Source organism: Phyllobates terribilis, unplaced genomic scaffold (genome assembly GCF_046119375.1).
Source record: "Phyllobates terribilis strain yellow unplaced genomic scaffold, ASM4611937v1 Scaffold_3__8_contigs__length_932513732, whole genome shotgun sequence".
In the NCBI taxonomy this organism is placed as follows: Eukaryota; Metazoa; Chordata; class Amphibia; order Anura; family Dendrobatidae; genus Phyllobates; species Phyllobates terribilis.
The window spans coordinates 156,182,291-156,326,469 of NW_027362763.1; the positions used below are offsets into that span (position 1 = coordinate 156,182,291).

Here is a 144,179-nt window from a genome sequence, read left to right on the forward strand (position 1 = left end):
ACTGTCTATACGTGCGTGGGGGGATTATGCTACAGACTGTCTATAGGTGGGTGGGGGGATTATGCTACAGACTGCCTGTTGCGGGATTATGCTACAGACTGCCTATGGGGGGATTATGCTGCAGACTGTCTATAGGTGGGTGGGGGGATTATGCTACAGACTGTCTCTAAGTGGATGGGGGATTATGCTACAGACTGCCTTTTGGGGGATTATGCTACAGACTGCCTATGGGGGGTGGGGTTATGCTACAGACTGCCCTGGAGGGGGTGGGGGATTATGCTACAGACTGCCTGTGAGGGGGTTATGCAACAGACTGCCTATGGGGTGGGGGGGTTATGCTACAGACTGCCTATGGGGGATGGGGGGGATTATGCTACCGACTGCCTATGGTGGGGGGGGGATTATGCTAAAGACTGCCTATGGGGGTGGGGGGATTATGCTACAGACTGCCTATGGGGGTGAGGGTATTATTCTACTGACATTCTATGGGGGGGGGGGGTGGAAGGATTATGCTACAGACTGCCTGTGGGGGGATTATGCTACAGACTGCCTATGGGGGGTGGGGGGATTATGCTGCAGACTGCCTATGGGGGGGATTATGCTACAGACTGCCCATAGGGGGGTAGGGGGATTATGCTACAGACTGCCTATGGTGGGTGGGGGGATTATGCTACAGACTGCCTATGGGGGGTGGGGGGATTATGCTACAGACTGCCTATGGGGGTGGGGGTATTATTCTACAGACATTCTATGGGGGGGTGGAAGGATTATGCTACAGACTGCCTGTTGGGGGATTATGCTACAGACTGCCTAATGGGGCTGGGGGATTATGCTACAAACTGCCTATGGGGGGTGGGGGGATTATGCTACAGACTGCCTATGGGGGGTGGGGGGATAATGCTACAGACTGCCTGTGGGGGGATTATGCTACAGACTGCCTATGGGGGTGGGGGGATTATATTACAGACTGTCTATGGGGGATTGGGGATTATACTACAGACTGCCTGTTGGGGGATTATGCTATAGAATGCCTATGTGGGGGTGGGGAATTATGCTACAGACAGCCTATGGGGAAGTGAGGGAATTATGCTACAGACTGCTAATGGGGGGTGGAGGTATTATACTACAGACTGCCTGTTTGGGGATTATGCTACAGACTGTCTATGGGGGGTGGGGGAATTATGCTACCGACTGCCTATGGGGGGTGGGGGGGATTATGATACAAACTATCTATGGGGGTGGGGGGGATTATGCTACAGACTGCCTGTGAGGGTGTTATGCTACAGACTGCCTATGGGTTGGGGGGATTATGCTGCAGACTGCCTATGGGTGTTGGGGGATTATGCTACAGACTGCCTATGGGGGGTGGTGGGAATTATGCTACGGACTGCCTATAGGGGGTGGGGGGATTATTCTACATACTTGCTATGGGGGGTGGGGGGAATATGCTACATAATGCCTATGGGGGGTGGGAGATTACGCTTCACACTGCCTATGGGGGATTGGGGGGATTATGCTACAGACTGCCTATGGGGAGTGAGGGGATTATGCTACAGATTACCTGTGGGGGGATTATGCTACAGACTGCCTATGGGGGTGGGGCGATTATGCTACAGACTGTCTATAGGGGGGTGGGGGGATTATGCTACAGACTACCTGTTTGGGGATTATGCTACAGACTGTCTATAGGTGGGTGAGGGGATTATGCTACAGACTGTCTATAGGTGGGTGGGGGGATTATGCTGCAGACTGCCTGCTTGGGGATTATGCTACAGACTGCCTATGGGGGGATTATGATACAGACTGTCTATAGGTGGGTGGGGGGATTATGCTACAGACTGTTTATAGGTGGGTGGGGGTATTATGCTACAGACTGCCTGTTGGAGGATTATGCTACAGACTGCCTATGGGGGGTGGGGGTATTATGCTACAGACTACCTATGGGGGTGGGGGGATTATGCTACAGACTGTCTATGGGGGATTATACTACAGACTGCCTGTTGGGGGATTATGCTATAGAATGCCTATGTGGGGGTGGGGAATTATGCTACAGACAGCCTATGGGGAAGTGAGGGAATTATGCTACAGACTGCCAATGGGGGGTGGAGGTATTATACTACAGACTGCCTGTGGGGGGATTATGCTACAGACTGTCTATGGGGGGTGGGGGAATTATGCTACCGACTGCCTATGGGGGGGTGGGGGGGATTATGATACAAACTATCTATGGGGGTGGGGAGGATTATGCTACAGACTGCCTATGGTGTGGGGGGATTATGCTGCAGACTGCCTATGGGTGTTGGGGGATTATGCTACAGACTGCCTATGGGGGGTGGGGGGAATTATGCTACGGACTGCCTATAGGGGGTGGGGGGATTATTCTACATACTTGCTGTGGGGGGATTATGCTTCATAATGCCTATGGGGGGTGAGAGATTACGCTTCACACTGCCTATGGGGGGATGGGGGGATTATGCTACAGACTGCCTATGGGGAGTGGGGGGATTATGCTACAGACTGTCTATGGGGGGGTGGTGGGGGGATTATGCTACAGACTGCCTGTTTGGGGATTATGCTACAGACTGTCTATACGTGCGTGGGGGGATTATGCTACAGACTGTCTATAGGTGGGTGGGGGGATTATGCTACAGACTGCCTGTTGCGGGATTATGCTACAGACTGCCTATGGGGGGATTATGCTGCAGACTGTCTATAGGTGGGTGGGGGGATTATGCTACAGACTGTCTCTAAGTGGGTGGGGGATTATGCTACAGACTGCCTTTTGGGGGATTATGCTACAGACTGCCTATGGTGGGTGGGGTTATGCTACAGACTGCCCTGGGGGGGGTGGGGGATTATGCTACAGACTGCCTGTGAGGGGGTTATGCAACAGACTGCCTATGGGGTGGGGGGATTATGCTACAGACTGCCTATGGGGGATGGGGGGGATTATGCTACCGACTGCCTATGGTGGGGGGGGGGGATTATGCTAAAGACTGCCTATGGGGGTGGGGGGATTATGCTACAGACTGCCTATGGGGGTGGGGGTATTATTCTACTGACATTCTATGGGGGGGGGGGGTGGAAGGATTATGCTACAGACTGCCTGTGGGGGGATTATGCTACAGACTGCCTATGGGGGGTGGGGGGATTATGCTGCAGACTGCCTATGGGGGGGATTATGCTACAGACTGCCCATAGGGGGTTAGGGGGATTATGCTACAGACTGCCTATGGTGGGTGGGGGGATTATGCTACAGACTGCCTATGGGGGTGGGGGGATTATGCTACAGACTGCCTATGGGGGTGGGGGTATTATTCTACAGACATTCTATGGCGGGGTGGAAGGATTATGCTACAGACTGCCTGTTGGGGGATTATGCTACAGACTGCCTAATGGGGGTGGGGGATTATGCTACAAACTGCCTATGGGGGGTGGGGGGATTATGCTACAGACTGCCTATGGGGGGTGGGGGGATAATGCTACAGACTGCCTGTGGGGGGATTATGCTACAGACTGCCTATGGGGGTGGGGGGATTATATTACAGACTGTCTAAGGGGGATGGGGGATTATACTACAGACTGCCTGTTGGGGGATTATGCTATAGAATGCCTATGTGGGGGTGGGGAATTATGCTACATACAGCCTATGGGGAAGTGAGGGAATTATGCTACAGACTGCTAATGAGGGGTGGAGGTATTATACTACAGACTGCCTGTTTGGGGATTATGCTACAGACTGTCTATGGGGGGTGGGGGAATTATGCTACCGACTGCCTATGGGGGGTGGGGGGGATTATGATACAAACTATCTATGGGGGTGGGGGGGATTATGCTACAGACTGCCTGTGAGGGTGTTATGCTACAGACTGCCTATGGGGTGGGGGGATTATGCTGCAGAATGCCTATGGATGTTGGGGGATTATGCTACAGACTGCCTATGGGGGGTGGTGGGAATTATGCTACGGACTGCCTATAGGGGGTGGGGGGATTATTCTACATACTTGCTATGGGGGGTGGGGGGAATATGCTACATAATGCCTATGGGGGGTGGGAGATTACGCTTCACACTGCCTATGGGGGATTGGGGGGATTATGCTACAGACTGCCTATGGGGAGTGAGGGGATTATGCTACAGATTACCTGTGGGGGGATTATGCTACAGACTGCCTATGGGGGTGGGGCGATTATGCTACAGACTGTCTATAGGGGGGTGGGGGATTATGCTACAGACTACCTGTTTGGGGATTATGCTACAGACTGTCTATAGGTGGGTGGGGGGATTATGCTACAGACTGTCTATAGGTGGGTGGGGGGATTATGCTGCAGACTGCCTGTTTGGGGATTATGCTACAGACTGCCTATGGGGGGATTATGATACAGACTGTCTATAGGTGGGTGGGGGGATTATGCTACAGACTGTTTATAGGTGGGTGGGGGTATTATGCTACAGACTGCCTGTTGGAGGATTATGCTACAGACTGCCTATGGGGGGTGGGGGTATTATGCTACAGACTACCTATGGGGGTGGGGGGATTATGCTACAGACTGTCTATGGGGGGTGGGGGGATTATGCTACAGACTGCCTGTTGGGGGATTATGCTATAGAATGCCTATGGGGGGTGGGGGATTATGCTACAGACAGCCTATGGAGAAGTGGGGGAATTATGCTACAGACTGCCTATGGGGGGTGGGGGGATTATACTACAGACTGCCTGTGGGGGGATTATGCAACAGACTGCCTATGGGGGGTGGGGGGGATTATGCTACAGACTGCCTATAGGGTGGTGGGGGGATTATTCTACAGACTGTCTATGGGTGGTTGATGGGGATTATGCTACAGACTGCCTGTGGGGGGATTATGTTACAGACTGCCTATGGGGTTGGGCTATTATGCTACAGACTGTCTATGGTGGGGTGGGGGATTATGCTACAGATTGCCTGTTTGGGGATTATGCTACAGACTGCCTATGCGGGTGCGGGGGATTATGCTACAGACTGCCTATGGGGGGATTATGCTACAGACTGCCTATGGGGGGTGGGGGGTTTATGCTGCAGACTGCCTGTGAGGGGTTTATGCTACAGAATGCCTATTGGGGTGGGGTATTATGCTACACACTGTTTATAGGTGGGTGGGGGGATTATGCTACAGACTGCCTGTTGGGGTATTATGCTACAGACTACCTATGGGGGGTGGGGGTATTATGATACAGACTGCTTATGGGGAGGGGGGGATTATTCTACAGACTACCTGTTGGGGGATTATGCTACAGACTGCCTATGGGGGTGGGGGGATTATTCTACAGACTGCCTATAGGGGGGTGGGGGGATTATTCTACAGACTGCCTATGGGGGGTGGGGGGATTATGCTACAGACTGCCTAATGGGGGTGGGGGGATTATGCTACAGACTTCCTATGGGGGGGGTGGGGGATTATGCTGCAGAATGCCTATGTGGGGTGGGGGGATTATTCTACAGACTGCCTGTGGGGGGATTATGTTACAGACTGCCTATGGGGGGTGGGAAATTATTCTACAGACTGCCTATAGGGGGTGGGGGATTATTCTACAGACTGCCTATGGGCGGTGGAGGGATTATGCTACAGACTGCCTATGGGGGGTGGGGGGGATTATGCTTCAGACTGCCTATGAGGGGGTTATGCCACAGACTGCCTATGGGGTGGGGGGATTATGCTACAGACTGCCTTTGGGGGTTGGGGGGATTATGCTACAGACTGCCTATGGGGGGTGGGGGGAATTATGCTAAGGACTGCCTATAGGGGGTGGGGGGATTATTCTACATACTTGCTATGGGGGTGGGGGGATTATGCTACATACTGCCTATGGGGGGTGGGAGTTTACGCTTCACACTTCCTATGGGGAGATGGGGGGATTATGCTACAGACTGCCTATGGGGAGTGGGGGGATTATGCTACAGACTACCTGTGGGGGGATTATGCTACAGACTGCCTATGGGGGTGGGGCAATTATGCCACAGACTGTCTATAGGGGGGTGGGGGGATTATGCTACAGACTGCCTATTTGGGGATTATGCTACATACTGCCTATGGGGGTGGGGGAATTATGCTACAGACTGCCTATTGGGGGATTATGCTACAGACTGTCTATAGGTGGGTGGGGGGATTATGCTACAGACTGTCTATAGGTGGGTGGGGGGATTATGCTGCAGACTGCCTAATGGGGGTGGGGGGATTATGCTACAGACTTCCTATGGGGGGGTGGGGGATTATGCTACAGAATGCCTATGGGGGGTGGGGGGATTATGCTACAGACTGCCTGTGGGGGGATTATGTTACAGACTGCCTATGGGGGGTTGGGGGATTATTCTACAGACTGCCTATAGGGGTGGGGGATTATTCTACAGACTGCCTATGGGGGGTGGAGGGATTATGCTACAGACTGCCTATGGAGGGATGGGGGGGTTATGCTACAGACTGCCTATGAGGAGTGGGGGGATTATTCTACAGACTGCCTCTGGGGGGATTATGCTACAGACTGCCTATGGGGGTGGGGGGATTATGCTACAGACTGTCTATGGGGGTTGGGGGGGATTATACTACAGACTGCCTGTTTGGGGATTATGCTACAGACTGCCTATGGGGGTGGGGGGGTTATGCTGCAGACTGCCTATGAGAGGATTATGCTACAGAATGCCTATTGGGGTGGGGTACTATGCTACAGACTGTCTAGAGGTGGGTGGGGGGATTATGCTACAGACTGCCTGTTGGGGAATTATGCTACCGACTGCCTATGGGGGTGGGGGTATTATGCTACAGACTGTTTATGGGGGATGGTGGGATTATTCTACAGACTGCCTGTTGGGGGATTATGCTACAGACTGCCTAGGGGGGTGGAGGGATTATTCTACAGACTGCCTATAGGGGGGTGGGGGATTATGCTACAGATTGCCTATGGGGGGTGGGGGGATTATGCTACAGACTGCCTAATGGGGGTGGGGCTATTATTCTACAGACTGCCTATAGGGGTTGGGGGATTATTCTACAGACTGCCTAGCCTATGGGGGGTGGAGGGATTATACTACAGACTGCCTATGGAGGGATGGGGGTTTATGCTACAGACTGCCTATGGGGAGTGGGGGATTTATGCTACCGACTATCTGTGTGGGGATTAAGCTACAGTCTGCCTATGGGGGTGGGGGGATTATGCTACAGATTGCCTATGGGGAGTGGGGGATTATTCTACAGACTGCCTGTGGGGGGATTATTCTACAGACTGCCTATGGGGGTTGCGGGGATTATGCTACAGACTGTCTATGGGGGGGTGGGGGGATTATACTACAGACTACCTGTTTGGGGATTATGCTACAGACTGCCTATGGGGGTGGGGGGGATTATGCTACAGACTGCCTATGGGGGGATTATGCTACAGACTGCCTGTGGGGGGTGGGGGGTTTATGCTGCAGACTGCCTGTGAGGTGATTATGCTACAGAATGCCTTTTTGGGTGGGGTACTATGCTACAGACTGTCTATAGTTGAGTGGGGGGATTAGGCTACAGACTGCCTGTTGGGGGATTATGCTACTGACTGCCTATGGGGGGTGGGGGTATTATGCTACAGACTGCTTAGGGGGGAGGGGGGGATTATTCTACAGACTGCCTGTTGGGGGATTATGCTACAGACTGCCTATGGGGGGTGGAGGGATTATTCTACAGACTGCCTATATGGGGGTGGGGTGATTATGCTACAGACTGCCTATGGGGGGTGGGGGGATTATGCTACAGACTGCCTAATGGGGGTGGGGGTATTATGCTACAGACTGCCTGTGAGGAGTTTATGCTACAGACTGCCTATGGGGTGGGGCGATTATGCTACAGACTGCCAATGGGGGATTGGGGGGATTATACTACAGACTGCCTATGGGGTGTGGTGGGAATTATGCTACAGATTGCCTATGGGGGTGGGGGTATTATTCTACAGACATTCTATAGGGGGGGGGTGGGAGGATTATGCTACAGACTGCCTATTGGGGGATTATGCTACAGACTGCCTAATGGGGGTGGGGGGGATTATGCTACAGGCTGCCTATGGGGGGTGGGGGGATTATGCTACAGACTGCCTATGGGGGTGGGGGGATTATGATACAGACTGCCTGTGGGGGGATTATGCTACAGACTGCCTATGGGGGTGGGGGGATTATGCTACAGACTGCCTGTTGGGGGATTATGCTATAGAATGCCTATGGAGGGTGGGGAATTATGCTACAGACTGCCTATGGGGGGTGGGGGGATTATACTCCAGACTGCCTGTGGGGGGATTATGCTACAGACTGCCTATGGGGGGTGGGGGGATTATGCTACCGACTGCCTATGGGGGGTGGGGGGATTATGCTACAGACTACATATGGGGGGTGGGGGGGGTTTTGCTACACACTGCCTATGGGGGTTGGGGGGGATTATGCTACAGACTGCCTATGGGGGTGGGGGGAATTATGCTATGGACTGCCTATAGGTTGTGGGGGGATTATTATACATACTTGCTATGGGGGGTGGTGGGATTATGCTACATACTGCCTATGGTGGTGGGGGGATTATGCTTCAGACTGCCTATGGGGGGATGGGGGGATTATGCCACAGACTGCCTATGGGGAGTGGGGGGATTATGCTACCGACTATCTGTGTGGGGATTAAGCTACAGTCTGCCTATGGGGGTGGGGGGATTATGCTACAGCTTGCCTATGGGGTGGTGGGGGATTATGCTACAGAATGCCTATGGGGGGTGGGGGGATTATGCTACAGACTGCCTGTGGGGGGATTATGTTACAGACTGCCTATGGGGGATGGGGGATTATTCTACAGACTGCCTATAGGGGGTGGGGGATTATTCTACAGACTGCCTATGGGGGGTGGAGGGATTATGCTACAGACTGCCTATGGGGGGGTGGGGGGATTATGCTACAGACTGCCTATGGGTGGTGGGGGGGATTATGCTATTATGCTACAGACTGCCTGTGGGGGGAATTATGCTACAGACTGCCTATGTGGGGGATTATGCTACAGACTGCCTATAGGGGGGTAGGAGGATTATGCTACATATTGACTATGGGGGGTGGGGGGATTATGCTACAGACTGCCTTTGGGGGGTGGGGCGATTATTCTACAGACTGCCTATAGGGGAGTGGGGGGATTATGCTACAGACTGCCTATGGGGAGTGGGGGGATTATGCTACAGACTGCCTAATGGGGGTGGGGGGATTATGCTACAGACTTCCTATGGGGGGTCGGGTATTATGCTACAGAATGCCTATGGGGGTGGGGGGATTATGCTACAGACTGCCTGTAGGGGGATTATGTTACAGACTGCCTATGGGGTTGGGGGGATTATTCTACAAACTGCCTATAGGGGAGTGGGGGGATTATGCTACAGACTGCCTATGGGGGTGGGGGGATTATGCTACAAACTTCCTATGGGGGGTGGGGGATTATGCTACAGAATGCTTATGGGGGTGGGGGATTATGCTACAGACTGCCTGTGGGGGGATTATGTTACAGACTGCCTATGGGGGGATTATTCTACAGGCTGCCTATAGGGGGTGGGGGATTATTCTTCAGACTGCCTATGGGGGGTGGAGGGATTATGCTACAGACTGCCTATGGGTGGGTGGGAGTATTATGCTACAGACTGCCTGTAGGGGGATTATGTTACAGACTGCCTATGGGGGTTGGGGGGATTATTCTACAGACTGCCTATAGGGGGTGGGGGATTATTCTACAGACTGCCTATGGGGGGTGGATGGATTATGCTTCAGACTGCCTATGTGTGGGTGTGGGGATTATTCTACAGACTGTCTATAGGGCAGTGGGGGGATTATGCTACAGACTACCTATGAGGGGTTGGGGAAATTATGCTACACACTGCCTAATGGGGGTGGGGGGATTATGCTACAGACTTCCTATGGGGGGTGGGGGATTATGCTACAGAATGCCTATGGGGGGTGGGGGATTATGCTACAGACTGCCTGTGGGGGGATTATGTTGCAGACTGCCTATGGGGGGTAGGGGGATTATTGTACAGACTGCCTATAGGGGGTGGGGGATTATTCTACAGACTGCCTATGGGGGGTGGAGGGATTATGCTACAGACTGCCTATGGGTGGGTGGGGGGATTATGCTACAGACTGCCTGGGGGGGGATTATGCTACAGACTGCCTACGGGAGGGGATTATCCTACAGACTCTGCCTATGGGGAGTGCATTATACTATATTGAGGACTATCTGGCGCATTATACTATATGGAGGTTATTTATTCAATGTGGGGATTACATTTACGGTCATACAGTGTGGGAGATTATGTGGCGTCTTTGCATAGTGTAGGGGTCATCATACAATGTGGTAGATAATGTGGGGTCTTTGTATATTGTGGAGGCCACCATACAGTGTGGGCCTGGCTTATATCCTAAATCATGCACTAAGGCTCGTTAAAGGGTCACTATTGACTTTTAGGATTGCTACTTCCTGTAGGTGGCACTAGAGTTTTTGTCCTCTTCCTCTCTGAAGAGACAATTTGCACAGTTAAAATTAAAAATTTGTTCAAATTTAATTTGCTTAAAGGCTATATTCTGTTTTTTATTGTTTTGTTTCGCTTTTTTAATTTTCCTTACTGAATGAAAAATTAGGCATCTTTCCTTATAGACTTCAGTACGGCACATCTCTGTAGTACAGTACGCTGTTACTGCAGAGATGTGTAACTCCTTCATCTAGCTGGTTGTTCTGGAAAAACCTTACACAAATCCATTAGAGGTCTGTTCCTGGCTCTGAAGGCTATCTCATTTCTCCACCTGCCCTCTCTCAGTGTTAGAGATCGCAGCAGGGAGAGGGATGAATATGGATATGACGCGCCCCTGGGCCTGTGTCGCGCTGCGTTGCGCACGCGGGAGCTTACCCGGAGCCGGATCTCTTGAGGGTTGTAGTCTCGTGGCGGTGACCCGGTCCGTGCCCAGGGAGTCAAACTGAGCGGCGATGTAACAGCGGTAGATGTAGGACGACTACGCCACCCGTTGAATGCAGCTATGGAGCTGCCGCTGCAGGACAGTCCGCTGAGGCCGGTGGATGGATGGTGCAGCGTAGATGGTATAACCCCCAACGGGAGGGGTATGGCCTCAGGGCAGCAGATGTGGATGATGGGGGTAGCAGGAACCACTCAGAGACGGTGCGGTGTAATTCAGGGTCTTTACTGGTAACAACGATAGACCCTCCCGGAGTACTTGCTAGTGAACGGGGCCTGGTCAGTCCTTGAGCAGATGGGATCTCCCCTGGCCAGGCGGAGTTGTAGGCCTCCCAAACTGACTGTACTCTTCTGGCTACCTTGCTAGAAGCGGATATAAGTAGCCCACGTCCCTGAGTGTACCGTGTGGTGCTCACCCGTATGGCCGGTGACTCGGGGCCTTCTAATGGCTTCCACTCCACGATGGCGGTGCTGGTCCCACGCGTGTGACCGTGCCTTCGGGTTTCTGGGCCTGAGGACCTGAAATCCCCTGCCGGTCGGCTTCTGCTGCTGGGTAAGAGTTAGTCCCCACAGCCTCGGACGCCGGGTCCGGTAAGAAAGCTTCTCAGTCAGGGCGAGCTCTGCAGCTGCCAGCCCCTGACTCATAGTAGTATTGCTTCTGCTGTTTCTTGTCTCTACTCTCCTTGACTGCTAACCCTGCTTCAGCCCCGGGTTTATATAGGGGAAGTTCTTCCCCTCCCAAGACTGGGCAGGAGGTGTGGCATGCACAGGATCCCTGACCAAAGGACCTCCCACCTGCTCTCAGACATAACATTACATTACTGTGGAAACCAGACCCCTGGGGTGCCACATTCCCCCCTAGTAAAATTTAGTACTCCGGGACTAAACACATTTTAGAAAAACATAACAAGATATAACAATAACAATACAATAAGAAACACATAAAGGTGGTCACGGCATGTCCGTAACCGGGTGCAGTCTTTGAAGAAAGCAAGGTGTCCATTTCACCAAAACAGGGAGACGTAACCAGGTAGGGGTCTGTCCTACCCCGAGTCCTTAACAGTCTCTAGTCCATCCTGGGTTACGCTCCAACTAAGTACAAGGATTCCCGGTAAATCCACCAAGGATTCCTAAAAATAACTGGAAACACAAAATTATACACAAGCAACAATACACAGATAAACATAAATAAAACAATTTATACACTTCAAATCCTCCAGCGTGCGGGTAACTGGCCTCTAGTGGCCCTAGTGGACCTACGGAGCTGACTGTCTGGCCCTGAACTACAGGGTGTAGGAGCTGTCAAGGGTAAACTGGGCATCTGTCTACCGGCTCTTTGTCTCACTAGGGGTACGGCAGGCTCACTATAAGCAGAGGGTTGATCCTCCTGTTCTGCTTGTGTGGAGTCTTCTGCCTCCTGGACCGGCTGTTCTTCCAGCTCTACCTGTTGCTCCGTAGGTGCTTGGGATGCTGGTTGGAGGAAGGTGAGTACGGGTACCACAACTGCACCATTGACTTGAGTCCAAGACCGAGGGAAGTCCCCGAGCACAGTACTAACCATATCTTCCCTTTCCTCTACGGGTCGATGGTCTTCTTGTTCCTCTTCAGGGTTCCTCAGTTGTTCGGGACACTTCTTCAGGTGGTCCCGGGATACAATGGCTGTGGTTTCCCCTCCGTCTTTACTGATGGTACAAACCTTCGGGTTCTCGTGGCTTGAGGGCAGTACGGTGTACGGGTCCTTCTCCCACTGGTCGTCCAACTTGTGGAGCCGTCTCTTCCTCTTCAAGACCTGCTCTCCGGGTACCAGGGGAACAGCGAGAGCATACTGGTTGTAAGTTTTCTCTTGTCTTTCCCTAGCCTGACAGAGACTTCGCTCCACGCTCTCCTGTACTCTCCGGTACTGCTGCTGCCTCTCTGTGTCCCAGTCTGTTTCTGGTGAAGTGTCCTCGGGTGTCAGGACTCCCATTTCCAGGTCAACAGGTAACTTACCAGGTCTTGCCCTCATTAGGTAAGCCGGGGTACAGTTGGTGGAACCTACCGGGATGTTGTTGTATAGGTCCACCAGATCGGGCAACTTCTCAGGCCACAGACTGCGTTCTTCCAGGGGCAACGTTTTTAGAAGATCCATTACCACCTGGTTCATTTTCTCACAAAGTCCATTAGTTTGCGGATGGTAGGGTGTCGTCCTTATCTTCCGGCAGCCATACAGATTGCAGAATTCCTGGAAGACCTCCGCTTCAAAGGCAGGTCCCTGGTCCGTCAGCACTTGGTCCGGGTACCCGTGTGGACGGCAAAAGTGCTGCTGGAAGGCTCTAGCTGCTGTTTGAGCCGTTAAGTCCTTGACGGGGACGACAACCAGAAACCGGGAGTAATGATCCACGATGGTTAACGCGTAGACGTAGCCACTTCTGCTTGGGGTCAGTTTTACATGATCCAAGGCTACCAGTTCCAACGGTTGCCGGGTGACGATGGACTGCAGGGGAGTCTTCTGGCTGGCACGGTCCTTCCTTCTCAGGTTGCACGGGCCACAGTCTCTGCACCACTTCTCAATGGTTCCCCTCATGCCTACCCAGTGGAACCGCTTGCGCAGCAGGAACTCCGGCTTCTTCCACCCGAAGTGTCCAGCTCCGTCGTGGTATGCCTCCATCACCATGGCTGCGTCTCTTCTTGGCACCACTACTTGCCAGAGTAATTCATGCGTCCGGGAGTTAACCATTCTGCGGCACAACTTCCCTTTGTAAAGGAACAGTCGACTCTTCTCTGCCCATAGTTGTTTGGCTTCCTCCGGAGCGTCTGGTTCAAGGCGAGCCTCCGGCCGAGTCAGCATCTCCTTCACCAGTCGGACGGCAGGGTCGCTGTCTTGCGTTTCCGCCCAGTTGTAGTGGGGTAAGGAGTTCAACGTAGCAGCCTGCTTACTCCTTACCCGGTGGGAATACTGGATAGTCCCATGACGGTGGAACGCAGGGAGTTCAACTTCTTCCAGTCCCTCCGGATCTTCTCCTCCGTCCGGCAGGTTGGGCATCCTGGACAGGGCGTCCGCGTTGGTATTGGAGCGTCCTGCCCGGTATTTGATTGTGAACTCGTAGTTGGACAGACGGGCCATCCACCTCTGCTCCAGGGCACCGAGTCTTGCCGTGTCCAGGTGTGTCAACGGGTTGTTATCCGTGTACACGGTGAACCGGGAAGAAGCGAGGTAATGCTTAAAGCGCTCGGTGACTGCCCATACTACGGCCAGGAACTCTAGCTTAAATGAGCTGTAATTCTCGGGGTTCCTTTCGGTGGGTCGCAGTTTTCGGCTGGCGTAGGCGATTACTCGTTCCTTCCCCTGCTGGATCTGGGACAGTACGGCTCCTAGCCCGATGTTACTGGCGTCGGTGTAGAGGATAAAGGGCTGGCTATAATCCGGGTACGCCAGGATTTCGTCCCCCGTGAGGGCCATCTTCAGCTGGCGGAAGGACTCTTCTTCCAGCTCCTCCCATTTGAAGGGCGGCTTCTGGTTCTTGGCCTTCCGGGACTGGCCTATCAGGAGGTCCTGCATAGGTGCTGCCTTTTTGGTGAAACCGGGAATAAACCTTCGGTAGTAGCCTACCAACCCGAGGAACTGCCGCACTTCTTTTACGCTGGAGGGGCTTGGCCATTCCTTAATTGCGGTGATCTTATCAGGGTCGGGAGCCACTCCGTCAGCGCTCACCACGTGTCCCAGGTACTGCACCTTTGGTTTCAGGAGGTGACACTTGGAGGGTTTCACCTTTAGGCCGTAACTTGCCAGAGCTTCGAACACTTCCGCCAGGTGTTTCAGGTGGTCCTCATACGTCTTGGAATATACGATGACATCGTCCAGGTACAACAGGACCGTCTCGAAGTTTCTGTGGCCCAGACAACACTCCATTAGTCGTTGGAAGGTTCCCGGTGCGTTGCAGAGTCCGAACGGCATGCAGGTGAACTCGCTAAGTCCCATCGGGGTGGTGAATGCGGTCTTCTCCCGGTCCGCCTCTGCTACAGGAACCTGCCAGTACCCGCTAGTGAGATCCAAGGTAGAGAAGAAGTTAGCAGATCTTAAAGCAGCCAATGACTCCTCTATCCTTGGTAAGGTGTACGCATCCTTGTGTGTGATACGATTGATTTTCCGGTAATCTACACACATCCTCATGGTGTTGTCTTTCTTTCGGACTAAGACTAGTGGAGCTGCCCAGGGGCTACAGCTATCCCTGATCACCCCAGCCTCCTTCATGTCTCTAAGCATCCCCTTGGCGTGTTGGTAGTGGGCAGGGGGTACGGGTCGATACCTCTCTTTTATAGGAGGATGGTCTCCCGTGGGAATGTGGTGTTCTACCCCCTTGACTCGCCCGAAGTCTAACGGGTGTTTACTGAACACTCTCTCGTACTCCTGAACCACCCGATAGACTCCTTGTTTCTGGTGTGCGGGAGTGGAGTCAGTACCCAGATGTAGTTGCTGACACCAGTCCTCCATGTTTTTCTTAGAGCCGTTACTTTCCTCCGGGTGAGATGGAGGCAAGGGTTCCACAGATTGTATAGAATTTTGGTTAATGGTATATAATTTGGCTAGCGTGGCATACCGGGGCAGGTACACTTCCCTCTCCCCGATATTTATTATGCGAACGGGCACCCTCCCATGGCGTACATCAACCACCCCCCGTGCTGTCAAAATGGTGGGCCTACTGTCCGAGTAAACTGGTTCTACCATTGCCTGGTAATCTCTACCTCTCAGACCAATAGCTGCCCGGCACCAAATCATCATTTCACTTTTTGGGGGCATGGCAATAGGAAAAGGGTCACACATTCTTACGCTAGCAATCTCACCGCCGGAGAGTTCCACCTGTTGCCGTCGCATCAGTGCCCGGATCTCTTTCTGGAGCACCCGCTGCTCGCCGGAGCTGGCGTTCTTGGCAACCTGCTGTAAAAGGAAAATCACCTCTGCAAGACAATTTTCAATTACATTAGTTCCTAGAGTTATTTTTGGGTGCCTCTCATGCTTGTCAATATCTACAATGATCAGTCCCTGTGCTGCCAGTTCGACTCTACCGATTTTGATGGTCACCTCTTTAAATCCGATCTGTGGCACGGGCTGGCCATTGCTGGCGATGATACTCAAGTCGTCGTCAGGGTAGCGGGTAATATCCGAGTCATTCCAGTACTGCTTAAAGAGCACGTACGGGATGGTGGTGACCTGTGACCCGGTGTCCAGTAGGGCACTCATGGGAATGCCATCCAGTACCACAGGCAAGACTGGACGTCCTCCCACATATCTGTCGCGCCAGTTCGATGGGCCTGTTGATCTTTTTCCCTGGGGGTTGGCCCTCTACCCCAGGTTGTGCCCGTTTAAAGAACAGTACCTTGCCATATGTCCAGGTTGATTGCAGCAGCGGCAGATGGGTCGTCCGTCCTCGCTGTATCGGTCACTGGGTCTTCCTCTGGCCGGTGGGGTCCTCCTTGGTCGACGCTACGGGATGTCCTCCGGTCCGGATGCCAGCTGGATCTTCCCTGGGGTGGAAGCCTGTAAAGACTGCACAGTTCGGGTTAGCGCAGCAACGCTCTTAGCTAGCTCTTGGACCTGATGGTGTAGGTCTGGAGCCGGGTCATTGTCCAAAGCCTGCGCATCAGCTCCCACAGGCCCTGCCGACAAGGGCGCCGCCTCCTGGTGGTAAGTGATAGCAGGGCGCTTGTGGGTCACAACGCCACCCGGTGCCGGTTCTCGGAGCACCCGGATGGCTCTGTCCTTGAACTGTGCAAAGCCCAGATGGGGATCCTGTAAGGCCATTGCCCGCAACTGGGTTCGGTGGGTATTACAATACAGTCCCTCTATAAACTGTTCGGTCAACAGCCTGTCCTCGTTTCCCACTCCATCAGGGTCGGTCTGCTTAATGGCCCTCAGGGCCTCTTGTAGGTTTAGTGCATAGTCCCTTATACTCTCATGCGCTCACTGCTTGCACCCGTAGAATCTAAGCTTAATCTCGGCTGAGGTGCGGGTATCAAAGGTGTCCTTCAGCTGGGTTAGTATCCCTGCGACAGTCTTCCTCCCAGGTGGCCAGGATTTTACTTCCCTTTTGGCTGCCCCGGTTAGTTGGGCCACCAGGATGCTCACTTTTTGCTCTTCTGTGAGGGGGTACACCTGGAAGAGGCTATCCAGCTTTTCTCTAAAGTCATGCAGGGTATGTGACTCCCCTGAGTACTGGGGTAGCCAAGCTGCTCCCGGGATATAGGGCATGGTGAAGGGCATAACTGCAGCAGCGGTAGCGCTGGCGGGGGTTGAGGCAGTGAAGCTCTCCTCCGTATCCGACATCTTCCTCCCCCCTAGTGGACCGTGGCCTACCTTGCGATGATCCTCTTCCGTAGGCCGCGGCTCCGCAGTGGATCGTCAGGGTTGAGGACCTTCCGTCGCGCTCCTGTGACGTCGGCGTCTGCTGGGCTCCTTCCAGGACCTTACGCAACGTCCGGACGTGAGGCGGGGCTTCAGTTCTCGCGCGCTTTCGGAGTCCACGCCCCTCTTCTTCCCGCGCGGCGTCCTCAAGATGGCGTCCAATGGCGGGAAAACTCCACGGATGGCGGGAAGAAGGCAGAAGATGGCGCCGGATGGCGGGAAACTTCACCGATGGCGGGAAGAAGGCTGAAGATGGCGCCGGATGGCGGGAATCTTCACCACAGGTAAGTTTGAAAAGTCTCTTTTTCAGGCACGCAGTACCCGGTGGTTGCGGGCACGAAATCCTGCCGACTACGCCAAAGTTGACGCGCCCCTGGGCCTGTGTCGCGCTGCGTTGCGCACGCGGGAGCTTACCCGGAGCCGGATCTCTTGAGGGTTGTAGTCTCGTGGCGGTGACCCGGTCCGTGCCCAGGGAGTCAAACTGAGCGGCGATGTAACAGCGGTAGATGTAGGACGACTACGCCACCCGTTGAATGCAGCTATGGAGCTGCCGCTGCAGGACAGTCCGCTGAGGCCGGTGGATGGATGGTGCAGCGTAGATGGTATAACCCCCAACGGGAGGGGTATGGCCTCAGGGCAGCAGATGTGGATGATGGGGGTAGCAGGAACCACTCAGAGACGGTGCGGTGTAATTCAGGGTCTTTACTGGTAACAACGATAGACCCTCCCGGAGTACTTGCTAGTGAACGGGGCCTGGTCAGTCCTTGAGCAGATGGGATCTCCCCTGGCCAGGCGGAGTTGTAGGCCTCCCAAACTGACTGTACTCTTCTGGCTACCTTGCTAGAAGCGGATATAAGTAGCCCACGTCCCTGAGTGTACCGTGTGGTGCTCACCCGTATGGCCGGTGACTCGGGGCCTTCTAATGGCTTCCGCTCCACGATGGCGGTGCTGGTCCCACGCGTGTGACCGTGCCTTCGGGTTTCTGGGCCTGAGGACCTGAAATCCCCTGCCGGTCGGCTTCTGCTGCTGGGTAAGAGTTAGTCCCCACAGCCTCGGACGCCGGGTCCGGTAAGAAAGCTTCTCAGTCAGGGCGAGCTCTGCAGCTGCCAGCCCCTGACTCGTAGTAGTATTGCTTCTGCTGTTTCTTGTCTCTACTCTCCTTGACTGCTAACCCTGCTTCAGCCCCGGGTTTATATAGGGGAAGTTCTTCCCCTCCCAAGACTGGGCAGGAGGTGTGGCATGCACAGGATCCCTGACCAAAGGACCTCCCACCTGCTCTCAGACATAACATTACATTACTGTGGAAACCAGACCCCTGGGGTGCCACAGATACAGCAGATCAAAGTGTGGAGAAAGCTTCCAGGGAGGGCAGTTCACTCAGTCAGTAGATATGGAAGAAGCACATGATCCTTCATAAACTAAATAGAAATAGTACATGTAAATAACACAGGGTACTTATTTCACACGGTTTTGATAAAAAAAAACATATAAGCCATCTGACCGCGACAAGATTTTACTTTAGAGATAGGACCATCCTGAGTGGGTACAGCTTGTTGCAGTGGGATGGCTTATACACTTTTTTTTATCAAAACAGTGTTAGCTAAGTACCTGTCACGCAAGGTGTAGGAATGACTAAGTGCGACACGAAGGGAAGAGGGGAAGGGAGCCCAGACACTAGGAAAAAGGGGAGTGGAGACCTCCAAGGCTGATCTGATATCACCCTGTCTTCCCTAACGTCCCTATATTGGTTCCTCACCAATCGCTGCACAGGAACCTAAACCCTTGTTGGAATATGTTTAGTGCAACAACTCCATTCCCGTGTATGTAAGTGTTCTATTGCTAGGTTTGTGTATTGTCTATAAAGTTAAAAAAAAAAAACTCCCAGAGGCTCACACGCAGAAAAGACCATGTGACGGTGTTCAGTTTCCTGTGTCTGTGCATGAGAGGAGAAGCAGCCTGCTAATGCTGCACAGAGACACTTAAGATATGTATTTTCCTGATTCCACAAAGCCTATCATATCTGTACCTGTTTATAGCTAATTAAAGCTTTGTTCTATTGTCAACACGCTTTGAGAGTATGCTGAATGATCCACTGCCAACAGGTTATGGGCCCAGCGTGACACAGAACCCCAGGAGTGACACAGAAGAGTAATACAGCAACAGAAGTCCAAAGGACAGAGCAACAGAGAAGATGTCCACAAGCAGGGATCACTGCAAGTTCTCAGTGCAAAGTCTCACCAATCAGAATTATCAATCTTGGAAATTTAAGGTGAAAATGCTGCTCATAAGAGAAGGTAGTTGGAAATATATGCAGGGACAAGTGCCTCATCCATTACCAGATGATTGGCTAGAGAAGGATCAGAAAGCAAAAAGCACTATCTCCCTCTGTGTAGATGATGATCAGATTGTGCATATATGCAAATGTGTAACTGCAAAAGAGATGTGGGATGAATTACAGAAAGTGCATGAAACATAAAATCTCAGCAATAAGATTTATCTCATGAGAAAACTGTATCAGTCTAAGCTAAGTGATGGGCAGAATATGCAGGACTATATAAGAAACGGTTATAGAAAGTTTCGCCCCCAGCAGTTCGCCCCCAGCAATTTGCCCCCAGCAGTTCGACCCTATCTGTTCGCCCCCAGGTACATTTCGCTACTATCATTTCGCCCCCAGGAAGATTCGCACCCGCACGTTTCGCCCCACGGACATTTCGAACTGGGGGCGATATGTGCGGGGGTGAGATGTGCAGGGACAAAACATCCTGGGGGCCAAATGCTGGGGACGAAATGTGCGGGGGCGAAATGTACCCGGGGCGAACTGCAGTGGGCGAAACATCTAATTCTCATAAGAAACACCCTAGAGATTGTGGAGCGTCTCAGGAGCATTGGAGAAGAAAGTAAAGACTTTCATGTTGCTGCACTACTATTAAGTGGGCTTCCAGAAAGTTATGACACACTTGTCACTGCACTAGATGCACGGCTAGATGATGAGCTCACACTAGAATATGTCAAAGGCAAGCTTGTAGATGAATTCAAGCGAAAAACAGACAATGTAAGCAGCAGTAATGAATCTAGAGAAGAAACAGTATTAAAGACACAGGACTTTCCTAAAAATAAGAGCAATCTAAGGGAAACTTGTGAATGTTTTGTCTGTAGAAAGCCCGGCCACCTTAAAACAAATTGCAGAATTTTGAAAGCAAGAATGAGTCAGCTTAAAAAGCAGAACAGTGATCAAAATGTGAAAACAGCTGTAGCGGAAAAGTCTGCATGTGTTGAAACTGCATTTATTACCAGTACAGGCTCATCTGCAAAGCATATGTGGTGTATAGACTCTGGTGCTAGCAGCCATATGACGAATAACAAGGATTTATTCACTGACCTTGATGAAAGCAAGTCAGTAAAGGTCATCTTAGCTAATGGTCAATATATAACTTCAGAAGGAGTAGGAGACGGCTATCTCCACTGTCCAGTTTCCTCAGCACAAAGCAGAAAGATCCCAGTAAAGGATGTTCTCTATGTTCCCAGTCTTGAAAGCAATCTTCTGTCAGTAAAGAAGCTTACACAAAAAGGGAATGTAGTTACTTTTAAAGACAACAGCTGCATTATATCAAAGAAGGTTCACACTCTTGCAGAAGGAAAAATCCAAAATGAACTTTATCAGCTAAAATGCAAAGAAAGAGTGTACAGTGTTAGACAAGATCTGCATAAGAACTGTATCCATATATGGCACAGACATCTTGGGCACAGAGACCCAGAAGCAATAAGGAAGCTAGGTCAACTTGCAAATGGTGTGGAAATCAAGCCATGTAGTCATATGATGAAGTGCACTAGCTGTCTTAAAGGGAAAATGTCCAGAAAACCCTTTCCTAAAGTAAGCACCACCAGATCTGCACAGCCACTGGATTTGATACACACAGATGTTTGTTGTCCAATGAGTGTTCAAACTCCAAGCAAGAAGAGATATTTTCTCACAATTATTGATGACTACTCCAGATATACAGTCGCCTACCTGCTTCACAGTAAGGATGAATGTGATGTTGTTACTACATCTGTGATTGGTTGGCTGTTATCCTTGTTTCAGTTTCTGCCTAGTAACGATGATGTAATGGAGAGGAGGGGACAAGGCAGGAGGAAGGTAGCGCGTGGGTAGCAGAGAGAGGAAGGGAACGGAAGCAGGAGAATAAAAGTATGGCTGTTTAAACCTACCATCCAGCATCTCTGTGTGGCCTTCTGGAGTTCCTTTCGTCTGCATAACAACACCACAACTGGCGACGAGGAAGCATTCATCAACTAAAGGTATTTCAGCTCTACAACAATGGCCTGTTTACCTGCCTTCACTGCTTTCGATGTACATCAGTCCCCAGCTAACCTAGCAGCATGTTGGGAGAAATGTCTGAAGCGTTTTGATATATTCCTACAAGCCATGAATATATCAGATGATACCAGGAAGAAAGCCATGCTATTACATTATGCAGGGGAACAAGTCTATGATATCTTCACTACTCTGCCTAATACTGGAGAAGACAAAGACTATGAGCTCAGCAAGGCAGCATTAAGCAAATACTTCTCCCCACACAGAAATGTGGCATTTGAAATCTTCAAGTTTAGACAATTAAAGCAGTCAGCAACAGAAAATATTGATGAATATCATGTCCGACTACGGCACCTTGCAGCTTACTGTGAATTTGCAGATGTCGACAAAGAGATCCAAATGCAGATTTTACAAGGCTGCATCTCCTCTAAATTACGGAGACAAGCACTCAGAGATCCCACCATGACTTTAGCAAAATTGCTTGAAACAGCACGTGTAAATGATACCGCCGAAAAACAAGCTAAACTCATAGAGAACATTGAGTGCGAGGCGGAAGCACCATCTTGTATAGCAAAGCTAACACAGAGACCGCCTGTGCCTCGTACGCAGGGGGCAACTTGCTACAACTGCGGAGGGTCGTATCCTCACCAGAATGTCTGCCCAGCAAAAGGGGGGACCTGCCATAATTGTGGAAAACAAAACCATTTTGCAAAAGTGTGTAGATCCAAACCACAATCCCCTCATCCCACAGTACAACCCAGGTCACAAAAAGTCCAAACGCTGCAGCTTACTGACGAGCCTCACAGTACTTATCTATTCTCAGTAACTGCAGAGGGATCTCAAACACTGCACGCACTTACCAGTCCAAGGCGACTTATCCTGATAAATGGCAGTCCGGTGGAAGCCCTAGTAGACACGGGGGCGTCAGTAAACGTCATCAGCCGTGCAGTCTATAGCTGACTCCCGAACAGACCTGCTCTACAAAGCACTAGCCTAAAGATTTTTCCTTATGGTTCAGCATCGGCACTACGCCTGTGCGGCAAATTTCAGTCAGAACTTGCAGCTGACGGGAAGTCCATCACCGACACTGTATATGTAGTAGAGTTCTCCGCAGACACGCTTCTCAGCTGCAGTACTGCTATATCTCTGGGTCTGGTCAACCTGGTCAATAGCGTCACGGGTCCTTCGGCCCAACACATCATGCAGAGGTACCCCAATCTCTTTAAAGGTCTCGGTAAGCTAAAAGACGTTCAGATAAAATTGCATATTGACCAGTCAATACAGCCGTCTGTTCAACCTCACAGGCGCATCCCATTTCATGTCTGCAAACTTGTGGAGCAAGAACTGCAAGATCTGGAAGCGTCTGATGTTGTTGAACGAGTTGAAGGCCCGACCCCTTGGGTATCGCCCATTGTTGTTGCACCAAAACCAAAGCAGCCTGGTAAAATCCGGCTATGTGTGGATATGCGGCATGCCAATCTGGCTATTCAAAGAGAAAGGCACATCACGCCCACTATTGATGACATTCTCGCAGACCTGAATGGTGCAAAAGTATTCTCTAAAATTGATTTAAAATCAGGTTATCATCAACTTGAGTTGCATCCAGATTCCAGATACATTACAACTTTTAGTACCCACGTGGGTTTACGACGATTCAAGAGGTTGAACTTTGGTATCTCATCTGCGGCAGAAATATTTCAGAACGTTATCAGTCAGGTTCTATCTGGAATAGCAGGAGTCCTAAACGTCAGTGATGACATTCTTATATATGGTACAACCCAAGAGGAGCATGACAGTCACTTAGAGCAAGTGTTTCAGAGACTGCAAGCCTGCAATCTAACTGTCAATCCGTCAAAATGTGAGTTTAACCAAAAGTCATTAAGCTTCTTTGGATATATCTTTTCTGAGCAAGGAGTTTCAGTAGATCCTCAGAAAATTTCTGCCATAAAGTCAGCTAGCCAACCTCAAAATGTGTCAGAGGTTCGCAGTTTTCTAGGACTAGTCACGTACTGTGGACGATTTATACCTGATCTGGCCACGGTCTCCGAACCCCTGCGACTACTCATGAAAAAAGACACTCCTTGGACATGGACTACTGAACACCAAGCAGCATTCGACTCCATGAAGTCCAGTCTAACTGGCGACACCGTCATGGCCTATTTTGACCCTCTAAAGTCCACCGAGCTTATCGTGGACGCAAGTCCGGTGGGCCTGGGTGCAATTCTCACACAAGTGTCCAAAGCAGGCAACGTCTCTACCATTTCCTATGCAAGCAAAGCCTTAACAGAGACAGAACAACGCTATTCACAAACTGAAAGGGAAGCTCTTGCGGTTGTATGGGGATGCCTTCATTTTCATCTGTACCTTATGGGACATAAATTCACAGTGATAAGTGACCACAAACCGCTCATTCCGCTTTTCAACAAACATTCTTCAAAGCCTCCCCCACGACTTGAACGCTGGTTGCTCCGCCTACAGAACTACCAGTTTCGGTTGAGATACGAGGCAGGAGCTGGTAATCCGGCACACTACTTCTCGAGACACCCAACACCACAAACTACCAAGGACGACATCCCAGCAACTATCCTTGCAGAGGAACATATCAATTTTATTGTTGCACATTCTGTGCCAAAAGCCATGACTATGGAGGAAATACAACAAACGGTGGATTCCGATCACCAACTTCAGTTAGTTATAGAGACTGTTCGATCTAAAAATTGGAGCAATTTTCTTTCTGAAGCCCGCCTCCAAACACCAGATCAAACAACCTACTTGACAGCTTTCTTTAATGCACGACATGCTCTCTCCGTGTCTGATTCAAATCTACTGTTGCGTAACAATCGGCTGGTGATACCCCAGAAGCTTCAAAGCAGAGTACTGGATCTGGCCCACGAGGCTCATCAAGGGGTGGTGAAAACAAAGCAATTACTGAGAGAGAAAGTCTGGTTTCCAGGACTAGACAAAAAAGTAGAGGCACTTATTGAAACTTGCATACCTTGCCAAGCAACTACAATTGACCATCGACGCGCGCCCTTACAAATGACACCCCTGCCAGAGGGCCCGTGGACTGCTGTTAGTGTTGACTTCTGTGTTTTACCAGATCACTCCTATCTGCTGGTTGTCATGGATGACTATTCGAGGTTCCCAGTCATTGAACATGTTTCGACAACCTCTGCCAGGGCTGTTATACCAAAATTAGACAAGATCTTCTCGGCATATGGCATACCGGAAACAGTGAAATCCGACAATGGACCACCTTTTAATAGCACAGACTTTCGATCATTCGCAACCTATCTGGGTTTCACTCACAGGAAAATAACTCCTTACTGGCCTCAGGCCAATGGTGAAGTGGAACGGTTCATGCAATCAATCAACAAAACTTTGAGGATCGCTACCATGGAGCACAAGGATTTACAGCAAGAGCTACACAGATTTCTTAGACAGTACAGAGCTACACCCCATTCTACTACCGGAGTACCACCCGCCACTGCGCTGTTCAACAGGCCTATGCGTGTCAAACTCCCGAGCGTTCCGCTGAGTCCTGTTCAAACACCAATTGCTACTAAGGATGCCATATCCAAACAGAAGATGAAGAGGTATGCAGATAAGAGCAGTCATCGTTGCAAGCCGCCGGAAGTTTTGGTGGGAGATTGGGTCCTTGTAAAAAGACTAAGATCTAGTGACAAGTTTGCATCACGATACTATCCTGAACCCTTTCAGGTCACACAAGTCAAAGGCACCATGGTCACTGCTCAAGATCACGGTCGCCAGGTCACAAGGAACGTGTCACATTTTAAAAAACGTTGTGACTATATCCCAGAAACAGAAGAGGCAGATGGCGATGACGTCCTGCCGGGTCCCCAGAGCTCAGCAGTTCCAAGGGAGGATACCTCAGAGGACTCGGAAAGTTCATCTGGGACTGAGATGTCTCACCGCTATCCAGCGAGGGCAAATCGAAGACCGCCAGCCCACCTCTTGGACTATGTTCTGCAGTAAAAAGAAGAAAAAAAAAAAAAAAACCCTTTGTACTAATGTGAATTTTTGAACCGTTATCCAGTTCTATTGTTGTTTAGTTTTGTGAGAAGAGGAGAGATGTGATGTTGTTACTACATCTGTGATTGGTTGGCTGTTATCCTTGTTTCAGTTTCTGCCTAGTAACGATGATGTAATGGGGAGGAGGGGACAAGGCAGGAGGAAGGTAGCGCGTGGGTAGCAGAGAGAGGAAGGGAACGGAAGCAGGAGAATAAAAGTATGGCTGTTTAAACCTACCATCCAGCATCTCTGTGTGGCCTTCTGGAGTTCCTTTCGTCTGCATAACAACACCACAATGAAGTTCCACAGAAACTTGAAGAATATCTTTCCGTAGTATTTAACAAATTTGGAAGAATGGCAAAAGGCCTGCGTGCAGATAATGGGACTGAATATTGAAGTGGTAAGGTGCAAACCATTTTGAAAAAGATTGGAATCGTGTTCCAGACTACCATCCCATATAACCCAGAACAGAATGGCATTGCAGAGAGAAAGAACCGCACTCTCTGTGAAAGTGGAAGAAGTATGCTGTTTGATGGAATCTACGTACAACGTATTGGGGAGAAGCCATCACGACAGCTTGCTATCTTCAAAACAGAAGAATAGAACAGCCACAAATAAAACTCCATATGAGCTATGGAACTGTGAGAAGAATAACCTGAAGCACCTAAGGATATTTGGAAGCAAAACGTTTGTGTATGTTCCCAAAGAAAAACGTTCCAAGTGGGAATCACATGCAAAGCAAAGAGTCCTGGTGGGCTATAGCGAAACTCAAAAGGGATACAGAATCTTGCAACCAGAGACCAACACAGTAACAATCAGCAGAGACGTAGTGATTGATGAGAACTCAGTTTCACTCAAATTCCGTGATGTTACACCAGTCATTCAAGCCAAGAAACAAGAGCAAGAATCTCAATCACCAAACCCAGAAACTGAAAAAGAAAACACTGAAGTCTGGATAAGCTCTGAAGCCAGCAAGAAAGAAACAGAAGAACCAAGACAACCTTCAGTCAGGAGATCAGAAAGACCAAACAAAGGTATCCCAGCTCGACGCCTTTCTTATATGGTCAGAACACTTCTTGAACCAATTTGGACTGTCAGAAGCCAAAGTGGTGCGTTAACACCAATGGATCCATCCTACTTAAAGTTGGAAGGAGAAAAAGATCTGCTACCCACCAATGAGAGTTACAGACAAGCAGTGGGGGCGCTTCTGTATATAGCAACCACAATTCGTCCAGATATTACAGCCGCAGTTGGAATTCTCTGCCGACGTGTAAGCAAGCCACGCCAAAGAGACTCGAATGCAACTAAGAGAATTCTAAAATATCTTAAGGAAACTCAAAGGCTAATTCTTAAGATATCTGCATCAGGAGATCTCACTCTCAGAGGTTATGTGGGTGCAGATTGGGCTGGAGATAAAAGTGATCGGAAATCAACAAGTGGTTACTTGTTCAAGTTAGGAAATTCAATTTCTTGGTTCAGCTGAAAACAAGTGTCAGTCGCATTGTCTTCTACAGAAGCAGAATATGTGTCAGCTGCTTATGCAAGTCAAGAAGTTATTTGGTTGAAACAACTTTTGGAAGATTTCGGCAAGCCATTAGCTCAGCCAACAGTTATCTATGAGGACAACCAAGGATGTATTAAACTTGCCAGCAGTGAGAAGATTAGTGCAAGGACTAAACACATCGACGTTAAACATCACCACTTACGTGACTTAGTAGAATGTGGTGTACTAGAGTTTGTTTATTGCGAGTCTGACAAGATGTTAGCTGATGGAATGACAAAACCATTGCCAAGAGCTAAGTTTGCGGACTTCAGAACCGCAATGGGAATAACAGGATAAGTAGTTGTTGAGTGGGGGTGTTGGAATATGCTTAGTGCAACAACTCCATTCCTGTGTATGTAAATGTTCTATTGCTACGTTTGTGTATTGTCTATAAAGTTAACAAAAAAAAAAACTCCCACAGGCTCACACACAGAAAAGACCATGTGACTGTGTTCAGTTTCCTGTGTCTGTGCATGAGAGGAAAAGCAGCCTGCTAATGCTGCACAGAGACACTTAAGATATGTATATTCCTGATTCCACAAAGCTTATATCTGTACTTGTTTATAGCTAATTAAAGCTTTGTTCTGTTGTCAACACGCTTTGAAAGTATCCTGAATGATCCGCTGCCAATAACCCTGTATTTCCCTAGAGCTTGTCCCTGGATAGGGAAGGAGGAAGATGAGCACTAGTCAGTCTTCACCAGTAACTAAAGACAACAAGGGAGACAAACACAAGGGAGAGTAACTTATCTTGAGCTGACTTCAGAGAGATTATACCAAACGTCCTCCTAGGCACCAGAGAGGAACTAAGCTGACTGCAATAGCTCCAAGTCTTCACAAGGGAACATGTGAATATTGCTGGCACCTCCCTGTAGCAAACAGAAAGGATTTAAACACCCAGTCCTGGGTGTCAATTAGCAGGAGGGAGTTAGCTGCTGGGTCCTAGAGTGAGACAAATCTAAGAAGGTGACTATAATGCCAAACGAAGAGATCTTTTGCAACCAACTGAAGGGCGACTGTCACATCTGACACACCCGTGGCAGTACCCTATGTTATTTATTTACTATTACTGTTTATTACTGCAGGGTATTTGCACATTTTGTTTTTATCCTAGGTTATGTTTGTTAATTTCCACAGTGTGAATGTGCACCTACACATTACCCTTATATCAACATATGAGTCAGCTTATTTCTTTGGTGTTGCTTTAGGTTTTTCTACTTTGTACATGCAGGGGCACAGCTTCCCCCTTTTTTGGGATGTGTATTTAGTTTATATAGCTTTCCACTGGCAGGTGTTTAAATAGTCAGGTCTTGGTCCAGCTCTGGCCGCATCTATTGAGGCTGGCTGGCACATAGAGAGGTTTTATTGACATGAAAAGATGGCTTATAAGATTTTTTGATGAAAACAGTGTCAACTAAGAATCCTATGTTATTTACATGTACTATTAGTATTTACTAACTGCAGGGTATTTATTAATTTGAGAGAAATGAGGGTAGTTTTCAGCACAATCGAATGGATAAAAAATATAAGTTTATTGAATCAAGTTAAAAGTCCATTAAAAGTTAAAAACCTCAACACAGCTAGGTGTTGAAGTTTTTAACTTTTGTTATTGAAAGACGAGAAAATATTCCAAGTAGAATGGAATTGATAAAAAAATAACAGTAATTAGCCAATGTTTTCTGGGTTTTAGGTTTCTAATGTTCACTTTGTGGTAGAAATGATCTTGTAATTTTGTTTTATGGGTCATTATGGTTAAGGTGATACCAAATTTATAATTCTTTTTTGTTTTCCTTAAAAAACAAGCAAAACATTGCAATAACAACACTTTTATTTATGCCATTTTGGGTTCCATTTAATTTTCACATCTCTTTTTACTGAACTTTGTTAGGAGCTAATGAGACCAAAAAACTGTGATTCTGCCATTCTGGGATAAATATATTGACAATTTATTAGTTCTGACAAGCAATACAAAATATATGTTACAACCCTACCTATACCAGCTCTAGTGATGTTTCTGCTTCTGTCTTCTGATGATAGAAAAAATGTCATTGCCAATGTCACTGGACAGCATAGGTGCTGTTCAGGCAGGCATACTGGTGTGCAGGGCCGCCATCAGGGCATTACTGCCCTTACTGGCATATGGGGCCCAGTGAGCATAGGGGGCACTAACCGATCCCCCCTCTTTCTGCTTCTGCTCAATGTGCCCCAGGGGCAGGATTCTGCCTGTTCAGTTGAAATCTATTTAAGATCATATCTGGCAGTATGGAGACACATGGGGGCAGAATAGACACATGGGGGCAGAATGGAGACACATGGGGGCAGAATGGAGAGACACATAGGAGCAGAATGGAGAGACATGGGGCCACAAGAGGCCACATATGAGGCACAAGAGGCCAGGCATGAGATACAAGGGACCAGGAATGAGATATGTGGGGTCCAGAATGGAGTACATATGGGACCAGCATGTGGGACATTATTACTGTAGGGGCTAATTAAGCAATATCATTACTGCAGTGATGTATTTTATTTTTGAAGATACTGTTTTCAGTGGGGAGGAGGTCCTGTAACTGCAGGGCGGCACTATGTCGCTTTTTTTATTCATCTGGTGTAGTGTAGAAGTTGGAGAAAAATTGGGGAATTTGCTCTGGAAGCGGTGCTCTAGATACATATGTTATTTTCTGCAAAGACGGGAAGAAGTGATGGCGGTCTGTGCTGGATGAAGAAGAAAAGCGAAGATGAAGGACTTCAATTAGAGACATTGTAATAGTGGGGAAGGGCGTAGCCTTCCCTTGAGACTGAGAGAGTTAAAGGAAGTGTTCCTGAAGACAGACCTCCCCAACTGTGGTAGGCCAAGCTAAGGGGGTTAGCTTTAGTGGTCCAGTTGGTAGAGCAGAGGGGGAACTTTGTGCCCTTAGCAAGCCTAGAGAGATATGGAGCTTGTTCCTGGTATAATTCCTTCTGGGCTGTAGTACCTTAAAACAGCCACAAGATGCCACTGTTCTGGGTGCAGATGTCAGGTTGAGTCTGCCAGCAAAGTTATAGACAGTGATAGGTTAAAGTTCTGTGATGACAGCTCACTGAGGGTGGGCATATTCGGAAAGTCTCTGTTTAAGTTTCCAGAATCAGGAAGTGATTCTTGAGTACGAGTTGAGACCTCAAGTTGATCAGACAGCCTGACTATAGTGGCTGCTAGGGTAGACGGGAGCTCCGAACCCTCAGACAGTGAGATCCCAGTGCGCAATTCTCCCCACACAAGAGCACGAGTCCTGTTCGCTCGCCGGAGAAACTCATCAAAGCGTAGTGAGGACACGGGGCACTTCTAGTCTGCAGGAAGCAGAGGAAGCTAAATAGGACTCCAAGCTAAGACGTGGGGGAGAGATATCGGATCCGGTCACTGTCAATACAGAGGAGTCTCTTGGGCCAGGAATTATAGCCACAGAGATGCTCCGCTTAAAGAGGGAACCAGGGCTGAAGCAGTTAACAGCGCCTGTGAGAGAGATGATTGCCTGTCGGGCCTTATCCATTATATCTGACTGTAAATATTGTATATATTCCTCTTCCCCAAGTAAAGTCCAAGTTCTGGTTAAGAACCTCGTGTCCTCTGAAATTATTGCTGCCCTAGTCCCAGAAGAAAATTGCCTGGAGACAGCCGCGATCGGATGGCTTGAAGTAAGTGAAGAGCACTACATACACAGCCACACTTCAGAGGGAGGACACGTATTGTCTGTAGGGTGCCATAGCGAGAGGGGGCTACAGCTCGCCCACGACTACCTCGCTGGGGCACCTTACATTTGGCGTAGTCGGCAGGATGCGAGCTCCTCGCATGAAGAAAGCGGGGAAGAGCCGACACAGAACACTGAGGAGAAAGTGTTGGAAGGCATGCGGCCCAAGATGGCTGCCCGAAGCATGGATTCCAAGATGGTGACGACGGCGGTAAAGTCTGGGAGAAGAACCGCCTATCGTGGGAGTGGACGGCGCTGGAGAGCGCGAAAAGATGTCCAGCCCCTACGAGTTCCGGCCCAAAGAAGGATGGGCCCAGCGGTGAAGATGCGTCCCAGGATGGGACGTCCAGAGAGGAAGAGGGCGCGGCGCAAAGTGAAGACCGGACCCGTGAGTATCAGTGCGCACAGAGAGGGGGCGAGGCTGAAGGCGGAGCGGCCGAGAGTGACGAGTGACGCGGCAGTCGCGTCAGAAGGCCGGCACAGGAAGAGGCGGAGATGGACGCGCAGGACGCGCGTCACCGGTAAGCGACCGGCGCCATTTTCTGTCCAGCACGTAAGGAGAAGGAGGTACGGCAGCGGTTGCCCTGAGAGGATAGCAGCCCCAGAGCCTGACAATGTGCGCGAGACAAGCGGTGAGGAGGAACCCCTGGAGATCACCACCCCAGGGGCCACAACTGGAAGTCGTTCGCCGGCGGGCGCTGCCCGCGAACCGTTGCCCTTACCCCCAGTGGCTGTCCAGTGGGCCACTAGGCCTGATCCGGAGCTGGGCCTGCTTGTCCACGAGCTTCACATACGGTGCTGGAGCCGGATGCCGGAGGAAATGTCTCCCTCGGCTGAGGGAGGAGAACATCCAGGTTGGGCCGGAGCAATAGCTGCAGCGAAGCTTACAGAAGGTGAGCGGTCCATGCCCCAGCAGCCGGTCACACCTGCGGTACCTGCCCCAGTAGCTTCTGTCGCAACAGAGGCCCCCAGGCCTTCAGGGGACGGTGCGGAAGGACAGCCCCCTAAAAGAAAGGCCCCGCGGGAGAATTTCTGGTCGCTGGCCTTGGAGGCCCTACGTTCCCCCTCGGCAGAGCAGTACGCCAAGCCCAGGAGTCCTAAGTGGGCTACCCGGGACCCCCCGATGACCGCGCGAGAACAGCGGCGATGGACCGATACCTTCCTGAGAGGCTGGCTGGAGGGGTCCAATGCGGCAAGAAGGGAGTCAGTGGAGGAAGCTCAGACCTGGGAGCGGGTCATAGAATTCCGTATCCATGAGGGGTATGGGTTTCTGGAAGAGGAATGGACCGGGCACGAGGTGTTCGTGTCCCGCGAAGCGGTAAAGCGGGACTATCTGCCTGACCGTTTACACAACCTGCACGTGGGGGACATCGTGCACTTTGTAAAATGTGAGTGCCAAAACGGGTGGTATGTGGCTGCGGTCACCCGCCCCTACAAGTGGGAAGACGTCCTAGAGAAGGACCGGCAGGTCTTCCGGCGAAGAGCTGAGAGGGAGGCTCGGCAACGTCGGGCTAGGGAAGCCCCTGGAGGATTCTTGTCCCCTCCCAAGGGCGGCACCCCGCCGGAGGAAAAGCCGGGAAGCCAGCAGCGGAGAGATGGTGCCGAAAAAGAGGAGGATGTCCCAGATCGTAGTAGGGCTGACTCTCCTAAGGCCATGGGCTCAACAACCAAACACCCAGGAGGGGCCGAGGCAACTAATAGTGGAGTCGCCGAAAGGACTCAGGCGGCTGTTAGTCAGGAGGTCCACAGTTTTACCGTGACCAGCTACGGCCCCACGCAAGTTGGCTGTGGCAGCGCCACCTCCTCGGATGATGACCCCGGGCGTAGCCGACACCCTGACCAGCCTTGGAGGTGGAGGAAGCCACCTTCCTCTGCAGAATGGGCCGCCTTGATGAAGGAGAGGAAGGACGCCCGAGGGAAGTGAGCCGGCTAAAAGGTCCGTTGACCTTCCACTTCCCTCTTTAGGACCCATCGGTGGTGGTCCTGTCTGCAGTTTGGGACTGTTACCCAGTGGGGGCGAGGTGCCCCATGTTGACTTCAGTTGAAACAAAAAAAAAAAAAAAAAATGGAGGACTGTTCCCCTACCTCCTAGGCCAGTGAGGCCTTAAGCAGCACCCAAAAGTTGCGTGCCCAGGAGAGCTGCTCTTTTTGTTTTTACTTTTGTTTTCTTTTTGTTGCGCTTGTTGCGCCTTTTTCTGCTGGAATTTAAAGCGCTGAGGCACACCTTGAGGAAGGATATCCTCCAAATCTAAGAGACTTGCGGCCTAGCGGGAAGAACCGGTGACCCCCGCTAGGGCCAAGAAGAAAAGAGACTCACAGGGTGTTACCTGTGACTGTGTGCCTCAGAATGTAGCCCCAGGAAGGGATTAAGGGCTATTGAAGTGTTGACCTGATTTAAAAATGTGGACTTGGACACTTCGTTTCCAGGGTCCTTACCAAGAAGGACCGGTGCCTCTGAAAAAGTTGATAATGGACTGTCCTGAATTGCTGTTCCAGGGCCCTTAACCGAGAAGGGCCGGTCTTCCATCCAAGAAGATGACCTCAGGACCAGTCGCTTACTAAAAATGTTTTAGTAAAATTTAATCATGTAATTTTATAACTGTTGATTGATGTTTATTGCCTAGTGTGGTCAGGGACGACCAACATTAAAGTGTCGGGGAATGTAATAGTGGGGAAGGGCGTAGCCTTCCCTTGAGACTGAGAGTTAAAGGAAGTGTTCCTGAAGACAGACCTCCCCAACTGTGGTAGGCCAAGCTAAGGGGGTTAGCTTTAGTGGTCCAGTTGGTAGAGCAGAGGGGGAACTTTGTGCCCTTAGCAAGCCTAGAGAGATATGGAACTTGTTCCTGGTATAATTCCTTCTGGGCTGTAGTACCTTAAAACAGCCACAAGATGCCACTGTTCTGGGTGCAGATGTCAGGTTGAGTCTGCCAGCAAAGTTATAGACAGTGATGGGTTAAAGTTCTGTGATGACAGCTCACTGAGGGTGGGCATATTCGGAAAGTCTCTGTTTAAGTTTCCAGAATCAGGAAGTGATTCTTGAGTACGAGTTGAGACCTCAAGTTGATCAGACAGCCTGACTATAGTGGCTGCTAGGGTAGACGGGAGCTCCGAACCCTCAGACAGTGAGATCCCAGTGCGCAATTCTCCCCACACAAGAGCACGAGTCCTGTTCGCTCGCCGGAGAAACTCATCAAAGCGTAGTGAGGACACAGGGCACTTCTAGTCTGCAGGAAGCAGAGGAAGCTAAATAGGACTCCAAGCTAAGACGTGGGGGAGAGATATCGGATCCGGTCACTGTCAATACAAAGGAGTCTCTTGGGCCAGGAATTATAGCCACAGAGATGCTCCGCTTAAAGAGGGAACCAGGGCTGAAGCAGTTAACAGCGCCTGTGAGAGAGATGATTGCCTGTCGGGCCTTATCCATTATATCTGACTGTAAATATTGTATATATTCCTCTTCCCCAAGTAAAGTCCAAGTTCTGGTTAAGAACCTCGTGTCCTCTGAAATTATTGCTGCCCTAGTCCCAGAAGAAAATTGCCTGGAGACAGCCGCGATCGGATGGCTTGAAGTAAGTGAAGAGCACTACATACACAGCCACACTTCAGAGGGAGGACACGTATTGTCTGTAGGGTGCCATAGCGAGAGGGGGCTACAGCTCGCCCACGACTACCTCGCTGGGGCACCTTACAACATCACCACTGAGTCAGTGTGCTACCTGTACACTGACACTATACACTATATACGATGTACAGAGCTCCTGTGTATAATGTCACCGGTGATCGCTGTATTACCTATACACTGACATTACACACTGTATACTATGTACAGAGCTGCTATGTATAATGGCACTTATGGTAATATTGGTATTGTGTTTTTTTTATTGATGATCAGTATTGTAGTATTTGGTCTCTATGTGGTGGTAATATGTGGTCTGGTAATGGTGTGACGGTATTTGTTCATTGTATGTGATATTATTCGGTCACTATGTGGTAGTAATATGTGGTCTGGTCATGATGTGCCGATATTTGTCCTCTGTATGTGTTATTATTTAGTCACTATGAGGTGGTAACATGTGGTTCGGCCATGGGGTGACGGTATTTGTCCCTTATATGTGGCATTGGTCATTTTAAAAAATGTATGTGACACATTCCTTTAAAGCGCACATGTCAGCAGGATTGTGCTCAGTAAATTACATTACACTGTCAGGTGGGCGACATTACACTGATTAAAATGATACCTTGGTTGATGAAATCCATCCTGAGGTTCTTGTGTAATCCTTACTTTCGCTTTGGGGATAATGATATGCTTGTGCTTCGGGGTGGCCTGTGGGGGGGGGGGGAGGCTCTATCTAGTGCCCTGCTTACATATTCATCTGTATGCTCTTATGACAGCTCACTGTGCCTTCACTGACCTGCCTCCTATTTTACCTAGCCCCGCACTACTAGATGCATTATGTAAAATAGGAGGCAATTTGTGTCTCTTTTATGTGATTATTTCTGAGCTGTTCAAAGCTGATTTATGACCACAGTCCACATCAAACTAGAATGTGCAGCAAAACAAGGAGCTATAAAAAGCAAAAAAGTGCAAAATTTGTAAAAAACCTAATTGGAAAAATAATTTTTAGCCCAAAATACAAGCATTTAAGTAAAAAAAAAATCATCCCCGAAAGTGGACAATTCCTTTACTATTTAATAGCTCACAAGGGGAAATACCTACTTTACATAAGACAGGAGGAAAAGCCTATGTGTCTCCTTAGGAGGAGGTGTCATATACTGCATATACTAGTCTAGGTGACCCGTGTGTCCGCTCCTATCTATGTCCCTGACCTTACTTCTTCCGAGAAACACAGGCAGGTACACTGAGTAAAGCAGCATAAATGCAGTAGCTTAACCATATAGAGCATGTTATCATATCTAGAGGTGAACTAGGTTTTTTTCTGAGCTCTTTTATTTTTCTGTCTTGAACAATTCCTAATTCCATTTCTGTCTACTATAACCATAGCAACCTCTGATGTCTTATTAAGTGTGAATAGTAAATTCCATTTTCACATTGCAAGGGTGTAAGATGGATTCTTAAGAGGAATGTTACATTTACCCAGACTGGATAAGGAGAGGAATGTCAGACAAGACAGAGAAAAAAGACTGCAGTGCCGGCACCAAATGTTCTGGAGGAATGTTTACAACACTAACATGATGTGCAATGGTAGAAATAAGGCTATGTGCCCACGATGCAGAAATGAAGCTGAATTTTTCCTGAGCATTTCTGCATCTCCCTTGCCAGAAAAATGCATGCGTTTTTTAGGTGCGTTTTTGATGCTTTTTTGCATGCAGATTTTACATGCGTTTTTGTAAAGCATACAGTACAGACCAAAAGTTTGGACACACCTTCTCATTTAAAGATTTTTCTGTATTTTCATGACTTTGAAAATTGTACATTCACACTGAAGGCATCAAAACTATGAATTGACACATGTGGAATTATATACTTAACAAAAAAGTGTGAAACAACTGAAAATATGTCTGATATTCTAGGTTCTTCAAAGTAGCCACCTTTTGCTTTGATGACTGCTTTGCACACTCTTGGCATTCTCTTGATGAGATTCAAGAGGTAGTCACCGGAAATGGTTTTCACTTCACAGGTGTGCCCTGTCAGGTTTAATAAGTGGGATTTCTTGCCTTATAAATGGGGTTGGGACCATCAGTTGTGTTGTACAGAAGTCTGGTGGATACACAGCTGATAGTCCTACTGAATAGACTGTTAGAATTTGTATTATGGCAAGAAAAAAGCAGATAAGTAAAGAAAAACGAGTGGCCATCATTACTTTAAGAAATGAAGGTCAGTCAGTCCGAAAAATTGGGCAAACTTTGAAAGTATCCCCAAGAGCAGTTGCAAAAACCATCAAGCGCTACAAAAAAACTGGCTCACATGAAAAGCGCCCCAGGAAAGGAAGACCAAGAGTCACCTCTGCTTCTGAGGATAAGTTTATCTGAGTCACCAGCCTCAGAAATCGCAGGTTAACAGCAGCTCAGATTAGAGACCAGGTCAATGCCACACAAAGTTCTAGCAGCAGACACATCTCTTCAACAACTGTTAAGAGGAGACTTTGTGCAGCAGGTCTTCAGGTAAAATAGCTGCTAGGAAACCACTGCTAAGGACAGGCAACAAGCAGAAGAGACTTGTTTGGGCTAAAGAACACAAGGAATGGACATTAGACCAGCGGAAATCTGCTTTGGTCTGATGAGTCCAAATTTGAGATCTTTGGTTCCAACCATCGTGTCTTTGTGTGACGCAGAAAAGGTGAACGGATGGACTCTACATGCCTGGTTCCCACCGTGAAGCATGGAGGAGGAGGTGTGATGGTGTGGGGGTGCTTTTCTGGTGACACTGTTGGGGATTTATTCAAAATTGAAGGCATACTGAACCAGCATGGCTACCACAGCATCTTGCAGCGGCATTCTATCCCATCCGGTTTGCGTTTAGTTGGACCATCATTTATTTTTCAACAGGACAATGACCCCAAACACACCTCCAGGCTGTGTAAGAGCTATTTGACCAAGAAGGAGAGTGATGGGGTGCTATGCCAGATGACCTGGCCTCCACAGTCACCAGACCTGAACCCATTTGAGATGGTTTGGGGTGAGCTGGACCGCAGAGTGAAGGCAAAAGGGCCAACAAGTGCTAAGCATCTCTGGGAACTCCTTCAAGATTGTTGGAAGACCATTTCCGGTGACTACCTCTTGAAGCTCATCAAGAGAATGCCAAGAGTGTGCAAAGCAGTCATCAAAGCAAAAGGTGGCTACTTTGAACAACCTAGAATATAAGACATATTTTCAGTTGTTTCACACTTTTTTGTTAAGTATATAATTCCACATGTGTTAATTCATAGTTTTGATGCCTTCAGTGTGAATGTACAATTTTCAAAGTCATGAAAATACAGAAAAATCTTTAAATGAGAAGATGTGTCCAAACTTTTGGTCTGTACTGTATTTTAAGCATTTTGAACACAAATAAAGTTAGTGGGAAAAAAAGGGAAACTTCTTATGTCATTTCCTAGTTCAACTCCTCTTCACCATTTTTTTTTTTGCAATAGACAGGATGCCACAGGAACTGCAGCCCCTCCGTCTCAGCAGACCATGCATACACCTTTTGCTGCTGACTGCCATAAATCTCCTGCACTACTACTGTGAGCAGGTAATAAATATAAAGTAGATGTTTTTTGTTTACATCATTTTTATGTAGTGTGTACTAACCTATTATTGTTCCATAGGAGCGGTTAAGGAGGAGAAGAAGACCCAAAAAGTTGTGGGTGCACTCTATTTTGCAGGAGCGGGCGGACAAGGGCCACTTCAATGTTCTTTACCAGGATTTAAGTAGGTAAGTTATATGGGAAAAAAGTATATTGTCACCCTTGTGTAACAATTTTTTTTTAAGGATTTTTTGTTGGTATGCTATGTAACAAAATTATATTTTAATCTGTGTTTTTTTTTGGTTTCTGTTTAAAAAAGTTTTCCAGAAAAATTTCAGCAGTTTTGCCGTCTGACCATTGCTGCGTTTGATCGGCTGCTAAGCCTTATTTCTCCTGACCTGGACTACAGTGACACCATAATGTGAAAGGCCATCTCTGCTGAGGAAAGGCTGCTCATCATCTTGCAGTAAGTTGAATGTTTCCATATATATTTCCATATATATATGTGTGTGTTTTCCGTGTTGTAGTTGTGTGCGTTACGTGTGCTGCACCTGGATCACATGGACGGACTTCTGGGAGTCAGCACTACAATCGCTAATCCAAGGAGTTGGTGCTGAACGCTGCCCTCATCATGGTTTTCTGCTGGCGCTGTGCTCAGCACCAGCAGGGACCATGATGAGGGGTTTAGTTATGTGTCCCCACCTGTAAAAATTAAGAATAAAGTAATAGCAATGATTATGTCTCTTGTCTCCGGTAAGTCTGGAAACTGTCACCACTCATACCGTAGAAACTGACGTGTGAAAGAGCCCTTGTGCGATTTTGTATTTTAATAATCACATAGGAACAATGACAGTAGTTCCACCACCCATGAATGGGCACAGCAGCTCGCCCCTCCAGTCAGGTGTACCTGGTTTTGTTAGTCACCTTGTGGTGAGGGCTCCGCTGTGTCTGTTTTTGTGTAACTATTTTTGGCTTGTCCATGATATAACAATGCACAGAGATCAAATTGAAAAGGTCACTGATGTGTGAACTCTAGAGCAAACATCGTAGGCAAACACAGACACAAAATAAAAACAGAATAGAATTGGTGTAAACTCAAGAGCAAACAAAAGATGAAAAAACACCTACAAAATGTGGAACCCCCCCCCCAAAAAAATGGCGCTCATTGCTGGAATAGTATTTTGCAATAAAGTCCGTAATTTTTTCCATAGTAATCAATAATGGAGAATTATAATGTTGGCTTGTATTCTCTTTTTCCGGCTTTTCTAATTTTATATTTTTCCTTTTCAGGTTTTTGGCCACAGGAGAGAGCTATACATCACTGCACCTCCAATTTATGGTTGGTAAATCCACCATTTCCAGAATTGTGATGTGCACATGTAGCGTCATCTGGCAGAAATTGCAGCCCATCGTGATGCCTTCCCCAACCGAGGAGACTTGGCTGCAGGTTGCAGCAGGCTTTCAAATTGTGGCCAATTTCCCCAACTGCATAGGTGCTGTTGATGGCAAACATGTGAGAGTTCAGCAGCCACCACGATCAGGATCACGCTTCTTTAATTATAAGAAGTATTTTTCTGTGGTCCTGATGGCGGTGGCTGATGCACATTACAAATTTGTTGCCATTGACGTTGGTGCTTATGGCAGTACAGGGGACTCTCGGGTGTTTCAATCATCACAGATTGGGCTGCAAATTCTTCAAGATGGTGGAACGCTCCCAGCTCCAAGACCTTTGCTGGGTTCCACGCATCCAGTTCACTTTGTGATGGTATCGGATGAGGCATTTCCCTTAATGACCAACCTGCTGCGCCCACACCCACGAGGGTCACTGAATGACCGGCGGAGGATTTTTATTATCGGCTGAGTCGTGCACGCAGATATGTGGAATGCACCTTCGGAATCATGTGTAGTCAATGGAGGATCTTTCACACTGCCATCCAGTTGGATACAGGGACCGTTGACAATGTAATTAAGGCATGCTGTGTACTCCACAACTATGCTCGTGAATACAGCACAGAGGTAGATGAGGAGTCACAGCTGTCTGAATTAATTCCAGTTGTCAACTCGGGTCAGGTAAGGCCATCCAACTCAGGTGTCAGGGTGCGATAAACCTTCGCTGACTACTTCATGAGACCTGAAGGTGCCATGTAATGGCAATTCTCCTGTGCTGGTGTTGAGCAGCCTGACCAGCAGAGAAGATCTGATGACCAATAAAAGAAGAACTTCCAGACTATTATTTTTTTCAAAAAATGCCCAAAAATGTTTTTAAAAGAAAAATAAATTTGGTTTAATTATTAATCTTGTCTCCAATATTTGTTCAATTGTCACCTTCTACGTATTGTTTTAGGACCATACGTCAACGCAAAAGTGAATAACCCACGCATATCAGTGCCTGTGAATTGTCGTTACTACTGTTATGGAGACCCTCTTTGTTTAAGGAGAACTTTGGAATAGACAGCAAAAGGGTCTTCACATTGCCAGTGAGATTCAAATTAAGGTACTTCATCGATGAAGGGAGAGAGACAGAATACATGTGACATTCATTGTCAGCAGGTAGAGTCTTCTGGTGTGGCAACATAAACTCACCATTTTTATTAGCTGGACAAAAAGCGGAACTTCATTGTTACATACAGCTGAACAGGAAGCCGAAATAGACTTATCAGTAGTATGCACATTTCCCTTGACCCAACGTAAAAAACTTCTCAGGAACTTCACAGGAAACCAGTATCTTAGTCAGACATTTCACAATGTATGTCTTAAAACACTCAAGCAGACTTCAGACATAGTAAAAATATAAATTGATTTTCTAATTAATTATGATATCTAGGTATTAAAAAATAACCATAACAATTCCTCTCTTTTTATTATTTTACAAAACAATTTATTCATCAGCTACGTCCCCATGCTATGGAAGCCTGGAGGGGATGAATCTCATTCACCGACAAATATCTTGCTTGTAAATCTCATCATATATGTTTATAGGAGAAGTGGTATTATATTTCGCAGGTCTGTGATGCTTAATCTTGTGTGTTTTCTTGCATAGTCTCTTGATAGCAAATATACTAATCCTGGCAACTATATACACTAGTAATATCAAAATTCCTATTTGTAGAATACCTTGTAGGATACCCATTAGCCATCCACCTATACCCTTGAACCAACTGACAGGATTAAGAAATGAGAAAGTGTCGCTCCACCAGGAATCTTTGTTGACATGATGTTCTTGGAGCCACGCATCCCTCATTTCTCTAACTATCTCTATCTTGGTCTTTACCTGGAAATTTCCTGCAGGGTCTATGTAGTGGCAACAGGTAGGGCCTATTATCTGACACATCCCGCCCTCTCTAGCAGTCAAGTAATCTATCACTATGGTGTGTTGGTTAGTAACTGTAATTAGTTGTTTCTGTACAATATTATATGTATTGAGAACGTCAAGAATCTGGAAGATCTGGTCATCTAGATGATCAGTCGCCTCTACCAACTTATCCCACATTTGCATTATGAATGGGTAAATGAATAAGACACTAAAAAAAATTGTTAGCCACCCCCATTTCTACAAGATGTGGTTTACCATTTGGTCTGGGCTTGTCATCTGCAGCTCATCTGTACAGTGTGTAGCGGGATTGCTTTAATATCTACTCTTGTGTGTGGTACTATAAAAGTAGAAGGTGTCAGAAAGGCCAGTGTGCAAACTCCTGTGAAATTGTTGGGTAACCACTTGTAAGCCTGATGTCCACATACAATATATAAACTGTCTGGTGCTCCAATCGCAGTGTTGTTGAACAGACTAGCAATCCATTTAGATAACAAGGTGGTGCTTAATTTTTCCATAATTCTTTCCCTGATACTGAGTGTCATTTGAGGTAAAACCTGATATTAGATTTTGCAAGGTGACATTTACACAATGAAGCTTAGGATTGAGAGTGGCATCAACCGCTATACACTGCGTAGTAGTGGTAGCAGATCCATTACACTCTGAATAGTTAGCTGTAGAGAAAGGAAACCCTCTGGATTTTATCTGAATACAGCTGCAAGAGGTAAAGTTCGGATAACAGGAGATGTCGACACGACTGGTTGCCCAAGGCATTTCAGTCTGACTTAGAGGTGGACCACTCCTGTTAAACAACAACCATGGCTCAGTCACCCAAGCAGCTACAGTTAGACCTACAGCCTTATTTTTCTTTGTTGTTCTTAATCTATTAGGAAAAGTGTAGTTACTTAAGTAAACATTTCATTCAAAGTAACTGGAATAGCTAAATAAGGCATAGTATTGGAGGATATTGGACTATGGGTGCATATCCAACAGTTCTTAGGACGGTCATTAGAGTTCATGTCTTGGAGTAAGACTTGGTGATGCTTTATCAGTTTGTTATCCCAGTTCTCTTTAAGTACTTCATGGAGAGTTAGGGCAAAGGGTACGGTTGCTATCACCATAGTTCAAACAAACAGGGTCATCATCTTTGCTGCTGCTGGGGTTCAAAATCTTTTTGCAATGGCTGGCATGGATCCAAGGGTCCTTGCCTTGAAGCTTGACCGAAGTGGCAGTGGTTAACAGCACTTGGAATGGTTCACTGTATCTGGGCTCCAGTGGTCTCCTCATATGTCTCTTTACCACGACCCAGTCTCCTGGTACCAAAATGTGAGTGCCGCTGAGGCAATTGGGGTCTGGGATAGAGGAAAGAACATGATTATGAGTAACAGTCAAATGTTTATGCAACTCCAGAACATATTCAGTGAGAGAACCATAGGAGGCCTGCAGCTGCTGTGGGAAATACAACCCTGTCTTAGGGACACTACTAAGCAGTATTTCATATGGGGACAGCTTCTCCCTCCCCCTTGGGGCAGTCCTCACTGAATACAATGCTATGGGCAAACAATCTACCCAGGACAAGTGTGTTTCTTCCATGCACTTTTGGATTTTTAGCTTCAAGGTACCATTGAGACGTTCCACCTTCCCACTGTTATGCACACGCCCGGGCTAAGCGGCGTGTGCGTGTGATTGGTAGTGATTCCACTGGACCGTGCCGGAGAGTGAATGCCTGGAGGGGCGTGACTAGGTATTCACCCGATCCGACCAGGGTCGCACGACGGCATACGACGCCAGTGCACCAAGGAGGAACCGAGCAGAGGGACCAGGTGCTACTCCAGGACAGACCCCGGACACGGCTGTTGACCCACACAGGGGAATACAGGAACAGGCTGGTAGGCTGGTACACAGACTGGTGGGTATAGGCAGGCACGACTGGTATGCAGGCAGGCGGGTATGCAGGCAGGGGGGTAAAGACAAGCACAGCTAGAGTGCAGACAGGGAGGCACTAGCAGGTAGGAACACAGGCGGGATAGGACCCAGTACACACCGGGACTCAGGAACAATACAGGCAGAGGGTTACAGGCAAGCACAGCTAGAGTGCAGACAAGGCTGAGCAGGGAGGACAGGGCTCTGTTCACACGGAACAGACAGGAAGGGAAAGACAGAGCCAGATACTCACACAGTACTTGCAGAGACAACAAGCAGGAGTTAGGTACGAGTTCAGACTCTGCAGAAAAAGGAAGGGAACGGACATAGAGGCAAAACAGGTAAAGGACAGGAGAGAGTTCAGACTGGAACTGAGTGTACGGAGGAGACCTACACTGCAGAGGGATACAGGAGCGGGTCTGGGAATACGGCCCCCAGAGAGGCGGAACGAACAGGCAAGGAGCGTGTTCAGACAGGACAGACCAGACACAGGAGCGGGTCTAGGTAATCGGCCACTAGAAGGCGGAACGAACAGGCAAGGAGCGTGTTCAGACAGGACAAACCAGACACAGGAGCGGGTCTAGGAAATCGGCCACTAAAAGGCGGAAGGAACAGGCTAGGAGCGTGTTCAGACAGGACAGACAAGAGAACACAGAAAGGAGTCAGTTCAGACACGGGAGCTGATACCGCAAAGCAGGAGACATACAGGACTCAGTTCAGACACGGGAGCTGATACCGCAAAGCAGGAGAAATACAGGACTCAGTTCAGACACGGGAACTGATACAAAAAGCAGGAGACAAGAGACGGGACCTGGCACCTTCAGAGTGCAAGCACACACTGAAGGAAACACTAAGCTCAGGCAGGGATAGAAGGGAGCTGCTGAGCTATATACCAAGTGACAGACAGCAATAGGCTGAGGACGCACAAGGGGTGTGACCCACAGCAGGTACAAAAGGCAGGAAGTGATCGGGCGCCGCCCTTAAGCAGCAGAAACAGACACAAACAGACAGCATGGAGGGAAGCCAGAGAGACATTCTGGACAGGAGATCAAGTGCGCCCTCTTGCACAGTGGGAGATGGACCACCATGCAAGGACGCCGCCAGGTATGTTACAGTACCTCCCCCCTTACGCCCCCTCTTCTTCAGGCCTGCCAGAATCTTCCGCAGGGAATTCGAGGGCCAGTCGTTCACTGGGTTGGAGGGGGACAGAGACTTAAGGGTAATCTCTGCTTCGAGGTACATCTTGTCAAGCTCACAGGAAGAAATAGACGGGTTATCAGGTACATAATGAGGAAAAGTCACTGTCTCTTTGTTATCTGGTGGTATCCCGGAGGATTCAGGAAACAACTGGAGGTCCTCCGCCGGGTCAGAAGAGTGCAGAGGCTCAGAGAAAACAACTGCTTCAGAGTACACTAGGTCGGACTCACTGGAGGAAGCAGGCGAGGTATCGGGTACCGAGTATAGGAAAGTCTCTGTCCATTCACCACCAGGTGGCACCCCGAAGGGTTCTGGAGACAGCTGGCGGTCCTCCGCCTGGTCAGAGGGGTGTAGAGACTCACGGGTAACCTCTGCTTCAGAGTACACTAGGTCGGACTCACTGGAGGAAGCAGGCGAGGTATCGGGTACCGAGTATAGGAAAGTCTCTGTCCATTCACCACCAGGTGGCACCCCGAAGGGTTCTGGAGACAGCTGGCGGTCCTCCGCCTGGTCAGAGGGGTGTAGAGACTCACGGGTAACCTCTGCTTCAGAGTACACCAGGTCGGACTCACTGGACGAAGCAAGCGAGGTATCAGATCCAGGATATAGGAAAGTCTCTGTCCATTCACCACCAGGTGGCACCCCGAAGGATTCTGAACACAACTGGAGGTCCTCCGCCTGGTCGGAGGGGTGTAGAGACTCAGGAGTAACCTCTGCTTCGGAGTACACTAAGTTGGACTCACTGGACGAAGCGAGCGAGGTATCAGGTACAGAGTATAGGAGAGTCTCTGTCCTTTCGCTACCAGGTAGCACCCCGAAGGGTTCAGGAGACAACTGGAGATCCTCCGCCTGGTCGGAGGGGTGTAGAGACTCGGAGGTAACTACCACTTTGGGGTACCCATTGTCAGGCTCACAGGACGAAGCGGACAAAGTATTGAGTACCGGGTGTAGAGAAGTCTCTCTCCATTTGTCATCGAGTGGTATCCCGGAGGGTTCAGGAGGCAACAGGGGATCCTCCGCCAGGTAGTAGAGGTGCACAGACTCTGAGGTAACCACAGCTTTGGAGCATCCTTGGACATGCACACCGGTTAAAGAGAAAGAAGCATCTGATGCCGGGTGCAGGAAGTTCTCCTGTGTGGAGTCAGGATGGGCAGAAGTCTCTTCGGCCAGGAGAACTGGTGCACTACCCACGCACATTACCCATTGGGGTTTCTCCGGGATACAGGGAGATGAAGCTTCAGTAGGGACTTCAAGGTTGGGGTCAGGAGGTCTCAGGGAGGACAGACCCTGGCGTGACGGCTTGCCTCTAAGTCTAGCACGTCTGGACTGCCTCTTGAGGTTGAGAGAAGTATTCCGGAAAGCGTAGTCACCCTGTGAGGATTCTGGGTGGGCAGTAGTCTCATTGGGCTGGAGGACTATTGCGCTACCCACACACATTACCCGTCGGGGCTGCTCCGGGATATTGGGAAGTGAAGCTTCAGCAGGGGCTTCAGAGTTAGGGTCCTCGAAGACCATACGAAAGGCCACCAGGAAGGCCTGCAGGTCAAGGATGACAGGATCCCATGCTTCCCATAGGGGGGTGACCCATTTCAAGGCATCACCCGCTAGGTAGTCAATCATAAAGGCCACTTTAGCCCAATCGGAAGGAAAATAGAGAGGGTAGGCCTTAAAGTGTAGCATGCATTGCTCCACAAATGCACGACACTGTCTTGGATCCCCATAGTAACGTGGCGGATCCGCAGGAACGAGGGCTGATAGATCCATCTGGACGGGTGCGTAATTCGCCTGGAACTCAGCTAAAGGGGGAAAAAAATTTATTTATTTTATTTTAATGCATGTATTCGCTGGAAAAACTTCTCAAAGAGCGAAGGCCGTGGGGCTCAACGGGAACCATGGCCTGAGCATGCTGTTATGCACACGCCCGGGCTAAGCGGCGTGTGCGTGTGATTGGTAGTGATTCCACTGGACTGTGCCGGAGAGTGAATGCCTGGAGGGGCGTGACTAGGTATTCACCCGATCCGACCAGGGTCGCACGACGGCATACGACGCCAGTGCACCAAGGAGGAACCGAGCAGAGGGACCAGGTGCTACTCCAGGACAGACCCCGGACACGGCTGTTGACCCACACAGGGGAATACAGGAACAGGCTGGTAGGCTGGTACACAGACTGGTGGGTATAGGCAGGCACGACTGGTATGCAGGCAGGCGGGTATGCAGGCAGGGGGGTAAAGACAAGCACAGCTAGAGTGCAGACAGGGAGGCACTAGCAGGTAGGAACACAGGCGGGATAGGACCCAGTACACACCGGGACTCAGGAACAATACAGGCAGAGGGTTACAGGCAAGCACAGCTAGAGTGCAGACAAGGCTGAGCAGGGAGGACAGGGCTCTGTTCACACGGAACAGACAGGAAGGGAAAGACAGAGCCAGATACTCACACAGTACTTGCAGAGACAACAAGCAGGAGTTAGGTACGAGTTCAGACTCTGCAGAAAAAGGAAGGGAACGGACATAGAGGCAAAACAGGTAAAGGACAGGAGAGAGTTCAGACTGGAACTGAGTGTACGGAGGAGACCGACACTGCAGAGGGATACAGGAGCGGGTCTGGGAATACGGCCCCCAGAGAGGCGGAACGAACAGGCAAGGAGCGTGTTCAGACAGGACAGACCAGACACAGGAGCGGGTCTAGGTAATCGGCCACTAGAAGGCGGAACGAACAGGCAAGGAGCGTGTTCAGACAGGACAAACCAGACACAGGAGCGGGTCTAGGAAATCGGCCACTAAAAGGCGGAAGGAACAGGCTAGGAGCGTGTTCAGACAGGACAGACAAGAGAACACAGAAAGGAGTCAGTTCAGACACGGGAGCTGATACCGCAAAGCAGGAGACATACAGGACTCAGTTCAGACACGGGAGCTGATACCGCAAAGCAGGAGAAATACAGGACTCAGTTCAGACACGGGAACTGATACAAAAAGCAGGAGACAAGAGACGGGACCTGGCACCTTCAGAGTGCAAGCACACACTGAAGGAAACACTAAGCTCAGGCAGGGATAGAAGGGAGCTGCTGAGCTATATACCAAGTGACAGACAGCAATAGGCTGAGGACGCACAAGGGGTGTGACCCACAGCAGGTACAAAAGGCAGGAAGTGATCGGGCGCCGCCCTTAAGCAGCAGAAACAGACACAAACAGACAGCATGGAGGGAAGCCAGAGAGACATTCTGGACAGGAGATCAAGTGCGCCCTCTTGCACAGTGGGAGATGGACCACCATGCAAGGACGCCGCCAGGTATGTTACACCCACTACCTTGTGGATGAGAGGGAACATGGAAAGCCTGTTCTATCCCAAGAGTGACCATGATTTGTTTCAATAGTTCCCCAGTAAAGTGGGTTCCTCTGTCACTTTCTATAGTTTCGGGCAACCCATATCTACAAACCACCTCACTGATCAATTTTTTAGCAGTAGTTTTTGTGTTTGCTTTAGTCACTGCCCAAGCTTCTGGCCACCCAGGCAAAAGGTCAATGCATACCAGGGCGTATTCATAATTACCCACCTTAGGTAGCTGTATGTAGTCCACCTGCAGTCTCTGAAATGGGTAATCTGGTTTTGGTGTGCATTTTCGTGGGACCCGAATAGGCCTACCAGGGTTATGTTTTGCACAAACTAGACATTCTTGAACATACTTTGCAGCCGTATTCGGGAACCCTGGGGCACACCAGTTTTGTAGCACCACTGCACACATAACACCCTTTGAGTTATGCACAGGAGAATGTGCAAGGGCAGCCATCATGGGGAACAGGCAGCGTGGAAGGCAAATATGTTTGTTTACCTGCCATACCCCTGACACTGACTGTATGGCGCCTGCTTTGACCCATGCATTCTGCTCGTGGGGGGAAGCCTGGGTCTGGAAGACCTGCAGTAGTTCGAGGTCCACGGCCACTGGGACCGGTGCAGGGGACGTCTCCTTTTTTGAAAGTGGGCTTCCTGCACTCCCTGACTCTGAGTCTCCTGGGGTTCCCGCACATGCGATAGCCAGTATCTCTGTCAGAGGTGATCGTGCTGCTTCCTTAGCTGCCTGGTCGGCCAAAGCATTCCCTACTGCAAGGGGAGTTTGTTCCCGAGTGTGTGCTGACACTTTGACTATGGCTGCCCTTCGGGGAAGGGTGAGTGCTGTGAGTAGCTGCTCTACCGCTTTTGCATTCCTTATAGGTTTGCAAGCAGAGGTCAAGAAATTACGGCTTTGCCAAATGGCGCCAAAGTCATGTGCAACACCATAAGCATATTGCGAGTGAGAAAATACATTAATTTCTTTACCTTTTCCCAGATTACACGCTGCAGCGAGTGCTTTAAGCTCTGCCTCTTGCGCAGATCAGCTGGAGGGGAGTGGTTCTTGTATCACTGCCTTACCATTGTGGACTACTGCATACCCGGTGATGCATCGTCCTTGCTCACTGTCCCAAGCTCTGGATCCATCTACAAAATACTCAGCAGAGGGGTTAGTGAGTGGCACATCAGTAATATTTGCCAAGCCCTTTATTTCAGCTTCCATCAATGCCTGACAATCATGTTCATGTGCCATATCAAACTGAGCTTCCTCATCTGCTAATTTTAAAAACAGGGGTAAATCTTGGCTCATGGTCTCTCCCTCTTCCACATCCTGATACTTTCCTCCCTTTACTAAATCCACTGGAAGTAGTGTAGCTGGATTTAGAACATTACAGCGTTTGATAGTTATATGGGGAGGTGTAAGGAGTGAGACTTCATATTTTGTCAACCTTGATGCTGAGAGGTGACGGGTCTGAGCCTGTTGAAGTATTTCAGATACAGCATGAGGAACTTGAAGTGTGAGGGGACTTCCTAACACTATGTCCTCTGTCTTTTTAACAAGTTCTGAAGCAGCAGCCACAGCTCTAACACAAGTAGGAGAACCCATATTGACTGCATCAAGGGTTACAGAGTAATACCCTAGAGGGCGCTGCCTACCACCATGTTCTTGGGTAAGGACACCAGACGCAAGTCCAGCCTGTTCGTGGCAGTACAAAGTAAAAAACTTGTCAAAATTCGGTATACCTAGAGCTGGTGAGGTAGAAAGAATGAGCTTGAGGGTGTGAAATGCATCAATAGCCTCAGAATTAATGGTGAAAGGCTCAGTTTTGAGGCATTGGAACAATGGGGCCATAATACTAGAGGCATTTTGTATCCAGAGACGGCAGTACTGGACAAGGCCCAAGAATGCCCAAAGGGACTTGGTAGATCTTGAAAGGGGTATTTTTTGGGGATCTGGGAGCTGTGTAGCGAGGGCAATAAGTTCACTGGGGGACTAAGGCCGATATGTTTCTATTGGCCACATTTGGGGGAATCGTGTACCGGAACATTATCAGCCATCCCAGGAGGTTGAAACTGTACATGACTAGTGGTCCTCATAGGGAACAGAGGCACCCTGGGTGTTGTCCCTGGGTGTGAAGAACCACAGGACCTACAACAATTAACCCCAGGGGGATTCTGATGACCACAATGTCTGCAAGTCCATCCCATTGACCCAGCACAAGGCGGTGGTGCTGAAGGGGATGCAGAATTTACATCAGGTACAGAGACTACAGGGGTTTGAGAGTTTTTCAAACTATCATAGATTACATAGACAGTTCCATGCCTGGTTTCCTCTGATTTATGTTCACTCATTGAGAGCCGTTTCGCTACTTCTAACCACATCCTAGCCTTATCTTTCAACCATCCTTCCCAATTGCAGATATAGTTCTCCCATTCCTTCTCTTCCAAATTTCCCCACTTTCCCATACCAAATTTCCTCAATATTATTTCACATCCTTCTACTGCTTCTTTCCCTTTCAGTCTCTCCACTATCTCACATGCTGGAACTGGGGCCTCGCCCTTTAGGTTAGTCAATTCCTTACTGTTGCCAGTCCCCATGACTGCAACCACTGTGCCAGAGTTACCGCAGAACTCTCTTCAGCACACCTAGAGCCTCTCAGACTCTAAATTTGATCCCGTCCCAGTCTCCTCTGATCCTCGAAAGACAGATCTGATCCTGTCCCAGTCTCCTCTGAGCCTCGGGAGACAGATCTTTAAGGAAGTACTAACACTGATTTTCCAGCCCTGTGAGCTAGGGAGATTCTTGCACACAACCAAACAAAAAACAATACCAAGCCTAATTCTCCACCTACTATTGCAATTATTTCTGCATGATCATATAACATTTCCCAGTTCAAAGGTTTTCCTTCTACACCTTGTAAAGGCACTATGTGACAATTATATCTGCAATAAGTGTTACTTTTTATACTATATGTTTCCCAGTCTGGGTATACAGGCTAAGCAAGAATTTCAGCTACTATGATTTTGCCTCTCTTGAGCTTACACAAAACAGAACACAGACACTGAGGACAACTATTCTGATTCATCAAAAATGACTTAACAATACGTCAATCATTCAATGTACACTGCACAATTGCTGATATTAATCCCCCTGCTGTATTCGGGCTAAAAACTGCATTCAGTTACCCCTTTCTTGAAGGTGCCCTTATCAATTTACAGGGGAATTCAATACCCTCAGAGTACTACCTTACCATGAAGGATTCCTCTGTTATAGGCAATCACACTTCCCTGATCCTCTTACGGACCGATTTTCCTCTCCACCACATGTGAAGGAACACACCTAACGGGATCCCTTATCAAGCAGAGACCGTAGTCCTTTATTTGTCAATCAAAAATCATTCAGTCCCACATTCAAGGATCCTCATAGTTTACAATATCATACCAGACATTTATGACATAGACAAAAAACAACATAAAACAATCCTCTGACTCCTGAAATATACAGAAGAACTGCAGAGGTGCCTAATCCCGACACGCTGGGCAAGGTTGATTACTCGTCACTTCATTCAATTATCATTCAACCGTCATTCAATCGTCAATTATACATCTAAAAACCACATTGAAACATATAAGACAGCAAAATCAATCACTGGCAAGGGTTAAAAAAGATTGTCTTGTTAGGACCACCAATTACCCGTCCTGGAGCCCTCTAGGTAGTACTGAATTAGTAGTAATACAAGGGATTACTTACCGCGGATTTCATTCCGTAATTCCCAGAGAGATCCTTGTTGACGGGTCCAAAGGAGGTCCGGTTATGACAATCCCGGGTTTCGGCACCATGAACTGTTATGGAGACCCTCTTTGTTTAAGGAAAACTTTGGAATAGACAGCAAAAGGGTCTTCACATTGCCAGTGAGATCCAAATTAAGGTATTTCATCGATGAAGGGAGAGAGACAGAATACATGTGACATTCATTGTCAGCAGGTAGAGTCTTCTGGTGTGGCAACATAGACTCACCATTTTTATTAGCTAGACAAAAAGCGGAACTTCATTGTTACATACAGCTGAACAGGAAACCAAAATAGACTTATCAGTAGTATGCACATTTCCCTTGACCCAACGTAAAAAACTTCTCAGGAACTTCACAGGAAACCAGTATTTTAGTCAGGCATTTCACAATGTATGTCTTAAAACAGTCAAGCAGACTTCAGACGTAGTAAAAATATAAATTGATTTTCTAATTAATAATGATATTTAGGTATTAAAAATTAACCATAACACTACCTAGAGCGCTCTTCACAAGTACTGTCTGCTAAAGTCATCACTCACCATTGTCATTTGCTTGCGCTAAGAGAAGAACTAACAAAGAACAATGTTGAGAGTAGTATCCATCAAAAACTTTGTTGTGGAAAAAAATATGCAAGTATAGTTCTAATTTAAAAACGACTGTTTACAGCCGACCACACACGTAGAGTAGCTGAATAACTTTCCAAATTTAGAGTTCCCCTGACCTGCGCTATGGTCAGCGCAGATCAGGGTACCACTTTTTCAGTTAAACCCAATCCAACCACATATACACTTGAAAAATAAAATGAACACAAATAGTTTAAATATTTTTTTATACATAATATAGAACAAGTGGTTCAATTTTTTTAAACAAAAAAACAATAAACTTTTATATAAATTTTTGGGACAATCATTGCCCATAACTTTGGAATATATTACACATTGTGTACGGCAGACCTGTCATCAGTTTAGGGCCATTAAATACGGGCAGCACCTGTAGGTTGTTTAATTAAATAAAACTAAACACCTTTTCTCACAGTCCCCTAAGCCTGAAGCCTGGTATAGGTGACCATAAAAAAAGGTGTTTGTTAGCGCATTGTCTCATTCTCTAAAAAATTGTGTATCTAACGACCTACAGGTGCTGTCTGTATTTGCTATGGTCCAAAAATGATGACAGGGATGGGGGAAATCATTTAACTAAAAATTATGAAAATCTGGGTCATAGCCGTACCCAGGAAACATTTCTGGAGAAAAGCTGGTGTTTGGGGATGGTCCTTGCAGAAGTGCTGATGCTCCAGGGGCTGGTTGGCGACCATAATTGGCTTGCGTCTCTTCAGGCCGGTATGCTGCAACCTGCCCAAAATGCTGGGTTGCTGCTGCTGGTGGTCGTGGAGGCCCACTGGGATTGAACAGATTGAATATCCCAGTAAGTACAGCTGGGGACGAGGGCATAACTGATGTCCCATCAATCGCCATGACCAGAGCGTTGGCTGCAGTCATGTACATGTTCTGCTTTTCTCATGGCATGGATCTGAGGTGGCCAGCTATGGACAAGGCAAATTTGTCCAGGTCATCTTCTTGTGCTGTCTTGTCCACAAGACTGAGGGTGCGATTAGTGAGGGCTTCAAGCACACTAGTCAAACCCTCATGGCTTTTGGCCTTTTTTGGTGCCGCCCTTCTCGATGCCACGGGACGAGCAGAACCAGCCCCCCTCCCAGTGGGCCTCGACACATCACCAGTAGAGCTACCGGCAGCGCTTGTAGCAGGAGCAGCAGTACCCGAACCCGGCACGACGTCCTCATGACTTGAAGAAGAATAAGGGGCCGGACAACCGGTACCAGACAAAACAGCAGTGGAAGTGGACGGAAAAACTGATTGATCCGGTGAGGAAAGTAGAAACAAGTCCTCTGATTCCTCTGCTCCATGGTCAGTACTTGTGTCCTCTTGTGGACCTGGTGTTGGGGCCCTGATATTGCCTTCAGTTCTGTATAAAATAAAAGGTAAAAAAGAAGGCATGTCAATACAACATTTTTGTAAACATTTAGATTAATAATACTTATTGGGAAATTACATCCGCAAACTCCTGCTGCTTAACATGAAGGCCAGCTCGTCTGCAAAAGACACCTCTCTTTTATGTGGCGATGAGCCACTTTTCACCGACTGATGATACTTGACCAGGCGGTGGGTGACCGATCGCCACCTACTTTTGATATCAGCCACTGCAATAACAAAGCAAAAAACAATTTATGTACTGATTTAACAACAAAAATACAATTACAAATACTGTATATATATATAAAATATTGTACAAATAAATGCAAAAATAAAAACTTACTAATTTCCTCTTGGGCATGTGGTTCCGCATTCACCCACTGGGTATAGATTTCCCTCAAAACAGAGGCCCAAGCGTCTCTTTTTTTTGCTTATCTTTATAGACCTCACTGGCCCTGTCCCAGATTTCTGGATATTTTTCAACCTAGAATGTATAACATACCGTCATTGAATAATTTTTGGTTAAAAAAAAGGGTGGAATAAAAGATTAAAAAATAATATATAAATATATATATATATATATATATATATATATATATATATATATATATATATACACAGTTAGGTCCATATATATTTGGACAGAGACAACATTTTTCTAATTTTGGTTCTAGACATTACCACAATGAATTTTAAACAAAACAATTCAAATGCAGTTGAAGTTCAGACTTTTAGCTTTCATTTGAGGGTTTCTACATTAAAATTGGACGAAGGGTTTAGGAGTTTCAACTCCTTAACATGTGCCACCCTGTTTTTAAAGGGACCAAAAGTAATTGGACAGATTAAATAATTGTAAATAAAATGTTCATTTCTAGTACTTGGTTGAAAACCCTTTGTTGGCAATGACTACCTGAAGTGTTGAACTCATGAACATCACCAGACGCTGTGTTTCCTCCTTTTTGATGCTCTGCCAGGCCTTCACTGCGGTGGTTTTCAGTTGCTGTTTGTTTGTGGGCCTTTCTGTCTGAAGTTTAGTCTTTAACAAGTGAAATGCATGCTCAATTGGGTTGAGATCAGGTGACTGACTTGGCCATTCAAGAATATTCCACTTCTTTGCTTTAATAAACTCCTGGGTTGCTTTGGCTTTATGTTTTGGGTCATTGTCCATCTGTAGTATGAAACTACGACCAATCAGTTTGGCTGCATTTGGCTGAATATGAGCACACAGTATGGCTCTGAATACATCAGAATTTATTCGGCTGCTTCTGTCCTGTGTCACATCATCAATAAACACTAGTGACCCAGTGCCACTGGCAGCCATGCATGCCCAAGCCATCACACTGCCTCCACCATGTTTTACAGATGATGTGGTATGCTTTGGATCATGAGCTGTACCACGCCTTCGCCATACTTTTTTCTTTACATCATTCTGGTAGAGGTTTTGCTTCATCTGTCCAAAGAATGTTCTTCCAGTACTGTGCTGGCTTTTTTAGATGTTTTTTTTAGCAAAGTCCAGTCTAGCCTTTTTATTCTTGATGCTTATGAGTGGCTTGCACCATGCAGTGAACCCTCTGTATTTACTTTCATGCAGTCTTCTCTTTATGGTAGATTTGGATATTGATACGCCTACCTCCTGGAGAGTGTTGTTCACTTGGTTGACTGTTGTGAAGGGGTTTCTCTTCACCATGGAGATTATTCTGCGATGATCCACCACTGTTGTCTTCCGTGGGCGCCCAGGTCTTTTTGCATTGATGAGTTCACCAGTGCTTCCTTTCTTTCTCAGGATGTACCAAACTGTAGATTTTGCCACTCCTAATATTGTAGCAATTTCTCGGATGGATTTTTTCTGTTTTTGCAGCTTAAGGATGGCTTGTTTCACCTGCATGGAGAGCTCCTTTGACCGCATGTTTACTTCACAGTAAAACCTTCCAAATGCAAGCACCACACCTCAAATCAACTCCAGGCCTTTTATCTGCTTAATTGAGAATGACATAACGAAGGGATTGCCCACACCTGTCCATGAAATAGCCTTGGAGTCAATTGTCCAATTACTTTTGGTCCCTTTAAAAACAGGGTGGCACATGTTAAGGAGCTGAAACTCCTAAACCCTTCATCCAATTTTAATGTGGATACCCTCAAATGAAAGCTGAAAGTCTGAACTTCAACTGCATCTGAATTGTTTTGTTTAAAATTCATTGTTGTAATGTCTAGAACCAAAATTAGAAAAATGTTGTCTCTGTCCAAATATATATGGACCTAACTGTATATATATATATATATGTATATATATATATATATATATATACACACACACACGCAAAACATCTGGAGATATCTACGCATGTGTGTATAAATGCGGTCACACACACACAAACCACAATCGCCCCCTTATATTCTACGGCTCTTTAACACACCTGAATCTCCGGGACGAGTGGTGATGACATTTTCCACACATACCGGAGATCCACACACAGACCCATTCCGAAGCATGGTCAATCACGCATATCTGTAGTGACTTGGATATGTGGACGTGAGAAATTGGCCTTACAGCGTATGCAGGAGCTTTCAGTGAATGAACCTACATACGCTGTCCAATAATCTTTCATTTCAATACTTAATTGAAAAAAAAAAAGTGGGCTCCCACATAATTTTAATAACCTGCAGAGAGAAAACAGACGGTTGAGGTCTGGTGCTATAGTCTGGGAAGTAGCCAATAACCATGGCCCCTTCCCTTGCTATTAATACCAGGCCGCAGCAGTTAGCTTAGCCTTTACTGGCCATTGTACAGGGGGGCCACCCCAAAAAACATGAAGCCCAGGTTAGTAATGAGGGGCGTCTAAAAGACACCCCCATTACTAACCTACAAAGAATTTAAAAAAAACCACTACACCCAGAAAAAAATAATTAAATAAATCACACAAGTTTAATAAATTCTTAATTTACTAAAAAAAATAATTACCTGTCCACGTTCCTGCGCTGATCTCCCATGCACATTCTGGAGATGTGACAGCTGTTCATGTCTTCTGTAAGCTCACACTGCCGGGAACACGTCTGCTCCCGGCAGCGTGAGCCCCTGAATGAGGTCACCGGAATGCATTCAGTCAGTGCAGCTCCGGTGACCCCCTTTACGGCTCTGCTGTACCGTGGGAATTTCTCACGGTCAGCGGGGCCGTAAAGGAGATCACTGGAGCAGAGCTGCCTGAACTCCGGTTAACTCGCTTATGCAATGACGGGACTACTTTACTGCCCCATCATTTTAGCGGCAGTGGTTTAGAACGGTCACATTTTATGTGGCTGCTCTAAACTGAAGATCTTCGTGGGACACTCGTGGATTACTACGGAGGGGTAAGGATAAGGTTGTGTTTTTTTATTTTATTTTTTATTACAGGAGATCGATGGCTTTGGGGAATTAGGTGTCTAGGTGAGTATATGTGTATTTTTTTTTTTTTGATTTTATTTTAGGTGGCGATCGGCAGGGATAAAAACTAAAAAAGGGACAGTAGAAAAAATCTTGGAGGCAATAAAAAATAAAAATAATATATATATATATATATATATATATATATATATATATATATATATATATATATGGGAATATGATGGCAAACCCACCCCCCAAAAAGGGGCAAATAAACAAATAAGGTAGGGAGGGGAAAAATAAAAAATAAATAGGGGCAATAATATATGGGGGCAATAAATCAAAAAACATATGGGGGCAATAATTTTAATTTTGGGTAACATTTTACAGCAGGAGCAGGCTGATGGAAACTACTGCTCCCATCGAGCTGCTCCTGCTGGCACTAGTTTACTAGGGACAGACATAGGCCGATGGGAGTAGTAGTCTCACATCGGCCTATGTCTGCCCGCTGACACCCACACACAGACCCCACATACACCCCACACAGACCCCACATACACCCCATACAGACACACAGACACTACTTACCACACTAATCATTAATCCCACGTCGAGATTCATGCGCTTGTACCATCCCAGATGAGCAACCATGATCCTGGTAGATGGGAATGGTATGGGATTCTCGTCTTCATGGATTATGGGATGCTCATGGGATGGCATGAACGCCCCCACATGAGGTCACTTCCCATTTGCTGCGGTTTTGTGATACAAAATCGCAGCAAATGCGCTTCAAATCCGCAAGTATTTTAATATGTTTGCGGATTTGAAGCGGCCCAATGCAAGTCAATGGCGGTGAAAACGCCACGCTTCCGCAAAATTAATAGACATGCCCTGGATTTTTCCGCACTGATAATCAGCAGCGGAAATTTCCGCAGCATGTGCACAGCACATGCGGATTATCATTGGGGACCATGGGGCATGTATTGCCAAGCGTTTTTTAAGCGTTTTCGCTGCGGAATTTCCGCTGCAAAAACTCTAGAAAAACGCATAGTGGGCACTCAGCCTAAGTGTGGGTTTGCATTCATGTGCTCAGTCTTCCTTCGGCTAAACCTGCCCAACACTACATTACTGCAAGATAATAGTTTCAACTTATCAGTAGCAAGTAACAGCAACAACAATTAGGGTGCATTTACAGTGGCCGATACTAGAGGCCAGCCTGCCTTAAACAGGCTGCCAATCACCCGCAAAAGGCTCTTTCATTGGTGAAATGGTTTTTAAAGTTGGTCAAAAATTATTTTGATATATTGTCCTTTGTTAACAGGATAAGTGCTGAGAACAAAGACCTTTAATGCGCAGTTACACTGATTGGTGAATGTAACGCTACAGCATGTGGACTTACTGTGCCACGGGCTGGGCTTACCCTGGAGGGGAGTGACGGCGTCTACCAGGTCTTCACTAGAGCCTCTGGTGGTGAGGATAGGCTGGGCTCTTGATAGACACTCGGTACCACTCCAGGGCAGTTCCCGGGACTGCAGCAGCTGATTGGAGGGTCAGTGGCACAGGTATGTGGTACAGGAGGGCAAAGACAAAGATGCAACCAAATTGTCCAGGGTCAGGGCAGGCAGCACAGGTTCAGGATAGGTAGCCGAGGTCAGGAGCAGAGAGGTCAAACAGGACGGGTACACGTGTCAAAAATTAGAGGAACAAACACACAAACCATAAACTGGGCACTAGCTCATCAAACATGCTAGGAACCAACGTTTGAGCCAGGAATGGTGGGAGGAGCTGCATAATAAAGAGCCTGCTGGCACAAGATAGGCAGGGAAATGTAATCTCTGCAGGACACAGCAGGGTTAAATTCCTGCAGAAACTGGCCATGACCCCTGGAAAAGCCAACAGATGCAGCAGTGCTGCAAGAGGCAACAATTCAGCGAGCCCGGTTAACACGAGTAGAAGCCTTGTTGTTAGCATGGTGAGTAGGGTGGTGCTGAGTGGGTATGCGAGTTACCTCCGTGACATTCTATAGAGATGGAAATTTCATCAACCAGTCTAAATAGGCTTCTAAATGACCGCCAAGGGACATACATGTAGTTGAATAGCAGTCATTAAGGCCTCATTCAGATGTACATTTTTCACGTATGAGTGCTATCCGTGGTTTTCACTGATAGTATTCGTATCTGTGATAGTCTATGGGTCCATTCACGTGTCTGTGAGTTTTCTGTTGTGGAAAATTCACTGAGACATGCCTGATATTGATTCGAGGGTCGGATCAAAACCGGCAATGCTAGTCAATGGGTCAGTGAAAAAATCGAACCGCACTCAGATGACATCAGATGACAATTTTCAAAGACTGTCAAAAAAAGAGGTTGAGAATTTTTTTTTCCTCCACATACGAGAAAAACTGATGACGCGCAGACCAAACTCTGATCAAAATAATCTTCTCACGCTTCCGAAAAATGGACATCCAAATGAAGCTAACAGTAGTGTTCAAAATAACAGCAGTGTGTTCAAAAACATGAGTTAAGCACAAAATCTATATACTAGTTTTTATTTCCATGCATTGAGAACATTGCACACTGTTTTCTAATTCAAAACATGAAGAGATATGTATATAATTTAACTACTTTACAGAAAATAACAAAAAATTAACATTAGCTGTTCTACAAAATAGCAGTGTCTGCATTTATCTTTACAAATTCACAATATGTGCTCTTTTTTTGAGGATTTAACATTCCTATGAATCACTGACCTAATATTTAGTTGTACACCCACAGTTTTTTAGAACTTCTTCACATCTATGTTGCATAGAGTCAACTAACTTCTGGCACCTGGCACCTGTTATTCCAGCCCAGGATGCTTTGACTATATCCCACAATTTTTGGCATTTGTTGGCTTTGCCTCAGAAACGTCATTTTAGATGTCACCTCACAAGCATTCTATCTAATTTTGGGGATTAGACAGGGCACTCCATAACCTCAATTTGGTGGGACTGGATCCAATATTTTTCTCATTTACTGGTGTGTTTAGAGTCGTTGTCTTGTTGAAACACCCATTTCAAGGGCTTATCTTCTTCAGCGTAAGGCAACATGACCTCTTCAAGTATTTTAATATATGCAAACTGGTCCATGATCCCTGGTATGCGTTAAATAGGTCCAGCACCATAGTAAGAGACTCATGCCCATATCGTGATGCTTGCACCACCATGCTTCACTGTCTTCAGAGTGTACTGTGAATTGAATGCAGAGTTTGGGGGTCATCTGACAAAGTGTCTGCGGCCCTTGGACCCAAAAAGAACAATTTTACTTTCATCAGTCCACAAAATGTTTCTCCATTTCTTTTTAGGCCAGGTGATGTGTTCTTTGGCAAATTGTATCTGCTTCAGTACATGTCTATTTTTTAACAGTGGGACTTTGCGGGGACTTCTTGCTAAGAGATTAGCTTCACACAGGCGTCTTCTAACTGTCACAGTACTCACAGGTAACTGGAGATTGTCTTTGATCATCCTGGAGCTGATCATTGGCTGAGCCTTTGCCATTCTGGCTATTCTTTGATCCGTTCGAATGGTAGTCTTCCGTTTTCTTCCACGTCTCTCTGATTTTGCTTTCCATTTTAAATCATTGGAGAGTAATTTAGCTGAACAGCCTATCATTGTCTACACTTCTTTATAAGTTTTACCCTCTCCAATCAACTTTGTAATCAAAGTACACTGCTTTTCTGAACAAGGTCTCGAACGACCCATATTTCTCAGGCTTTCAAGTAGAAATGCATGTACAACACGTGCTGGCTTCACCCTCAAATAACCTGATTCACACCTGTTTCTTCACAGAATGATTGACCTCATTAATTGAACTCCACACTGCTATTATTTTGAACACATCCCCTTTCAATTAATTATTCAAATACACAGACTCAAAAACATGCAGATCATGAATGCTGAGTCTGTTGGTTTTCTTACAATCTACTGCACCAACTGGTAAATTGTTTGATATGTGGTAATATAATTTATACTAAAAACAGTGACTAATCTGGTGAGGCATATTGGACTATTATTTTGAATACTACTGTAAAGCCCCCGTCTCACATAGCGAGATCGCTAGCGAGATCGCTGCTGTGTCACGGTTTTGGTGACGCAACAGCGACCTCACCAGCGACGTCGCTATGTGTGACACTTTGCAGCGATCAGGCCCTTGCTGTGAGGTCGCTGATCGCTGCAAAGTGTCCTGGACCATTTTTTGGTCGTTGCCCTCCCGCTGGTCAGCATACATCGTTGTGTGTGACCAGCGGGAGCAGGGATCAGGCTGGTAACCATGATAAACATCGGGTTACTAGAGGCACACGCGCACCTAGTAACCCATTGTTTATCATGGTTACGAGCCTGCTAAAGTGAGCGGTAACCTCCCGCTCACTGTAGCAGAGTGGTAACCATGGTAAACATCGGGTTACTAGGTGCGCGTGTGCCCCTAGTAACCCGATGTTTATCATGGTTACCAGCCTGCTAAAGTGAGCGGTAACCTCCCGCTCACTGTAGCAGAGTGGTAACCATGGTAAACATCGCGTTACTAGGTGCGCGTGTGCCCCTAGTAACCCGATGTTTACCATGGTTACCAGCCTGCTCCTGCTTCAGCAGCAGGCTGGTAACCGGGAGCAGGACATCGTGGAAAGATTCTTTCCATGATGTCGCTGCTCCCCTGATCGTTGGTGAGCCTGCCTGTTTGACAACTCACCAGCGACCACATAGCGACGCAGCAACGATCCCTGACAGGTCATATCGTTGTCGGGATCGTTGCAGCGTTGCTAAGTGTGACGGGGCCTTTAGTGTGATTTGCACACTTCCAAAGCTTTGAAATAAACATTCATCAAAGTTTTAGCGTCAGAAAACCGTCATAAAAACGTTGAAAATTCACAATGTTTTTGCACAATGTGGAATTGTGCAAAAATTTTGCAACTTCTGCCATTTTCTCGCAAGTTTTAATGAGCTCTGCTGAATTGAGCGAACCCGGGGAAGAGCCGGATGGAACAGGTGTGTGACCACGTCAGCCCGTCCAGTTTAATAAAAGTGCCACCGTTTTGTTCCCCAGAAATGTTACTCCAGGCTTTTTTGTTTGCTCCAAATTCATCTTTCCATTTGCAAGTTTATTTTATGTGTTCGCCTGTTTTTTTATTAAGTTCACCACTCTGGGTGAGTCTTCCAGATGTTTTTGTCTCATTTATCATTTTGAAAACCTTGCAACTTCTTCCTCTAAAACGTCACAAAAATGGTTAAAGACAATAAAAATGACCATTTTTAACCTTACGCAAAATTCATTAACCGTTTATGCCATTTATATGAAATGCTAGAAGTTAAGTAAAGTGATTTCAAAAGAATCTGCAAATGATGAATTGGCCCAAAGTTGCTGGTAGAAGTAACGAAAAAAGATCTGCTTTTTTTCTCTCCATTTTTTTTTAACAGTGTAACTCTGGGCATTGTCTGGTGTTATTTAGTAGCAGGATGAAATAAAGATTAGCCCCAGATGGGTTGGCCTAGGTCAAATTGTGGTGCAGAATGTATGGAATTCTCTGTTTTTCATCCTTATACAAAGAACTGGAGTTTGCCGTATGAAGACCCCAGGTCACAACTCTCAGGATAGTCCCCAATAGATGTCTGAGTTGCAGGTGAAGAGGTAAAGAGTTCAACTGTGGTCAAGTGTACAAAGAGTGCGATACACAGAAATGGCCGGAAGCTATAAATGAAATCCTACAGAATTAATTTGAGCCTCAATTTGAAATGATCTGTTGAATTTCTTAACCAATTTGGGAAAAGGTGTTCTTAAATTTCTCAAATTATTTCTTACACCAAAGGAAGGAAAAGATGTGTGATGTCTATCCGTGGTTTTCTTGTAACAATCGAGCTTCTTGTAGAGTGTTTGTCAACCTCTCATGAACTTCTTGCAAGACAGTCTATTATTAACGACAAGAGCTGAAAGTAAAAGGGATGAAATTGGCATGAAAGCCCAAGTTAGCAAAAGAAGGGTGTAGAAAATTCAACAAAAGAATGAAAGGCAACTTCTTGAATGGAAACAATACAACTGATCCTTCTCATGTGGGACACACACCATATCAAGGCTTAGGTGGCATGTAGGCAATACATGTAGGAAGCACGGACATAGTTGTAGGTCCTCAAAGTCTAACTGTTCTTTTCATTTTTATTTCATAAATCAATAATACACATGAAAATGAGCAACTTTGTGATATACAGTATCTTATCAGAGAAATCTCCTTTTCTGTTTTCCTGGACTGATCTTACATTCTCAATATTCTCAATTCAGATAAAATCAGTATTTGGTGTAGACAGATTTTTACATTACTGAGATAGGAAATGACAGTTGCTACTGATAAGGCTCCTTGTAGATCGGAAGGGGGAGGAGCTCTGACTCTAGCTCCTCCTACCTCCTCACCTCTTTCCCTATCTGAATACAGATTTTACCCGTGAATTGAGAATTTTATCAATGAATGATCAGCCCAGGAGTAGAAATGAGCAGATTTCTCAGATTAAAATATCTAACCAAGTTTCCTATTTTCATGTGTACTATTGATTATGAAATAAAAATTAAAACAACGATTAAACTTTAAGAGTTATTTGCAGCAGGTTCTCTTTGAGTAAAAACATCCAGAACCACGAAGGATAAAATATCTTCCTCTTTATTAATAATCCATTAAAAATTAGTAAAATATCGTTCTTTGGCCATACTGACCCTTATTAAAGCTTGGCTCATAACATAGCTTCGCTTGCCACAGCAACGAGTAAGGATCAAAATGACCAGAAACGCATGAGAATGCCAGCTTACTAATTTTTAATGGAATATTAATAAAGAGGAAGACGTCTTAACCTTAATGGTACTAAATGTACCTTACTTGAAGATAATCTATGTCACCCCAATCATGCTGTACATAGCTCATGCAATACCTTAAGTACAGTTTCAAGATGTAGTTAGTTTGGACATTTTGACTATTAGACTGTGGATAAGAAGGGTAGAAATAATTTATGTTGATTTCGCCTTTGGTAGAAAAACTCTCCCAAAACCTAAAGGAAAATTAGATTCCAGGGTCCGAAATCACATAATCAGGGGAATGGGAAACTTTCCAAATAAATTATTCAGACTTTTCTTCGTCAGAAAAATGTTCCTTAATTAGTATAAAGAAAACTATTTTAGGAAGATTACCAACTACTATCAAAATAGCATTTTAGTCCTTTGAAGATGGTAGTTCTACTATAAAGTATATATAAAAAGACTAAATATGAGAAGTAATGAGAAGAGGTTGAAGTAATCGTAGAGGTGAAATATGGGATTCTTAACACACTTTATGTCTAAGGGGTAACATTTCTCCTTGTGAAAAGTGACATGCCTGACACGTCAGTGTAAGGAAACTTGTAGGCCATGCAATGCTTCTCTTGGATATTAAATATACAAATTGTCTCTTCAGAGAGAATGAAGACTCTAGTGCCACCTACTGGAAGTAGGAATCCTAAAAGGCAATATCAACCTTTAACAAGCCTTGCCACATGACTTAGGATAAAAGCCAAACCAGAATCTGAGTTTGCAGACACATGTTCAGGTATTGCTACTTCCCAGTGCAAAGCATGAGACCTGATTTGACTGTATGAGAGGCCTCTGACTGGGGACTAAGGGGCAACATATCTTCTTGTGGATAGTGACATGCCTGACATGCCAGGTTAAGTAGACTTATAGGCCATGCAATGCTTCTCTGGAAAATTAAATATGCAAATTGTCTCTATAGAGAGGAAGAGGGTTACAACTCTCATGCCACCTATTAGGTAGGAATCCTAAAATTCAATGTCAACCCTTTAACAAGCCTTACCACATGACTTAGAATAAAAGCCAAACCAGAATCTCAATTTGCAGACACATGTTTCAGGGTGTTTCTCCTTTTCAGTACAAAGCATGAGATCTGATTTGGCTGTATGAGAGGCATCTGACTGAGGTCTAAAGGGTAACATCTCTTGTGGAGAGTGACATGCCTGACATGTCAGAGTGTAACGCTAATACCAGTGTCCCTGTATGTCCCTTCTCCCTCCTCCTGGCAGGGACGCTGACATACACACTGCCCCGGCTGCTCAGCGATGTCTCTGTACCCTTCACAGCTTCCTGGCCCCATGGGCCTGCGCGCACCGCGCAGTTATCCAGGAGACTTGCCTAGTGAGCGCGCTCCCCAATTCTTAAAGGGGCAGTGCGCGCTTTTTGGAAATTCCCCCAGCCAATAGCTATGAGGCATCTAGTATTTAAAGCATGATCCCCTGTATGGAGGTGCCTGTACAATGCTCTCCTTAGTGTTAGTTTGAATCTTTCCCTTCTAAGTTAGTTGTCAGGTCCCTGAACCTATTCTGTTAGTACCTGAATTTGTTGTAGAACCCTGAAACCGCACCAGCGTTATCTAAACCAAAAGCCACACCAGCCGTACCTGAACCTGAAGCTATTCCAAAGGTACTTGAACCAGCACCAGTGTCTGTCCTGGTTAGCGTTCCGGAGTCCATACTGTCGGAGCCTGTTTCACTATTTTGCACAATTTGCATCTTTAACACACTTTTGGAATAAATATGCATTTCTCAACATTATCCTGGTATCTTGACCATCAAGGACTGTACCAGTAGTTTATTACTTCCATTTGATCTGCAGATCTAAAATAATGGACTAGACTTAAATAGAATTTTCTCTTTAAGAAAAATAGACTTCAAACTTTTCTACACAGGTAACCTAACAGAGCAGAGCAGGGATTCACCTTCCCCAGGTCCAGTGCTGGTTTTCTGATGCTGCTTTGGTCTCAGTGCTTTGGCTGCAAAGATTACATCATCATTGCAGCCAATCAATTGGTGGCTCATGCCATCAGCAACAGCAGAGCCACTAAGTTCAGCGATTGATTGCAGCGGTGATGCGCACTGTAGTCATGACGTCATTGTTGCAGCCAAACCGCAGACACAGGCAAAGCACTTTTTCTAAAAGTGTGAAATGTTTTAGGAACTTAAAAATAATGACCAAAGTAATCTATCCCAGCTTTGAAAACCAAAGGTACGTCTCTCGGAAGATTAGTAACATGAGAATGTCCACCATAACCTTCTTTTGATACGATTTATGATCCTTAGCAAATGTTGCCCCCTTAACAGGAAGAATTGTGGTTCTGTTTGGTCTCTGAGAATATCAGCTATCTCGTTACAGGATCCATATCGGTAAGAAATTCTTTGCTTTACGCAGGATTTTCTCTTTAAGAAAAATAGACTTCAAACTTTTCTACACAGGTAACCTAACCGAGCAGAGCAGGGATTCACCTTCCCCAGGTCCACTGCTGGTTTTCTGATGCTGCTTTGGTCTCAGTGCTTTGGCTGCAAAGATTACATCATCATTGCAGCCAATCAATTGGTGGCTCATGCCATCAGCAACAGCAGAGCCACTAAGTTCAGCGATTGATTGCAGCGGTGATGCGCACTGTAGTCATGACGTCATTGTTGCAGCCAAACCGCAGACACAGGCAAAGCACTTTTTCTAAAAGTGTGAAATGTTTTAGGAACATAAAAATAATGACCAAAGTAATCTATCCCAGCTTTGAAAACCAAAGGTACGTCTCTCGGAAGATTAGTAACATGAGAATGTCCACCATAACCTTCTTTTGATACGATTTATGATCCTCAGCAAATGTTGCCCCCTTAACAGGAAGAATTGTGGTTCTGTTTGGTCTCTGAGAATATCAGCTATCTCGTTACAGGATCCATATCGGTAAGAAATTCTTTGCTTTATGCAGGAAATGGATATATAAAATCTGACACAATTATGATCTTCTGTTTCTTCATTGTAGCCAAGTTATACAGAGCACTTTTTGCTTATGTGGAGAAACCACTAAGGCAGGGGTGGGGAACCTCAGGCCCACGGGCCGTTTACGACCCTCGATGATCTTTTATTCAGCCCCCGGGCAGATTCATGGGGATAATAGTGCTTGGGCTGGCAGCTGTATTTTGCCGGCCACCAGTCCATTAAATTTCTTGTTGCTCAGTGAGTACATGCAATGTTCACTACTAACGCTGAGGCGCGTGCATTGAAAGGTTACGTCCTGACACCAATACCAGTGTCAGGACATACTGGAGTTAGCGCGCTATTTGTACGACCCCTGAAGGGTGGTATAAATATCCAAATGACCCTTGGCAGAAAAAAGGTTCCTCATCCCTGTGCTAAGGCACCATATACCCCTTTCGGCAACCTGCCATATAGAGAAATAAACTTTTATATTACTTTATTCAAAAAGTCTAATCTTTTGTATTTTTAATACAATACAATAAGTTATTTTTGAAAGATGTAACACATAGCAGTTTTTTCCATGTGTAAGCACTTAGCACTTTGCAAACTTTGTGCACCCCACATTTTTATTGGGTCAATCACTTTTAATTTTTGTAGAAAAATTATTTCCAAAAGTGCAGAAACTGCATTAGAAGAGCACGAAGGCCATACAATAGAGGACAATAGGCTATCGTATGCTGGTAAACAGGGATAAAGTAGTCCGATGGTCAGGCGCGATACAAACAAAGCCTAAAGCAGTACAACCGGCTTTGTAAGCGTTAATCACAACTGAGGAGACATTGACTGCGTTTGTTGCTGCTCATGCATCACACAGAAGGCTGCTTGTCATAGCTGTAATGATAAAAGATATGACTAAGCCAATATTTCTTGCCTTTCCCTGTACGGCTGAAGCAATTTTATAGATGTGAACAGAAACATTATTTGCTAAGCCTTGGGGAAGGTGAAACCAGCTGGGATGCTTGAGTTACATGCAAATAGTAAAGCAATGCTTCCAGAGGATGTGGGAGAATATATCAGAGCCTTATTGATCCCTTGGAGGCCAAATCTAAGCTTCGGACATATATTCTTATGCTTCCACTGGCAATGCAGGTTTTAAATCATGACTGGGTGACTTGCAAGGTTCGCTCAGTGCCAGTGCTTGTAGTAATGTACAATGGGACGTACGGATATCGCTCACTACGGCAATACATTAAGGTAGTGGTGAGAGGGCATAGCGATGAAGAATGTGTCTGGGAGGGTTAAGGCAATGATAATGATCCCGTGGAAAATAGGATATTCTATAGCACGGGAAACAAGGTATTTTAGCTTCTTTATAGTCGATGTCAAGTTTTGCTATAAACCGCGCTACCAAGAAACTTTTCTCCACAATGTGTGTCCTTCAGTTGTGTTAGGTAGGTAATATTGCTAAAGTTTTTATATATAGATACGGCATATACTACACTAAATTATAGCTGAATCTGTATAATATGTAAACCATAAAGTCCATGGATTCTTCATCATAATCATTAGGTGCCATGAAATTGATTTCTCATCTTGGTGACCACAAGAATAATGTTTCTCTACAATGGCCCATCTTGTGTTGCCTTTCCAGGCTTCTTCATGACATATTGACAATTTCTTTGATTGAACCGTCCATCTTCATGCTGGTTGCCCTCTTCCTCTTTCTCTAACCATTCTTCAAGGCTTTGCTGTCTTTGTTGACCTCTACATCCATTTTTTGTCTTTACTGGGGTCATAATTCAAGTTTTCTTCACATGTGGGTTTTCAGGTTTTCTCATTATTGATTTTCAGGAGCACACCATTCCCCAGCCTGCCAGCTTCCTGCTTGCCAGGCAGTGGTGCGTTCCTGATCATTGAAAGATTGGGATTTTGGATTTTTAATAATAGGTATCTTCCAAAGTTCTTTATTTTTACGTCTAAATTTTATAGACATAAAAATATATGGGTTAGGAATATATGAGTTAGGAATATATGGGTTAATTTTCTGCAGGGTTTGTCATTGTGCAGGGTTTGCAGGTGTAATGTAGTAGAAGAACACTACATTACTGATTAATGGTGCACAAGTAGGGGCCCAATCTGTAGCAATGAAATATAAGAGAACTTGGAACGCTTCCAGTTGTGATTCCAAAGAATTTATTCAAAATGCAATCCACAGTGAAATCATAATGTTTCGCTCACTACATAGACCTTCCTCAGATGCCACGAGAGAAATATATGGACAGGAAATATATGATCAAATAAAAGCTCCAGAGGGAGACAACGCCCAGGAATAGTGGAGGACTAAAAGTCTGGAAAATGAATTGCAATGTGTATTATTATTATTATTTATTATTATAGCGCCATTTATTCCATGGCGCTTTACATGGGAGAAAGGGGTATACATAGCGAAAACAATTACAATGATCTTTAACAAAATGTGACAGCGACTGGTACAGGAGGAGCGAAGACCCTGCCCGCGAGGGCTCACAGTCTACAAGGGATGGGTGAGGATACAGTAGGTGGGGGTAGAGCTGGTCACGCAGCGGTATGGTGGAGCGGTGGTTACTGCAGGTTGTACACTTGTCGGAAGAGGTAGGTCTTCAGGTTCCTTTTGAAAGTTTCCATGGTAGGAGAGAGTCTTATATGTTGGGGTAGAGTGTTCCAGAGTAGGGGGGATGCATTTAAAGGCTCCTTAGTCTGCACTGCTGGTCAACTTTTTGCAGCACCACTGCCAGCAATTGAAAATAGAAGGGGACTTGCAGGGAGTCATATTTGGCTTCTGACTCCGCGCCTTCTCTATCACTGACATGGCACTATGATCTCATTACACCACCTGATCATTCAGCAGGATCCCAGTCAGGAGGCGGTAAGTGTTTTTTCTTTTTTTCAATGAGAGAGCACAGTGAGGAGGAAAGATCACAGTAGAAAGGGGTTAGGTGAGATCACAATGGGTAGGACAGAACAATGGAGACGGAGCACATTGAGGTTGGAAAGCCCGTTGGGGAGATCACAATAGAGAAGTGCATGGTGAAGGGGGCTTACTAAGAGGCAGATCACAGTAATGGATATAACATAAAGGGGGGAGATCACAATGGGTGGAAAAGCACAGTTGGGATGGAAAGCATGGTGGGGAGATTGCAATGTGAGTAGAACACAATAAGGGGGTCAAAGAGGGGCAGATCACAGTATGGGAGAACACAGTGGAGAGCACCATTGGGGAGAGCACATTACAGTGATGAAGGAATAACACACAGGACAGTGATTATAAGTGAATTGGCAGGGATAGGAGCACAGTTGGGAGAACACAGTGGACTGTGACTGGTGTTTCCTTTAGGGGGAAGAGGACACATGATAGTGATTAATGTACATAAATGTATCGTAATATAAAATATTATATCGTAATTAGTGATCAGCGAGCATGCTCGTTACTTGAGATTTGCGAGCATGTTCGGGTGTTTTCCGAGTATCTTCAGCGTGCTCGGGTGTTATGTTTGAGTCACTCCGTGCGCATGATTTGCGACTATTTGACAACTTTAATACATGTGAGGAATGCCTATTTCTTAGGCATTCCTCACATGTATTAACCCCTTTCCGACGTGGTCAGTAATAGTACGCACCACGTCAGGAAGGCCGGTTCAGCGGGGGCTCCGGCGCTGATTCTTACAGCTGACATATGCCTGCAACAGCCATGGAATCGCGATCCACCCGCAGCTCTTAACCAGTTAGATCCCGCTGCCAATCTCTGACAGCGGCATTTAACAGTGCCACGCCGGAAGCGCGGCATTAGCCCCGCCTATCGGTAACTCCGTCACGTGATCGCGGGTCACCGATGCGTGGGCATGACAACCCGGGGTCTGCAGACCCCTGTGGTTGTCATGTCTCGCTTGCGCTCATAGCAAGTGAGCATTTCTACTACATAGAGGCGATCTGCTAATCGCCTCTATGTAGCAAAGGCGATCGGACAGCTGCTGCTTCTAGTCTCCTATGGAGACTATAGAAGCATGCAAAAAGTGTAAAAAAAATGTTTTAAAAATATAAAAAAAATAAAAAAAAATATAAAAGTTTAAATCACCCCCCTTTCGCCCCATTCAAAATAAAATAATAAAAAATAAATCCCACAAACACATATTTGGTATCGACGCGTTCAGAATCGCCCAGTCTATCAATATAAAAAAAAATAATCCGATTGGTAAACAACGTAACGAGAAAGAAATTCCAAACGCCAGAAATACGTTTTTTTGGTTGCCGCAACATTGCAATAAAATGCAATAACGGGCGATCAAAACATCGGATCTACCCCAAAATGGTATCAATAAAAATTTCAGCCCAGCGCACAAAAAATAAGCTCTTACCCAGCCACAGAACCCGAAAAATAGACAAGCTACGGGTCTTGGAAAATGGTGCTATTTTTTATTTTAGCAAACTTTGGATTTTTTTTCACCACTTAAATAAAAAAGAACCTATACATGTTTGGTGTCTACAAACTCGTAATAACCTGGAGAATAATAATGGCAGGTCAGTTTTAGCAACTGTGGAATTGCATTTTTTTGCAATTTCACCCCACTTGGAATTTTTTTTCAGTTTTTCAGTACACAATATGGTTAAACCAGTGATGGCTTTTAAAATGACAACCGTTCCCGCAAAAAATAAGCCCTCACATGACCATATTGAAAAAAAATAAAAAAGTTCTGGCTCTGGAAAGAAGGGAAGCAAAAAACGAAAATGCAAAAACGGAAAATGCTCCCGTCATTAAGGGGTTAAAGCTGTGAAAAAGTCGCAAATCATGCACACTGAGTTACTCAAACATAACACCCGAGCACGCCGAAGATACTTGGCGAGCATCCGAGCATGAAAGGGTTAACAGAACATACTCGCTCATCACTAATCGTAATATATCCTGTGCCGGATCCATGCTTTGCTTCCCTCACCCCGGTCCGCTAAACTCTGTTGTGTTACATGTCTGGCTTTGCATGTTGCACGACTTGATCTCATGTGATTATCTGCCCTTCTGCTTTCAGTAACCCTGCTACCTGTCTCTGGTCTCTAGGACGTCTGCTGTCTGTGCCCTGCATGCTTCACCCATCTGCTGCATCGATGCCCACGGCCCGAGTGCCCATCCGGACTTTGGACTTGGAGGATCCACCTAACCAGGTGAGCCTAACAACATTTTATGCCTGCTAATGTTGTGTACTACTCCTGTTTTTAAGTTTTAGTGTATTATTCACTAGAAGTTCAGCTGCTTCATGCTGTTACCTTTAAATGTTGGTGATCCATTGCACAATGCTTAAGATTGGGGTGTGATCCTTGAAATGTTGCATCAGCGTAATGAATCGATCAAACGTGGGGATGCTTGAAGCTGTATATTCTGCTTTCTCCCACAATCCCTTTCTCCGGAAGCCTTTTTCTCAGGATTTACGGGGTTCTTAAAGGTAGGAACCCCAGTGATTTGTATGGATAAGGGATAGCTTGTGTTTTTGGGAAAAGTTTTTTCATCCATCTTCTGGGCGAAAGTTTTCTTTGAGGATTACCATGTTTGCATTAATGTACTGATCTGATGGACTTTCATCATATAAACCTGACAGTATTGTGCTTTATTTGCGTGCTTATGAGAAGAAGTATTGTGGCAATTAATAAAGTCGTCGGATCTATGTGATACTGGATACTGGGATAATTCATTGCCTGTACACCTTGTATTGGAACAAGGATTTACAGACACAATTATGAATTCAGGCCATGCATATTCATTGTGCTGATGGATGCAATCATTATGATCCCTTGACATTTTAATTTGGATCATACCAATAATCACTGCTTGTAAACCCAGACATTGCAGTGCACGTTCATTTTCTTGTAGTACTTAGCAATCTATAAACTTTCCTACTTGATTAAAATTTTTGCTTTAGCCATGTGTTGACTAATGACTGGGAATAGTATTGGCACTTTGGTTTGCGTTTTGATCCTTTGGGTGCTGTGGTTTCCTTCCAGCAGCCCAAAACTATTATCTGTGTATGTGTGGTGGGAAATTACACTGCAATCTCCTGAGACAAGTTCTATCTAAACATAGATGCTAAAATCTCAGTGCAGATGTAGCTGAGCTTAGTCTATCAATTGATGAAGTCCGCCATGGTCCTGTATCCTAATGTTCTATCTATGGTTGTACACAGAATTGGGGGCAAAGTTTGTAAAAATTTTTTTTTACATTTTTTCTTGTTTATTTCCATTTAATAAAGTATTTTTATTAAATTCTCGTTCCTTCACAAAATGATTACGGAAGATATCTGCTCCTCTGATCGGTGACAGATTTACTTTACAGCAGCTCTATTGACGTCACAAATATGTTAGTAAGTGACTCATGGACTTGGCGCCGGTCTTGGCTGTGTGCAGAGGTCATTGTGCAGGGAAGATGAGGAGATGAACTGTTAAATCCTTTTGTGAATGTAGTGTTGTCTACAGTATATATAGAAGTGACATTTCATTGTATCCTACCTCTGACGATAATGAGATGACTGCTGAGCAGAACAGGAAGTGTCAGTCTATTATGAGGTCAGAGTGAAAACTGCAAGATTTCAGAATTTTTTTTTAAAGACATGGGCAATTTTTTAAATTGCTTACATGTTAACTCATATTTCAAGAAACTTTGCATCAATAGGACGAGGACGCACATTCAGCTGAAATGTACTGAGGCACAGAAACCCGCCACAGCCAATCAGAGGCCAGCAGCTGACATCAGCGTGCCAGTCACATGCATAGCAGTGACATCATGCATCGCCCATAGCAGACACACCAAAGTCAACTGTGGGCCTAAGTGTCAGCCATAGAATAGGATGCTACTCGTCATGGGAGTGGGGGAAGGTGAGTAGAATCATTTGGTTTTTTTTTAAAATGTGTTAGAGAAGAACAGGCAACATTATTACAGGATAGAGGACATTATTACCAGGATGGGGGACATTATGCAAGGATAGAGGACATTATTGCCAGGAAGGGGCACAGGATGGGGTCCATTATACCAGGATAGGGTCCATTATACCAGGATAGGGGCCATTATTGCCAGGAAGGGGCTCAAGATGGGGGACATTATACCAGGATAGGGTCCATTATACCAGGATAGGGGCCAGTATTGCCAGGAAGGGGCTCAGGATGGGGGACATTATACCAGGATAGGGGTCATTATTGCCAGGAAGGGGCTCAGGATGGGGGACATTATTACCAGGAAGGGGCCCAGGATGGGGGACATTCTTACTCGTAGGGGCCGAGTATCGGGGACATTTACCAGGAAGGGGCCGACAATGGAGAGACATTATACCAGGATGGGGAATATTAGGTTTGGGGACATTATTACTAGTAGGGGTCCAGGATGGGGGACATTATTATTGATAGGGGCCCAGGATGTGACATTATTACTGGAAGACGGACAGGATTGTGACATTATTACTGGAAAAGGTCCAGGATGTGGGAAATTATTACTGAAAGGGGCCCAGGATGTGGAGCATTATTACTGGAAGGGGCTCAGGATGGAGGACATTATACCAGGAAAGGGCCAAGGATGGGTGATATTGGTATAGAATGGGAGTCATTCTTGTACTATGGGGGTATGTCTTTATAGGATTTAGAACGCTACAAGGGCCCATGCATCTGACCAAGATGCAGGTAGGGGCACACGACCAAATTCACCTGGATTCATCAGACTATAGCTATACCACTGGACAGGAGAGCAGGAATCGCTCATGTCTGTGTGTGCTGTTTATGGGAGACATCATAACAGCTAGTCACGAGAGGTGGTGAGTTCCCCTTCAATGGACGTCTTCAAACAGAGGCTGGACAGACATCTGTCTGAGATGATTTAGTGAATCCTGCTTTGAGCAGGGGGTTGGACCAGATGAGCCAGGAGGTCCCTTCCAACTCTACCATTCTATGATTCTATGATTCTAGTCTCTACAACTGGGACAACTGATATAGAGTCTGAAGAGGGAAAACTAGAGAAACATGCAGGATACAAGCCAAACAATGACCAGAAATAGTCTTGTGCCTGATGTACACACACAACAGCTTATTTTGTTCAGTCATTAGAAATGACAGGTACTCCTTAATGTGAAATTTTATGAATCTAACATTGTTATAATATATGCTCTTTAATTCATTGAGTTATCACAATGTCCCAATGATGCTGTCCCCAATCTCACAACTTTAAAGTGTCATCTTTAACTTTAGCTATAAAACGTATTCTGGCAATTAACTGGTTAAGATGATTAATGATCTCATACCACCCGTCTATTACAGCTTGATGGATGTCCATGGATCAAGTGAAGACTTCGTGAATAAAGCTACTTGTGGATTCGTTTTGACACTTGAAATGCCTGCTGGGCTGTAGTGTGTCTGGAAATGTATGAATCTGTGGAGGAGCCAGGAAAATAAATCAAATTTCCCAGTCATTTTCAGAAATTTCTCCGTTGTTTTGTTCCTAGTTGATTGCGTCACTGTCCTTAAGATTAATGTGAAGTTTTTCTGAACTCCGAAACATAAAGTTCTTTAGGTTTAAATAAGACATTTATTTCCTGTGATTTATATTCTTTAATTTCTTATTATGTAAAATATCAATAATTGCAGGTTTTATTATTACTATTAAATATAGTTTATCCATACAACTGTGCACCTGTTGTGAATGGGCCTGAGCAGTGGCTGACATGCAGTACCAGACACAGCCACATGGTGGTTCTGCATTGAATCGCCACCGAATGGCATGACCGTTAGGGATTTTCTTCCTCAGGCCATGTTCACATGGCAGTATTTTGGTCAGTATTTCACATCAGTATTTGCAAGCCAAAATCAGGGGTGGGTGAATAATGCCAAAGTGGTTCACGTGTTTCTATTATACTTTTCCTCTGATTGCTCCACTCCTGATTTTGGCTTACAAATACTGATGTAAAATACTGACCAAATATTGAACGTGTGAATGTGGCTTCATAGGAACAATTGAAGTTGTGGCTTCAATCTTACTGATTTCACAACGCTTTGTAGCCCTAATGAAAACTACATTTATCATTGGAATTCCCCTTGATTCTGCAATTTCTTCTGTGCAACATTTAATATCATTAATAATCTTGACAAAATATGCATGATTGGTGAAATATTTGGATGTAAGGATTCCTACAAGTATTCCCTGCTAGTTATTTATGAGACTTTTTGCAGAAAAAAAAAAGTTGCACTTTTCACAAAATGGCACAAAAATTGTGCTAAATTGCTGGCATAGTCATAAACACTCTAGGAGAAGATGGGAGTACATTTGCGCCAAATTTTGTGACTTTTAAAAAGTTGCAAATGATGAATAAATATCTGGAAATCCCAAACTCTGCCCACAGTGGTGAACATAAGACAAAACTGGCAAACACATTCTAAAAAAGACTTTAAAAAAGGAGCAAAGGACAAGAAGAAAATGGTGCAAATAAAAAAGCAGGTGAAAAACAGCTAAAAATGGATGAAAAATAGGCGCAAATGTAATTATGAATTGGAGGCCTATATCTACAAATTGAAGTAAATTTTATAGGGCAGCAATTATCCCTTTTAATTAGTGGCCGCTCAAGTTCCTGTTTAAGGGATCTGCTTGCTATTCCCTAAATCCAGAACTTGAAGCTTTTGTGCTGAAAAAACAAAAAAGTAGTGGCTAGAGGTCAGCTCCATTTGTTTGATCTAAGGTACCAGATAAGTGGACATCAAATAGTGTGACCGAGCGTTGGTGTTCGCGGTGTCACACTGATACATCTGGCTGTCGCCAGAGTTGCTGGCAGCTGATCGGAGGGGTGACGGGTGTCTGGGTGGCCAACTTTACTTTTTATTTCCTCTGGAAATATAAGAAAATCATGGACAGACAATATTTTTTACGAACACAGTGGAAAACCAGAATAAATCACTATGATTATAAGTGATCCATGTCTACAGCCCATAATTTTGATATGAAGACAGCTGCATTCACTGTAAAATGATGATTACAGTCAAAATAATTTGTTTAAGTTTCTTTAGGCTAAAAAAATTAAAAATATTTTTTACGGACAGGGCAAAAAAGTGACCAATTTTTACGGACCGTCCTGAAATTTTTGGACGATTGTTAACCCTGCCGGGTGTTGGTCCCTCCATAATCTGATATCTCCTGAAAGACACTAATGTAAAACCCTTCTAATATACAGAAAAGCAAGCTTTATATTCCCTAGAAGCCAGAGCTTGATTGTGACTTCGATTACTGCAACCCTTATGGTGATACCAATGCAGCCGCCGCACACTGGAGATATATGCAAGGAAGTTATGTGTGCTTCCCACATGTACCCAATTCTTTCCAAAGGCGAATACCAAAAAAATACTGAAATTTCATTGGTTACTTGTGAAACTACCATTGTTTAACTAAAATAAATTAACGCTAAAAGCATTGTATCTACAGCAATTCCAATATATTTGCAGCCTTTTCTTTACCCTAGCGTCCAGCCTGTATGCTCTTTTTTTCCCTTGCACTTGTATGTGAATGTGCTTTGTACCAGATGGTTGGCATAATGCAGGGTCACAGTCATTTACAGTTTTATTTCTCATTTGGTTGCAAGGATAAATTCACTTTGATGTCTTCTGTATTTTACTTATACAGGAAATGAAACCACTAGTAGAAAGTTATTCCATCCCTCTTTTTTTGTCATTCCTCCTGCAGCCGCCTAATTGACTGTATCTGATTCTTGGCTTGTGCATTGTTCAAACATAACAGTTCTCCGCGTGTTCAATTCTATGTCAATCCCATGTGTTGTTTATGTTTAAGTTCCTGTAGCATGGACCTTCAGGCTTGTCGAGATTGAGAAAATGCACTGTAATTGCCTTTCTACGATTTCCCCATGAATACATGAATAGCGAGGGAGGGAGATCTTTCTTTTATTCTTGAGATCGGGTTCATGATGCTTAAGGAACAATGGATTCAATGTACCTTCGAAAATGAAGGGAAGAAAAACCTTGACATTCACAAAGGTATCATTACAATATACGCTCAGATATTCATCAACATGCTTCATTCACAATGAAGACTTTCTGCAAATGCAGATGTGACTTGCATTGTTTTAGCTAATGGACCATCATGATATTATAGAGGTTAAAGGTCACTACTTAGACTAATGCTTTAGGAACATGGGTCCTAATATGACAATTAAAATGATACCCGATTTGTAGTAATCTGATGTGCCAGCGCTGAGAAATCAAGCTTTGAAGCCACATGCAAATTAGCCTGGAAGTGCATTGGGGCGTGTAAATACACTGAGTGCAGGCACATCGGATTACTGCAAGACAGGTATCATTTATGTTGTTTCTTTAAGACAAATAAAGTCATACTTTATTAGTAAAATTGTCCTGACAGATTCCCTCTAAACAGCCCAGTTGGTCACTATAAGGGTATGTGCCCACGATGCAGATTTGAAGCAGAAATTTCCCGAGCGTTTTTGTCTCTCCCTGGCAGAAAAACACGCATGCGAATTTACATGCGTTTTTGATACGTTTTTACATGCGTTTTTTGAAGCGTTTTTGAGCATAAATCAATGATTTGTGGAGCTAAATAAAGATGGTTGGACATTGCTTAAGCCCTTGGATTGGGGTGAGTATATTGATTCATTTAAATGATTAAATAATGGGTCTGTTGTATTTCAAATAATGTGTTTACACTGTGTCTGTCTGTTTCTTTACTTTGTTTGGTCAGGAAAAGGTTTGATTGACATCTTGAGATCACCAAACAAAAGAGCTGAGTGTCAGCTAGTCCCATTCCTCCAATCTTCCTTAGCATTTCTATTCACGTAATTTATGCTGCGTAATATCTGCTGTGAGATGTTTTTTCATAGCCTTGGAAGGTGCCATTAGACAAACATTTCCCTGGCCATAATTAACATCTCACAGCTGGTTCGTTAGCTGCTATGTCCCCCGATCAGCACTCAGCAGCGCTTTGGACACAGCGTATTTATGTTGCATCCAAAACGCGGTGTTCTAATGCCGCACGTTTGTTGTCGTCACATGTGAATCCACCGCATATAATGACACTTCAATCGGTCAAAATCTGCAGCGGAGACTAGCGTGTCCACTACAGAAATTGATACGCTGCGGGTGAGTTTGGGTACGTGGCCGCGGTCAGGAGCCGCTGCAGGTTTGACGCTGCGTGTATATACAGCTTCAAACCCGCAGCGTCCCGATGTTACAGTATAGTGCATGGGATCTCTAGAAATCCCATGTCCACTGTGCGTGCATCAGAGGCTGCGAATCACACATGGACACTGACATGCAACGCGTCTTTCAGGACAGCAGCATGTCAATTTCGCTTGTAGAGTCGCTAGTCTCCGCAACAGAAATTTGACCACTAGAATGTATTGAATGAGGTAAATCCACATGGTTCAGTGAACACATGTGGATTTACCTGCGTTCAATAGAATGCAATGTTTTGGACGCAGGAAAAATTTGCGTCCAAAACGCTGCTACTTCTGAATTATGGGCACAAAGCCTAAAATGTTAAAAAAAAAAATGGAGTGGGCTCTCGCGTCATTTTCATAACCAGCAAAGGGAAAGCCGACCGTTGGTGGCTGATATTAGTAGCTGCGGAAGGGGCCATTAGCCAACAATGTTCCCTGGCTATTAATATCAGCCCACAGCTGTTTGTTTAGCCTTTACTGGCTAGATTGCAGGGGGACCCCAGAAAAAAATTGACATGGGGTCCCCCTATAAAATTGAATCAGCAAAGGCTAAACTAGACAGCTGCGGGCTGATATTAACCCCTTCGCAACCCTGGGATTTTCCGTTTTTGCATTTTCGTTTTTTGCTCCCCTTGTTCCCAGAGCCATAGCGTTATTTTTTGGTCAATATGGCCGTGTGAGGGCTTATTTTTTGCGGGACGAGTTGTACTTTTCAATGCCATTACTAGTTTTACCATATCGTGTACGGGAAAACGGGAAAAAAATTCAAAGTGCGGTGAAATTGCAAAAAAAGTACAATACCACAGATGTTTGTTTTACATTTTTTTTACCACTTTCACTGAATTCTAAAACTGACCTGCCATTATTATTCTCCAGGTCATTACGAGTTCATAGACACCAACATGTATAGGTTCTTTTTCATTTAAGTGGTGAAAAAAATTCCAAAGTTTGGTAAAAAAAAAATAAATAGCGCCATTTTCTAAGACCTGTAGCGTCTCCATTTTTCGGGATCTGGGGCTGGGTGAGGGCTTATTTTTGCGCACCAAGCTGAAGTTTTTATTTATACCATTTTGGGGTAGATCCGATGTTTTGATCGCCCATTATTGCATTTTATTGCAATGTTGCGGCGACCAAAAAACGTAATTCTGGCGTTTAGAATTTTTTTCTCATTACGCCGTTTACCGATCGGATTAATTATTTTTTTATATTGATAGATCGGGTGATTCTGATTGCGGCGATACCAAATATGTGTTTGTAGTTTTTTTTTTAATTATTTTATTTTGAATGGGGCGAAATATTTTTAAAAATATTTTTTTTCACTTTTTGCTTGCTTCTATAGTCTCCATAGGAGACTAGAAGCAGCACTTGTCTGATCGCCTCTACTACATACAGAGAAATGGTCCTGTGCTATGAGCGCCGACCACTAGGTGGCGCTCATAGCGACCAGCTCATGATAACCACTGGAGTCTGCTGCAGACCCAGGGTTGTCATGACCACCCATCTGTGACCCGCGATCATGTGACAGGGTCACCGATGGGCGGGGTAAGTGACGCCCTTCCCGCTGCTAAATGCCGCTGTCAGAGATTGACAGCGGCATTTAACATGTTAACAGCCGCGAGTGGATCGCGATTCCACCCGCGACTGTTGCGGGCACATGTCAGCTGTAATAATCAGCTGACATGTGCCCGGTTCAGTGCGGGCTCAGCGCTGGAGCCCTCACTGAACCGGGGGGATACAGCCTGTGCGTACTAATATGGCACAGGCTGTAAAGTGGTTAATAGCCGGGAAGGGGCCATGAATACTAGCCCCCTCCGCAGCTATTAATATCACCCCTCAGCAGTCCTAGAAATGGAGCATCCATAATCTGGCGCTTAGCCTCGCTCTTCCACGCTGCCCTGTAGCGGTGACAGGGGGTAATGGGGTTGGGGTTCACATCAGCCTTGTATTGGTGGCTGATGTGAAGCCCAGGTTAGTCAATTTATAAGACGCCCCCATTTCTAACCGCGTAGTAAAATGGTCGGCGCATTTTCAATTAAAGACACAACCAGAATAAAGTATTTTAATGAAATAAAACAGGCACGGTTCTATAATTTTTTTTATTACCCGCCTCGATCTCCTGAAAAAAATATAAAAAACAAACAACCATATTCCTCACCTGTCTGCCGTCAACGACGTAAACCACGTAACGCCAAGGTCCCACGACGATCTGGATCATTCCTACAGCTGTGACATCATCCATCACTGATGTCACAGCTGTAGAATACAGCACTGTATACTGATAGGGGTGTAAAATCACCCCTATCAGTATACAGTGCTGCAGGAGAGGTCACTGGAGTTCATCAGCTGAAGATCACACGTTTTACACGCACCCATAAACTTGTATGGGTGCAAGAGCTGCGAATATCTGATGTACTCATAGCAAGCTGTGATTGTTTTTTTCATGCAAACTGGAATAAAAAAAAAATTACAGATCTGCGCAGCCCCATAGTATAACATAGTATGGGCAGAGTGCTGTCAGATAAAACATCGGTGTGATCGTGCCCTAAAAAACTATTTTTAAAGTCTGTTGTAATTATGCAAATGAATCTTTTGACTAATCGATGGGGCGCTTGTTTCCCCAGATTAGTCGTCCCACTCAGCATGTTATCACGCCCGCGTATGGGCACAACAGTTATTGTTATTGGCACATGGGCTATGTGTGAAAGTATCCAGATTGAATTATTAATGAACTACGTATTATACTATTGGTTGGAGTGTTTGTATTGGGGATTTTATAAGGGGTCACAATAAAGTATACATACTTTTTAGTGGTGTTATGTACGTTTGCAGTGAAGTTTTTTGTTTCATACCCTAATGCTCGATTGTTTTCTTTTTGTAATTTACAGTATATTAGAAAGTTGGTTGCTTATGAAGACATGAAAGCACCTCTCATGCCTATCTCCAGTGCTTTAAGATGTGCTCTTCATGCACAGTGCCTTTATGAAGTATTTTCCTTCAATGTTTTACCATGTGTACCGCAAAGCTTTCCACTTACTAATTCACTAACAGGATGTTCTTAGTGTTTTCCATGTTAGAGTCATGGCAGAACTAAAACTATCCATCATTGAGCTGAAATCCATCCATTGCCGAGCTGAAACCTGTCCATAGTGGAGCTGAAACCCGTCCATAGAGGAGCTGAAATCCGTCCATAGTGAAGCTGAAACCCGTCCATAGTGGAGCTGAAATCCGTCCATAGTGAAGCTGAAACCCGTCCATAGTGGAGCTGAAACCCGTCCATAGTGGAGCTGAAACCCGTCCATAGTGGAGCTGAAACCCGTCCATAGTGGAGAAGAAACCCGCCCATAGTGGAGCTGAAACCCGCCCATAGTGGAGCTGAAACCCGCCCATAGTGGAGCTGAAACCCGCCCATAGTGGAGCTGAAACACGCCCATAGTGGAGCTGAAACATGCCCATAGTGGAGCTGAAACCCGTCCATAAGAGGGGCTGAAACCCATCCATAGGGGAGCTGAAACCTGGCAATGGTCACTTTTTTTTAAACCTGCCAGTTTATATTCCCCCCCATAAGGCGGTGTGAGACAGCAAGCTAGAATCCATATTCAGGTCCCGCTTACCACATTTGTCACCACTACAGCATATTTTTCATTTCAGCGCTGGAGTGGTGTGACTAATCTAAGTTTTCTTACTCTAGTAATATACTCACCACCCATAGTTTTCAGCTCTTCCTGGCCAAACTCCGACCCTGTACCGCCATCTTGTGACCACAACTTCTGACTGATCGAAAGTCAAAGGTAATGATCACAAGCTCTCAATGTAAGTCTATGATGGACTTGTTCTGGCCCCATTCTGGCTCTCATAGACTTACATTGAGAAGTGACCTCCGGCTTGTAGAGCAAACACTGGAGCGACCCAGCAGATCACAAACTGCAGAAGGTGACTGAAGAGGCGCTGATAAAAGATGAAGACAGTGGCTGGTAAGTATAATACTAAGGGCAGGGAACTTAGATTAATGACACCACTCCAGTAGTAAAATAAAAATACCTGATGGAGAGGGCTTTAAAAGACATGTACACTTACTGTATAGCCATGGGCATAGAGAACATTGGTGCAACCTTTACAGGTGTACAGGGACCCAAGAGGTGAAGGAGCGTACCACCACCTCCAAAGCATAATAATTGTGCATTTTGATGAGCTACTGTTTTGCGAAGGGCCCATACATTTTTTCTTGCACAGGTGCCATTTCTGTCTGTGTCCGTTCCTGTTTTCAGCAACCTATTTTTTAGTTCCAATGTCCTGTTGTTTTGAGTTTGCAGCTAATATGCAGACCTATAAATCTCTATGGTAACAGACAACAAACAAAGTCTGTGTAGTCTGATCCTGCAGTCATATCACAATTGATCTGCTCTCTGCCTTTCGCTCACCTACCAGTTGTATGTCGATATGAAGTAGGAGACGGAAGGATTGGAGCATTTCTGCAGGATCAGACTACATAGGATTTGTTTGTAGTCTGTTACCAACAGGCTGTCATTTACCGCCTCCCAGGGTCAGCCACCACTTTCTGTGCTTAGGTGCAAGGAGGGACCAGAAGGGCGTGACTAAGTGTCTACTCGGCCTAACCAAGGTCGCACGGCGGCTCAATCGACTCTGTGAACCAGGGAAGGACCGAGAAGGGGGACCAGATGCCACTCTGGGACCAACCTTGTGTGAGAGCAGGTGACTCCCACGGGTCAGATGGCAGGAACTGACCGGTACAGCGGATGAGCATGGCAGGAAGGATGTCGGGTGGTCCGGGTAGATAAGCAGGCTGGTTTGGCAGATAGCCAGACGGGTGCTCCGGGTAAGCAGGCTGGCTGGTAGAATTATAGACAGGCGGGAGGGAACGCGTGCGCGCCCTAAGCACAGAGCCCCGCGATCAGACACAATGTGGAGGGGTAGGCCGTGGAGACGAAAAATGTGATGGATGAAGTCCTTAGCCAGCACAGATGCAGACAGAAGACCAGGCAGAGGGATGAAGTGGGCCATTTTAGAAAAGCGGTCAGCGACCATCCAAATGACCGTACAACCGGCAGAAACAGGGAGATCCATAATGAAGTCCATTTCAGTGTGTTGCCACGGAGCGGAAGGCACGGGAAGAGAAAGAAGACGGCCGGATGGAAGGTGCCTGGGAACCTTGTTACGGGCACAAGAGGAACAAGCTGCGACGAAGTCCGCAACATCCTTGCGCAGGCAAGGCCACCAGTAATGTCGGGCGATGAGCAGAAAGTTCTTCCTCTGGCCCGCATGACAGGCTAGTTTGGATGAATAGTCCCAGATTAGAACCTTCTTACAATCTGGAGCTGCTACAAAGGTCTTACCGGGTGGAAGAAGAGACAGGTCAAACGGAGCCACAGTCATTACTTTGGAGGGGTCGATGATATGTAGAGGCTCCTCCTCTTGGTCGGAAGACAAGAATGAGCGGGATAGAGAGTCAGCTTTAATGTTCTTGTCCGCCGGGCGGTAATGCACAGTGAAGCAGAATCAGGCAAAGAATAGAGACCACCTGGCCTGACGCGGATTTAATCTTTGGGCGTTCTGCAAATAAGTTAGGTTTTTGTGGTCAGTGTAGATGACCACCGGGTGCAGAGCTCACTCCAGCAAGTAGCGCCACTCCTCCAGCGCTAATTTGATGGCCAACAGCTCACGATCTCCTATGGAGTAGTTGCGCTCGGACGAGGAGAAGAGCTTGGAGAAGAAGCCGCAGGTTACCATTCTCCCGGACAAGAATTTCTGGGTGAGCACCGCTCCGGCTCCTGAGGAGGATGCATCAACCTCCAGGAAGAAATGCTTGTTGCAATCCGGACGGTGTAGCACAGGAGCAGAGGAGAAGGCTTGTTTTAGGGAGACAAAGGTCTCCTCCGCTTTGGAAGTCCATTCCCTGGGATTTGCTCCTTTACGGGTGAGCCCGGAGATAGGAGCAGTCCGGGAGGAGAAATGAGGAATGAAGAGGAGGTAATAATTTGCGAAGCCCAGGAATCACTGAATCGCCTTCAACCCCTCCGGTCGGGGCCACTTTAATACGGCACAGACCTTCTTGGGATCCATCCACAGACCAGTCTCGGAGATAATATAGCCCAGGAGCGGTAGAGAGGTCTACTCAAAGAGGTATTTCTCAAATTTAGCGTATAGGCGATTCTGCCGGAGCCTTAGCAGAACTTGACGAACATCTCTCCGGTGTGAGGGTAGATCCAGAGAGAAGACCAAGATATCGTCCAGGTACACCACCCCGCAAGAATACAGGAGAACACGGAAGATATCGTTAACCAGCTCCTGGAAGACAGCTGGAGCATTGCAGAGACCAAAGGGCATTACGCGGTATTCGTAGTGACCGTCCCGGGTGTTGAATGCCGTCTTCCATTCATCTCCCTGGCGGATTCGGACCAAATTGTACGCCCCACGAAGATTGAGCTTGGTGAAGATCTCCGCCCCTTTAAGGCGGTCGAACATCTCCGAGATGAGAGGCAGGGGGTACTTATTTTTAATGGTAATCTGGTTAAGGCCCCTGTAATCGATACAGGGACGTAGAGAGCCATCTTTCTTCTTGACGAAGAAGAATCCTGCTCCAGCTGGAGAGGTGGATTTCTGGATAAATCCTGTAGCAAGATTCTCCTCAATGTACTCAGACATGGCCCGGGTCTCAGCCAGCGGCAAGGGGTAGATGCACCCGCGGGGAGGAGAAGCACCAAGTACCAGGTCGATGGGGCAATCATACGGCTTATGAGATGGTAGTGTCTCTGCTTCCTTCTTGTCGAAGACATCCACATAGGACCAGTAGGGTGCTGGCAGACCAGGTAGATTAGCCGGAGTAGATGGGGGTCGAGCAGGACAAACAGGAACCAGGCAGGACTCATGGGCATTCCTGACCCCAGCGGAGCACTTCACCAGATCTTCAATTCAGGACGGGCTCATGTCTTTGTAACCAGGGTAGACCAAGCAAGATGGGGTGAGAGAGACCGGACAGCACATGAAAGGAGATCTTCTCCGAGTGCAGCATTCCCACATGAAGAGTTACCGGCTCTGTGACCAGCAAGATGGTCTCCGGAAGAAGCCTCCCATCCACGGGTCTCACCACTGGAAATAGAAACAGACAGTCAAGGATGGAGAAGATTTACTCTTGCCTAGGACGACCTCTACGAGCGGTCATAGACACTGGAGTTTCCCGGCCTCACTGGGCAGGATTGGATCAGATGCTCTTTACTGCCACAGTAGAAGCAACTCCCCTCGGCTTGGCGCATCTCCTGGCGAGACTTGACCATCTTGGTTTGGTCAATTTGCATGGGCTCAGGCGAACATGCCCGGGGAATTGCTGGTTGAGAGGCAGGCTTTTGGAATACAGGATCGAGACGCGGAAATCTTCCCTCCCGGATAGTCTTCTTGGCACGTTCCTGAAAACGGATGTCGATCCGGGTAGCTAATGACACCAGGTCATCCAGGGTGGAAGGGATGTCATTACTGGCTAGCCCATCCTTGATCCGACTGGAAAGACCCTCCCAGAAGGTGGACACCAGGGCCTCGTTGTTCCATGCGAGCTCGGATGTGAGAGTTCGGAAACGTATGGCATACTGGCTCATGGAGAGACTCCCTTGGCAGAGACTGAGAAGTGAGGAGGCAGTAGCAGACCTTCAGGATGGCAGCGAGGAAAGCCAGAAGATCAGATACCAGGGGATCCCCTCTTTCCCACAGAGGGTTTAGCCATGCCAATGCCTCCCCGGTGAGGTGAGACATGATGAACGCCACCTTGGCCCGGTTGGAGGGGAACTGATGTGCCAGGAGTTCAAAGTGCAGCATGCACTGATTTAGGAAGCCCCGACATAAGACGGGGTCACCACCAAAACATGGAGGCGCAGAGAGCCGGGGTCCAGAGCCGGGTACCATAGCGCCAGTAGGTTGGGGTGCCACCGGAGCGGGTGCCGCTCGGTTAGAGACGGGCACAGACAGGGTGGACAGCGTGTTCAGGCGGGAGTTGACAGACCGCAGATAGGACAGGATAGTCTCCTGTTGGGATCTCTGACGTGAGACCTCCTGGTACAGGTCAGAGAGTGAAGGAGCCTGGGAGCCACCGGGTTCCATAGCCTGTGCAAACTGTTACGAGTCCGGGTGGTGGAACCTCTGTGCGTAGGTGCAAGGAGGGACCAGAGGGGCGTGACTAAGTGCCTACTCGGCCTGACCAAGGTCGCACGGCGGCTCAATCGAATCCGTGAACCAGGGAGGGACCGAGCAGGGGGAGACCAGGTGCCATTCTGGGACCAACCTTGTGTTGTGCAGGTGACTCCCATGGGTCAGATGTCAGAAATTGACCGGTACAGTGATGAGCACGGCAGGAAGGCTGTCGGGTGGTCCAGGTAGATAAGCAGGCTGGTTCGGCAGATAGCCAGACGGGTGCTCCGGGTAAGAAGGCTGGGGGGCAAGGCAGGTAACTGGCAGGTGCGTCCAGGTAAGAAGGCTGGCGGGTAGAACTATAGACAGGCTGGCGGGCTGGACTGTAGACAGGCAGGACTGAAGACAGACTGGCGGGCAGGACTGACAGGCAACGGGACCTGAGGGCTGAAGCAAGTGTTAGCACATGGAACAACAACCTTGCACAGGCACCTCCATTTTGGAGGAGGTGCCTTATATAGGGGCAGTCCTCCAGCCATTGGCCGGCGACTCTATAGGACGGCGTGTGCGACCCCTTTAAAAGGGAGGGAGCGCGCCCTAAGCACGGAGCCCGGGAAGCTGCGCGCAGTGCATGCCACAGCAGCAGGGGAGCGGGAGGACGCCTGACCAGGACCGTGGCGGTGAGGGGAACGGCGTCTCTGCCCAGCAGGAGGCAGAGACGCTGATGCTACATTCACCACCTGGCTGCTTCACTTCCATTCCGCTGACATCCCCACTATCATCATGGGCGACTTCAACATCCCCATCGACACTTCCCACTCATCTGTCTCCAAGCTTTTACCCCTCACTTCCTTCTTCAGCCTTGCTCAATGGTCTTCCGCAGCCACTCACAAAGATGGCCACACATTGGACCTCATCTTCACCTGCCCCTGTTTCCTGTCTAACCTCTCCAACTCACCTCTCCCTCTATATGACCACCACCTACTCACAGTGTCTTCCCTTTCCTCCCCAGGTGCACAATCCCCACTCCACAAAATTGCATACCCTCGCAGAAATCTCAAACACCTCGACCTACACTCACTCTCTGAATTCCTCCTCCCTCTTACAGACATAAGCTCCTTACATAATACAGATGTTGCTGTTGCTTTTTATAACACGACAACAGCTGCAGCCCTCAATTCGGTTAACCCCCTCACACCAAAGCTTGCCCAATCAACAGGCAACCCTGGCACACCAGCCTGACTAAAGAACTGAGGCAGGCCTCCAGGGTTGCTGAGCAGAGATGGAAAAAGTCCCACTCCAACGAGCACTTTATCGCATTCAAACAGTCCCTTACTACTTTCAAGTCCACACTCACTGCAGCAAAACAAACACAATTCTCATCTCTCATTACCTCCCCGTCACACAACCCTAAACAGCTATTCAACACTTTCAATTCTCTCCTCCGTCTCCCAGTGTCTCCTCCCTCTCTTCTCATCTCAGCTGAGGACTTTGCCTCATTCTTCAAGCAGAAGATTGATACCATCAGACAAAGGTTTTGCCTAAAGTCCCCAGAGCCCCTTCTCATATCTACTCAATCCTTCTCCTCCAAAACCAGCTTTTCTGCCATTACGGAAGATCACCGTTCCTCCTTACTCTCCAAGTAACACCTCACTACTAGTGTTGAGCCACCCCCGTAGTGTTCGGGTTCGGTTCGGTTCGTCGAACACCGGGATGTTCGAGGAACTGTTCGTCGAACTGTTCGTCGAACACCTTAGAACACCGTCGAACACCGTTAAAACCAATGGCAGGCAAACAAAAACACATAGAAACACATAGAAAACACCTGCAAAGGTGTCCAAAAGCTGACAAACTGCTCAGAAGACACTCTCTTTAAAAAAGCCGGCCGGCAAATTCAGCAGCGGCATACACCGGTACCCGACAATTTAGACAAGAAGTAATAGAGCATCACACATAGATTAGATAGATAGAAACATGTCAGTCACACATATAAGAAGCACAGTGACAGTGTTGGTTACTGCACTTGTCATTTAGTGTAAAGGATTTATTAAAAAAAATATTAGTGTTTTCATGCACTGTCTCTTTAAAAAAGCCGGCCGGCAATTCAGCATCTGTACCCGACAATTTAGAACAGAAAGAATAGAGCTTCACACATAGATTAGATAGATAGAAACATGTCAGTCACATATATAATAAGTACAGTGATAGTGTTGCTTACTGTACTTGTCATTTAGTGTAAAGGATTTATTTAAAAAAATAATAGTGTTTTCATGCACTGTCTCTTTAAAAAAGCCGGCCGGCAATTCAGCAGCGGTACCCGACAATTTAGAACAGAAAGATAGAGCATCACACATAGATTAGATAGATAGAAACATGTCAGTCACATATATATGAAGTACAGTGATAGTGTTGGTTACTGTACTTGTCATTTAGTATTAAAATAAAGGATTTATTATTAAAAAAATTGGCGTGGGGTTCCCCTTAATTTTAGGCTCTAGCGGAGGTTAAGCAGACGGCTGGGGCAGATGTTTGAAGCCTGGGAAGGGGGTAATACCCACGGAGCTTCCCAGGCTACTAATATCAGCCCCCAGCTGAATACATAGCCTTTACTAGCTATTAAAATGGGGGACACCCCAAAAAAAATGACGTGGGGTCCCCCCTAATTTAATAGCTAGCAAAGGCTAGGCAGACAGCTGGGGGCTGATATTAATAGCCCAGGAAGGGAGCCATGAATATTGGCCCCCTCCCAGGCTAGAAACACCAGCCGTCAGCCGCCCCAGAAATGGCGCATTCATAGGATGCGCCAATTCTGGCACTTAGCCTCGCTCTTCCACGCTGCCCTGGTGCGGTGGCAGGGGGTAATAGGGTTGGGGTTGATGTCAGCTTATAATGCCAGCTGACATCAAGCCCAGGTTAGTAATGGAGAGGCGTCTATAAGACACCCCCATTACTAACCCCATAGTCAAAGTTAAAAAAAACACAAACACCCAGAATAAAGTCCTTTAATTGAAATAAAGACACAATCCTTTATTGTTCTAAATTAAACCATACTTACCATCACGCCCATTCCAGCTGAAGCCAACGATCTCCTGCAATAAAAGAAAAATAATAAAGCAACCTCATCCTTACCTTTCCATGGTTCCCACGACAGCTTCAGCTCTGCTACATCGAGATGACAGGCTGGACCGCAGCAGAACGCTGCCATCCAGCCTCTCATCCCGCAGACACTGAGAAGCGCAGGCTTGCTTGCGCTGCTCAGCGTCTCTCTGTGACGACATCCAGATGAGCCGAGTTCATGTCCAATGAACTCGGCTCACCTCATGCACGTCACTGACAGCGTGGGAAAATTCTCACGCTGAAGCGCTGATTGCAGGAGAATTTTCCCACGCTGTCAGTGACGTGCAGGAGGTGAGCTGAGTTCATTGGACATGAGCTCACCTCATGCACATCACTGACAGCGTGGGAGAATTCTCCTGCACTCAGCACTTCAGCGTGAGAATTTTCCCACGCTGTCAGTGACGTGCATGAGGTGAGCCGAGTTCATTGGACATGACCTCGGCTCATCTGGATGCCGTCACAGCGAGACAGTGAGGAGCGCAAGCATGCCTGCGCTTCTCTGTGTCTGCGGGATGACAGACTGGATGGCAGCGTTCTGCTGCGGTCCAGCCAGTCATCTCGATGTAGCAGAGCTGAAGCTGTCGTGGGAACCATGGAAAGGTAAGGATGAGGTTGGTTTATTATTTTTCTTTTATTGCAGGAGATCGTTGGCTTCAGCTGGAATGGGTGTGATGGTAAGTATGGTTTAATTTAGAACAATAAAGAATTGTGTCTTTATTTCAATTAAAGGACTTTATTCTGGGTGTTGTGTTTTTTTTAAATACTTTACTAGAAATTCATGGCGGTCATGTCTAATACTGGCGTGACCCCATGAATTTTGGGCTTGGGGCCAGCTGATAATACCAAGCTGGCCCTAACCCCTTTATTACCCAGTGAGCCACCGCACCAGGGCCCTGGATGAGTTGGGTACAGCGCCAGAAGATGGCGCTTCTATGAACGCGCCATTTTCCGGGGTGGCTGCGGACTGCAATTTGTAGCGGGGGGGGCCCAGAAAGCTTGGGCCTCCCTGCGCTGCAGATTCCAGCCCCCAGCTGCCTAGTTGTACCTGGCTGGACACAAAAATAGGGCGAAGCCCCACGTACTTTTTTTTAAATTATTTCATGAAATTCATGAAATAATTAAGAAAAAAAGGCCTTCCCTATATTGTTGTGTCCGGCCAGGTACAAATAGGCAGCTGGTGGTTGGGGGCAGCCCGTTCCTGCCTGCTGTACCTGGCTGGACACAAATATAGTGCGAAGCCCCACTTCAATTTTTTTTAATTATTTCATGAAATTCATGAAATAATTAAGAAAAAAAGGGCTTCCCTATATTGTTGTGTCCGGCCAGGTACAAATAGGCAGCTGGTGGATGGGGGCAGCCCGTTCCTGCCTGCTGTACCTGGCTGGACACAAATATAGTGCGAAGCCCCACTTCAATTTTTTTTAATTATTTCATGAAATTCATGAAATAATTAAGAAAAAAAGGGCTTCCCTATATTGTTGTGTCCGGCCAGGTACAAATAGGCAGCTGGTGGATGGGGGCAGCCCGTTCCTGCCTGCTGTACCTGGCTGGACACAAATATAGTGCGAAGCCCCACTTCAATTTTTTTAAATTATTTCAGGAAATTCATGAAATAATTTAAAAAAAATTGACGTGTGGCTTCGCACTATATTTGTGTCCAGCCAGGTACAGCAGGCAGGAACGGGCTGCCCCCAACCACCAGCTGCCTATTTGTACCTGGCCGGACACAACAATATAGGGAAGCCCTTTTTTTCTTAATTATTTCATGAAATAATTTAAAGAAAATTGACGTGGGGCTTCGCCCTGTTTTTGTGTCCAGCCAGGTACAACTAGGCAGCTGGGGGCTGGAATCCGCAGCGCAGGGAGGCCCAAGCTTCCTGGGCCACCCCCGCTGCAAATTGCAGTCCGCAGCCACCCCGGAAAATGGCGCGTTCATAGAAGCGCCATCTTCTGGCGCTGTACCCAACTCATCCAGGGCCCTGATGCGGTGGCTCACTGGGTAATAAAGGGGTTAGGGCCAGCTTGGCATTATCAGCTGGCCCTAAGCCCGAAATTCATGGGGTCACGCCAATATTAGACATGACCACCATGAATTTCTAGTAAAGTATTTAAAAAAAACACAACACCCAGAAAAAAGTCCTTTAATTGAAATAAACACACAATTCTTTATTGTTCTAAATTAAACCATACTTACCATCACGCCCATTCCAGCTGAAGCCAACGATCTCCTGAAATAAAAGAAAAATAATAAAGCAACATCATCCTTACCTTTCCATGGTTCCCATGACAGCTTCAGCTCTGCTACATCGAGATGACAGGCTGGACCGCAGCAGAACGCTGCCATCCAGCCTGTCATCCCGCAGACACTGAGAAGCGCAGGCTTGCTTGCGCTCCACAGTGTCTCTCTGTGAGGGCATCCAGATGAGCCGAGTTAATGTCCAATGAACTCGGCTCACCTCATGCACGTCACTGACAGCGTGGGAAAATTCTCCTGCACTCAGCGCTTCAGCGTGGGAGAATTCTCACACTGAAGCGCTGAGTGCAGGAGAATTCTCCCACGCTGTCAGTGACGTGCAGGAGGTGAGCTGAGTTCATTGGACATGAGCTCACCTTATGCACGTCACTGACAGCGTGGGAAAATTCTCCTGCACTCAGCGCTTCAGCGGGAGAATTCTCACGCTGAAGCGCTGAGTGCAGGAGAATTCTCCCACGCTGTCAGTGACGTGCAGGAGGTGAGCTGAGTTCATTGGACATGAGCTCACCTTATGCACGTCACTGACAGCGTGGGAGAATTCTCCTGCACTCACCGCTTCAGCTTGAGAATTTTCCCACGCTGTCAGTGACGTGCATGAGGTGAGCCGAGTTCATTGGACATGAACTCGGCTCATCTGGATGTCGTCACAGAGAGATGCTGAGCAGCGCAAGCAAGCCTGCGCTTCTCAGTGTCTGCGGGATGAGAGGCTGGATGGCAGCGTTCTGCTGCGGTCCAGCCTGTCATCTCGATGTAGCAGAGCTGAAGCTGTCGTGGGAACCATGGAAAGGTAAGGATGAGGTTGCTTTATTATTTTTCTTTTATTGCAGGAGATCGTTGGCTTCAGCTGGAATGGGCGTGACGGTAAGTATGGTTTAATTTAGAACAATAAAGGATTGTGTCTTTATTTCAATTAAAGGACTTTATTCTGGGTGTTTGTGTTTTTTTTAACTTTGACTATGGGGTTAGTAATGGGGGTGTCTTATAGACGCCTCTCCATTACTAACCTGGGCTTGATGTCAGCTGGCATTATAAGCTGACATCAACCCCAACCCTATTACCCCCTGCCACCGCACCAGGGCAGCGTGGAAGAGCGAGGCTAAGTGCCAGAATTGGCGCATCCTATGAATGCACCATTTCTGGGGCGGCTGACGGCTGGTGTTTCTAGCCTGGGAGGGGGCCAATATTCATGGCTCCCTTCCTGGGCTATTAATATCAGCCCCCAGCTGTCTGCCTAGCCTTTGCTAGCTATTAAATTAGGGGGGACCCCACGTCATTTTTTTTGGGGGGTCCCCCATTTTAATAGCTAGTAAAGGCTATGTATTCAGCTGGGGGCTGATATTAGTAGCCTGGGAAGCTCCGTGGGTATTACCCCCTTCCCAGGCTTCAAACATCTGCCCCAGCCGTCTGCTTAACCTCCGCTAGAGCCTAAAATTAAGGGGAACCCCACGCCAATTTTTTTAATAATAAATCCTTTATTTTAATACTAAATGACAAGTACAGTAACCAACACTATCACTGTACTTCATATATATGTGACTGACATGTTTCTATCTATCTAATCTATGTGTGAAGCTCTATTCTGTCTGTTATAAATTGTCGGGTACCGCTGCTGAATTGCCGGCCGGCTTTTTTAAAGAGACGGTGCATGAAAACACTATTATTTTTTTTGATAAATCCTTTACACTAAATGACAAGTACAGTAAGCAACACTGTCACTGTACTTCATATATATGTGGCTGACATGTTTCTATCTATCTAATCTATGTATGATGCTCTATTCTGTCTGTTATAAATTGTCGGGTACCGCTGCTGAATTGCCGGCCGGCTTTTTTAAAGAGACAGTGCATGAAAACACTATTATTTTTTTAAATAAATCCTTTACACTAAATGACAAGTACAGTAATCAACACTGTCACTGCACTTCCTATATATGTGACTGACATGTTTCTATCTATCTAATCTATGTGTGATTCTCTATTCCTTCTATTCTAAATTGTCGGGTACCGCTGCTGAATTGCCGGCCGGCTTTTTTAAAGAGACGGTGCATGAAAACACTATTATTTTTTTTGATAAATCCTTTACGCTAAATGACAAGTACAGTAAGCAGCACTTTCACTGTACTTCGTATATATGTGGCTGACATGTTTATATCTATCTAATCTATGTGTGAAGCTCTATTCTTTCGGTTCTAAATTGTCGGGTACAGGTGTATGCCGCTGCTGAATTGCCGGCTTTTCATGTTTTACTGTTGGCACTGTTCCCATCGATTTGGGCAATCACTGTAATGCCACAACCACCATGGCTGTGGCATTACAGTGAGTGGCAGATAATCCCTGCATGATTGGTGCTCTAAATAGCGCCAGACATGCAGGACACGCTTTTGGTGCACGAACAGTTATCGAACATAACCTCGAACAGCCGAATTTTTTGCAAATCGTTCGGGTTCGTCGAACAACTCGAACACCGCCCAAAACAGCTCGAATTTGAGATTGGCGAACAGTTCTAGTCGAACACCGCTCATCTCTACTCACTACCTGTGAACTTGACCCACCTCATCCCTAACCTTACTACAGTCTTCATCCCAACTCTAACCCACCTCTTCAACCTGTCAATAACAACTGGTGTCTTCCCCTCATGCTTCAAACATGCCTTGATCGCACCCACACTCAAAAAGCCCTCCCTTGACCCATCCTCTCTGACTAACTATTGCCCCATATCACTTCTCCCTTACGCCTCAAAACTACTGGAACAACACGTCCATTCTGAACTGTCCTCCCACCTCTCCTCCTGCTTCCTCTTTGACCACTTACAATCCCCCTTCCGACTGCATCACTCCACTGAAACTGCCTTGACTAAAGTCACCAATGACCTACTAACTGCCAAATCCAAGCAACACTACTCTGTCCTCCTCCTCCTGAAACTGTCGTCTGCCTTTGACACAGTGGATCATTCCCTCTTACTACAGACTCTCTTATCTCTTGGCATCACAGACTTGGCCCTATCTTGGATCTCCTCATACTTAACAGACAGATACCTTCAGTGTTTCCCACTTACATACCACCTCCTCACCTCGGCCCCTATCTGTCTGTGTCCCCCATGGTTCAGTCCTAGGACCTCTGCTCTTCTCAATCTACACCCTCGACATGGGACTGCTCATAGAGTCTCACGGCTTTTAGTATCATCTCTATGCTGACGACACAGATTTACCTCTCTGGACCTGATATCTCCTCCTGAGTCCTTACTAACCAGAATCGCACAAAGTCTGTCCGCTATCTCATCCTTCTTCTCTGCTAGATTTCTAAAACTTAATATGGATAAAACTGAATTCATCATCTTTCCCCTATCTCACTCAGTCCCCCCATCTGACCTATCCATCAAAATCAATGGTTGTCCACTTTCCCCAGTCCCGCAAGCTTGCTGTCTTGGGGTAACCCAGGACTCTAACCTCTCCTTCAAACCACATATCCAAGCCCTCTCCACTTCCTGCCAACTCCAACTCAAAAACATCTCCCGGATCCGCACATTCCTTAACCATGAATCTGCAAAAACACTAGTGCACACCCTCATCATCTCCCGCCTCGACTACTGCAACCTCCTGCTCTGTGGCCTCCCTTCCAACACTCTTGCACCCCTCCAATCTATCCTAAACTCTGATGCCCGACTTATCCACCTGTCCCCCCGCTATTCCCCGGCCTCTCCTCTCTGTAAAACGCTTCACTGGCTCCCCATTGCCCAGAGACTCCAGTTCAAAATCCTAATCATGGCATACAAAGCAATCAACAACCTGTCTCCTCCATACATTTGTGACCTAGTCTCCCGGTACATATCTACACGCAACCTCCGATCCTCACAAGATCTCCTTCTCTACTCTCCTCTCATCTCCTCTTCCCACAATCTTATACAAGATTTCTCCCATGCATCTCCTCTACTCTGGAATTCTCTACCCCAAAGCATCAGACTCTCGACTACCTTGGAAACCTTGAAAAGGAACCTGAAGACCCACCTCTTCCGACAAGCCTGCAACCTGCAGTAACCATCTCTCCACCACACCGCTGAACGACCAGCTCTACCCTCCCCTACTGTATCCTCACCCATCCCTTGTAGATTGTGAACCCTCGGGAGCAGGGTCCTCTCTCCTTCTGTACCAGTTTGCCTTTTGCGTTTTTGTTCAAGATTATTGCAATTGTTTTTGCTATGTATTCCCCCCTTTTTCACATGTAAATCGCCATGAAATAAATGGCACTATAATAATAAATAATAATAATATTAATAGACACCCATAGGTCTGCAGAGGAGCTGTAGACTCAAACAGTACTAACTGAGACACATTCATGTTAATAGATATACTTTATTATATTTTTGGGTGGGGGACAAATGGAAAAATAAGCACTGTCTCATGACATGGCCTAATAGTGACATTGTTCTGACAGATCTGGTGGCTTTTATTGGGCCAGTAGTGCCATTTAAAGCCTATCAACACCTCTCATTTATGTAACAGGAGATGCCATTAGATTGGCAAAGAGTAATAACTAGTGATGAGCGAGCACGCTCGCCCTTGCTCGGTACTCGCCCGAGCATCTCACTGCTCGAGATACTCGGCGCTCGCTGAGTATTTCCGGGGTTGCTCGGCGGGAGCTCGGGTCTCCTCCCTGCATGTTTGGTGCTCTTGACAGAGCAAATGAACATGCGGGGATTGCCTGCCACTCACTGTAATGCCGTAGCCATGTTGGTTGTGGTATTACAGTGATTGGCTGGCTGCATAGCATCATCGGGTCTATATCAGACCTGGTGCCGCCATGCTCGTCACAGTCACTCCGGAATCAGACAGTGTAGGGAGAGGTGCTGCTGCGTCAGGGAGAGATTTGCTTGTGTATTAGGTAGTGTAGGGAGAAAAACCGTACATTACACATATCCATCTTAACAAACAGTCCTTTTGAGTACTAACTAATCTATCTGCTGAGATATCAGGCAGGCAGGGTGTATAGGCAGGCAGAGTATATAGCAGTCTGCAGTGCACATAGCACAAGAGGCTCCATTCCAATTCTTCCTTCTGCTGCTGTTAGATATTTCTAAACAAAGGCCCAGGTCTCAGGGGCCAGGAATACTTTTCTTTGGATCTTAATCCTCATTATTTGCTTAAAAAGCAATCCAGAGAACACCGTTTTTCTGCGCCATTTGCTTGTTGGCACTGCAGAATACAGCCAGGTCCTTTCCATATTAGAGCGCTAGAAATCCAGCTATTTAAAACTGTGTTTTCTCCATCAAACGGATCACATATACGTTGTCAGAAAATACTGCCATTTTTGGCCTCCATTAAAAATTTCTTTCAGTGTGTCAGTGAAGCAATTCCCACCAGTTTGCTGTTCAAACTACTTACCTACAGGCCAGCTATTTGAAATTATGTTTTTTCCGTCACACGGATCACATATAAGGTAGCTCCAAACTCAGTCATTTGTAGTGAGCGTGGAAGATACTGTCCTCCATTTAAAATGGGCAAGGCACGTGGCAAGGGACAGGGAACTGGACCTGATGGTAATGGTGCATGCAGAGGCCGAGAACAAGGCCGTGGGCAAGCTGAAATTGTGCCACAACAAACACCCACATCTTCTCGCCATACCTTCCTGTCCCAATTTCTAGGGGACTGCAGCACACCACTATTGAACCCAGAGTAGTGTCAAAAGGTTGTTAGTTGGATAGCGGATAATGCTTCCAGTCACTTAGCCACCACCACCACCACCACCCTGTCTTCCACACGGTCAAGTCTCAGAAGCCGTGAGTCTGGACCGCATATTCCTCACCCTGATCCTCCTTCCTCCCACCATGCCGAGTACCCAGAGACAACTGATCCCACACTTGGACACTCTGAAGAGCTGTTCACTTTTCCATTTATAGATTCGGGCCACTTGAAGGGGGGCAAGAGGAGATCGCTTGTAGCGATGCCCAAATATTTGAGCAGCCACGGTCACACGAAGGCGACGGTGGGAAAGTGTCACAAGAGGTGGATGATGATGAGACACAATTGCCAGAAAGTCAGGAGGAGGACCAGGGTGCGGAAGTGGAAGATGAGGTTGTGGATGATATAGTAATTGACCCAACCAGGGAGGAGGACATGCAGAGCGAGGACAGCAGCACACAGGGGGAGGGAGGCAGAGCACCCCAGCAGGCAGGAAGAAGCAGTGTGGTGGCCACAGACAGAAGGCAGGCAACCGTTCCCCGTAACACCAACAGGAAGGAAGTTGCCAGTACAACTGTTAGGTCTTCCCGAGTCTGGTTGTTTTTTAAAGACTCTGCCGATAACCCCAAAAAGGCCATTTGCACCACCTGCCAGGCCAGCATCAGCAGGGGTGGCTAAATGACCAGTTTGACCACCACCAGCATGATCAGGCACATGGCAGCAAAGCACCCCACTTTGTGGGCTGAACCTCAGGGTCCAGGAACAGTGTCTGCAGGTGGCACCATTGCTTCTTCCGCTGTTGTGCATGTAAGCCAATCCCCTGTCCATGGTGCATGCGAAGATGCCTCCTGCCCAGCACCTGTCATTGCACACTCTCAAGTAGCAGGAAAAGGAAGCACGTCCATGTCCTTGTCTCAGCGCAGCGTTCAGTTGTCCATACCTCAGTCCTTGGAACGCAAGTGCAAATATGCAGCCAACGCCCCACAGGCCACACTACTAAATTCTCACATTTCACGACTGCTTGCACTCGAAATGTTGCCTTTCAGGCTCGTGGAGACGGAAGCATTCCGCAACCTGATGGCGGTGGCCGTCCCTCGGTACTCGGTCCCCAGCCTCCACTATTTCTCCCAGTGTGCCGTCCCCGCATTACACAGGCACGTGTCCCAAAACATTAGCCGTGCCCTCAACAACGCAGTTACCGGTAAAGTCCACCTAACCACGGACACTTGGACAAGTGCTTGTGGGCAGGGACGGTACATCTCGCTGATGGCACACTGGGTTAACATAGTGGAAGACGGGACCCAGTCGGACCTTGGGATGGAACAGGTCCTCCCGACGCCAAGGGTTGCGGGCGCTAGGTCAATCAGGGTTGCCCCCACGGTCTACAGCTCCTGCACCTCATCCTCCTCAGCCTCCTCCTCCTCTTCAGCCTCCATCTCCGAAATGACTACATCAGTCACAAGCTGGAAGCACTGCAGCACTGCCTTGGCCAAGCGGCAACAGGCTGTGCTGAAGCTAATATGCTTAGGTGAGAAACCGCACAATGCTGAAGAGTTGTAGACAGCTCTGAAAGAGCAGGCAGATCTGTGGCTCACACCGGTGAACCTACAGCCAGGCATGTTCGTGTGTGACAATGGCCGGAACCTGGTGGCGGCTCTGAGGCGAGGCGAGCTCACACATGTACCATGCCTGGCCCATGTGCTTAACCTCGTGGTTCAGCGGTTTCTCAAATCCTACCCGGAGCTGCCGGATCTGCATGTTAAAGTATGCCGCCTGTGTGCCCATTTTAGAAAGTCAGCTACAGCTTCCGCCGCCCTTGCTGTGTTTCAGCAGTGTTTGCAGTTTCTGGCTCACAGACTGGTGTGTGATGTCCCCACGCATTGGAACTCTACACTGCAGATGTTGGGAAGGATTTGTGAGCAGAAGAGGGCAGTTGTTGAGTACCAGCATCAACAAGGCCGTCGGTATTCAGTTCAGACTCCACACATAAGACCTCAGGAGTGGACATGGATTTCAGACATACGTACCATCCTCCAAAACTTTGAGGACTCCACCAAGATGGTGAGCGGCGATGACGCCATAATTGGCGTCACCATCCTGCTTCTCTGTCTTCTGAAACGCTCTCTGCTCACAATCAAAGAGGATGCATTGCAGGCGGAGCACGATGAGATGGAGCAAGGAACCATACAGGGTTATTACACACAGCCAAGCCTCCTCTCATCCCAACGTGGATTGGGTGACAATGAGGAACAGGAGGAGGAGGAGGAGGAAGGACAGGAGCTAGTTTCATGCACTATATACGGTACTACCTGCACAGCTGTCATACCGTTTGTTCAGCGTGGATGGCCAGAGGACAGAGAGGAGGAGGAGAGCATGGTCAGTCATCCTCTTCGTGAGGACATGGAAGTCTTGCCTGTTAAACTCAGCCATGCGTGCCAGACTACTATGTTACGCTGCCTTTCCCATGACCCTGGCATTCTCAAAATTTTGGGTGACAGTCATTACTGGTTGGTGAAACTTCTAGACCCATGCTGCAAGGAGAACTTTATATCTCTTATTCCTGAGTCGGACAGGTCTACAAAAATGGGGCAGTACCAGATGGCCCTTGTTGCGGAACTATTAAAAAAAAACCCATCTGAAAATGCTGGCGGCAGAGGGCACACTTCGTTGGACAACCGAGGAGTACAGGCGAGAGAGACACAACTTCAATCCAGCAGAGGCAGGGGAACACTGTCAAAGTTCTGGGAGAATTTTCTCAGACCCTGACATCGCACAGGCCCTGAGGCGCGGGGTACTCTCACAAGGAGTGCAAAGTTTTGGAAGATGCTGAGGGAGTACCTTGCCGACTGTACCAACGTCCTCCGTGATTCCTCTGTACCTTATAATTATTGGGTATCCAAGCTGGATACGTGGAATGAACTGGCTCTCTGTGCCTTGGAGGTCCTGGCCTGCCCTGCCTCCAGCGTTTTATCAGAGCGGGTTTTTAGTGCCGCTGGTGGAATTATAACTGATAATCGCATCCACCTGTCAACTGAAAATGCTGACAGGCTGACTCTTATAAAAATGAACAAGGGCCAAATGATAGCAGCGTAACATAAACTCAAATCCAGTGTCTTTTCTTGGGAGGTATATTCCCATGCAACTTTTCACACCCACACATGGGTATACGCTTCCTGATTTTGGCTATTTGCTCTTATCCTCCTCCTTCTCCTCATCCTCCACCACCATATCACCAGGGTGACCATGCAACATCCACATAATTTTTTTAAAGGGTGGTTATGATGCCCGTAAAAAATTTTTTTTATACAGTATGTTCATGTATATCCCCCAGGGGTAAATGTTTGTCAGCCTATACACTTGTGCATGGGCATTACAAGTATACGAGGCGCGCTCCTTTCTAATGGGAACATTTTTTTATGAGGCCCTTCTCCATTTCTCTTCCAAGGGGCATTGAAGTACCTCCAAATTTTTGGCAGCCCTTGCATTCACTGCATAGGCCAACACTATGGGAGACTCCCTCCTTTCTAATGGGAATTTGTTGTTACTGTGGCCCTGCTCTATGTGTCTTTAAATTCTTAGTGGGGTTTTTCCTAAAATTGGTCAGCCGTTGGACTCACTGCATACCCTATAACTGTATAGCAGACCCTCTCCTTTCTAATGGGAACATGTCGTACTTGTTACTGTGGCCCTGCTCTGTGTGTCTTTAAATTCTTAGTGGGATTTTTCCTAAAATTGATCATCCTTTAGGCTTACTGTATACCCTATAACTGTATAGCAGACTCTCTCCTTTCTAATGGGAATTTGTCGTTACTGTGGCCCTGCTCTATGTGTCTTTAAATTCTTAGTGGGATTTTTCCTAAAATTGGTCAGCCGTGGACTCACTGCATATCCTATAACTGTATAGCAGACCCTCTCCTTACTAATGGGAACATGTCGTACTTGTTACTGTGGCCCTGCTCTATGTGTCTTTAAATTCTTAGTGGGCCTTTTCCTAAAATTGGTCAGCCGTTGGACTCACTGCATACCCTATAACTGTATAGCAGACTCTCTCCTTTCTAATGGGAATTTGTCATTTCTGTGGCCCTGCTCTATGTGTCTTTAAATTCTTATTGGGGTTTTTCCCAAATTTTGGCAGCCCTTGCAGTCACAGCATGGGCATTACCACTACAGGAGACCCGCTCCTTTATAATGGGAACATTTTTTTTACTGAGACCCTCCTCTATGTTTCTGCAAAGGGCTATTGGGTTGCGTCCAAATTTTTGGCATCCCTTGCAGTCACTGGATACGCAATAACAGTATAGGAGACCCACTTGTAATAATGGGAACAACAAAGCATAGCCGACTGATGACTCTCTAACAATAGCGAGGGCCGACTGCTGGCCTTTTAAGAATAGTAAGGGCCGTCTGGCCCTATAAAAATAGGCTTTATGACTTTCAGAGTCCCTCCATCATAAATAAAACAGGATGTGTCTGATGATATGTCACACACCACATTGCCAGATAAGGTTGTAAAATGTTAAAATGACATTTCCCGGTGAATGCATTTGTCTTAAGAAAAAACGTAAAAAACAAACAAACAATAGGATCTTTCTTTAGTATAGAAAACAGCGTCACCAATTTAACAACAATGTAATCACATTATTCAGCTCATGCACCTCCTCCTCCATCTCCGAAATGATAACATCAGTCACAAGCTGACAGCACTGCAGCACTGCCTTGGCCAAGCAGCCACAGGCTGTGCTGAAGATAACATGCTTAATGCTTAATTGACAAACCGCCCAGCACTGCAGAGTTGTTGAAAGCTGTAACACAGCAGCCTGATCTGTGGCTCTCACCGCTGAACATACAGCCAGGCATTGTCATGTGTGACAATGGGCGGAACCTGGTGATGGAGAAATGACACCTAGAGTAGATACGGTTTCCCTCTATGCCAGTCCTTTCACCAAGCTAAATACAACTCTCATCAAAAAAAGCTGTGGACTGGCTCTGTACCGTCCCTGGCCACATTCACCTGTCCACGTGTTTGTGGTTAGGCGGTCCTTCCCAGTAAGTGCACTGGGGAGGGCATGGGTAATGTTGTGGGACCCGTGCTTGTGGAAGGCGGAGACGACACCGGGAGAAACAGTGGCGACTGGGGACCGAGTATGGACACCCGGCCTCCGCCGGCATGAGGTTATGAAAAGCTTCCGCCTCCACGAGCCTAAAAGGCCATATTTCAAGTGAAGCAGCTGCCCAGAAATCTGTCAGTTTAGTGTTGCGGCCTGTGGGTGGGTGGGTGGCTGCATACTTGCGCTTGCATTCCAAGTAACAGAAAACAAAGCAGATGGGGGGCCTCTATCATCATCGTGGCCTCACCTCGGCACTATGAACTCTCCTGAAGGAGAAGCCAGGGCCCACCGGAGGAGTCTCCGGTTCTCTGGTGGGCCTGTCCAACCCTGCCGAGAAGCAACCCTGGCTAAGAAAAGTGTGGGGGAAGGTTCCCGGACACTCTATGGCTGCTTTTTTAATGTGGATCGGACATGCTTATGCATGTTATTTCTTAAACCGCATTGCAGATCAGGCCATTGTCCAACTCTGTATTCATGAAATTAAATGCGCAAAGAAAGATGTTTGTGTGTCAAAGCACCACCGACAAGTGCGAGTTGATGTTGAACGGGCTACCATTGCTTCTGCAACAAGCTGCATTAGAGGACTTCCTGGGAGAAATGACACCTAGGGTAGATACGGTTTCCCACTGCAGAGTTGTTGAAAGCTGTAACACAGCAGCCTGATCTGTGGCTCTCACCGCTGAACATACAGCCAGGCATGGTCATGTGTGACAATGGGCGGAACCTGGTGACGGAGAAATGACACCTAGAGTAGATACGGTTTCCCTCTATGCCAGTCCTTTCACCGAGCTAAATACAACTCTCAGCAAAAAAAGCTGTGGACTGGCTCTGTACCGTCCCTGGCCACATCCACCTGTCCGTGTGAGGGCATGGGAATGTTGTGGGACCCGTGCTTGTGGAAGGCGGAGACGATACCGGGAGAAATAGTGGTGGCTGGGGACCAAGTATGGACACCCGGCCGCCGCCTGCATGTGGTTATGAAAAGGTTCCGCCTCCATGAGCCTAAAAGACCACATTTCAAGTAAAAGCAGCTTTAGAGGACTTCCTGGTAGAAATTATGGTAAAACCTCGGCACACCAATGATTAGGATTTTTTGCTGATTTATTTTAGCAGTCCACATTTATACGTTTCGGTCCACACGTTGGACCTTCATCAGTGTACCACTTGCTAAAGAATGGGGAAGAGGAGGAAGGAGTGAGAGGCGCAGTGTTCCTAACAGGGAATCCTTAGGCGCCGATAGGAGTGGTGTAATAGCCTGGGACATGCGGTATCCAACGCTGATAGCCGCGTGTCCCAGGCTATTACACAACTCCTATCGGTGCCTAAGGATTCCCTGCTAGGAACACTGCGCCTCTCACTCCTTCCTCCTCTTCCCCATTCTTTAGCAAGTGGTACACTGATGAAGGTCCAATGTGGACTGCTAAAATAAATCAGCAAAAAATCCTAATCATTGGTGTGCCGAGGTTTTACTATTAATTCTACGGTCTTGGATCCTACTCGTGCACCCTGGTCCAATTGTGCTGCGTTTTTCACTCCATTTCCTGGGAGAAATGACAGCTGGGTAGATATGGCTTCCCAAGACCTTTCACCAAGCTAAAGAATATGGCTGTGGTGAAATACAACTCAGCAAAAAAAGCTGTGGACTGCCTCCGTACCGTCCCTGGCCACATTCACCTGTCCATGTGTTTGTGGTTAGGCGGTCCTTCCCAGTAAGTGCACTGGGGAGGGCACAGGTAATGTTGTGGGACCCATGCTTGTGGAAGGCCGGAGACGACACCGGAAGAAACAGTGGCGGCTGGGGACCGAGTATGGACACCCAGCCTCCATCGGCAGGAAGTTATGAAAAGCTTCCACCTCCATGAGCCTAAAAGGCCACATTTCAAGTGCAAGCAGCTGTCAAAAAATTGGCAGCATAGTATTGCAGCCTGTGGGTGGGTGGCTGGCTGTATACTTGCGCTTGCATTCCAAGGAATGGGGTAAGGACAACTTAACGCTGCACTGGGACAAGGACATGGACGGTGATTGTTGCAAGTCTGCAATGACTGGTGCATGGCGGGAGGCATCTTCGCATGCACCAAGGATCATTTATGATGGCCATACTTTTAGGCAGTGACCTGGGAGTCAGAAATGCTTCCAGAGGTCTTCCCCATGCTGTTCCCATGTCTTTTCAGCACTGTATGCATGTGTCTGATGATGTGTCACACACCACATGGCCAGATAAGGTTGTAAAATGTTAAAATGACATTTCCCAGTGAATACATTTGTCTTTGTTGAAAGCAGTGCAAAAACGAATCAAAAACGCTAAGTGTGAACATAGCCCAAGGTGTGGAGGAGTATTTTTGGTTTTGGTTATTTATTTTGCCTTATATACAAGTCATTTCCCTGGAAAGGATGTTCCTTAATATATTTCCCAGAAAAATCCATTTTGGTTTTGTTTTTGTATGTTTTATTGTGAGTCCGTAAAAGTGGCGTAATACTCTGACAACGTTGTTGACGGCAGTGACCTGGGGTCAGAAATGCTTCCAGGGGTCTTCTTCATGTTGTTCCCATGTCATTTGAGCACTGTTCCCATCGATTTGGGCAGTTTTTAGGCCCTCTGCAGTCCGCTGGGGGGAGCCGCCTGAAAAATGCTCGAGTTTCCCATAGACTTACATTAGGCTCGTTGCTCGGGTCGAGCATCCGAGTATTCCAATTTGCTCGACCCAAGGAACGAGTACCCGAGCAATTTAGTGCTCGCTCATCACTAGTAATAACAAAAATGGAGAAAATAATACAAACCACTTTGTTTCACACATAAAAAAAATATTAAAAACATTTAAAATTGTACTATACATGTGTATGACATGGTATTGACCAAATATTTGTCATTGACCCTTATATGGATCTCTATTAAATAATGACAAAAATTATAAAAGAAATCCTGTAACAATAATAATATAATAATAATAATAATAATACTACAATGTAATTACAAGTCAAACAAATTATAATTTTTATTCAAAATAAATTATTATTAAGGTAACTAATTAAGGCAATATCAACAGAAAAACTCAAATCATAAATACTGGTGTAAAAGCAAGTACTAAATACCAATTGATGTCAAGTCCTTAAATCACCGCCACTATATTAAAATGCTTGATATCCGCCGATATTTAGCACCCTCTTACATACCTTCATTTATGCTTTGAGTGTTAGTTTTCAGTTGATACTCTATTTTTTTTACATTGTTTTATTTTGTGTTATTATTGCTACCACGATGGCAGTTTTTTTTTTTTTTTTTATACTTTCTGTTTTTATTTCATGTCATAAATTTTCACATGGGAGCCACTGACTTAAATCTTTCATCAAAACCATATTTTAAACATTTGAGATATAATTTTAGGTGTTTTAATTTGTTTCCTCTTTGCATTTACAGTGGAAAATAAAGTGATGTGTTGGATAATTTTTGGACATGCTATCTTTTCTAAATGTTTTTCTTCTTCTTGGATGAATGTTCTAGTTACCAATACACGTTGATGTGCTCTGCACTTATAATATTTTATGTTGCCCACCATTTTTTTAATTTTTATTTTAGGTTTGAAAATAAGTACCTCCCTTTACTTATGGTCCCTATTGACTGTTGTGCTTAAGGGATCGAACATCTGAATCATATCCCACCCTAATTGGTACCTAATTGGTACTGTGGAAAGTTGCCTATCAATCAAAGCATCACACTAAACAAACAACTGTCTGCCACACCTTTAAAAAAAAAGACAGGACCTCAGTGGTCTAAAAAAAAAAGAGATCATATTCACCTAATGTTCCCTTATAAAAAGAAGAAAGGAAACCAGTAAGGGATACTGGGAGGGATGGGAATCAATTAAATGACTACAGAGCTTCTTTTTAATTTTAAACCATTTTGGAGGTGGTTTTAGGGCTGGACAACCCATTTAATGTCAATATGATTAATATAGTGGTTCATGTGAATGACCTGCTTATTACTGTGTACTATTATGTTGCAGAAAGTGAAGAATGTGATTATCTTCCTAGAAATCAGGCATCCATGTGCATGTGGCTATATAAGGCTATGTTCACACATCTTGTTTTCTTTCAGCATTTCTTTTTATGTGCCTTTTTCCGCAAATTTTCAGCTGCGTTTTACAGTTCTAGCAAAGTCTATGAGATTCTCGAAATCTCATGCACACATCTTGGGCTTTTTTTTGTTCAGGATTTTGTGCTTTGCATGTTTTTTTTTTTAAAAAAAGCATGTCACTTTTTTCAGCGTTTTTTCAGCATTTTTTCACCCATTGGAAGTAATGAGTGGTGAAAAAAACGCTGAAAAAATGCACCAAAAATGTAGGTTTTTCAGCATTTTTTGTGCCAAAACTGGAATGAATTTTTTTTTTTCACTGAACTTTATGTACATGCATAAAGAGACAAAAGGACAGTGAAAAAAACGCAGCAAAAACAAGCAAAAAAGCAAGAAAAATCCTGAACAAACCTCCTGGCAAGAGATCACGTTTTGCTGCAGAAAATAAACGCAGCAAAAATGCAATGTGTGAACATAGCCTAAATAAAATATATGGCTAATGTTTTGTAATGTTTAGCTTTCACAACGGGGAATGTAAATAGGAATCTGCCCTAATCCTTCCTTCCACCGGCAGCGATCTTATCTAGAAGACCCGCACCGGCACCAGTGATTACATACAGCCGCACAATATGCTGACGATTCCCGCCTGTGTCTCCACCATACAGCCAGCCCAGTGATTTCTATAGGTACGGAGAAGAAGCAAGGAAATGGAGTAATTATATTCAATTTTTAATCAGACATCCAAAGGCATCTGCAGAAAAGCTCTGAACAATCCGAATAGTAATGAATGACACACTGGGTGTCGAGGACAATAGACAATAAACTCACCCAGACAAGTGCGCTGAGGACAGCTGCGCAGTCACCTCCATTGTGCCGCGACCTCCTGCTCCTTCAAGCAGAAGTGGCTGCCTCCAAAGTATCATTTGGAAAAGGATCCTCAGCAGAGAATGAATATATATCTCAGAATATAAAAACTATTTTATCTGCGCAATTTCCTGTAATCGTCGAGTTAAACGCACTCCTGACGGCTAAAAAAAATTAAAAATCCACATGTGCTCAATTGAAGGGAAAGTAAACAGAGGCTTTTTATTTAGAAGTGCGCTCTGAAGTAGAATAAGTTCTAACCCCTATCATGGGACCTGCTGGAGAATTCTCCTACACGGGAGATGGTGGCAAGGTTAATGTTGTCTTTGAGAGGCGCAGCAGCAGACAGAGGGGACGGAGGTGACACTTAAGTTGCGCGCTCCTTTCCATAGAAGTTCTCAAACCAATTCTGCAGCAATTTTTAGAAACGAGAAAATGCTGAAAAAGTTAGTGTGGGTAATGCAAAAATACAATGCATAGATATTTCAAGAATATTTTGAAATTACTTTTTTTTTCCTTTTTCAAGAAGAGCGACACTCCTTGAGCCTTGTATTGTAGCTTAGCCACATTAGACTGTGTGCCCACGATAAGTTTTTGGTGAGTGTTTGACACTGTAATTTCTCTGCATCAAAAATGCAGCGACCTTCAGTTTCTGCAAAGTGGATTGGATTTATAGAGATCTCACTGCCCACTGTGCTTTTTTTTCTTAGTGTAAAATGATCTGCGATGCGTGTTTCAAATCTACAATATGTCGATTTCTCTTCTCTTCGTAATGGGAATGTAACCTTAGAGGAAATGAACTAAGTTGCAGTTCTAGAAACAGCCTTTGGACAAAGAAGGAACTATTCCTTAAAAAAATAATAATAGGGCAAATAGTTAGATAAGTGAGATGAGGTGATAGGCCAGTCTAAAGAAATGCTTAAAACTGTCGGTATTGGGAGTTAATCGAATTGTTCGGGGTAGTGCATTCCAGAGAATTGATGCAGCACGTGAAAAGTCTTGGAGACGAGAGTGGGAGGTTTGGATTATAAAGGAAATTAGTTTTAGGTCATTAGCGGAATGGAAGGCAGAGATAAGGGAGGAGGTGTAGGGTGGTGAAAAACTGTAGACAGTTTGTGGATGAGAGTGATAAATTTATATTGGACTCTGTAGCGGAGGGGAAACCAGTGCAATGACTAGCACAGGGTGGAGCCATCAATGTAGGGGTTGAACAGGAATAAGATCCTAGCTCCTTCATTCAGGATGGATTGGAGAGGGAAGGATTTAGTAAGACGGAGACCGATTAGTAGAGAGTTGCAATAGTCCAGACGAGAATAGATGAGGAACCGTAAGAGTTTTTATAGAGTCAAAACTAGGAAAAGATCAAATTCTAGAGATTTTTTTGAGGTGTAGGTGACATGAGCAAACAAGTGATCGGATGTAGGGAGTAAAGGAAAGATCTGAATCAAATTTAACCCCTACACAGCGGGCATGCTGCTGGGGAGTAATGGTGGAGCCACACACGGAAATGGCAATTTCAGGTTTAGCTGGGCTGAGTAGCGGGAGGAGACACAAGAGTCTAGTTTTTTACAGAATCAGTTTTAGATAGAGGAAGGACATAGAGATGCGGTGCCCCTGAGGGTTCAGTCGCCACAGAGGTACTGCACCTCACCCAGAGGTGTGGTGTCTCCTTCTCTCAGGTAAGGAGGGAGTGCTGCCCGGAACCCCAACACTCACATTCAACACTACACTGCTCCAGGCTGGCTGGAAGGGCAAGATGCATGCGCAGTGCTGAGCCCTGTCCCTGGCTGGAGTGGGGGGGGACCCAAAAGTAGGGGGAACCAGTAGTGGGTGTGGGTGGAGGAAGCAGTTTAGGGGAGCACCATAGAAGGAGGTATATAAAGGAAAGCCATCTTAGGGTGGCAAATCAGTTGAGTCCAGTCAGTGAGAGAAGTCAGTCTGGGAGCAGAGTCTCCTTAGGAGCTCTGCTCCACAAGTGAGCCCAGTGCTAGAGGCCCAGGAGGGGAGCAGAGGAGTAGGCTCCGTTCTGTTAAAGGGATCCCAGGGGGTACGGCGAGTGCAGGACGGCACCCGTACGCCCCGAATCTGTCAGAAGACAGAGGGATCGTAGGCCACAAGAAGGGGACCGGCCCCTGGACCAGCCGTGTTACTCCAGGTCTCGGCTGGAAAAACCGGAGGCTTCTGGCTTTCATAGTCCAGTAGCCAAAGCCTCATTCTAATCTCCGTGAGGGTCAAGCAGGTCCAGGAACTCCAGTTAGACAGGAGGGACTTCAGAGCACCCGAGCGGGACTGAGAGTGGGGAAGTGCAGGGCAGGAGGGAGAAGACCCAGCGTGAAGACGGTCTAGAGAGGAACACAAGAAAGCGGGGTTCCGTCAGGTGCTCCTAAATTACCTGAGGAAGAGCTGAACCCCCGTTCTGGTGAACGCAGTGCGACGTGGGAGGCTGTAAGCTGGACAGTACAACCTGAGGAACTTAACAACTGTAAGTAAAGACTCGGATGACTGCACCGCACTGCCTCCATCCGTTATTTCAGCTGCGCCATCTTCCCCCTGCACTACAATGCCCAGAGCAACCAACACTATCTACACTGCCTTAGAGCTAGCTCTTCCTGTGGAGAGCCACACCATCCCTGCTGCAGTAACATCAGCTTCAGAGAACTGCTCCGCAGTGGCGGCTCCCTTTGGCCGCATTCCACAGGTGGCGTCACGAACCCTTTCTAAAACTACAAACCCCTAACAAATAATATTTCCCCTTTTTGTTGACCGCCCTGGGCCATGGACCGGGCCAGCCACCGTGATATCCCCCACCAGCATCCATAGGCCCGGCTGCCGAGTACCCCATTGCCCCGGGGGCGCGTCAACTTCTGGCGTCACGAACAGGATACGTGACCAACCCGTTATCAGCGGGTATTGTGTGCCTAAAGAACTGTTTTTCTACACTGAATGTGGCGCCCACCCCAGAAGAACGGGCGCCATTACGTGCGTGATCAAGGACAACAATATGGAACCTCCCATCGTGGGCTGAGTCCCAGCATGGCGCCAAAAGCACACCCTGCCCCTTGCAACAGTGACTGTCCGCATAGATGTGTCCGTCAAGGCAGTGAGGACGGCACAGGGAGTGACCGACAGCAAGCTGCCATGGGACCGCCCCCGAAAGGGGAAGGGAGGAAGAGAGAAGGAATGGAGACAGGGTGTGGTCTTAACAAGTCTAGACAGACCACACCCAGCAGCCAGCATGGACGGAAGCAAGGATCTAGCCTCCGCCTCTGGCCTGCGGCAACAAGCGACCCCCCTCACCCTGGAGGGGGGATCCAGTAAATTGTCCCCGGAGGATGCGGAATTCCTCCAAAGTGAAATCCTGGAGCTGAGCCAGCAAGTGGAACGGGCCCAGCAAGGAGCGGTTACCAGGTGGAAGAGCGAGCTGCTGGAAAAACTAGCACGGCGGCGGACAGCACCAGATGCCATCAGCGGCACCCTAGCCCCGGCGGAGCCCGCTGAATACCAGGAGGCCGTGTGCAGCACAGGAGCAGGTAGGAAGAAATCCCCTGTCCCGGGCGCTGCAAGCGCCGACCTGCTCCTGGGCCTCCTACACCAGCACTCCCCATACCCCGCCATGCCCTCCCTGGAGCAGCTGCTCAGCCCGGAACCTCCACCCCCAGGCGCTGATCCTGAGGACCTTCTGCTTGGTTCCCTCCAAATAATATTTCCCCTTTTTGTTGACCGCCCTGGGCCATGGACCGGGCCAGCCACCGTGATATCCCCTACCAGCATCCATAGGCCCGGCTGCCGAGTACCCCATTGCCCCGGGGGCGCGTCAGAGATAGCCGAAAGAAAGTCACTGGTATTTTGTTGTAATGCAGATGTGATGTCAGGACAAAATGTACATAATTGGGTGTCATCAGCATAGAGATGGTACTGAAAACCAAATCTACTGATGGTTTGTTCAATAGCGGCGGTGTATAAAGAAAGAGGAAAGGGACTAGGACTGAACTCTGAGGAACCCTGACAGTAAGTAAGAGGAAGAGGAGAGGAAGAGGAGCTGGCAAAAGATACAGGGAAAGAGCAGTCAGAGAGGTAGGAGGAGAACTAGGAGAGAACAGTATCCTTGAGGCCGATAGAGCGGAGCCTAGTGAGGAGTTGCTGGTGATCCAAAGTGTCAAATGCTGCAGAGAGATGCAGGGAGTAGTGACCATTAGATTTAGCTGTTAGTAGATCATTACAGACTTTAGTAAGGGCAGTTTTTGTAGAATACAAAGAGCGGAAACTGGATTGTAAAGGGTGAAGGAGAGTGTTTTCTGAGAGACAGCGGATTAGTTGAGAGTGGACCAAACGTTCCAAAAGTTTAGAGATGAAGGGAAGATTAGGAAACAGGTCTGTAATTAGCAGTGCAGTTCTGGTTGAGGGATGTTTTTTTAAGTAATGGGTGTATGCTGGCATGTTTGAAGGAGGAGGGAAAGATACCAAATGAGAAAGAGAGTTTAAATATTTTAGTTAGGTGAGTGGTAACAGCAGGGGAGAGGGACTGAAAGATAGGGAATAGGGTCACTGGTGCATGTAGTAGGGTGAAAATACCTGGCAAACTCTTCTTCCGTGACCGTTTCAAAGACAGAAAGTGAGCTAGATGAAGTGCAGGAGGGAAGAGAATGCATGATATTAGGGAATTGGGAGGAAATTTCCAGTTGGATAGGGTCAATTTTTTCTTTGAAGTAATTGGCCAGATTGTCAGCACTGAGGATGTTTGTTGGGGCCGACATACTTGGGCTGAGAAGGCAATGAAAAGTGTCAGTCTTTTAGGATTGCTTGATAGTGAGTAGTGATGATCGAGTATGCTCGCCGAGTATTTTGGCGTGCTCAGCGTATCGTTCATTGTCACTGCGCCTGCAAGTGTCAGCTGTGACACATGCAGAGAGAGCCTGGCGAACAGGCTCTCTCTGCATGTGTCACAGCTGTCTAACAGCCGTGACACCCGAGTGTGCTCACCGAAAGGGTTAATGGGGCATACTCACTCATCACTAATAGTGATGTGATGAGGACGGTGAAGTAGGCTTGTTTGTGGAGGTGAAGGGAGGAGTTGTAGGTTTTAAGCATAAACTTATAATGGATGAAATCTTCTGCCAAAAGGCATTTTCTCCACAGACGTTCAGCGCATCTGGAGCATCGCTGTAGAAAACGTGTTTGCAGCGTGCGCCAAGGTTGCCGCTGTCTTTGCCAATCTTGTAAATGATTAATAGCAGCTGCAGTAAAATAAAAAGAATTATATATGGATTGCACATGAATGAAAAGTGAGAAAAAAAATCATCCCACTTTTCTGGATGAAACTCTGAACGAGTTTTTATACTGTGATGTGAACCTACCTTTAGGGAAAACTGGTGTGTACGTCTTTGTCTCCCGATCGAAGACTTGGGTATATCATCAGCCAATCTACCTGATGGATTATAAATAGTTTCCCAATTACCAAATGCCCACCCTTCAGTCTTCTGCCAGTAGAAAATTAAATGTATCAAGAAGAAGTTACCACCTGTGTTTTGTACATTTCTGCAAAACACTTTGTTTGGAAACATTCAGAAAATCCTGTAGACTAACAACTGGACAGGTTCATATCTGGTGTATCATGTATCACTAGGGTTACTGTTCCTTAAATGACATTCAAATTCTCATAATTGGCTGCTATTGAGTATGCACACCCTAAGACTGCGTGCCCACGTTGCGGATTACAAGCGTTTTTGATGCGGAATTTCCACAGCGTAAACGCTTGTAAAACGCTTGGTAATCCGCACCCCATGGTCCCCAATGAGAATCCGCAAGTTCTATGCCCATGCTGCGGATTTTTCCGCAGCGTTTATACTGCGTTCAAAAATCCGCAGCATGTTCATTAATTTTGCGTTTCCGCAAGCGGAATTGCCTTGTTCAATGCATGAAAAAGCGCAAGGCAATTCCGCATGTCGAAAACGCGCGATAAACGCTTGCGGAATTCCGCATGCGTTTTTCCGGGAGAGGACTTGCAGAAATGAAGCAGAAATTTTCTGCTTCATTTCTGCATCGTGGGCACATAGCCTAAATCTTTTATCCCTGTTTCATGAGCTGAAAACGGCAGAAAAAAAAATTGCTAAACGGCCTTAAAGTATGACTCTATACATTTCTATGTAAAAAGTGATTGCTGTTCATATGTTCAGGCTTTTGAGTTTCTTTTAAATGCCTCAAGCTTTCAAAAAAATGCCGAGTGTTTAAAAGAAGTGACATGTCCATTCTTTTTGGCTTTTTCCGCTATGAAGAGGCTCAATATTTACAATACAAATCAATGGGAAGGCTTGGACAGAGATCTTTTTCAGCGCTTTTGCTTCAAAAAATGGCGTTTTGTTCACTGTTTAATGAATATAAAAATAGTCAGGAAAATGACAATTAAAAGATGCTCAAAAAATGCAGAATGACATTTTTTTTTGAAAAAGTGATCATGAAAAAAAAACAAAAAAGAAAAGCTAAAAAAAACATTGAAGTGTCTTCTGTCTGAAAAATGAATGTCTTTGACAGCCAGAAAATGACATAGTGTCAACATACTCAGAAGGTAAAAAGATGCTCAAAAAAAGCTTTTTTTTTTTAACCTTTTTGCCTTTTCTCACCATATTTTTAATTGCGCAGTAAAAGTCATGTTTTAACATTTTCCCATTGTTGCTGGAGCTTAATCCTTATGGACTCTTCTTCCATTTCTGACCTGAATACCAACCTGGTGTGTTCCTACACTCCTTGCACAACACCCTGAAGAAATCAAGGTCTACCAATATGTGAATACTAGTGGTTTTCACACTGAATTGTCCCCCCTTGGAAGGTGAGCTACGTTTTATATAATGGTTCTTAATGGCAGATTATGTTTTTGGACTGGAACTTTCTCATTTTAGGAATGTATTGAGTTTTTGGAGTTAGAAATATTGCAATAAACACAATGACTAAAATAGACATGTCTGATGTGGGACAGATTGAGTTTGTGATATTGAAGCCCTACTAGGACAGCTGGAATGATTGAGTTATTTGTGAGTACTGTGATTTCAGAGGATGAGAAGCTATTTGTCTTCATTCCAATCGATGTTCCTCTCCTCCACACTTCTGCGCTGTAGTCGAAAAAACTTTTCTTTCTTCTGTGGCATACAGTACCAGAAAGTGTCAGCACTTTGAAGCTATGAATAGACTAGAAGCCGTCGTAATAAGTAGATTTCGACAAATAACTCAGCGCAGCTCTTCATGTGTAAGGGTACTCTACGCAGAGTTCTGCAGACTTTCAGGCAGCGCTTCAGGCGCACTTAATTGTCATGTCATGCCCATTATATTGATAGGCAAAGTTTAACAATTTACACTCATGCTATTGAGTTTTGGCACAAAGAGTTCATTCCTCTGTAAATGAATTTAAGAGATAAAATGACATAAAGAGGAAGATATTGGAACATTTATTAACGTAGTTCTAATCCTAAATTATAATATACCGTATATTATTCACATTTATCCTATAAGTAAATTAAGATTACATAATCTATACAGCTGGCACCCTGAGTATCAGAAATGGATAGCATATATAGAATTTTTTTTTTACATGGTTACAAAATTATTGCTCCTTTCTCCCAAAACCAGTGCCACACAGGTCCACAGGTTATGTGTAGTATTGCAGTTCAGCCCTATTGACACGTCGGGGAATTATATAACATATGCAAAGTCATATTTTGTCTCTAGTCATCAATGCTAAAGCCTATCTTTAACCTGATTTCATGATACAAAATGAATGAATTATTAAATAGATCTCTTAAACTTGATGAGGCTGGTGTATTTATTCTTAAAACCATGTTAGAATTTCTGTAAAATCCTCTTTCAAAGCTGTCAACAAGTCAGGCATTGATATGTTTAATTTTATATCTGGTGCAAAAACATTGAAAAAAAAAGCCATTCTGACATGGGTTGGACATAAGGCTAGTGTACTTATTTTGAAAATCCATGTCAGAATGGTTGTACAGTCTTTTTTTTTTTTTTATTGTTTTTGGACCTGATATTAAATTGAGCATTTCATTACCAGACTTAACAACTTTCAAAAAGGATTATACAGCAATTCGAATATTGTTTTGAAAGTAAATACGCCAGCCTCATCAAGCCTAAGAGGATCTATTTAATAATTTATGAATTTTACACTAAAAATGTATGTGCGTTTTTTATCTGCAGATATTCTGCATCTAACGCAAGTCTATGGGAAAAATCCGCACATAAAACTCAGCGTACCCGCAAGAGAAATTTACATGTTGTGGATTTGAAACACTCACAGCAGCTCATTTTACACAAAGAAAAAATAAGCACAGTGGGCATGAGATGTCTACAAATCACATCCACTTTGCGCACAAAGCCTGAAGGGTGGCCTATATTGAGCTACATCTCTTCTTGATCTACTAACCTGTAAAGGGATTTTCCAAGGGATAAAAAAATGTTTTTAAAAGACCAGTAAAAAAAACCTCCATAAAAATAATATATTGCAATTATCATATTATACAACACTGTGTACTTGCAATTGCTCATTTTGAATTTCTACCCAGTACATTTTTCGCTTTTCCCTCCTCTATGTAGAAACAGGAAGTCTCTTTTCTCTGCATAAATCATTCCCCTCTTCAACTCCTGACCCAGCTGCTCCCTCCTCCCCCCTGCCAAGGACTTTTGCAGTGACTCATTCCTCATACAGGGAAAATTGACTTCCTGTTTCTACATAGAGCTTAGAAGGATTCAGCTAATCAATTTTTAATCACGTCATGTCATAGACCTAATGGAAAACAGAAGAATTAACTGGGTAGAAAGACAAAATGAAAAATGAGCAGCTACTGGTAAATTTCCCCATCCTGGTACGCATTGCTCTCTCTTCCCAAATCCTGGTATGTATGGTCCCCTCATCCCCAATCCTGGTATGCATGGTCCCCTCACCCCCAACCCTGGTAATGCATGGCCAGGATCGGACTGGGGCACCGGGACACCGGAGAATTCTCCCATGGGCCCGGGTCCTCAGCGGGCCCCCGTGCGTCCTGGTTAACATGGCCGCCGGTGCTCTGCACTGCAAGAGCCCGGAGGGTCAGGAGGGCCCCTGCAATGCGGCTGATGAGGGCAATCTGGCCTGCTTTTCGGAGGCCCAGGCTCCAGGGGGCCCATGGCCACATTGCCCTCATCCTGTGCGGCGGGCAGGGAGCGATCTATCCAGCTCTGCTGCCGACAGAAAGAAAATGGCAGCGGAGCTGTAGGCATCCGTCCTCTGCTTCCTGCCCGGCGCTTCTTCCCTGACACAGGCTCGTGCTGCTTGATGATGTCATCATGCAGCACGAGCCTGTGTCAGGGAGAAAGATGCCGGACAGGAAGCAGAGGACGGTGCTGCAGGGGAGCGCTCTGAGAAAAAAGTTGTTTTCTTTAAGGGAGAGCAATGGTGATTGAGGAGGTGGGGGGAGATATGGCATGGCAATGGGGAGGTGGGGGGGAGATATGACATGGTGGGGGGGATATGGCATGGCAATGGGGGAGGTGGGGGGAGATATGACATGGTGGGAGAAGATATGGCATGGCTATGGGTGAGGTGGGGGGAGATATGACATGGTGGGGGAAGATATGGCATGGCAATAGGGTAGGTGAGGGGAAATATGCATGGCATGATGATGGAGGAGGTGGGGGAAAATATGCATGGCATGGTGATGGAGGAGGTGGGGGGAGATATGCATGACATAGTGATGGAGGAGGTAGGGGTAGATATGGCATGGTAATGGGGGAGGTGGGGGGAGATATAACATGGTTGGGGAAGATATGGCATGGCAATGGGGGAGGTGGGGGGAGATATGACATGGTGGGGGAAGATATGGCATGGCAATGGGGGAAGTAATATGACATGATGGGGGATATATGGCATGGCAATGGGGGAAGTGGGGGGAGATATGTATGGCATGGTGATGGAGGAGGTAGGGGGAGATATGTATGGCATGGTGATGGAGGAGGTGGGGGAGATATGCATGGTATGGTGATGGAGGAGGTGGAGGGAGATATGACATGGCATTAGTGATAGAGGAGGTGGGGGAGATATGACAATGGTGATGAGGTAGGTGGGGGGAGATATGGCATTGATGACGGAGCTGATGGGGGGAGATATTGCAATGATTACGGAGCAGTGGGGGGGAGATATGGCAATGATTACGGAGCAGGTGGGGGGAGATATGGCAATGATGACGGAGCAGGTGGGGAGATATGGCAATGATGGAGCAGGTGGGGGGAGATATGGCAATGATGATGGAGGCGGTGGAGGGGGATATATGGCAATGATGGAGGAGATATGACAATGATGGAGGAGGTGGGGGAGATATGACAATGATGGAGAAGGTGGGGGAGATATGACAATGTTGAAGAAGGTGGGGGAGAGCAATGATGGGGATGGGAGGGAGCAATTATGGAGGTGGGGAGAGAAATGATGGGGAATTATTTGGACGCTATATGCTGTTAATATCTGGTCTGGTCATGGTGTGGTGTTATTTCTCCCTTGTATGTGGTATTATTCAGTCACTATGTGTTGGTAATATGTGATCAGGTCATGGTGTGGTGGTATTTCTCCCTTGTATGTGGTATTATTCGGACACAATGTGGTGGCAATATGTGGTCTCGTCATGGTGTGGTGGTATTTCTCTCTTATAAGTGGTATTATTCAGTCACTGTGTGGTGGTAATATCTGGTCTGGTCATGGCGTGGTGATATTTCTCCCTTGTATGTAGCATTATTTGGTCACTATGTGGTGATAATATCTGGTCTGGTCATGGTGTGGTGGTATTTCTCCCTTGTATGTAGTATTATTTGGTCACTATGTGGTGGTAATATGTAGTCCAGTCATGGTGTGGCAGTATTTCTCCCTTGTATGTGGTACTATTTGTGTTGGTACAGTGGATTGTGTTGTGTATGGCGGTCATTTGTTCTCTCTGATATTAATTAGGAGAAGATTCTTTATTTCCATTAGTGATTAAATACTTGGAACAAGATGCACTTACAGGGGAAAACAAGTAATCACCTCTCAACAGGATAAGTGATAAATTATTGATTAGTGGGGGTCTGAGTGCTGGGACCCGCACCGATTGGTAGAATGTGGAGCTTTTATCCCCATTAGACTGGAGCTCATGTGCGACTTGACCACTGATCCATTCATTCCTTCAGTGGCTATTCTTGTTTTTTTTCTGGAAACCCCAAAGAGAATGAATGGAGCTGCGGTCAGACGTCCCACCTGCCACTGCATTTTAAAATGGGGATAAAACTTACCCATTCTTCCGATCGGTGTGGTTTCCAATGTTCGGACCCAAACAATCAGTAAGTTATCACCTATCCTGTGGAGCCCTTGGATCGGTGATAACTTGTTTTAACCAAAGAACCCCTTTAATGCAAACTACCGTAATTCTACATCCCAGTTATAGCATGTGCACAGTAGATGTGCCAGAGTGATTGTAATTTACAGCAGACGCTCCACTATAATGGGGATATCGGCTATCAGGTATTTGCATATAAATGCAGGGTGGGCCCCGAGGATCAATTCCTCCTGTGGGCCCCAGACACCCCAGTCCGACACTGTGCATGGCCCCTTCATCCACCAGTCCTAGTATGTATGGCCCCCTCATCCCCATTCCTGGCAAGTAGTGATGAGCGAGCAAGCTCGCTACTACTCGGTGCTCGCCCGAGCATCTCACTGCTTGAGATGCTCGGCGCTCGCTGAGTATTTCCGGGGTTGCTCGGCAGGAGCTCGAGTCTCCTCCCTGCATGTTTGGTGCTCTTTAGAGAGCCAATGAACATGCAGGGATTGCCTGCCTCTCACTGTAATGCTGTAGCCATGTTGGTTGTGGCATTACAGTGATTGGCTGGCCGCACAGTGTCATCAGGTCTATATCAGACCTGGCGCCGCCATGCTCGTCACAGTCACTCCGAAATCAGACAGTGTAGGGAGAGGTGCTGCTGAGCTTGGGAGAGATTTTCTTGTTTCTAGTTAGTGTAGGTGTACCAAACTATATTAGAGACACATATCCATCTCAACAAACAGTGCTTCTGAGGACTAATCCATCTGCAGAGATATCAGGCAGGCAGTGTATGTAGGCAGGCAGGGTATATAGCAGACTGCAGTGCATATAGCACAAGAGGTTCCATTCCAGTTTTGTCTGCTGCTGCTGTTAGATATTTCTAGAAATAGGCCCAGATCTCAGGGGCCAGGAATTATTTTTTTTGGCTCTTAATCCTCATTATTTGCTTAAAAAGCAATCCAGAGAACACCGTTGTTCCGCCCCATTTGCTTGTTGGCACTGCAGAATTCAGCGAGGTCCTTTCCATATTACAGCGCTAAAAATCCAGCTATTTAAAACTGTGGTTTGTCCATCCCACGGATCACATATAATTGCACTGAAAATACTGCCATTTCTGGCATCCATTAAAAATTTGTTTCAGTGTGTCAGTGAAGCAATTGAAACCAGTTTGCTGTTCAAAATAATTAACTACAGGCCAGGTATTTAAAACTGTGGTTTGTCCGTCACACCGACCACGTATACGTTTTCAGAAAATACTGTCATTTCTGGCCTCCATTAAAAATTTGTTTCAGTGTGTCAGTGAAGCAATTGACACCAGTTTGCTGTTCAAAATAGTTACATACAGGCCAGGTACTTAAAACTGTGTTTTCTCCGTCACATGGATCACATATACGTTTTCAGAAAATGCTGCCATTTCTGGCCTCCATTAAATTTTTTTTTCAGTGTGTCAGCACAGTTTTTGACACCGGTTTGCTGTTCAAAATAGTTACATACAGGCCAGGTATCTAAAACTCTGGTTTCTCTGTCACACGGATTACATTTAACTTCGCTCCAAATTCAGCCATTTGTAGTGAGCGTGGAAGATATTGTCCTCCGTTTAAAATGGGTAAGGCGCGTGGCAAGGGACGGGGAACTGGACGTGATGATGATGGTGCATGCAGAGGCCGAGGCCGTGGGCAAGCTGAAATTGTGCCACAATAAACACCCACATCTTCTTGCCCGACCTTCCTGTCCCAATTCCTAGGGGACCACAGCACACCACTATTGAACCCAGAGCAGTGTCAAAAGGTTGTTGGTTGGATAGCAGATAATGCTTCCAGTCACTTTGCCACCACCACCACCACCCTGTCTTCTACACGATCAAGTCTCAGTAGCCGTGAGTCTGGATTGCATATTCCTCACCCTGATCCTCCTTCCTCCCACCATGCCGAGTGCTCGGAGACAACTGATCCCACACTTGAACACTCCGAAGAACTGTTCACTTTTCCATTTATAGATTCGGGCCTCTCGCCCGGTCCACTTGAAGCAGGGCAAGAGGAGATCGCATGTAGCATTGCTCAAATATTTGAACAGCCACGGTCACACAAAGGCGATGGTCACAAGAGGTGAATGATGATGAGACACAATTGCCAGAAAGTCAAGAGGAGGACCAGGGTGCGGAAGTGGAAGATGAGGTGATGGATGATATAGTAACTGACCCAACCTGGAGGACCTGCAGGAGGACATGCAGAGTGAGGACAGCAGCACACAGGGGGAGGGAGGCAGAGCACCCCAACAGGCAGGGAGAAGCAGTGTGGTGGCCGCAGACAGAAGGCAGGCAACCATTCCCCGTAACACCAACATGAAGGGAGTTGCCAGTATAACTGTTAGGTCTTCCCGAGTCTGGTTGTTTTTTAAAGACTCTGCCGATAACCCCAAAAAGGTCATTTGCACCACCTGCCAGGCCAGCATCAGCAGGGGTGGCAAAACGACCAGCCTGACCACCACCAGCATGATCAGACACATGGCAGCAAAGCACCCGACTTTGTGGGCCGAACCCAGGGTCCAGGAAGTGTCTGCGGGTGGCACCACTGCTTCTTCCGCTGTTGTGCATGCAAGCCAATCCCCTGTCCATGGTGCATGCGAAGATGACTCCTGCCCTGCACCTGTCGTTGCACACTTTCAAGTAGCAGCATCCAGAAGCACGTCCACGTCCTTGTCCCAGTGCAGCGTTCAGTTGGTCGTGTGTGACAATGGCCGGAACCTGGTGGCGGCTCTGAGGCGAGGCGAGCTCACACACGTACCATGTGAATCGCCCAGGGGAGATATGGGGGACTCGGTACCCGGGCCTTTACCTTCTTGGGATGTCACGGCAGTCGGCTCCCAGACCCGTACCCTGGGGTCACTCTTTAAAAGGGGGTTTGTTAACAGTTTGTCTCGTGACGCCACCTGTGGTTCCCGGTAATGGGTACCGGCGCTGCGGCAGACCTCTGGAGCAGATGTTAGGGCAGCTGGGTTGGTGCGGCTCTCCACAGGCAGAGCACAGCTCCAGGGCAGTGTAGGTGCAGATGGTGATGCTGGGGGTTGTAGTGCAGGAGCGATAGCGTGGTAGAAATAACTGACAGAAACAGTGGAGTGCAGTCATCCGAGTTTACTCACAGTTCTTTTTAGGTTCCTCACGTACACTGTACAGGTGTCAGCCTCCCGCGTCGCACTGCGTTTGCCAGGCAGGGGTTCAGCACTCCCTCAAGTATATCAGAAGCACTTAACGGGACCTCCTTTCTTTAAGTTCCTCTCCTTAGCCGACTTCCCAAGCTGGGTCTTCTCCCTCCTGCCCTGCGCCCCGCCTCACAAAGTCCCGATCGGGTACCTTGAGATCCCTCTGGGCAACTTGAAGTTCCCGGACCTGACTTGATGCCCTTCACAGCGTCTTAGGTGCGGTTGTGGCAACTGCACCATGGAAGTGCAGAAGCCTCCGGTTTTCCAGCCGAGACCTGGAGTAACTCGGCTGTTCCAGGGACCTGTTCCCTTTTTGCGGCCTGATCCCTCTGACTCTTGGCAGATTCGGGCGTACGGGTGCCGTCCTGCACTCACCGTACCCCCTGGGATCCCTTTTGTTACAGGAGCCTTTCTCCTCTGCTCCCCTCCTGGGCCTCTCTTACTAGGCCCCACTATGGAGCAGAGCTCCTGAAGAGACTCTGCTCCCCTCCTCTTCTCCTCTCTCTCCTTACTACTCACTGACCTGCCACCCTAAGATGGCTCCCCTTTATATACACTTGCTATTCAAGTACTCCCCTGTTTTGCGTCCTCCACCCACACCCACTACTGGTTCCCCCTCACTTTTGGTTCCCCCCACTCCAGCCAGGGACAGGGCAGCAAAGAAGTGCATAATGCCCTTCCAGCTGGCCTGGAGTAGTGTAGTGTTGAGTGCAGGTGTTGGGGTCCCGGGGCAGTACTCCATCCTTACCTGAGAGAAGGAGATGCCACACCTCTGGGTGAGGTGCAGTACCTCTGTGGCGACTGAACCCTCAGGGGCGCCACACATGCCTGGCCCATGTGCTTAACCTCGTGTTTCAGCGGTTTCACAAATCCTACCCGGAGCTGCCGGATCTGCTTGTTAAAGTACGCCGCGTGTGTGCCCATTTTAGAAAGTTACCTACAGCTTCCACCACCCTTGCCATGTTTCAGCAGTGTTTGCAGCTTCCGGCTCACAGACTGGTGTGTGATGTCCCCACGCATTGGAACTCTACAGTGCAGATGTTGGGAAGGATTTGTGAGCAGAAGAGGGCAGTTGTTGAGTACCAACATCAACAAGGCCATCGGTATTCTGTTCAGACTCCACACATAAGACCTCAGGAGTGGACATGGATGTCAGACATATGTACCATTCTCCAAAACTTTGAGGACTCCACAAAGATGGTGAGCGGCGATGACGCCATAATTAGCATCACCATCCCGCTGCTCTGTCTTCTGAAATGCTCTCTGCTCACAATCAAAGAGGATCCATTGCAGGCGGAGCACGATGAGAAGGAGCAAGGAACCATACAGGGTGATTACACACAGCCCAGCCTCATCTCATCCCAACGTGGATTGGGTGACAATGAAGAAGAAGAGGAGGAGAAGGAAGAACAGGAGCTAGTTTCATGTGCTATAGACGGTACTACCTGCACAACTGTCATACTGTCTGTTCAGCGTGGATGGCCAGAGGACAGAGAGAAGCAGGAGGAGAGCATGGTCAGTCATCCTCTTGATGAGGACACGGAAGTCTTGCCTGTTAGCAGTCTGGCATGCATGGCTGAGTTTATTTTATGCTGCCTTTCCCATGACAATTGCATTCTCAAAATTTTGGGTGACAGTCATTATTGGTTGGTGACACTTCTAGACCCATGCTACAAGGAGAACTTTATATCTCTTATTCCTGAGGTGGACAGGTCTACAAAAATGGGGCAGTACCAGAAGGCCCTTGTTGCGGAACTATTAAAAAAATTCTTATCTGAAAACAATGGCGGCAGAGGTCACAGTTCGTTGGACAACCAAGGAGTACAGGCGAGAGAGACACAACTTCAGTCCAGCAGAGGCAGAGGAACACTGTCAAAGTTCTGGGAGAATTTTCTCAGCCCCTCCCATCGCACAAGCCCTGTGGCGCGGGGTTATCTCACAAGGAGTGCAAAGTTTGGGAAGATGGTGAGGGAGTACCTTGCCGACTGTACCAACATCCTCTGTGATTCCTCTATGCCTTATAATTATTGGGTATCCAAGCTGGATACGTGGAATGAACTGGCTCTCTAAGCCTTGGAGGTCCTGGGCTACCCTGCCGCAAGCATTTTATCAGAGCGGGTTTTTAGTGCCGCTAGTGGAATTATAACTGATAAGTGCATCCGCCTGTCAACTGAAAATGCTGACAGGCTGACTCTTATAAAATGAACAAGGGCTGGATTGCGCCAGACTTCTCAACAGCACCGAATGATAGCAGCGTAACATAAACTCAAATCCTGTGTCTTTTTTTGGGAGGTGTATTCCCATGCACCTCTTCACACCCACACATGGGTATATGCTTCCTGATTTTGGCTATTTGCTCTTTTCCTCCTCATTCTCCTCATCCGCATCCTCCACCACTATATCACCAGGGTGACCGTGGTCAGTGATGCAACACCCATATAATTTTTTTAAAGGGTGTTTATGATGCCCGTAAAAATTTTTTTTTATACAGTATGTGCATGTATACCCCAGGGGTAAATGTTTGTCAGCCCATACACTTAGTGCATGGGCATTACAAGTATAGGAGACCCGCTCCTTTCTAATGGGAACATTTTTTATGAGGCCCTCCTCCACGTCTCTTCCAAGGGGCATTGGAGTGCCTCCAAATTTTTGGCAACTCTTGCATTCACTGCAAAGGCAAACACAATGGGAGATCCACTTACTAATAATGGGAACATTGTTTTCAGGAGGCCCTCCTCTAAGTCTCATCAAAGGTGTATTGGGGTGCATCCAAATTTTGGGCAGCCCTGCCACTCACTGCATACGCAATAACAGTATAGGAGACCCACTCTTTAGTAATGGGAAAAATAAAACATAGCCAGCTGATGGCTCTCTAAAAATAGTGAGGGCCGACTGCTGGCCCTTTAAGAATAGTAAAGGCCGCCTGATGGCCCTATAAAAATAGGCTTTGTGACTTTCAGAGTCCCTCCTTCATAAATGAAACATGATGTGTCTGATGATATCCCACACACCACATGGCCAGATAAGGTTGTAAAATGTTAAAATGACATTTCCTGGTGAATGCATTTGTCACGGTTGAAAGCAATGCAAAGTGTGAACATAGCCCAAGGTGTGGAGGAGCATTTTTGTTTTTGGTTATTTATTTCGATTTATACACAAGTCATTACCCTGGAAAGGATGTTCCTTAACATACAGTACAGACCAAAAGTTTGGACACACCTTCTCATTTAAAGATTTTTCTGTATTTTCATGACTATGAAAATTGTACATTCACACTGAAGGCATCAAAACTATGAATTAACACATGTGGAATTAGATACTTAACAAAAAAGTGTGAAACAACTGAAAATATGTCTTATATTCTAGGTTCTTTAAAGTAGCCACCTTTTGCTTTGATGACTGCTTTGCACACTCTTGGCATTCCCTTGATGAGCTTTAAGGGGTAGTCACCGGAAATGGTCTTCCAACAATCTTGAAGGAGTTCCCAGAGATGCTTAGCACTTGTTGGCCCTTTTGTCTTCACTCTGCGGTCCAGCTCACCCCAAACCATCTCGATTGGGTTCAGGTCTGGTGACTGTGGAGGCCAGGTCATCTGGCGAAGCACCCGATCACTCTCCTTCTTGGTCAAAAAGCCCTTACACAACCTGGAGGTGTGTTTGGGGTCATTGTCCTGTTGAAAACTAAGCGATTGTCCAACTAAACACAAACCGGATGGAATAGCATGCCGCTGCAAGATGCTGTGGTAGCCATCCTGGTTCAGTATGCCTTCAGTATGTCACCAGCAAATCACCCCCACACCATTACACCTCCTCCTCCATGCTTCACGGTGGGAACCAGGCATGTAGAGTCCATCCATTCACCTTTTCTGCGTCGCACAAAGACACGGTGGTTGGAACCAAAGATCTCAAATTTGGACTCATCAGACCAAAGCACAGATTTCCACTGGTCTAATGTCCATTCCTTGTGTTCTTTAGCCCAAACAAGTCTCTTCTGCTTGCTGCCTGTCCTTAGCAGTGGTTTCCTAGCAGCTATTTTACCATGAACGCCTGCTGCACAAAGTCTCCTCTTAACAGTTGTTGCAGAGATGTGTCTGCTGCTATAACTCTGTGTGGCATTGACCTGGTCTCTAATCTGAGCTGCTGTTAACCTGCGATTTCTGAGGCTGGTGACTCGGATAAACTTATCCTCAGAAGCAGAGGTGACTCTTGGTCTTCTTTTCCTGGGGTGGTCCTCATGTGAGCCAGTTTCTTTGTAGCGCTTGATGGTTTTTGCAACTGCACTTGGGGACACTTTCAAAGTTTGCCCAATTTTTCGGACTGACTGACCTTCATTTCTTAAAGTAATGATGGCCACTCATTTTTCTTTACTTAGCTGCTTTTTTCTTGCCATAATACAAATTCTAACAGTCTATTCAGTAGGACTATCAGCTGTGTATCCACCTGACTTCTGCACAACACAACTGATGGTCCCAACCCCTTTTATAAGGCAAGAAATCCCACTTATTAAACCTGACAGGGCACACATGTGAAGTGAAAACCATTTCCGGTGACTACCTCTTGAAGCTCATCAAGAGAATGCCAAGAGTGTGCAAAGCAGTCATCAAAGCAAAAGGTGGCTACTTTGAATTACCTAGAATATAAGACATATTTTCAGTTGTATATAATTCCACATGTGTTAATTCATAGTTTTGATGCCTTCAGTGTAAATGTACAATTTTCATAGTCATGAAAATACAGAAAAATCTTTAAATGAGAAGGTGTGTCCAAACTTTTGGTCTGTACTGTATTTCCTAGGAAAATCCATTTTGGTTTTGTTTTTGTATGTTTTATTGTGAGTGTGTATAAGTGGCGTAATACCTCTGACAACGTTGTTGACAGAAGTGACCTGGAAGTCAGAAATGCTTTCAGGGGTTTTCCCCATGCTTCTCCCATGTCATTTGAGCACTGTTCCCATCGATTTGGGCTATTTTTAGGTCCTTTGCAGACCGCCGGGGAGAGCCGCCTGAAAAAGCTCGAGTTTCCCATAGACTTACATTGGGCTTGTTGCTCGGGTCGAGCACCCAAGTATTCCAATGTGTTCGACCCTAGCATCGAACACCCAAGCATTTTAGTGCTCGCCCATCACTACTGGTAAGAATGGCCCCCTCATCCCCATTCCTGGTAAGCATGGCACCCTTATCCCCAATTCTGGTATACTTGGCCCCCTCATCTCAATCCTGGTATGCATGGCCCCATCAGACCCAATCCTTGCATGCATGACACCCTCATCTCCAATCCTGATATGCATGGCACCCTCATCCCCAATCCTTGTATGCATGGTACCCTCATCTCCAATCCTGGTATGCATGGCACCCTCATCCTCCAATCCTGGTATGGATGGACTCCTCATCCCCCAATCGTGGTATGACATGGCCCCCTTCATCCCCAATCCTGGTATGTATGGCACCCCTCATCCCTCAATCCTGGTATGCATGGCCTCCTCATCCCCCAATCCTGGAATGCATGGCCCCCTTCATCCCCAATCCTGGTATGTATGGCCCCCTCATCCCCCATTCCTGGAATGTATGGCACCCCTCATACCCCGATCCCGGTATGTATGGCTTCCTCATCCCCCAATCCTGGTGTGTATGGCCTCCTCATCCCACAATCCTGGTGTGCATGGCCTCCTCAACCCCCAATCCTGGTATGTATGGCCTCCTCATCCCCCAATCCTGGTATGCATGGCAGCCCTCATCCCCCAATCCTGGTATGCATGGCCTCCTCATCCCCCAATCCTGGTATGTATGGCTTCCTCATCCCCCAATCCTGGTATGTATCGCCTCCTCATCTCCCAATCCTGGTATGCATGGCCCCATCACTGCACACATAAAAAAATAGACACTTATACTCACCTTCCTTCCTCACCTCTGCTCCAGTGCTGCGTCCTGTCTTCCAGCAGCTCATGTCAGCATCTGAGCAGCGCATGATGTCACAGCCATGAGCTCTAAGACACTGATATGAGCTGCCGGCATATTCACTTCTCTCCACGCCAGGACTATGTGCGTGAAGAAGAGTGAATATGCATTCTCTTTAGTAGCGGGCACTGTCAGCAGGAGCAGAAAAATGTAAATCAAATCAATATTTTGTGTGACCATGCTTTGCCTTCAAAACAGTATCAATTCTACTTGATATACTTATATGTCATGGATTTTGTAGGATTATTGATAGGTGTGTGAGTAACCAATTATACCAAACAGGTAATAATGATCATCATTTTCATATATAGGCTAAAACACAGTCCTTAGCTGAACAGAAACAGATGTGCAGGAGGGTTAAAACTGGGTGAGAAACAGTTAAACTGCTGCAAAGGTGAGGGTGTGGAAGACAATTTCATGTCACAGGTCATACACCATGAAAAGAGTGAGAACAGAAACAAGATACAAAGTAGTTATACCACATTTGCAAGGTCTTCCATGGGTAAAGATTTTAAAGCATACTGGGGTTTCAAGATTTGTGTTATGATCTGCAACATGTACTAAGGAAAGATAAGGGAAAACTGTCCCTACAGTAAAACTAAGCTGAATCCCTACGATGTAGCGGGCTGCCTGTTCCTAGTGAACAGACCCGCCTTAGTGCTCGGCTAGTCTGAACGAAGACCTATAGCATAAGGGGAGGGGTCCCTAAAAGAACTAAGGACTGGGACAAAAATAGGACATCTCCTAAACAAAGAAGCTGGAATATAAAGGCAGCTGGTCTCGTGACTGCAAAACACAAGATGGAAAAAACAAACAGGAGGGTTCTAACAGTACCCCCTCTTTTATGAGGATCCTCCGGATCCTCCAGGCCCAGGCCTATCCGTAAAACTCTTGTGGAAAGCTTTAACAAGCCTAGGAGCAGAGACATCATCCGTCCTTACCCAGGAGTTGTCTTCAGGACCGAAACCCTTCCAGGAGACAAGATATTGTACTCTCCCTCTATGCCATCTAGAATTTAAGATACGAGAAATTTCATATTCTCCGTCTTCCACCACAGGAGGAACTGAGACAGTGGCATCCCTATCTGATACACGAGCCTTTTTCAACAGGGAAATATGAAACACAGGATTAATCTTCCAGGAAGTGGGGACATCCAACCTAACAGCAGATGGGTTAACAACCTGAAGCACTTTAAATGGACCCACAAACTTAGGACCCAGTTTTTTAGAGGGAATCCTCAACTGCAGGTTCTTTGAGGACAACCAAACCATGTCACCCACAGTAAACAAAACCTCCTTACGTTTCCTGTCAAAATACTTCTTGGACTTCTTGTTAGCCTCTTGAAGGTTACAACGTACATTAGTCCAAACTCTCTCCAAATCACCGGAAAAATGCTCCTCCTCCGGCACCGCTGACCCCAATTTGGAGAACGAACCAAAAGACTGATGTCTCCCAGTACAACAAAAAAAAGGAGAACACCCAGCAGAGGAGGATGTATGATTGTTAAGAGCAAATTCTGCGAGAGGCAGAAGCTCAGACCACACCCCTTGATTGTCCGCCACAAAACAATGCAAAAGCTGTTCAACATCCTGGTTCTTTCTTTCAATCTATCCATTAGACTCAGGATGATACCCAGACGAAAATGCCAAATGGGCTCCCAACCTATTACAAAAAGCACGCCAAAAGCAAGCCACAAACTGAGGTCCTCTATCAGAAACAATATCCGTGTGAACGCCATGGAGCGTGACAATCTCCTTAACAAACGCCTTAGCGAGTGTCTTGGCACAGGGCAACTTAATGAATGGAACCAAATGACACATCTTACTAAAATGGTCCACGACCACCCAGATGACAATAAAACCCTCGGACACAGGAAGATCAGTAATAAAATCCATTGTGAGATGCGTCCAAGGCGCACTAGGAACCTCCAGAGGGCAAAGCAACCCCGCAGCAGGAGTATGTGAAGCCTTTGACCTAGCACACACAGCACATTGACGCACCCACTTGATGACTTCCTTCTGCCATCCAGGCCACCAAAAACTGCGACTGATAAGTCTCTTAGTCTCCGAAATTCCTGCATGATCTGCCATCCGAGACTCATGACACTCCACAAACAAATCTCTCCTAAAGGCTCTAGGCACGAACAACCTCCCATGGGGAGTGTTAAATGGAGCATCATCTTGAGCTTTCAGAATCCCATTCTCCAAAACCGCCACCACAACTCCTTTCTGTAAAATGCTCTCCTCCTCCTCGGTACCGACCGAAGGAGAGAAGCTGCGAGATAAAGCATCAGCTTTAACATTCTTAGTACCAAGGATATAGGTAACCGAAAAATGAAACCGAGAAAAAAAAAGTGCCCACCTAGCTTGACGGGCATTCAAGTGCTTTTCAGCATCCAGATAGATCAAATTCTTATGATCTTTGAAAACCTGAATAGTAAATCTAGTGCCTTTCAAAAAATGACGCCAATGTTCAAACGCGAGTTTAACCCCTTAAGCCCCGAGGGTGGTTTGCACGTTAATGACCAGGCCAATTTTTACAATTCTGACCACTGTCACTTTATGAAGTAATTACTCTGGAACACTTCAATGGATCCCCCTGATTCTGAGATTGTTTTTTCGTGACATATTGTACTTCATGATTGTGGTAAAATTTGTTCGATATCACTTGCGTTTATTTGTGAAAAAAATGGAAATTTGGCGAAAATTTTGAAAATTTTGCAATTTTCAAAATTTGAATTTTTATGCCCTTAAATCAGAGAGATATGTCACACAAAAGAGTTAATAAATAACATTTCCCACATGTCTACTTTACATCAGCACAATTTTGGAACCAAAATTTTTTTTGTTAGGGAACTATAAGGGTTAAAAGTTGACCAGCGATTTCTCATTTTTCCAACAAAATTTACAAAACCATTTTTTTAGGGACCACATCACATTTGAAGTCACTTTGAGAGGTCTTTGTGACAGAAAATACCCAAAAGTGACACCATTCTAAAAACTGCACCCCTAAAGGTGCTCAAAACCACATTCAAGAACTTTATTAACCCTTCAGGTGCTTCACAGGAATTTTTTGAATGTGGAAGAAAAAAATGAACATTTAACTTTTTTCACAAAAATGTTAATTTAGACCCAATTTTTTTTATTTTCACAGAGGTAACAAGAAAAAATGGACCCCAAAATTTGTTGTGCAATTTCCCCTGGGCACGCAGATACCCAATATGTGGGGAAAAAACACTGTTTGGGCGCACGGCAGGGCTCGGAAGGGAAGGAGCGCCATTTGACTTTTTGATTGTAAAATTTGCTTGAATAATTAGCGGACGCCATGTTGTATTTGGAGAGCCCCTGTGTGCCCAAACATTGGAGCTCCCCCACAAGTGACCCCATTTTGGAAACTAGACCCCCCAAGGCACCTATCTAGATGCATAGTAAGCACTTGGAACCCCCAGGTGCTTCACAAATTGATTCGTAAAAATGAAAAAGTGAAAAAAAAAACACTTTTTCATTTTTATGAATCAATTTGTGAAGCACCTGGGGGTTCCAAGTGCTCACTATGCATCTAGATAGGTGCCTTGGGGGGTCTAGTTTCCAAAATGGGGTCACTTGTGGGGGAGCTCCAATGTTTGTGCACGCAGTAGCTCTCCAAACGCAACATGGCGTCCGCTAACAATTTGAGCCGATTTTCCATTCAATTTGCTAGCGGACACCATGTCGCGTTTGGAGAGCCCCTGTGTGCCCAAACTTTGGAGCTCCCCCACAAGTGACCCCATTTTGGAAACTAGACACCCCAAGGCACCTATTTAGATGCATAGTGAGCACTTGGAACCCCCAGGTGCTTCACAAATTGATTCGTAAAAATGAAAAAGTGAAAAAAAAAACACTTTTTCATATTTATGAATCAATTTGTGAAACACCTGGGGGTTCCAAGTGCTCACTATGCATCTAGATAGGTGCCTTGGGGGGTCTAGTTTCCAAAATGGGGTCACTTGTGGGGGAGCTCCAATGTTTGGGCACACAGGGACTCTCCAAATGCAACATGGTATCCGCTAACAAATTGTCGGCTCAAATTGTTAGCGGACATCATGTTGCGTTTGGAGAGCCCCTGTGTGCCCAAACAGTGGAGCTCCCCCACAAGTGACCCCATTTTGGAAACTAGACACCCCAAGGCACCTATCTAGTTGCATAGTGAGCACTTGGAACCCCCAGGTGTTTCACAAATTGATTCATAAATATGAAAAAGTGTTTTTTTTTCACTTTTTCATTTTTACGAATCAATTTGTGAAGCACCTGGAGGTTCCAAGTGCTCACTATGAATCTAGATAGGTGCCTTTGGGGGTCTAGTTTCCAAAATGGGGTCACTTGTGGGGGAGCTCCAATGTTTGTGCACGCAGTAGCTCTCCAAACGCAACATGGCGTCCGCTAACAATTTGAGCCGATTTTCCATTCAATTTGTTAGCGGACACCATGTCGCGTTTGGAGAGCCCGTGATGTGCCTAAACAGTGGAGCTCCCCCACAAGTGACCCCATTTTGGAAACTATACCCCTCAAGGATTTTATTAAGGTGTATAGTGAACATTTTGAACCCAGAGGTACGACACAGAATTTGTTTACATTAGGTCATCATATTGAATAAGTTGTCAGTAGTCTTGAGCGCAAGTGCTCGCTACTTGAGTTTGCATCGGGTACTCAGGTATGCACCATGTACAGCGTGTGCTCGAGTGACATGCTCGAGTCCCTGCTCCGCATGTTTCACGGTTATTAGACACCCAAAAAAAACCATGCGGGGATCGCTCGTGCATGGCAGGCAATCCCCGTAAAGTTTTTTTGGCCGCGAAGCATATGGGGCAGAGACTCGAGCATGTCACTCAAATACCCACGATACTCAATGCATACCAGAGCACCCGATGCAAACTCAAGTAGCGAGCACTTGCGCCCAACACTAGTCGCCATATCGTCATCTTTTTTCTTACTTTTGAAAAAAATACCAACCCCATCACAACCCTAACCCCAACCCCAGCCATAACCGTAGCACAACCCTAACCGTAGCACAACCCTAACCGTAGCACAACCCTAACCGTAGCACAACCCTAACCGTAGCGCAACCCTAACGGTAGCGCAACCCTAACCCTAGCACAACCCTAACCCTAGCACAACCCTAACCCCAAATCCAGCCCTAACCCTAGCCCAATCCTAACCCAAGAGTTTATTTTTGACGCCGTTCCTCGTGCGGTATAAGTGATTAGACGACTTTATTCTTCGGGTCGGTGTGATTACAGCAATACCAGAATCATATGGGGTTTTTATGACTGACAGCTGTCACACACAAAAAGACGCATTTTTTGTAAAATCTAGTTTTTGCATCGCCATATTTTGAGAGCTATAATTTTTCCAGATTTTGGCAGACAGTCATGTGACGGCTCGTTTTTTGCGGGATGAGTTGACGTTGTTATTGGTGCCATTTTCAGGCACGTGACATTTTTTGATCGCTTTCTATTCCAATTTTTGGGAGGCAGAATAAACAAAAACCAACAATTCAGGAATTGTTTTTTTTTTTTTTTTTTATTCTGTTCCGCGTGTGGTAAAATTGATAAGGCAGCTTTATTCTTCCGATCAGTACGTTTACAGCGGTACCACATTTATATCGTTTTTCTATGTTTTGCACTTTTACATAATAAGAGCAATTTTATAGAAAAAAATATTTTTTAGCATAGCTTTATTCTGAGAGCTATAACTTTTTTATTTTTCGGCTGATGGAGCTGTATGTCAGCTTGTTTTTTGCGGGACGAGATGACGTTTTCAGCGGTACCATTTTTATTTATATTCGTATTTTTGATCGCGTGTTATTCCATTTTTTATTTGGCGGTATGGTGATAAAGCATTGTTTTTTGGTTCGTTTTTTTTTTTCTTTTACCTTGTTCACTGAAGGGGTTAACTAGTGGGACAGTTTTATAGGTCAGGTTGTTCCAGACGCGGCAATACCAAATATGTGTACTTTTATTGTTTTTTTTTGTTTTTTTTTTATAATAATATTTATTGATGGGTACATTATATTTTTATTTTTGGTGGATTATTTTATTTTTTTTTATTTATATTTTTGCAATTTTTTTTTTTTTTTTTTTCACTTACTGACAGTTTTTATACTTTATTACTTTGTCCCACTATGGGACTGTCACTTTTTTTTCTCTGATCGCCTGCATGGCACAGGAATGCAGCACCATCCCTGTGTCATACAGGCTATCAGCGCTGCACAGTGAGAGGATTGTTTGGAGATGCACTGCGCATGTCCAAACAATCTTCCTGCTGTCTGGTGACCCGGATGTTGTCATGACGACATCGGGTCGTCATGGCAACACCCGGGAAGCCTTTGCAGACAGCGCTGGAAGCCGGAAGAGGAGGTGAGTATCTGCGATCACCTCCCCTTGCCCCCGCAATGCTGCGATCGGCTGTGATCGACTTCGATCGCAGCATCGCAGGGGTTAATGTGCTGGGAGCGTTGCAGGACCGCTCCCTGCACATAGTACCGGGTGTCAGCTGTGATAATCAGCTGACACCCGGCGGCGATCGCGCCCGCATAGCCTGTGTGCGCGCGCGATCGCGATGACGTACTAATACGGGTCTGGCTCTTAAGTCCCAGGGCACAGACGCGTATTAGTACGTCAGATGTTATTAAGGGGTTAATAGCCAACAACTCCCGATCTCCAATATCATAATTCAGTTCGGTTTCCGAATTTTTTTTCGAAAAGAAGGCACAAGAATGTACTCCATCCTTGTTCTCCTGAGAGAAAACTGCTCCGACCACCACTGATGAAGCATCGACCTTGACCAAAAAAGGCTTGGTCTCATCAGTCTGCATAAGGATAGGGGCAGAACTGAACCTCTCTTTGAGATACTCAAACGCTTCAGTGGCCTCAGTAGTCCACTGGACCGTATTCGCACCTTTCCTGGTGAGATTGGTCAGAGGCTTAACAATTACAGAAAAATTCTTAATGAATTTCCTGTAATAATTGGCAAAACCCCAAAATCTCTGTATAGATTTCAAACCAATAGGCCTAGGCCATTCATGCACAGCCTGAACCTTCACCGGGTCCATCTCAAAGCCCTCGCTGGAGACAATGAAGCCCAAAAAACTAATTTTCTGCACAGCGAATTCACATTTCTCCAGCTTAGGAAAGAGTGAATTATCACTCAATAACTGCAAAACTTCACATACACTCTGCCAATGGGACTCTAGATCTGGCTAATAAATCAAAATAGACAACCACATTCTTACCAGTCAAAGGTCTCATAGTCATGAAAATACAGAAAAATCTTTAAATGAGAAGGTGTGTCCAAACTTTTGGTCTGTACTGTAGGTGATGACAAAGGTTTGGATTTCAATTTAAGGTTTTCCAAAAACCCTTTATCAATCACAATAAGTGTTGAACCACAATCCACAAATACCTGAAATTCAATCAAATTTTCCTGCAAAGTAGTACTCCCAGAAAGAAATACTCCAGCAGAGCGTAAACAAGCTATACGGGCGTAACTGACCTTTTTTTTTTTCTTTACTTAAACGAAGCTCACAATACTTAATCAAATGGTCAGCTTTACCACAATAAAGACACAATCCCTCGGCGAACCTCCGGTTTCTTTCCTGAGAGGGGAGCGACTCCGCCCCAATCTCCATCAGTTCTCCGCCGTCAGAGCAGATTTTCTGGGGACTAGGACCTGGCATTACAGGAGTCTTTACCTCATTCTGTCTAAATCTCAGTCTCCTATCCACAGGAACAGCTAATTGCATGGCATCCTGCAGAATCTCAAGTGCGGGGAATGCAATTAGCAAATCCTTAACCCTTTCACTCAGACCAGCAAGAAATAGACATTTCAGAGCTGGATCATTCCATTTAACTTCTGAGGCCCATCTTCTGAAGTGTGTGCAATAATTTTCAACATCACCTGACCCCTGATTCAAACACCACAGCAGATGAGATTCGATCAGGATCATCATATAATAGCCACATAGCAGAAAAAAATTCTTCTACAGACCTTAAACCTGGATCATTAGGTTGGAGAGAAAAGGCCCACCCCTGTGGTTCTTTGCGCAAAAGTGACATAATAAAACCAATGCGCTGTGAGTCATTCCCAGAGGACCTTGGTCTCAAAAGAAAATATAACAAACAAGCATTTTTAAAGGAAAAAAAATCTTGCTGTTTACCATAAAAAACACCAGGCAGTCCTACCTTGGGTTCCAGAAAATGCGCTTCAGAACATCTACTCACGTGTTGCTGGAGCTCGGCCACCTCCAGAGACAATCCCTGCAGGCGTTGAGCCAAATCCTGGACGGAAACCATACTGATCCCCGAATTTCTTTCCTTTTAGTTTTTTTTTGGGCTGGACTTACTGTTATGATCTGCAACATGTACTAAGGAAAGATAAGGGAAAACTGTCCCTACAGTAAAACTAAGCTGAATCCCTACAATGTAACGGGCTGCCTGTTCCTAGCGAACAGACCCGCCTTAGTCCTCGGCTAGTCTGAACGAAGACCTATAGCATAAGGGGAGGGGTCCCTAAAAGCACTAAGGACTGGGACAAAAATGGGACACCTCCTAAACAAAGAAGTTGTTGCAGATCACAAAAAGACAAAAAGACAAAGTACTACAGGTCCCATAAGGACCAAACGAACTGACAGAGAAAGGCACAGAAGCACCTAGCTAGAGAAAGAGTCAAACACTGAAGTCCAGCACAGCCAAAAGGGCGGAGCTGAAATATAAAGGCAGATGGTCACGTGACCACAAAACACAAGATGGAAAAAACAAACAGGAGGGTTCTAACAATTTACTGTTCAAGTTCTTTGAAGAAACACCAAGAAATGAACAAAGTGGCGGACCGAAAACGCAGTGATTAGCCAAGAAAACTTAGTACAAGAGAAAAGACACATTATGCTTACTTCCCTACAAATTTAGATGTCAAGCAGTACCACCAGTTCAGAACTGTCAGCTACTAATAGGACCCAACTACATCTTGTCATACTGGTGACTCGCACAGTTTGTGACCGCTGTCCTACTCACTGCGTGCACCACTCTACTCTTCCCAGTGTCAAACCATCTTGCTGAGCTGCCTGCCACTGCTTCATCCTCCTGTTGCTGGAGAGTCTTCACCTGGCTATAGGGAGTCACGGCCAGACTCTGCAGGACTTTAAAACCATTGTGCCCTGCAGAGTTTTGCTTCCCTGGCCTATCCTCTGTCTGACCTTTCCGCCCCTGACCCTGGCTTCGTATTCTGAACCTATTCTGCCCGTCCCAAACTCTGATTTCCTGAAAACGTCTCTGTCTTCGTCCTCAGTGCCTCGTATTTTGCATTTGACCCATTGATCAGCTGCTGCAGGTCCGACGATTGCCCTGGAGTGGCACCTGGTGACTACCCTAACGGCTCAAGCCTATCCTCACTATCAGAGGCTTTAGTGAAGACCAGGTAGTCACGTAGCTACACCCCTTCAGAGTAAGCCCGGCAAGTGGCGCAGTGGCTCCACGCCCACTGTTGTGATACATCCATCTACTGTTCCAAGAAGTCTGGCCAGAAGTGTTCTTCATAGAAGAATTGCGGGCAAAAAAGTCATATCCTTGACATGGAAATAATGCTAAGCAACTCAACTATGCACAAAACCATGTGAAAAATGAAATCAGGTGCTCTGGACTGATGGGTCAAGATTTGAAATATTTGGCTTTAACACAACGCAGTTTGTTCATCGAACGACACTAGGTATTTGGTCAGGACTAATGTCCTCAATGAGAAGTACAGGCTGATACTTAATCATCATGCAATACCATCAGGAAGGCATCTCATTGACTCTAAATTTATTCTGCAGCAGAACCATGACTTCAAACATAAAGCCAATGTCATTAAGAACTATTCTCAGTGTAAAAAAGAATAATGAGTCCTGAAAGTGATGATTAGTGTTGAGCCACCCCCGTAGTGTTCGAGTTCGGTTCGGTTCGTCGAACACCAGTGTGTTCGCCGAACTGTTCGTCGAACACCTTCGAACACCGTTAAAACCAATGGCAGGCAAACAAAAACATATAGAAACACATAGAAAACACCTTCAAAGGTGTCCAAAAGCTGACAAACTGCTCAGAAGACACAACTAACACATGGAAAAGTGACAAGTACATATAGTCATGCGAAAAGAAAAGAGGTGGAGGAGTAAAAGGAGGGGGAGACACAGATATAGGCATGTCATGCCCTTCTAAAATCCAAAAAGTGAGAAGCCGAGACGGCCAGTCCGCTCCTGCCCGTGCCACCTCCGTGTCGCCGGGTTTGTGCCAGAGCCGCGGTGAACCCTGACGGCCAGCCCCCCTCTCCCAATACTGGTGCCTGTCCGCTGGTGGGTCGAGCGAGCCCCCCTGTGGTGGAGGCAGCTCTAAGCTTTTTAATTTAAATTGTCTCTCTAATTTGAATGAATACATTTTAAATCCATTTACAAGGATCTATTGGAGGGCAAGTCTCATGCCAGCAGCCGCGTAATTCCAGCTCCAGTAGCGTCCACTAAAGCTGCTGCAGTTAAAAAGCTTTTATAAGGATCGAGCTTGGCTGTCCACCGCAAGGCATCCTACTGCCAGTCCCAGCCCCTATGCCTTGGGGTGCCTCCTGATGCTCTTCACTGAGTATCCCGTGGTCCCGAAGCATTTCCTTTGAAAAAATTAAGTGTCCAAACTACAGGTGGTGTAGCTTGCTTAACAGCCGGGATAATCCGCTGACTAGCAGACACTGCTACTAGGCACAAAGTATTTCCTGGGCTAGATGCAGTTAAAAATTTGTAATTAGATACTCTCGTTGGATGCTGAGAAAGCATTCCATAGAGTCTCCTGGCACGCCATATATGATTCTCTTAAAAAGCTTGGGGTAGGGGTCTAGGGGACCCTTTTATAGCCAAAATCACGGCCCTGTATCACAATACGTCACCTAGGCTGAAGATAAATGGAACTGTAGCACCCTGAGGGCTCGGTTGCTACAGAGGTATTGCACCTCACCCAGAGGTGTGATATCTCACTCTCAGGTAAGGATGGAGTGTGGATCAGGACCCGACACCTGCAGGCATTACACCACATTGCCGTGGGGCAGGGCGACCAATATGCCTCTGAGATGGGCACGACAGTCCCTGTCCCTGGCTGGAGTGGGGGGAGGGAACACTGAGGAAGGGGAACCCTGTAGTGCAGGAGCAGGGAGGAAGCAGTTCCTGGGTGCATTGAGAAGGGAGTATAAAAGGTGGGCACCATCTTAGTTCAGTGCAGAGAAGTCTGAGCAGAAGAAGCTCTGCTCCGGAGGCGGGCCTAGTAACAGAGGCCCAGGCCTGGAAGAGGGAGAAGGAAGGAAGAGGAGCGGAGAAGGCTCCAGGAACGAGGAATGAAGGGATCCCAGGGGTGCGGACGGGCGAGTCGCCACCGCACACCCGAATCCACCTGCGTGGAGGGGTCAGGCCAAAGGGGGAGACCGGTCCCCGAAACTAGTGGAGGCAGGAAACGACCCTCAGCTAGAAACCGGAGGCTGTGACATTTTATGTGGCGCAGCCCCTCGCTACACCCGCTAGGAAGGCACCACATAGGGTCAGGGAAACTGGCGCCAAGTTTACCAAGAGGAGGCCCGAGGCAGCCGGACAGTAGGGTTGGTAAGAAAGGCCAGACAAAGGACACACAAAGGGGGTCCTGTGAAGCGCTCCAAAGTTATCTCGGAGTTGTCTGAGCCCCTCACCTGGTGAGCACAGTACGACGTGGGCAGCCGTTACCTGCAGACGTGGTCTGGATAATAAGAACTGTGAGTAAAGGCCCTGGACTGCATCACTGACTCCGTGTCGTTACTGCTGCTGCCCTGCACCATCACCCCCATCCTCCGCATACACTGCCCTGAGGCTATACTCCTCCCGTGGGGAGTTATGCTACGCTCTGCTGCACCCACAACACCAGCCTCAGCGGTCTGCCCTGCAGCGGCGGTTCACTCTGACCGCAATCCACGGGTGGCGTAGTCAGACATTTAAACATCAAAACCACATAAATAGTTCCGCCACTGGTTTGACCACCCTGAGCCACGGAACCGGGTCGCCGCCATGAAGACTACAACTACCAGCATCCACCAAAAAGGGTCCGGCTCCGGGTGTCCCAAGGCCCAGGGGGTGCATCAGAACATTTTCATCACCTTTCACAATCACCAATGGGACAAGGCAGGGATGTCCTCTGTCCCCTCTCTTATACATCCTAGTGACGGAGCACCTGCTCTCATCAATTCGCCATAACCCCAATATTAGGTGGATTGAGGTGGGAGGCACCGAGTACAAGTGCTCTCTATTTGCTGATGATGTCCTAGTATATATCACTCAATCACATATATCCATCCATGCTGTTATGGCTGAAATAGATCACTTTGTTACATGGTCAAATTTTAAAATCAATGCAGCGAAGTCTGAGGCCCTCGATGTCTCCCTCCCCAAATCCATATAGGATTCCATCCAGTCCAACTGTCCCTTTGCCTGGCCCTCACAGGGTATCAAATACTTAGGAATTCCTATTCATAGAGACCTCTCCCATCTATGTTATCTTAATTTTGGGCCCTTTATTGAACAACTCCATACAGACCACGGTTGGCAAGTTAGAACTGTAAGATTCACTACATGAACCACTGGTGTTTTGTGGAAAAGCACATGTACACTGTGTTCCAAATTATTATGCAAAAAGTGTTTAGGAGTGATAAGGGAAAAATTTGTTTGTTTGTCAGTTAAACTCATTGATGGTGATGTGTGTCAGGGCTCTTTATATCACTGTAAGCAATTGCAGACACCTGTGGTAATTAGTTTGGCAGGTGTGTCCAATGAAAGGCAAGACTACTTAAGAAGGCTGTCTCACATTATTAAGCAGCCTACATTTTCTGCCAAATGGGAAAGAAAAAGGATGTGTCGGCTGCTGAGAAGCAACAAATTGTGGAGTGTTTAGGTCAAGGCATGACTACAATCAACATTGTGCGATGATCAGGATGAAGTGTCTTGGCAATCAAGAAGTATGTAGCTGATTCACAGTACACATGTGTGCGTGCTGATAAGGGCAAATTGAGGACTCTTTCCTACAGGCAATTACGTCAGGTTAAAAGAGCAGCGGCAAAAAAGCCTTGTCATAGCAGCAGACAAGTTTTTGAAGCTGCTGGTGCCTCCAACGTCCCTCGAACAACAAGATGCAGGGTCCTTCAGAGGTTTGCAGCTGTGCATACGCCATCCTGTCGACCTCCTCTATCCACTTCACACAAGCAGAAACGGCTCCAGTGGGCCAAACATTACATGAAGACTGATTTCAAAACTGTTTTGTTCACGGATGAGTGCCGTGCAGCGCTCGATGGTCCAGATGGATGGAGTGGAGGATGGCTGGTTGATGGACACCCCACGCAAACACGGCTACAGCGCCAACAAGGAGGAGGTGGAGTAATGTTTTGGGCTGGAATCATGGGGAGAGAGATTGTCGGCCCCTTTAGGATCCCTGAAGGCGCTAAAGATGAACTCCATAATGTATGTGGATTTTCTCAAACAGCACTTCCTGCCATGGTTCAAGAAGAAGAACCGTGTATTTCACAGCAAGATCATTTTTTTGCATGATAATGCACCATCTCATGCTGCACATAAAACATCTGCATCTCTGGCTGATATGGGCATAAAAGGGGACAAACTTATGGTGTGACCCCCATGCTCTCCTGACCTCTACCCCATTCAGAACCTCTGGAGCATCATCAAAAGGAGTGTCTATGATGGCGGGAGGCAGTTCACATCTAAGCAACAGCTCTGGGAGGGTATTCTGTCCTCATGCAAAACAATTGAAGCAGAAACCATCCAAAACCTGACAAATTCAATGGAGGAGAGAGTTCAGAAGCTCCTTTCGAACAAGGGGTCCTATGTGAAAATGTAACATCACCTAGAATAAAGTTTTGAGTTGAAAACTGTTTGATTTCAGTTTCTAATAACCTGCTAATGCTTATAATTTCAAAAATGACCATTTTTTTGGTCTTTATTAAAATGAAAAGGTTGATCGAAAAGTTTGGGGGATCTAAGAGTGTGGCAACAGAGTAGTCATGATTACTTCGAATTCTGACAATATGAGGGTCATGTTGCAGGTAGTGCAGCAAGAAGGCACTTATGTGTCTTGCGCATCTCGGAGCCCCAAAATTATTTTCCGGGCTAGATGCAGCTAAAAATTATTATTAATTTTAAATCTGGTGGAGCTTAGTATAGATGGCCTAATAGGATCAGTGCTGCACACTGCTACAAAGCCCAAATTATTTTCCAGTCAAGATACAGATAAACATGATTAGTAATTTTAAATCTCGTGTAGCTTATTATAGATGGCCTAATAGAATCAGTGCTGCACACTGCTACAAAGCCCAAATTATTTTCCAGCCAAGATACAGATAAACATGATTAGTAATTTGAAAGCTTAAAACGGTTGGTAGGTTGATTTTAACCAATCATCAAGCTTTTACTCTCCCCAGGATGACACAGGGGTAGAAAAGTCGTTTCGGATCCATGATTTGTTCATCTTTATGAACGTGAGTCTGTCTACATTATCAGTGGAGAGCCGCGTGCGCTTATCTGTCAGCACACCACCAGCAGCGCTGAACACACGTTCAGACAGAACGCTGGCTGCGGGGCATGACAAGATCTCCAAGGCGTAAGTGGCTAGCTCCGGCCATTTATCCAGATTGGAAGCCCAAAAAGAGCAAGGGTCCAGTGACACAGTCATGGCTTCAATGTTTACTTGGAGATACTCCTGTACCATCGTCTCTAGGCGTTGACTATGTGTCAGACTTCTTGTCTCCTGTGGCCTTGCAAAGGATGGGCTAAAAAAGTGGTGAAATGATTCCGCAAAATTGATGTTACCAGCAGATACTGTGGTTCTGTTACGGTTTGAGTGCTGAACACTTGACGGTCCCACGGTTGGCAAGTTGGAACTGTGAGATTCACTACGTGCACCACTGGTGTTTTGTGGAAAAGCACATGTAAGATTCTGCAACAGTCTCTGCTGATACTCCTGCATGCGTGCATCCCTTTCTATGGCAGGAATAATTTCTGCAAATTTACTTTTGTACCGGGGATCTAACAGTGTGGCAACCCAGTAGTCAGGATTATTTCTAATTCTCACAATTCGAGGGTCATGTTGCAGGTAGTGCAGCAAGAAGGCACTCATGTGTGTTGCGCATCCAGGAGCACCAAGTCCCTGTTGTGTTGGTGGCGAGGTAACAATCATGCTTCCTTCCTCTGTCCTCTCCCCCCAACCTCGCACAACAGAAATGTGATCAAGGTCTCCCTCATCTGATGAGTCTTCCATCAGTTCGTCCTCCACTTCTTCCTGGGCTCCTGCACCTTCCTCACTAGTTTGGCTGCTACCATGCGCCCTGGTAAAACCATCTCCCCCACCCTCACATGCCTGCCGCCTTGGTG

The 144,179-nt window shown here is 46.4% G+C and overlaps 2 long non-coding RNA genes across 2 annotated transcripts; one reads left to right on the top strand and one right to left on the bottom strand.

Moving 5' to 3' along the window:
• Positions 1-38,051: 38,051 nt before the first annotated feature.
• Positions 38,052-38,618, top strand: LOC141257991 (uncharacterized). The gene is made up of 3 exons (XR_012318160.1): positions 38,052-38,161; positions 38,238-38,344; positions 38,476-38,618. It is a non-coding gene; the product is annotated as an uncharacterized lncRNA (long non-coding RNA).
• A 13,414-nt stretch (positions 38,619-52,032) lies between these two features.
• LOC141257992 (uncharacterized) lies at positions 52,033-108,449 on the bottom strand. The gene is made up of 4 exons (XR_012318161.1): positions 108,237-108,449; positions 54,036-54,176; positions 53,772-53,919; positions 52,033-53,684 (listed from the first exon to the last, which is right to left on the bottom strand). It is a non-coding gene; the product is annotated as an uncharacterized lncRNA (long non-coding RNA).
• Positions 108,450-144,179: the final 35,730 nt, after the last annotated feature.